The 144179-nt window shown below is 45.2% G+C and overlaps 3 protein-coding genes and 1 long non-coding RNA gene across 5 annotated transcripts; 3 read left to right on the top strand and 1 right to left on the bottom strand.

The window, feature by feature from the left end:
• Positions 1 to 9409: 9409 nt before the first annotated feature.
• Positions 9410 to 29655, top strand: LOC115127873 (TSC22 domain family protein 1-like). 2 transcript variants are annotated; one of them, XM_065025094.1, is made up of 5 exons: positions 9415 to 10050; positions 19901 to 20599; positions 20698 to 20846; positions 25625 to 25676; positions 29409 to 29655. In XM_065025094.1, exons 2-5 carry the CDS (start codon positions 19901 to 19903, stop codon positions 29541 to 29543), a joined length of 1035 nt encoding a protein of 344 aa, XP_064881166.1. In that variant the 5' UTR covers positions 9415 to 10050; the 3' UTR covers positions 29544 to 29655. The 2 variants fall into 2 exon arrangements, with proteins under 2 accessions (XP_064881167.1, XP_064881166.1); XM_065025095.1 differs by lacking the exon at positions 25625 to 25676 and having other exon boundaries at positions 9410 to 10050; positions 29409 to 29501.
• Positions 29656 to 55530: 25875 nt separating this feature from the next.
• Positions 55531 to 82473, top strand: eif4e2rs1 (eukaryotic translation initiation factor 4E family member 2 related sequence 1). The gene is made up of 8 exons (XM_065025093.1): positions 55531 to 55725; positions 62435 to 62519; positions 64661 to 64795; positions 70892 to 70996; positions 75342 to 75390; positions 76738 to 76841; positions 82064 to 82200; positions 82316 to 82473. The coding sequence occupies exons 1-8, from the start codon at positions 55709 to 55711 to the stop codon at positions 82353 to 82355; spliced, it is 672 nt and encodes a 223-aa protein (XP_064881165.1). The 5' UTR covers positions 55531 to 55708; the 3' UTR covers positions 82356 to 82473.
• Positions 76980 to 79188, top strand: LOC135574201 (uncharacterized). The gene is made up of 2 exons (XR_010465224.1): positions 76980 to 77910; positions 77956 to 79188. It is a non-coding gene; the product is annotated as an uncharacterized LOC135574201 (long non-coding RNA).
• A 17166-nt stretch (positions 82474 to 99639) lies between the features above and the next one.
• On the bottom strand, positions 99640 to 135423 carry LOC115127339 (Fc receptor-like protein 5). Its single transcript, XM_065025091.1, has 8 exons — positions 135368 to 135423; positions 117902 to 117946; positions 114429 to 114689; positions 113849 to 114091; positions 113336 to 113626; positions 102805 to 103047; positions 102119 to 102160; positions 99640 to 100278 (listed from the first exon to the last, which is right to left on the bottom strand). Exons 1-7 carry the CDS (start codon positions 135396 to 135398, stop codon positions 102156 to 102158), a joined length of 1119 nt encoding a protein of 372 aa, XP_064881163.1. The 5' UTR covers positions 135399 to 135423; the 3' UTR covers positions 99640 to 100278; positions 102119 to 102155.
• Between the last annotated feature and the right edge of the window lie 8756 nt (positions 135424 to 144179).

Raw genomic sequence — 144179 nt, 5'->3', positions numbered from 1 at the left:
CTGCTAACCACGTGTATGTGACCAATAACATCTGCTAACCATGTGACCAATAACATCTGCTAACCATGTGACCAATAACATCTGCTAACCATGTGACCAATAACATCTGCTAACCATGTGTATGTGACCAATAACATCTGCTAACCATGTGTATGTGACCAATAACATCTGCTAACCATGTGACCAATAACATCTGCTAACCATGTGTATGTGACCAATAACATCTGCTAACCATGTGTATGTGACCATTAACATCTGCTAACCATGTGACCAATAACATCTGCTAACCATGTGTATGTGACCATTAACATCTGCTAACCATGTGACCATTAACATCTGCTAACCATGTGTGTGACCATTAACATCTGCTAACCATGTGTATGTGACCATTAACATCTGCTAACCATGTGACCAATAACATCTGCTAACCATGTGTATGTGACCATTAACATCTGCTAACCATGTGTATGTGACCATTAACATCTGCTAACCATGTGTATGTGACCAATAACATCTGCTAACCATGTGTATGTGACCAATAACATCTGCTAACCATGTGTATGTGACCAATAACATCTGCTAACCATGTGACCAATAACATCTGCTAACCATGTGTATGTGACCAATAACATCTGCTAACCATGTGACCAATAACATCTGCTAACCATGTGTATGTGACCAATAACATCTGCTGACCATGTGTATGTGACCATTAACATCTGCTAACCATGTGTATGTGACCAATAACATCTGCTAACCATGTGTATGTGACCATTAACATCTGCTAACCATGTGACCAATAACATCTGCTGACCATGTGTATGTGACCAATAACATCTGCTGACCATGTGTATGTGACCAATAACATCTGCTGACCATGTGTATGTGACCAATAACATCTGCTGACCATGTGTATGTGACCAATAACATCTGCTGACCATGTGTATGTGACCAATAACATCTGCTAACCATGTGTATGTGACCAATAACATCTGCTAACCATGTGTATGTGACCAATAACATCTGCTAACCATGTGTATGTGACCAATAACATCTGCTAACCATGTGTATGTGACCAATAACATCTGCTAACCATGTGTATGTGACCATTAACATCTGCTAACCATGTGACCAATAACATCTGCTAACCATGTGTATGTGACCAATAACATCTGCTAACCATGTGTATGTGACCAATAACATCTGCTAACCATGTGACCAATAACATCTGCTAACCATGTGTATGTGACCAATAACATCTGCTAACCATGTGACCATTAACATCTGCTAACCATGTGTATGTGACCAATAACATCTGCTAACCATGTGACCAATAACATCTGCTAACCATGTGTATGTGACCAATAACATCTGCTGACCATGTGTATGTGACCATTAACATCTGCTAACCATGTGTATGTGACCAATAACATCTGCTAACCATGTGTATGTGACCATTAACATCTGCTAACCATGTGACCAATAACATCTGCTGACCATGTGTATGTGACCAATAACATCTGCTGACCATGTGTATGTGACCAATAACATCTGCTGACCATGTGTATGTGACCAATAACATCTGCTGACCATGTGTATGTGACCAATAACATCTGCTGACCATGTGTATGTGACCAATAACATCTGCTAACCATGTGTATGTGACCAATAACATCTGCTAACCATGTGTATGTGACCAATAACATCTGCTAACCATGTGTATGTGACCAATAACATCTGCTAACCATGTGTATGTGACCATTAACATCTGCTAACCATGTGACCAATAACATCTGCTAACCATGTGTATGTGACCAATAACATCTGCTAACCATGTGTATGTGACCAATAACATCTGCTGACCATGTGTATGTGACCAATAACATCTGCTGACCATGTGTATGTGACCAATAACATCTGCTGACCATGTGTATGTGACCAATAACATCTGCTAACCATGTGTATGTGACCAATAACATCTGCTAACCATGTGTATGTGACCAATAACATCTGCTAACCATGTGTATGTGACCAATAACATCTGCTAACCATGTGTATGTGACCAATAACATCTGCTAACCATGTGTATGTGACCATTAACATCTGCTAACCATGTGACCAATAACATCTGCTAACCATGTGTATGTGACCAATAACATCTGCTAACCATGTGTATGTGACCAATAACATCTGCTAACCATGTGACCAATAACATCTGCTAACCATGTGTATGTGACCAATAACATCTGCTAACCATGTGACCATTAACATCTGCTAACCATGTGTATGTGACCATTAACATCTGCTAACCATGTGACCAATAACATCTGCTAACCATGTGTATGTGACCATTAACATCTGCTAACCATGTGTATGTGACCATTAACATCTGCTAACCATGTGTATGTGACCAATAACATCTGCTAACCATGTGTATGTGACCAATAACAACTGCTAACCATGTGTATGTGACCATTAACATCTGCTAACCATGTGACCAATAACATCTGCTAACCATGTGTATGTGACCAATAACATCTGCTAACCATGTGTATGTGACCATTAACATCTGCTAACCATGTGACCAATAACATCTGCTAACCATGTGTATGTGACCAATAACATCTGCTAACCATGTGTATGTGACCATTAACATCTGCTAACCATGTGACCAATAACATCTGCTAACCATGTGTATGTGACCAATAACATCTGCTAACCATGTGTATGTGACCAATAACATCTGCTAACCATGTGACCAATAACATCTGCTAACCATGTGTATGTGACCAATAACATATGCTAACCATGTGACCATTAACATCTGCTAACCATGTGTATGTGACCATTAACATCTGCTAACCATGTGACCAATAACATCTGCTAACCATGTGTATGTGACCAATAACATCTGCTAACCATGTGTATGTGACCATTAACATCTGCTAACCATGTGACCAATAACATCTGCTAACCATGTGTATGTGACCAATATCATCTGCTAACCATGTGTATGTGACCAATAACATCTGCTAACCATGTGACCAATAACATCTGCTAACCATGTGACCAATAACATCTGCTAACCCTGTGTATGTGACCAATAACATCTGCTAACCATGTGTATGTGACCAATAACATCTGCTAACCATGTGTATGTGACCAATAACATCTGCTAACCATGTGACCAATAACATCTGCTAACCATGTGACCAATAACATCTGCTAACCACGTGTATGTGACCAATAACATCTGCTAACCATGTGACCAATAACATCTGCTAACCATGTGACCAATAACATCTGCTAACCATGTGACCAATAACATCTGCTAACCATGTGACCAATAACATCTGCTAACCATGTGTATGTGACCAATAACATCTGCTAACCATGTGTATGTGACCAATAACATCTGCTAACCATGTGTATGTGACCAATAACATCAGCTAACCATGTGATCATTAACATCTGCTAACCACGTGTATGTGACCAATAACATCTGCTAACCATGTGACCAATAACATCTGCTAACCATGTGTATGTGACCAATAACATCTGCTAACCATGTGTATGTGACCAATAACATCTGCTAACCATGTGACCAATAACATCTGCTAACCATGTGACCAATAACATCTGCTAACCATGTGACCAATAACATCTGCTAACCCTGTGTATGTGACCAATAACATCTGCTAACCATGTGTATGTGACCAATAACATCTGCTAACCATGTGTATGTGACCAATAACATCTGCTAACCATGTGACCAATAACATCTGCTAACCATGTGACCAATAACATCTGCTAACCACGTGTATGTGACCAATAACATCTGCTAACCATGTGACCAATAACATCTGCTAACCATGTGACCAATAACATCTGCTAACCATGTGACCAATAACATCTGCTAACCATGTGACCAATAACATCTGCTAACCATGTGTATGTGACCAATAACATCTGCTAACCATGTGACCAATAACATCTGCTAACCATGTGTATGTGACCAATAACATCTGCTAACCATGTGTATGTGACCAATAACATCTGCTGACCATGTGTATGTGACCATTAACATCTGCTAACCATGTGTATGTGACCAATAACATCTGCTAACCATGTGTATGTGACCATTAACATCTGCTAACCATGTGACCAATAACATCTGCTGACCATGTGTATGTGACCAATAACATCTGCTGACCATGTGTATGTGACCAATAACATCTGCTGACCATGTGTATGTGACCAATAACATCTGCTAACCATGTGTATGTGACCATTAACATCTGCTAACCATGTGACCAATAACATCTGCTAACCATGTGTATGTGACCAATAACATCTGCTAACCATGTGTATGTGACCAATAACATCTGCTAACCATGTGACCAATAACATCTGCTAACCATGTGACCAATAACATCTGCTAACCCTGTGTATGTGACCAATAACATCTGCTAACCATGTGTATGTGACCAATAACATCTGCTAACCATGTGTATGTGACCAATAACATCTGCTAACCATGTGACCAATAACATCTGCTAACCATGTGACCAATAACATCTGCTAACCACGTGTATGTGACCAATAACATCTGCTAACCATGTGACCAATAACATCTGCTAACCATGTGACCAATAACATCTGCTAACCATGTGACCAATAACATCTGCTAACCATGTGTATGTGACCAATAACATCTGCTAACCATGTGTATGTGACCAATAACATCTGCTAACCATGTGTATGTGACCAATAACATCTGCTAACCATGTGTATGTGACCAATAACATCAGCTAACCATGTGATCATTAACATCTGCTAACCACGTGTATGTGACCAATAACATCTGCTAACCATGTGACCAATAACATCTGCTAACCATGTGACCAATAACATCTGCTAACCATGTGTATGTGACCAATAACATCTGCTAACCATGTGTATGTGACCAATAACATCTGCTAACCATGTGACCAATAACATCTGCTAACCATGTGTATGTGACCAATAACATCTGCTAACCATGTGACCAATAACATCTGCTGACCATGTGTATGTGACCAATAACATCTGCTGACCATGTGTATGTGACCAATAACATCTGCTGACCATGTGTATGTGACCAATAACATCTGCTAACCATGTGTATGTGACCAATAACATCTGCTGACCATGTGTATGTGACCAATAACATCTGCTAACCGTGTGACCAATAACATCTGCTAACCATGTGACCAATAACATCTGCTAACCATGTGACCAATAACATCTGCTAACCATGTGACCAATAACATCTGCTAACCATGTGTATGTGACCAATAACATCTGCTAACCATGTGTATGTGACCAATAACATCTGCTAACCATGTGACCATTAACATCTGCTAACCATGTGTATGTGACCAATAACATCTGCTAACCATGTGTATGTGACCAATAACATCTGCTAACCATGTGTATGTGACCAATAACATCTGCTAACCATGTGACCAATAACATCTGCTAACCATGTGACCAATAACATCTGCTAACCATGTGACCAAAAACATCTGATTTGGTAATACATTCATTTCATTAAGGCGGTTGATGATTCCTCAGGATATGAAGTCCAATTTTAGGAGACTCCAGGCCAAACTGGAGGCTTGACAATCCTATGATCAAGGTTCTTTATGTTGCTGTTCCTTATCTGTTATTGGCTGTCCAGAGACAACCATCCCATTCAGAATATATTGTTCTTATCTGTTATTGGCTGTCCAGAGACAACCATCCCATTCAGAATATATTGTTCTTATCTGTTATTGGCTGTCCAGAGACAACCATCCCATTCAGAATATATTGTTCTTATCTGTTATTGGCTGTCCAGAGACAACCATCCCATTCAGAATATATTGTTCTTATCTGTTATTGGCTGTCCAGAGACAATCATCCCATTCAGAATATATTGTTCTTATCTGTTATTGGCTGTCCAGAGACAACCATCCCATTCAGGATATATTGTTCTTATCTGTTATTGGCTGTCCAGAGACAACCATCCCATTCAGAATATATTGTTCTTATCTGTTATTATATATATGTCATAATGGGTAGATGCCGGTCAAATAATCTGAGAAACTAAAGTAGGCTAAATTCTCTCTTCACCTCATCACATCTACTGTCAGGGATGTGGCCTCAGCCGCCATCTTGTCACCTCATCCACTGTCAGGGATGTGGCCTCAGCCGCCATCTTGTCACCTCATCCACTGTCAGGGATGTGGCCTCAGCCGCCATCTTGTCACCTCATCACATCCACTGTCCGGGATGTGGCCTCAGCCGCCATCTTGTCACCTCATCCACTGTCAGGGATGTGGCCTCAGCCGCCATCTTGTCACCTCATCCACCGTCAGGGATGTGGCCTCAGCCGCCATCTTGTCACCTCATCCACTGTCAGGGATGTGGCCTCAGCCGCCATCTTGTCACATCATCACATCCACCGTCAGGGATGTGGCCTCAGCCGCCATCTTGTCACCTCATCCACTGTCAGGGATGTGGCCTCAGCCGCCATCTTGTCACATCATCACATCCACCGTCAGGGATGTGGCCTCAGCCGCCATCTTGTCACCTCATCCACTGTTAGGGATGTGGCCTCATCCGCCATCTTGTCACCTCATCCACTGTCAGGGATGTGGCCTCATCCGCCATCTTGTCACCTCATCCACTGTCAGGGATGTGGCCTCAGCCGCCATCTTGTCACCTCATCCACTGTCAGGGATGTGGCCTCAGCCGCCATCTTGTCACCTCATCCACCGTCAGGGATGTGGCCTCAGCCGCCATCTTGTCACCTCATCACATCCACTGTCAGGGATGTGGCCTCAGCCGCCATCTTGTCACCTCATCCACCGTCAGGGATGTGGCCTCAGCCGCCATCTTGTCACCTCATCCACCGTCAGGGATGTGGCCTCAGCCGCCATCTTGTCACCTCATCCACCGTCAGGGATGTGGCCTCAGCCGCCATCTTGTCACCTTATCCACTGTCAGGGATGTGGCCTCAGCCGCCATCTTGTCACCTCATCCACTGTCAGGGATGTGGCCTCAGCCGCCATCTTGTCACATCATCACATCCACTGTCAGGGATGTGGCCTCAGCCGCCATCTTGTCACCTCATCCACTGTCAGGGATGTGGCCTCAGCCGCCATCTTGTCACCTCATCCACCGTCAGGGATGTGGCCTCAGCCGCCATCTTGTCACCTCATCCACTGTCAGGGATGTGGCCTCAGCCGCCATCTTGTCACATCATCACATCCACCGTCAGGGATGTGGCCTCAGCCGCCATCTTGTCACCTCATCCACTGTCAGGGATGTGGCCTCAGCCGCCATCTTGTCACCTCATCCACTGTCAGGGATGTGGCCTCAGCCGCCATCTTGTCTCCTCATCCACTGTCAGGGATGTGGCCTCAGCCGCCATCTTGTCACCTCATCCACTGTCAGGGATGTGGCCTCAGCCGCCATCTTGTCACCTCATCCACTGTCAGGATGTGGCCTCAGCCGCCATCTTGTCACCTCATCCACTGTCAGGGATGTGGCCTCAGCCGCCATCTTGTCACCTCATCCACTGTCAGGGATGTGGCCTCAGCCGCCATCTTGTCACCTCATCCACTGTCAGGGATGTGGCCTCAGCCGCCATCTTGTCACCTCATCCACTGTCAGGGATGTGGCCTCAGCCGCCATCTTGTCACCTCATCCACTGTCAGGGATGTGGCCTCAGCCGCCATCTTGTCACCTCATCCACTGTCAGGGATGTGGCCTCAGCCGCCATCTTGTCACCTCATCACATCCACCGTCAGGGATGTGGCCTCAGCCGCCATCTTGTCACCTCATCCACTGTTAGGGATGTGGCCTTAGCCGCCATCTTGTCACCTCATCCACTGTCAGGGATGTGGCCTCAGCCGCCATCTTGTCACCTCATCACATCCACCGTCAGGGATGTGGCCTCAGCCGCCATCTTGTCACCTCATCACATCCACTGTCAGGGATTTGGCCTCAGCCGCCATCTTGTCACCTCATCACATCCACCGTCAGGGATGTGGCCTCAGCCGCCATCTTGTCACCTCATCACATCCACCGTCAGGGATGTGGCCTCAGCAGCCATCTTGTCACCTCATCACATCCACCGTCAGGGATGTGGCCTCAGCCGCCATCTTGTCACCTCATCCACTGTCAGGGATTTGGCCTCAGCTGCAAGAGGCACCAGCTCAGACCCCTTTTCACCACCATTCCCTGGTCAAAACACCAGCTTGCTTCCTTGCAGTTGATTGTCTAGTGAATGCAATAAAATGAGAGAATTAAATTCTGGATTGGATTGACAAGCAATAAGAGCCTCTGATATCATGAATAACACACAGCTATGAGCTATTATCATGAATAACACACAGCTACGGGCTATTATCATACATAACACACAGCTATGAGCTATTATCATGAATAACACACAGCTACGGGCTATTATCATACATAACACACAGCTATGAGCTATTATCATGAATAACACACAGCTATGAGCTATTATCATGAATAACACACAGCTATGAGCTATCATAGATATCATGAATAACACACAGCTACGGGCTATTATCATGAATAACACACAGCTACAGGCTATTATCATGAATAACACACAGCTACGGGCTATTATCATGAATAACACACGGCTACGGTCGCCTTTCCTTACAGTTCTCTGCTGCCAATGACTGGAACGAACTGCAAAAATCACTGAAGCTGGAGACTCATATCTCCCTCACTAACTTTAAGCACCAGCTGTCAGAGCAACTCACAGATCATTGCACCTGTACATAGCCCATCTGTAAGCAGCCCATCCAACTACCTCATCCCCATACTGTTATCTATTTTGCTCCTTTGCACCCCAGTAACTTGCACATTCATCTTCTGCACATCTATCCCTCCAGTGTTTAATTGCTAAATTGTAATTATTTTGCCACTATGGCCTATTTATTGCCTTACCTCCGTTATCCTACCTCATCTGCACACACTGCATAGACTTTTCTATTGTGTTATTGACTGTATGTTTGTTTCTGTGTAACTCTGTGTTGCTGTTTGTGTTGCATTGCTTTGCTTTATCTTGGCCAGGTCACATTTGTAAATGAGAACTTGTTGCCCCTGAACAAGGCGCCCTGGTAGGCCGTCATTGAAAATAACTGACTTGCCTCGTTAAATTAAAGTTAAATAAAATTTTTAAAAATAAAATCATTGCTCCTCCGATATCTCTACACCAAGTTCCCCACGTGTACACGCCTCTTCGATGGCATCAGGCCCCATCCCACTTCGAAAAAACGCCATCCGCTGGAGGGAGACAGCAGTACTTTGATCTGGCCAGCAGGGACCGCCAGGGCGCCATAAACACGGAGAGCGGAACTTCCGGGTTTATGCAAGTTGTCAACAGTTTGCTAAAGATAAATAAACATGTAGATAGTGTGAGAGCAGAACGCTACCCTTCTTTTTCCTGGAGAGAGAGACGGGTGGAGGGAGAGTAAAGACGGACAGACACCGCGGAAAGCAGAAGTAGCTAGTTAAAACTAGAATGTAGTTAGTTACTGTAGTTAGTTAACTCACACTTGTCCCAGGCCAGCTAACAGATAACTCCAGCCTGCTCTCCCTCTCCGCTTCTCCTCTACTGATGCCTGTCTCTGTCGGGGCTCCATGGAAGAGCTGCTAGTACAGGGCGGACCGGGACTGCAGCAGACTCTCCTCACCCTTTGCCCCATACCCTGATCCAAGTACGGTCCCTGCTCATCTCTCCGGTCCAACGGGATATTATAACCGTGGGGTGAGCCTGGAAACGGGAACTACGGCCGATAGAGCTAGCGGCGATTGGGCGAGGAGTATTTTTCCAACTCTTTCTACAATTTTTTTATAAAAGTCTGATTTTATAAAGTTGACATTTATTTATCGCAACATCCAACTGGTGAAGGTTATGCAGTGTGTCCGTTCGGCTGTGATGAGATGTCGTCATGTAAGTCATAGAGGCGACCATCAAACAAGGTACGTCGTCTTTCGCCTGAAACAAACTTTACCAAAAAGGAAAAACAATACCTAAAGAAAGTTGTGCATCTGAAGAGCTCTGTGAAGGGGGGGGGGGGGAGGGAGAGAAGGGATTGTAATTGAAATGGACGGAAATTGTTGATGGGTCAGGCTGTATAGAGGCTTCGTTGTACGTTATGACCGGTGACGTCACTGAGCGGAATTACATTCAAGCACGTAGCTGAGTGATTGTTGAACCGATAACAGTAGTACTTAGGGTTATAGCTGTCCTCTATGAAGACCTTAACAACGGTCCTACTGTAGGTATGATACACAGACTGGAGAGTTAGCTGGTCTAGTTATCATACACAGACTGGAGAGTTAACTGTTCTAGTTCTCATACACATACTGGAGAGTTAACTGGTCTAGTTATCATACACATACTGGAGAGTTAACTGGTCTAGTTATGATATAGACTGGAGAGTTAACTGGTCTAGTTATGATATAGACTGGAGAGTTAACTGGTCTAGTTATGATATAGACTGTAGAGTTAACAACTGGTCTAGTTATGATATAGACTGTAGAGTTAACTGGTCTAGTTATGATATAGACTGTAGAGTTAACTGGTCTAGTTATGATATAGACTGTAGAGTTAACTGGTCTAGTTATGATATAGACTGTAGAGTTAACTGGTCTAGTTATGATATAGACTGTAGAGTTAACTGGTCTAGTTATGATATAGACTGTAGAGTTACCAACTGGTCTAGTTATGATATAGACTGTAGAGTTACCAACTGGTCTAGTTATGATATAGACTGTAGAGTTAACTGGTCTAGTTATGATATAGACTGTAGAGTTAACAACTGTTCTAGTTATGATATAGACTGTCGCTCGAGCTTCCTGTTCTGGGTGAGTAATGGAGTGAGGTGCGCAAATATCACTTTTTTTTGCTTAAAATGCTATAAAATTACCACTGGCCTGATATTAATATTACCACTGGCCTGATATTAATATTAACACCGGCCTAATATTTAAATATTAACACCGGCCTGATATTTAAATATTAATATTAACACCGGCCTGATATTTAAATATTAATATTAACACCGGCCTGATATTTAAATATTAATATTAACACCGGCCTGATATTTAAATATTAATGTTAACACCGGCCTGATATTTAAATATTAATGTTAACACCGGCCTGATATTTAAATATTAATATTAACACCGGCCTGATATTTAAATATTAATGTTAACACCGGCCTGATATTTAAATATTAATATTAACACCGGCCTGATATTTAAATATTAATGTTAACACCGGCCTGATATTTAAATATTAATATTAACACCGGCCTGATATTTAAATATTAATGTTAACACCGGCCTGATATTTAAATATTAATATTAACACCTGCCTAATATTTAAATATTAATATTAACACCGGCCTGATATTAATATTAACACCGGCCTGATATTTAAATATTAATATTAACACCGGCCTGATATTAATATTAACACCGGCCTGATATTAATATTAACACCGGCCTGATATTAATATTAACACCGGCCTGATATTAATATTAACACCGGCCTGATATTAATATTAACACCGGCCTGATATTTAAATATTAATATTAACACCGGCCTGATATTTAAATATTAATATTAACACCTGCCTAATATTTAAATATTAATATTAACACCGGCCTGATATTAATATTAACACCGGCCTGATATTAATATTAACACCGGCCTGATATTAATATTAACACCGGCCTGATATTAATATTAACACCGGCCTGATATTAATATTAACACCGGCCTGATATTTAAATATTAATATTAACACCGGCCTGATATTTAAATATTAATATTAACACCGGCCTGATATTAATATTAACACCGGCCTGATATTAATATTAACACCGGCCTGATATTAATATTAACACCGGCCTGATATTAATATTAACACCGGCCTGATATTTAAATATTAATATTAACACCGGCCTGATATTTAAATATTAATATTAACACCGGCCTAATATTTAAATTAACTGGTCTAGCTATGATATAGACTGTAGAGTTAACAACTGTTCTAGTTATGATATAGACTGTCGCTCGAGCTTCCTGTTCTGGGTGAGTAATGGAGTGAGGTGCGCAAATATCACTTTTTTTTGCTTAAAATGCTATAAAATTACCACTGGCCTGATATTAATATTACCACTGGCCTGATATTAATATTAACACCGGCCTAATATTTAAATATTAACACCGGCCTGATATTTAAATATTAATATTAACACCAGCCTAATATTTAAATATTAATATTAACACCGGCCTGATATTTAAATATTAATATTAACACCGGCCTAATATTTAAATATTAACACCGGCCTGATATTTAAATATTAATATTAACACCGGCCTGATATTTAAATATTAATGTTAACACCGGCCTGATATTTAAATATTAATATTAACACCGGCCTGATATTTAAATATTAATATTAACACCGGCCTGATATTTAAATATTAATATTAACACCGGCCTGATATTTAAATATTAATGTTAACACCGGCCTAATATTTAAATATTAATGTTAACACCGGCCTGATATTTAAATATTAATGTTAACACCGGCCTGATATTTAAATATTAATATTAACACCGGCCTGATATTTAAATATTAATATTAACACCGGCCTGATATTTAAATATTAATGTTAACACCGGCCTGATATTTAAATATTAATGTTAACACCGGCCTGATATTTAAATATTAATGTTAACACCGGCCTGATATTTAAATATTAATGTTAACACCGGCCTGATATTTAAATATTAATATTAACACCGGCCTGATATTTAAATATTAATATTAACACCGGCCTGATATTTAAATATTAATATTAACACCGGCCTGATATTTAAATATTAATGTTAACACCGGCCTGATATTTAAATATTAATGTTAACACCGGCCTGATATTTAAATATTAATGTTAACACCGGCCTGATATTTAAATATTAATATTAACACCGGCCTGATATTTAAATATTAATATTAACACCGGCCTGATATTTAAATATTAATGTTAACACCGGCCTGATATTTAAATATTAATGTTAACACCGGCCTGATATTTAAATATTAATGTTAACACCGGCCTGATATTTAAATATTAATGTTAACACCGGCCTGATATTTAAATATTAATGTTAACACCGGCCTGATATTTAAATATTAATATTAACACCGGCCTAATATTTAAATATTAATATTAACACCGGCCTGATATTTAAATATTAATATTAACACCGGCCTGATATTTAAATATTAATATTAACACCGGCCTGATATTTAAATATTAATATTAACACCGGCCTGATATTAATATTAACACCGGCCTGATATTTAAATATTAATGTTAACACCGGCCTGATATTTAAATATTAATATTAACACCGGCCTGATATTTAAATATTAATATTAACACCGGCCTGATATTTAAATATTAATATTAACACCGGCCTGATATTTAAATATTAATGTTAACACCGGCCTGATATTTAAATATTAATGTTAACACCGGCCTGATATTTAAATATTAATGTTAACACCGGCCTGATATTTAAATATTAATATTAACACCGGCCTGATATTAATATTAACACCGGCCTGATATTTCAATGTTAACATTGGCCTGATATTTGTATATCAGAGAAGTAAAAGATCGGACCCATGTTGCTAGTAGCTGTTTCTCAACGTAAAGCGGAGCAACAACCAGCACCAAACACAGTCAACACCAGGTACAAGGCTGATGTATCTACAATGTTCCAGCAGTAGTGGCTATCATGAAAGTGCTAAATAAGTACATTCAATGAACCTTTTGCAGAACTTGAAATTGATGTGAAAGCCCAGGGAGTACAGGTTACAGACTTGGAAATGTCACCAACTGACATGGGCGATTGGGTTACTGGGCTGGAGAAGACTCAGGAGTCCCTCACCAACTGACATGGGTACTGGAGAAGACTCGGGAATCCCTCACCAACTGACATGGGTACTGGAGAAGACTCAGGAGTCCCTCACCAACTGACATGGGTACTGGAGAAGACTCAGGAGTCCCTCACCAACTGACATGGGTACTGGAGAAGACTCAGGAGTCCCTCACCAACTGACATGGGTACTGGAGAAGACTCGGGAATCCCTCACCAACTGACATGGGTACTGGAGAAGACTCGGGAATCCCTCACCAACTGACATGGGTACTGGAGAAGACTCAGGAATCCCTCACCAACAAGGACCGGGCTGCTACTACAGCTACTACAGCAAGGTAACCAAGGACTGGCCAGCTACTACAGCAAGGTAACCAAGGACTGGCCAGCTACTACAGCGAGGTAACCAAGGACCGGCCTGCTACTACAGCTACTACAGCAAGGTAACCAAGGACTGGCCAGCTACTACAGCTACTACAGCGAGGTAACCAAGGACCGGGCTGCTACTACAGCGAGGTAACCAAGGACCGGCCTGCTACTACAGCTACTACAGCGAGGTAACCAAGGACCGGCCAGCTACTACAGCAAGGTAACCAAGGACCGGCCAACTACTACAGCGAGGTAACCAAGGACTGGCCTGCTACTACAGCGAGGTGACCAAGGACCGGCCAGCTACTACAGCGAGGTGACCAAGGACCGGGCTGCTACTACAGCAAGGTGACCAAGGACCAGGCTGCTACTACAGCGAGGTGACCAAGGACCGGGCTGCTACTACAGCAAGGTGACCAAGGACCGGCCTGCTACTACAGCTACTACAGCTACTACAGCGAGGTAACCAAGGACCGGGCTGCTACTACAGCTACTACAGCTACTACAGCAAGGTGACCAAGGACCGGCCTGCTACTACAGCTACTACAGCAAGGTAACCAAGGACCGGGCTGCTACTACAGCTACTACAGCTACTACAGCAAGGTAACCAAGGACTGGCCAGCTACTACAGCTACTACAGCAAGGTAACCAAGGACCGGCCTGCTACTACAGCAAGGTGACCAAGGACCGGCCTGCTACTACAGCTACTACAGCGAGGTAACCAAGGACCGGGCTGCTACTACAGCAAGGTGACCAAGGACCGGGCTGCTACTACAGCTACTACAGCAAGGTGACCAAGGACCGGCCTGCTACTACAGCGAGGTAACCAAGGACCGGCCTGCTACTACAGCTACTACAGCGAGGTAACCAAGGACCGGGCTGCTACTACAGCTACTACAGCGAGGTAACCAAGGACTGGCCAGCTACTACAGCTACTACAGCGAGGTAACCAAGGACCGGGCTGCTACTACAGCAAGGTAAACAAGGACCGGCCTGCTACTACAGCTACTACAGCAAGGTAACCAAGGACCGGCCAGCTACTACAGCTACTACAGCAAGGTAACCAAGGACCGGCCTGCTACTACAGCAAGGTGACCAAGGACCGGCCTGCTACTACAGCTACTACAGGTAACGAGGGCTAACAGCAAGGTGACCGGGGGCTGCTACAGCTACTACAGCAAGGTGACCAAGGACCGGGCTGCTACTACAGCTACTACAGCGAGGTAACCAAGGACCGGCCTGCTACTACAGCTACTACAGCGAGGTGACCAAGGACCGGCCTGCTACTACAGCGAGGTAACCAAGGACCGGGCTGCTACTACAGCTACTACAGCGAGGTAACCAAGGACTGGCCAGCTACTACAGCAAGGTAACCAAGGACCGGCCTGCTACTACAGCAAGGTGACGAAGGACCGGCCAGCTACTACAGCTACTACAGCGAGGTAACCAAGGACCGGCCAGCTACTACAGCTACTACAGCAAGGTAACCAAGGACCGGCCTGCTACTACAGCAAGGTGACCAAGGACCGGCCAGCTACTACAGCTACTACAGCGAGGTGACCAAGGACCGGGCTGCTACTACAGCGAGGTAACCAAGGACCGGCCTGCTACTACAGCTACTACAGCGAGGTAACCAAGGACTGGCCAGCTACTACAGCTACTACAGCAAGGTAACCAAGGACCGGCCTGCTACTACAGCAAGGTGACCAAGGACCGGCCTGCTACTACAGCTACTACAGCGAGGTAACCAAGGACCGGGCTGCTACTACAGCAAGGTGACCAAGGACCGGCCTGCTACTACAGCTACTACAGCGAGGTAACCAAGGACCGGGCTGCTACTACAGCAAGGTGACCAAGGACCGGCCTGCTACTACAGCTACTACAGCAAGGTGACCAAGGACCGGGCTGCTACTACAGCTACTACAGCAAGGTGACCAAGGACCGGCCTGCTACTACAGCTACTACAGCAAGGTAACCAAGGACCGGGCTGCTACTACAGCAAGGTGACCAAGGACCGGGCTGCTACTACAGCGAGGTGACCAAGGACCGGGCTGCTACTACAGCGACGTAACCAAGGACCGGCCTGCTACTACAGCAAGGTAACCAAGGACCGGCCAGCTACTACAGCTACTACAGCAAGGTGACCAAGGACCGGCCTGCTACTACAGCTACTACAGCGAGGTGACCAAGGACCGGCCTGCTACTACAGCAAGGTGACCAAGGACCGGGCTGCTACTACAGCGAGGTGACCAAGGACCGGGCTGCTACTACAGCGAGGTGACCAAGGACTGGGCTGCTACTACAGCGAGGTGACCAAGGATCGGGCTGCTACTACAGCTACTACAGCGAGGTGACCAAGGACTGGGCTGCTACTACAGCGAGGTGACCAAGGACCGGGCTGCTACTACAGCGAGGTGACCAAGGACCGGCCAGCTACTACAGCTACTACAGCGAGGTAACCAAGGACCGGGCTGCTACTACAGCGAGGTAACCAAGGACCGGCCAGCTACTACAGCTACTACAGCGAGGTGACCAAGGACCGGGCTGCTACTACAGCGAGGTGACCAAGGACCGGGCTGCTACTACAGCGAGGTGACCAAGGACCGGCCTGCTACTACAGCTACTACAGCGAGGTGACCAGCTGGCCAGCTACTACAGCAAGGTGACCAAGGACTGGCCAGCTACTACAGCAAGGTGACCAAGGACCGGCCAGCTACTACAGCTACTACAGCAAGGTGACCAAGGACTGGGCTGCTACTACAGCTACTACAGCGAGGTGACCAAGGACCGGGCTGCTACTACAGCGAGGTAACCAAGGACCGGCCAGCTACTACAGCGAGGTGACCAAGGACCGGGCTGCTACTACAGCTACTACAGCAAGGTGACCAAGGACCGGGCTGCTACTACAGCTACTACAGCGAGGTGACCAAGGACCGGGCTGCTACTACAGCTACTACAGCGAGGTGACCAAGGACCGGGCTGCTACTACAGCGAGGTAACCAAGGACCGGCCAGCTACTACAGCGAGGTGACCAAGGACCGGGCTGCTACTACAGCGAGGTGACCAAGGACCGGGCTGCTACTACAGCTACTACAGCAAGGTGACCAAGGACCGGTCAGCTACTACAGCTACTACAGCAAGGTGACCAAGGACTGGGCTGCTACTACAGCGAGGTGACCAAGGACCGGTCAGCTACTACAGCAAGGTGACCAAGGACCGGCCAGCTACTACAGCAAGGTGACCAAGGACCGGTCAGCTACTACAGCTACTACAGCGAGGTAACCAAGGACCGGCCTGCTACTACAGCAAGGTGACCAAGGACCGGTCAGCTACTACAGCAAGGTGACCAAGGACTGGGCTGCTACTACAGCTACTACAGCGAGGTGACCAAGGACTGGCCAGCTACTACAGCAAGGTGACCAAGGACCGGCCAGCTACTACAGCGAGGTGACCAAGGACTGGGCTGCTACTACAGCGAGGTGACCAAGGACCGGCCAGGTACTACAGCTACTACAGCAAGGTGACCAAGGACCGGCCAGCTACTACAGCTACTACAGCAAGGTGACCAAGGACCGGGCTGCTACTACAGCAAGGTGACCAAGGACTGGGCTGCTACTACAGCAAGGTGACCAAGGACTGGGCTGCTACTACAGCGAGGTGACCAAGGACTGGGCTGCTACTACAGCAAGGTGACCAAGGACCGGCCTGCTACTACAGCGAGGTGACCAAGGACTGGGCTGCTACTACAGCTACTACAGCGAGGTGACCAAGGACTGGGCTGCTACTACAGCTACTACAGCGAGGTGACCAAGGACCGGCCAGTTACTACAGCAAGGTGACCAAGGACTGGGCTGCATTCTATGAGCTGTACAACAAGGGGGTGAGATTCGCGCTGCGTTTTCCCGTAACGCTGAAAGTCTTCCTTAACGGAGTAGAGTTCACTTTCAACTCAGCAAAAGATGAGAAAAGATTTATCCTTCCCTCAACTTAGCACAAGAAGGTAGAGGAGTGAGTCTAGAACTGACAGTGAAATAGCCATATGAATGTAACCAAGTATGACTTTACTAGGACCGGTCAGCTACTACAGCTACTACAGCGAAGTAACCAAGGACCGGTCAGCTACTACAGCTACTACAGCGAAGTAACCAAGGACCGGCCTGCTACTACTTAATCCCTGAGTCTAGAACTGACAGTGAAATAGCCATATGAATGTAACTCAAGTATGACTTTACTAGGGAACATCTGGGAGCATTTCAGAGAAACTCATCTTCTTTATTTTTACTAATCATGGTTCTTGGGCCTGTTGTTTTGTTAAACACCTATCCAGGTATCAGATTGTTATATGATGTGATGTGATTAGTTGACACCTATCCAGGTATCAGATTGTTATATGATGTGATGTGATTAGTTGACACCTATCCAGGTATCAGATTGTCATATGATGTGATTAGTTGACACCTATCCAGGTATCAGATTGTTATGTGATGTGATTAGTTGACACCTATCCAGGTATCAGATTGTCATATGATGTGATGTGATTAGTTGACACCTATCCAGGTATCAGATTGTTATATGATGTGATGTGATTAGTTGACACCTATCCAGGTATCAGATTGTTATATGATGTGATGAGTTGACACCTATCCAGGTGTGTGAGATCTGGTGTTTGTCATGAAGCAGAAATACCACCTGTTTCTTCTAAGTCATAATTATTTAGTAATGTTGGTAAACTGGTTTATATCTGTCAGTGCTACACACACACACACACACACACTATACACACACTCACACACACACACACACACACACACTATACACACACACACACACACACTATATACACACACACACACACACACACACACTATATACACACACACACACACACACTATATACACACACACACACACACACTATATACACACACACACACACACACACATATACACACACACACACATACACACACACACACACACACACTATACACACACACACACACACACACACTATATACACACACACACACACACACACTATATACACACACACACACACACACACTATATACACACACACACACACACTATATACACACACACACTATATACACACAGACACATACACACACACACACACATACACACACACACACATACACACACACACACAGACACAGCTAGCCCAGTGTTGTGCAATAGCTACTCCCTGCCACTCCCTCTGTGGTTGACTGCTGTACCCTACCACTGTCAGTTAACAGTAACCCTCTGTGGTTGACTGCTGTACCCTACCACTGTCAGTTAACAGTAACCCTCTGTGGTTGACTGCTGTACCCTACCACTGTCAGTTAACAGTAACCCTCTGTGGTTGACTGCTGTACCCTACCACTGTCAGTTAACAGTAACCTTAACCCCCCACTTATCAAAACACACACACACACACTAACCCTGCTGGCACATCCATCTCTCACTGTGTGTCTCTGTCTCTGTGTGTTTAGATGAGTGGAGGGAAGAAGAGGAGTGGCTTCCAGATTACCAGTGTGACGTCAGACTACACTCAGAGCTCCGGGGAAGCCCCACCCCCTGCCCAGGCCTCTAGCCAATCAAATCCCTCCCCTCCGTCCTCCAGCCAATCCACTGCTTCCTCCCAGCCTGGCCCCTTCCACCAGCAGGGAAGCACCTCCCAGCCGACGACTCCCCTCTCGCTGAGGAAATGCAACTCCCAAGATGCCACGGGACAGGGATCCAGGTTCCGTGTCGTCCGATTGGGCCAGGGCCACGGAGAACCCTATCACCGGGGGCGATGGACCTGCACCGACTTCCTGGAACGAGAGGAAGGGTTGGGGCTTAGACGGGTGATTGACAGCATGAGACACGCCCACTCTCTGGAGTCGCTTGAGGGGATTGGTCTAGAGAGGGGAGGGGCTGCAGGCGGGCTGCTGGGGAACGTGCGTGCGCTCAGGACGGGACACCTTGTGCACTCTCAGGGTACCTCCCACTTGCTGGCCCAGCCAATAGGGTCAGATGGGGAGAGGTTTGGAGGGCTGAAGCCCCTCCTCCTCCACAGCGGCCCGTCCTCCCCCACACACCTGGACAGACTCCACTTACGATTGGTCAACTCCACGCCCCCTCCACCCAGCCCCCGCCCACGGAACATCCCCCCTCCTCTACGCCTGGATGTGGACGCTACCGGGAGGGTGAGAACACACACACACACACACACACACACACACACGCAGAGGTGTTTTGAAGGCGTTCACTGTTTCTTCTTCTCTCTCTCTCTCCCCCTGTCTAGTCCCTGTTGAGAGTGTCTAATTCCCAGCCCAGCTCCCCCCTACAGGATAGAGATGGTGTGTTCCCACCCAGTTTGACACCCATCCAGACTCCTTCGGGCTGGTCCATGTTCGGCTCCGGGGGGGGCTTCCATCTGCCGGGGGATGACAGGTATGGTGGTGTGTGTGGGTTAGATCCCCCTCCAGTATTTGACCTCAGTCATGTTTCTGTTGGGTGGGAGAGCTGTGTTTCTTTATTCTAAAGAGAGAGATAATCAGCATACTCCGAGCGAGTGGGCAGCTGAGAATGTTGTCATTGGCTGAGGCACTGAGTGGGTGGGGTTTGGAAGTGAGGTTGTGCCTGTGTGAGCCAATGAGAGTGCAGTACAGTGTGGTGTGTGGGAGAGGCAGAATGGTCCCTCATGAGAATCTAAATCCACAGACAAAGCCTGCTCTCATCTGTGTTCAACTAGCTGGCTGGGGCTGGGTTAGAGTTGCGTCTCTGTCTCTGTGGGGTTAGGGTAGCTGGCTGGGGCTGGTTTAGAGTTGGGTCTCTGGCTCTGTGGGGGTTAGGGTAGCTGGCAGGGTTAGAGTTGGGTCTCTGGCTCTGTGGGGTTAGGGTAGCTGGCTGGGTTAGAGTTGAGTCTCTGGCTCTGTGGGGTTAGGGTAGCTAACTAGGTTAGAGTTGCGTCTCTGGCTCTGTGGGGTTAGGGTAGCTGGCTGGGGCTGGTTTAGAGTTGGGTCTCTGGCTCTGTGGGGTTAGGGTAGCTGGCTGGGGCTGGGTTAGAGTTGGGTCTCTGGCTCTGTGGGGTTAGGGTAGCTGGCTGGGTTAGAGTTGGGTCTCTGGCTCTGTGGTGTTAGGGTAGCTGGCTGGGTTAGAGTTGGGTCTCTGGCTCTTTGGGGTTAGGGTAGCTGGCTGGGGCTGGTTTAGAGTTGGGTCTCTGGCTCTTTGGGGTTAGGGTAGCTGGCTGGGGCTGGTTTAGAGTTGGGTCTCTGGCTCTGTGGGGTTAGGGTAGCTGGCTGGGGCTGGGTTAGAGTTGGGTCTCTGGCTCTGTGGGGTTAGGGTAGCTGGCTGGGTTAGAGTTGGGTCTCTGGCTCTGTGGGGTTAGGGTAGCTAACTGGGTTAGAGTTGCGTCTCTGGCTCTGTGGGGTTAGGGTAGCTGGCTGGGGCTGGTTTAGAGTTGGGTCTCTGGCTCTGTGGGGTTAGGGTAGCTGGCTGGGTTAGAGTTGGGTCTGGTTCTGTGGTGTTAGGGTAGCTGGCTGGGGCTGGTTTAGAGTTGGGTCTCTGGCTCTGTGGTGTTAGGGTAGCTGGCTGGGGCTGGGTTAGAGTTGGGTCTCTGGCTCTGTGGGGTTAGGGTAGCTGGCTGGTTTAGAGTTGGGTCTCTGGCTCTGTGGGGTTAGGGTAGCTGGCTGGGTTAGAGTTGGGTCTGGTTCTGTGGGGTTAGGGTAGCTGGCTGGGGCTGGGTTAGAGTTGGGTCTCTGGCTCTGTGGGGTTAGGGTAGCTGGCTGGGTTAGAGTTGGGTCTCTGGCTCTGTGGGGTTAGGGTAGCTAACTGGGTTAGAGTTGCGTCTCTGGCTCTGTGGGGTTAGGGTAGCTGGCTGGGGCTGGTTTAGAGTTGGGTCTCTGGCTCTGTGGGGTTAGGGTAGCTGGCTGGGTTAGAGTTGGGTCTGGTTCTGTGGTGTTAGGGTAGCTGGCTGGGGCTGGTTTAGAGTTGGGTCTCTGGCTCTGTGGTGTTAGGGTAGCTGGCTGGGGCTGGGTTAGAGTTGGGTCTCTGGCTCTGTGGGGTTAGGGTAGCTGGCTGGTTTAGAGTTGGGTCTCTGGCTCTGTGGGGTTAGGGTAGCTGGCTGGGTTAGAGTTGGGTCTGGTTCTGTGGTGTTAGGGTAGCTGGCTGGGGCTGGTTTAGAGTTGGGTCTCTGGCTCTGTGGTGTTAGGGTAGCTGGCTGGGGCTGGGTTAGAGTTGGGTCTCTGGCTCTGTGGGGTTAGGGTAGCTGGCTGGGTTAGAGTTGGGTCTCTGGCTCTGTGGGGTTAGGGTAGCTGGCTGGGTTAGAGTTGAGTCTCTGGCTCTGTGGGGTTAGGGTAGCTAACTAGGTTAGAGTTGCGTCTCTGGCTCTGTGGGGTTAGGGTAGCTGGCTGGGGCTGGTTCAGAGTTGGGTCTCTGGCTCTGTGGGGTTAGGGTAGCTGGCTGGGGCTGGTTTAGAGTTGGGTCTCTGGCTCTGTGGGGTTAGGGTAGCTGGCTGGGTTAGAGTTGGGTCTGGTTCTGTGGTGTTAGGGTAGCTGGCTGGGGCTGGTTTAGAGTTGGGTCTCTGGCTCTGTGGTGTTAGGGTAGCTGGCTGGGGCTGGGTTAGAGTTGGGTCTCTGGCTCTGTGGGGTTAGGGTAGCTGGCTGGTTTAGAGTTGGGTCTCTGGCTCTGTGGGGTTAGGGTAGCTGGCTGGGTTAGAGTTGGGTCTGGTTCTGTGGGGTTAGGGTAGCTGGCTGGGGCTGGGTTAGAGTTGGGTCTCTGGCTCTGTGGGGTTAGGGTAGCTGGCTGGGTTAGAGTTGGGTCTCTGGCTCTGTGGGGTTAGGGTAGCTAACTGGGTTAGAGTTGCGTCTCTGGCTCTGTGGGGTTAGGGTAGCTGGCTGGGGCTGGTTTAGAGTTGGGTCTCTGGCTCTGTGGGGTTAGGGTAGCTGGCTGGGGCTGGGTTAGAGTTGGGTCTCTGGCTCTGTGGGGTTAGGGTAGCTGGCTGGGTTAGAGTTGGGTCTCTGGCTCTTTGGGGTTAGGGTAGCTGGCTGGGGCTGGTTTAGAGTTGGGTCTCTGGCTCTTTGGGGTTAGGGTAGCTGGCTGGGGCTGGGTTAGAGTTGGGTCTCTGGCTCTGTGGGGTTAGGGGTTAGGGTAGCTGGCTGGGGCTGGTTTAGAGTTGGGTCTCTGGCTCTTTGGGGTTAGGGTAGCTGGCTGGGGCTGGTTTAGAGTTGGGTCTCTGGCTCTTTGGGGTTAGGGTAGCTGGCTGGGGCTGGGTTAGAGTTGGGTCTCTGGCTCTGTGGGGTTAGGGTAGCTGGCTGGGTTAGAGTTGGGTCTCTGGCTCTGTGGTGTTAGGGTAGCTGGCTGGGTTAGAGTTGGGTCTCTGGCTCTTTGGGGTTAGGGTAGCTGGCTGGGGCTGGTTTAGAGTTGGGTCTCTGGCTCTTTGGGGTTAGGGTAGCTGGCTGGGGCTGGGTTAGAGTTGGGTCTCTGGCTCTGTGGGGTTAGGGGTTAGGGTAGCTGGCTGGGGCTGGTTTAGAGTTGGGTCTCTGGCTCTTTGGGGTTAGGGTAGCTGGCTGGGGCTGGGTTAGAGTTGGGTCTCTGGCCCTATGGGGTTAGGGTAGCTAGCTGGAGCTAGTTTAGAGTTGGGTCTCTGGCTCTGTGAGCACACACTTCCCTCGCCTTGACAGGAGACTCCGCCATGCGGAAAGTAAAGTGATGATTTACCAATGAGACGTGTGGATAGAATCAGGAAGTAATCTGCATAATCTAAATCCACAGACAAAGCCTGCTCTCATCTGGGATCAACTGGATGGCTGGGGCTGGGTTAGAGTTGGGTCTCTGGTTCTGTGGGGTTAGGGGTTAGGGTAGCATGCTGGGTTAGAGTTGGGTCTCTGGTTCTGTGGGGTTAGGGTAGCTGGCTGGGTTAGAGTTGGGTCTCTGGCTCTATGGGGTTAGGGTAGCTGGCTGGGGCTGGGTTAGAGTTGGGTCTCTGGCTCTGTGGGGTTAGGGTAGCTGGCTGGGGCTGGGTTAGAGTTGGGTCTCTGGTTCTGTGGGGTTAGGGTAGCTGGCTGGGGCTGGGTTAGAGTTGGGTCTCTGGTTCTGTGGGGTTAGGGTAGCTGGCTGGGGCTGGGTTAGAGTTGGGTCTCTGGTTCTGTGGGGTTAGGGTAGCTGGCTGGGTTAGAGGTGGGTCTCATCTGGCTCTGTGGGGTTAGGGTAGCTGGCTGGGTTAGAGTTGGGTCTCTGGCTCTGTGGGGTTAGGGTAGCTGGCTGGGTTAGAGTTGGGTCTCTGGCTCTGTGGGGTTAGGGTAGCTGGCTGGGGCTGGGTTAGAGTTGGGTCTCTGGCTCTGTGGGGTTAGGGTAGCTGGCTGGGTTAGAGTTGGGTCTCTGGTTCTGTGCGGTTAGGGTAGCTGGCTGGGTTAGAGTTGGGTCTCTGGCTCTGTGGGGTTAGGGTAGCTGGCTGGGTTAGAGTTGGGTCTCTGGTTCTGTGGGGTTAGGGTAGCTGGCTGGGTTAGAGTTGGGTCTCTGGCTCTGTGGGGTTAGGGTAGCTGGCTGGGGCTGGGTTAGAGTTGGGTCTCTGGTTCTGTGGGGTTAGGGGTTAGGGTAGCTGGCTGGGTTAGAGTTGGGTCTCTGGTTCTGTGGGGTTAGGGTAGCTGGCTGGGTTAGAATTGGGTCTCTGGCTCTGTGGGGTTAGGGTAGCTGGCTGGGTTAGAAGTGGGTCTCTGGCTCTGTGGGGTTAGGGTAGCTGGCTGGGTTAGAGTTTGGTCTCTGGCTCTGTCGGGTTAGGGGTTAGGGTAGCTGGCTGGGTTAGAGTTTGGTCTCTGGCTCTGTCGGGTTAGGGGTTAGGGTAGCTGGCTGGGTTAGAAGTGGGTTTGTGGCTCTGTGCGGTTAGGGTAGCTGACTGGGGCTGGGTTAGAAGTGGGTCTCTGGCTAAGAGCGTCTGCTAAATGACTTAAATGTAAATGTGGCTCTGTGGGGTTAGTGGTTAGGGTAGCTGGCTGGGTCTCTGACTCTGTGCCTCTGTGCTGTGTGATCTAACAAAGACTGTGAAGGCACCCTGGTCTATGTACTATGTAGGGAACAGGGTGCCATTTTAGATTGTGTTTTTGCTGCAGTGGAATATGTTTGAGGTGTTTGATTTAGGAATAGGCATTAACGTGAACCATGTGCCACCACATGACACTGAACCTAGACACACGTCAACATATTCTGACTGGTTTATTTTATTCTCTTTGCAGTGGGTCGAGCAGCAGCATGATCGCAATAGACAACAAGATAGAGCAGGCAATGGTAGGTCTCTGTTGTGTAGTAACCTTATTATGATATCTAGTCTGTTGTGTAATAACCTTATTGTGATATCTAGTCTGTTGTGTAGTAACCTTATTGTGATATCTAGTTCTCTGTTGTGTAGTAACCTTATTGTGATATCTAGTCTGTTGTGTAGTAACCTTATTGTGATATCTAGTCTGTTGTGTAATAACCTTATTGTGATATCTAGTCTGTTGTGTAGTAACCTTATTGTGATATCTAGGTCTCTGTTGTGTAGTAACCTTATTGTGATATCTAGTCTGTTGTGTAGTAACCTTATTGTGATATCTAGTCTGTTGTGTAATAACCTTATATCCACGTCTAGATGAGGGGGAGGAGACAGGTTAAAGGAGGATTTTGAGACAATTGAGACATGGATTGGGTGCCGTTCAGAGGGTGAATGAGCAAGACTAAATATGTAAGTGCCTTTGAACGGGGTAGGATAGAAGGTGCACCGGTTTGTGTCAAGAACTGCAATGCTTCTGGGTTTTTAACACTCAACCGTTTCCTGTGTGTATCAATGGTCCACCACCCAAAGGACATCCAGCCAACTGGACAACAGTGGGAAGTGTTGGAGTCAACATGGGGCCAGCTTCCCTGTGGAAGTGTTGGAGTCAACATGGGGCCAGCTTCCCTGTGGAAGCATTGGAGTCAACATGGGGCCAGCTTCCCTGTGGAAGTATTGGAGTCAACATGGGGCCAGCTTCCCTGTGGAAGCATTGGAGTCAACATGGGGCCAGCTTCCCTGTGGAAGCGTTGGAGTCAACATGGGGCCAGCTTCCCTGTGGAAGCATTGGCGTCAACATGGGGCCAGCTTCCCTGTGGAAGCATTGGAGTCAACATGGGGCCAGCTTCCCTGTGGAAGCGTTGGAGTCAACATGGGGCCAGCTTCCCTGTGGAAGTGTTGGAGTCAACATGGGGCCAGCTTCCCTGTGGAAGTATTGGAGTCAACATGGGGCCAGCATCCCTGTGGAAGCATTGGAGTCAACATGGGGCCAGCTTCCCTGTGGAAGCATTGGAGTCAACATGGGGCCAGCTTCCCTGTGGAAGCGTTGGAGTCAACATGGGGTCAGCTTCCCCGTGGAAGTATTGGAGTCAACATGGGGTCAGCTTCCCCGTGGAAGTATTGGAGTCAACATGGGGTCAGCTTCCCCGTGGAAGTATTGGAGTCAACATGGGGCCAGCTTCCCCGTGGAAGTATTGGAGTCAACATGGGGCCAGCTTCCCTGTGGAAGTATTGGAGTCAACATGGGGCCAGCTTCCCTGTGGAAGTATTGGAGTCAACATGGGGCCAGCTTCCCTGTGGAAGCGTTGGAGTCAACATGGGGCCAGCTTCCCTGTGGAAGTGTTGGAGTCAACATGGGGCCAGCTTCCCTGTGGAAGCATTGGAGTCAACATGGGGCCAGCTTCCCTGTGGAACGATTTCGACACCTTGTAGATTCCGACGCAAACTGCCCGGGAGGTACCATGCTCACCCCCTCCAGTGGTTTTGGAACGATCAACCTTATCAACCAATCACAGTACATGATCCAATTTGTAAGTCGCTCTGGATAAGAGCGTCTGCTAAATGACTTAAATGTTAAATGTAATGATACAAGAAGCAACACTTAGCTAGCATGAAGAAGCTAATTTACAGTGGCGCTCACTTCGAACAAGCTAAAGGTACTGATCAACAGACTAGGATGGCGATATTACAGTGTGTTCTATATCTCTAGTTAAATATTGACACAGTATATTGGGATATATTGATAGTTATATATTGATACAGTATATTGTTATATAGTGATAGTTATATATTGATACAGTATATTGTTCTATATCTCTAGTTAAATAGTGATACAGTATATTGTTATATATTGATACAGTATATTGTTATATAGTGATAGTTATATATTGATACAGTATATTGTTATATAGTGATACAGTATATTGTTATATAGTGATAGTTATATATTGATACAGTATATTGTTATATAGTGATACAGTATATTGTTATATAGTGATTGTTATATATTGAAACAGTATATTGTTATATAGTGATAGTTATATATTGATACAGTATATTGTTATATATTGATAGTTATATATTGATACAGTATATTGTTATATATTGATACAGTATATTGTTATATAGTGATAGTTATATATTGATACAGTATATTGTTATATATTGATAGTTATATATTGATACAGTATATTGTTATATATTGATAGTTATATATTGATACAGTATATTGTTATATAGTGATACAGTATATTGTTATATAGTGATTGTTATATATTGTGATATCTACTGAGTGTACAAAACATTAGGAACACCCTTCCTCAGGACAGCCTCAATTCGCCGGTCATGTTGACTCTACAAGGTGTTGCAATCTGTCCCCAGGGATGCTGGCCCATGTTGACTCTACAAGGTGTTGCAATCTTTCCCCAGGGATGCTGGCCCATGTTGACTCTACAAGGTGTTGCAATCTTTCCCCAGGGATGCTGGCCCATGTTGACTCTACAAGGTGTTGCAATCTGTCCCCAGGGATGCTGGCCCATGTTGACTCTACAAGGTGTTGCAATCTTTCCCCAGGGATGCTGGCCCATGTTGACTCTACAAGGTGTTGCAATCTTTCCCCGGGGATGCTGGCCCATGTTGACTCTACAAGGTGTTGCAATCTTTCCCCGGGGATGCTGGCCCATGTTGACTCTACAAGGTGTTGCAATCTGTCCCCAGGGATGCTGGCCCATGTTGACTCTACAAGGTGTTGCAATCTTTCCCCAGGGATGCTGGCCCATGTTGACTCTACAAGGTGTTGCAATCTGTCCCCAGGGATGCTGGCCCATGTTGACTCTACAAGGTGTTGCAATCTTTCCCCAGGGATGCTGGCCCATGTTGACTCTACAAGGTGTTGCAATCTTTCCCCAGGGATGCTGGCCCATGTTGACTCTACAAGGTGTTGCAATCTGTCCCCAGGGATGCTGGCCCATGTTGACTCTACAAGGTGTTGCAATCTTTCCCCAGGGATGCTGGCCCATGTTGACTCTACAAGGTGTTGCAATCTTTCCCCAGGGATGCTGGCCCATGTTGACTCTACAAGGTGTTGCAATCTTTCCCCAGGGATGCTGGCCCATGTTGACTCTACAAGGTGTTGCAATCTGTCCCCAGGGATGCTGGCCCATGTTGACTCTACAAGGTGTTGCAATCTTTCCCCAGGGATGCTGGCCCATGTTGACTCTACAAGGTGTTGCAATCTTTCCCCAGGGATGCTGGCCCATGTTGACTCTACAAGGTGTTGCAATCTTTCCCCAGGGATGCTGGCCCATGTTGACTCTACAAGGTGTTGCAATCTTTCCCCAGGGATGCTGGCCCATGTTGACTCCAATACTTCCCACAGTTGTGTTAAATTGGCTGGATGTCCTTTTGGTGGTGGACCATTCTTGACACACGCGGGAAATTGTTGAGCGTGGAAAAACCCAGAAGCATTGTAGTTCTTGACAGCATTGCGGTCCTTGACACAAACCAGTGCGCCTGGCACCTACTACCACACCCCGTTCAAAGGCACTTAAATCGTTCCTCTTGCTCATACACAATCCATGTCTCAAGGCTTAAAAATCCTTCTTTAACCTGTCTCCTCCCCTGAAGTGGATTTCACAAGTGACATGAAGAAGGATCATAGGATTCACCTGGTCAGTCTGTCATGGTGTTCTTAATATTTGTCCACTCAGGACCTTGTAAAGACCCACCTGATGCTGGCGGTCAGAGAGGAAGTGGAGTTGCTATGGGAACAGATTAAAGAACTATCAGAAAGGAACGCCCAGCTGGAGAGAGAGAACTATATCCTGAGAACTCTGAGAGACTGACAACAGCAACAGCCATGTTACTACGCTCCTGCAGTGGTCCTTCCAGAATACACACAGCATTACTGATTCTCTCTAACTGCAGAAAACAAGAATAAATAACTTACTAAAAACCTGCCTGACTACTCACAACTCTCTCTCACACACACACACAGCGTTGTCAGGGGTAACCAGCTGAGCTGGGTCAGAATGTGGATCGGAGCGCTAAGAGGATGGGAAGGAAAGGATCAAACAGTCAGGGATCAGCACCTCTATATACACCACCTCTACATACACCACCTCCTATATAAACACCTCTACATACACCACCTCCTCTATAAACACCTCTACATACACCACCTCCTATATAAACACCTCTACATACACCACCTCTACATACACCACCTCCTATATAAACACCTCTATATACACCACCTCTATATACACCACCTCTATATACACCACCTCCTCTATACACCACCTCTACATACACCACCTCTATATACACCACCTCCTCTATAAGCACCTCTATATACACCACCTCTACATACACCACCTCTATATACACCACCTCCTCTATAAGCACCTCTATATACACCACCTCCTCTATAAGCACCTCTATATACACCACCTCTATATACACCACCTCTACATACACCACCTCCTCTATAAACACCTCTACATACACCACCTCCTATATAAACACCTCTATATACACCACCTCCTCTATAAACACCTCTATATACACCACCTCTACATACACCTCCTCTATAAACATCTCTACATACACCACCTCTATATAAACACCTCTATATACACCACCTCCTCTATAAGAGGATGGGAAGGAAAGGATCAAACAGTCAGGGATCAGCACCTCTACATACACCACCTCCTCTATAAGCACCTCTATATACACCACCTCCTCTATAAGCACCTCTATATACACCACCTCCTCTATAAGCACCTCTATATACACCACCTCCTCTATAAGCACCTCTATATACACCACCTCCTCTATAAGCACCTCTATATACACCACCTCCTCTATAAGCACCTCTACATACACCACCTCCTCTATAAGCACCTCTATATACACCACCTCCTCTATAAACACCTCTATATACACCACCTCTACATACACCACCTCCTATATAAACACCTCTACATACACCACCTCCTCTATAAGCACCTCTATATACACCACCTCCTCTATAAACACCTCTACATACACCACCTCCTCTATAAGCACCTCTACATACACCACCTCCTCTATAAACACCTCTATATACACCACCTCTACATACACCACCTCCTCTATAAGCACCTCTACATACACCACCTCCTCTATAAGCACCTCTACATACACCACCTCCTATATAAACACCTCTATATACACCACCTCCTCTATAAGCACCTCTATATACACCACCTCCTCTATAAGCACCTCTATATACACCACCTCTACATACACCACCTCCTCTATAAGCACCTCTATATACACCACCTCTACATACACCACCTCCTCTATAAGCACCTCTATATACACCACCTCTACATACACCACCTCCTCTATAAGCACCTCTATATACACCACCTCCTCTATAAGCACCTCTACATACACCACCTCCTCTATAAGCACCTCTATATACACCTCTATATACACCACCTCTACATACACCACCTCCTATATAAACACCTCTACATACACCACCTCCTCTATAAGCACCTCTATATACACCACCTCCTCTATAAGCACCTCTATATACACCACCTCTACATACACCACCTCCTCTATAAGCACCTCTATATACACCACCTCCTCTATAAGCACCTCTATATACACCACCTCTACATACACCACCTCCTCTATAAGCACCTCTATATACACCACCTCCTCTATAAGCACCTCTACATACACCACCTCCTCTATAAGCACCTCTATATACACCACCTCCTCTATAAACACCTCTATATACACCACCTCCTATATAAACACCTCTACATACACCACCTCCTCTATAAGCACCTCTACATACACCCTCTACATACACCACCTCCTCTATAAACACCTCTATATACACCACCTCTACATACACCACCTCCTCTATAAGCACCTCTACATACACCACCTCCTATATAAACACCTCTACATACACCACCTCCTCTATAAACACCTCTATATACACCACCTCCTCTATAAGCACCTCTATATACACCACCTCCTCTATAAGCACCTCTATATACACCACCTCTACATACACCACCTCCTCTATAAGCACCTCTATATACACCACCTCTGCATACACCACCTCCTCTATAAGCACCTCTATATACACCACCTCTACATACACCACCTCCTCTATAAGCACCTCTATATACACCACCTCTACATACACCACCTCCTATATAAACACCTCTATATACACCACCTCTACATACACCACCTCCTATATAAACACCTCTACATACACCACCTCCTCTATAAACACCTCTACATACACCACCTCTACATACACCACCTCCTATATAAACACCTCTACATACACCACCTCCTCTATAAACACCTCTATATACACCACCTCTATAAACACCTCTACATACACCACCTCCTATATAAACACCTCTACATACACCACCTCCTCTATAAACACCTCTACATACACCACCTCCTCTATATACACCACCTCCTCTATAAACACCTCTACATACACCACCTCCTATATAAACACCTCTACATACACCACCTCCTCTATAAACACCACCTCCTATATAAACACCTCTACATACACCACCTCCTCTATAAACACCTCTACATACACCACCTCCTCTATAAACACCACCTCCTCTATATACACCACCTCCTCTATAAACACCACCTCCGGATGTCATAAGGTGAATGCACCAATTTGTAAGTCGCTCTGGATAAGAGCGTCTGCTAAATGACTTAAATGTAAATGTATATACACCACCTCCTCTATAAACACCACCTCTATATACACCACCTCCTCTATAAACACCTCTACATACACCACCTCCTCTATAAACATCTCTATATACACCACCTCTATAAACACCTCTATATACACCACCTCTATAAACACCTCTACATACACCGCCTCCTCTACAAACACCTCTATATACACCACCTCCTTTATAAACACCTCTATATACACCACCTCCTCTATAAACACCTCTATATACCTCTCTACACACCACACCTCTATATACACCACCTCCTCTATAAACACCTCTATATACACCACCTCTACATACACCACCTCTACATACACCACCTCCTATATAAACACCTCTACATACACCACCTCCTCTATAAGCACCTCTATATACACCACCTCCTCTATAAACACCTCTGCATACACCACCTCCTCTATAAGCACCTCTACATACACCACCTCCTCTATAAACACCTCTATATACACCACCTCCTCTATAAGCACCTCTACATACACCACCTCCTCTATAAGCACCTCTACATACACCACCTCCTATATAAACACCTCTACATACACCACCTCCTCTATAAACACCTCTATATACACCACCTCTACATACACCACCTCCTCTATAAGCACCTCTATATACACCACCTCCTCTATAAGCACCTCTATATACACCACCTCTACATACACCACCTCCTCTATAAGCACCTCTATATACACCACCTCTACATACACCACCTCCTCTATAAGCACCTCTATATACACCACCTCTACATACACCACCTCCTCTATAAGCACCTCTATATACACCACCTCTATATACACCACCTCCTCTATAAGCACCTCTACATACACCACCTCCTCTATAAGCACCTCTATATACACCACCTCCTCTATAAACACCTCTATATACACCACCTCTACATACACCACCTCCTCTATAAGCACCTCTATATACACCACCTCCTCTATAAACACCTCTACATACACCACCTCCTCTATAAGCACCTCTACATACACCACCTCTACATACACCACCTCCTCTATAAACACCTCTATATACACCACCTCTACATACACCACCTCCTCTATAAGCACCTCTACATACACCACCTCCTATATAAACACCTCTACATACACCACCTCCTCTATAAACACCTCTATATACACCACCTCTACATACACCACCTCCTCTATAAGCACCTCTATATACACCACCTCCTCTATAAGCACCTCTATATACACCACCTCTACATACACCACCTCCTCTATAAGCACCTCTATATACACCACCTCTACATACACCACCTCCTCTATAAGCACCTCTATATACACCACCTCTACATACACCACCTCCTATATAAACACCTCTATATACACCACCTCTACATACACCACCTCTACATACACCACCTCCTATATAAACACCTCTACATACACCACCTCCTCTATAAACACCTCTACATACACCACCTCCTCTATATACACCACCTCTACATACACCACCTCCTCTATAAGCACCTCTATATACACCACCTCTACATACACCACCTCCTATATAAACACCTCTATATACACCACCTCTACATACACCACCTCTACATACACCACCTCCTATATAAACACCTCTACATACACCACCTCCTCTATAAACACCTCTACATACACCACCTCCTATATAAACACCTCTACATACACCACCTCCTCTATAAACACCTCTACATACACCACCTCCTATATAAACACCTCTATATACACCACCTCTACATACACCACCTCTACATACACCACCTCCTATATAAACACCTCTACATACACCACCTCCTCTATAAGCACCTCTATATACACCACCTCCTCTATAAACACCTCTATATACACCACCTCTACATACACCACCTCCTATATAAACACCTCTACATACACCACCTCCTCTATAAGCACCTCTATATACACCACCTCCTCTATAAGCACCTCTATATACACCACCTCTACATACACCACCTCCTCTATAAGCACCTCTATATACACCACCTCCTCTATAAGCACCTCTATATACACCACCTCTACATACACCACCTCCTCTATAAGCACCTCTATATACACCACCTCCTCTATAAGCACCTCTACATACACCACCTCCTCTATAAGCACCTCTATATACACCACCTCCTCTATAAACACCTCTATATACACCACCTCCTATATAAACACCTCTACATACACCACCTCCTCTATAAGCACCTCTACATACACCCTCTACATACACCACCTCCTCTATAAACACCTCTATATACACCACCTCTACATACACCACCTCCTCTATAAGCACCTCTACATACACCACCTCCTATATAAACACCTCTACATACACCACCTCCTCTATAAACACCTCTATATACACCACCTCCTCTATAAGCACCTCTATATACACCACCTCCTCTATAAGCACCTCTATATACACCACCTCTACATACACCACCTCCTCTATAAGCACCTCTATATACACCACCTCTGCATACACCACCTCCTCTATAAGCACCTCTATATACACCACCTCTACATACACCACCTCCTCTATAAGCACCTCTATATACACCACCTCTACATACACCACCTCCTATATAAACACCTCTATATACACCACCTCTACATACACCACCTCTACATACACCACCTCCTATATAAACACCTCTACATACACCACCTCCTCTATAAACACCTCTACATACACCACCTCTACATACACCACCTCCTATATAAACACCTCTACATACACCACCTCCTCTATAAACACCTCTATATACACCACCTCTATAAACACCTCTACATACACCACCTCCTATATAAACACCTCTACATACACCACCTCCTCTATATACACCACCTCCTCTATAAACACCTCTATATACACCACCTCCTCTATAAACACCTCTACATACACCACCTCCTATATAAACACCTCTACATACACCACCTCCTCTATAAACACCACCTCCTCTATAAACACCTCTACATACACCACCTCCTCTATAAACACCACCTCCTCTATATACACCACCTCCTCTATAAACACCACCTCCGGATGTCATAAGGTGAATGCACCAATTTGTAAGTCGCTCTGGATAAGAGCGTCTGCTAAATGACTTAAATGTAAATGTATATACACCACCTCCTCTATAAACACCACCTCTATATACACCACCTCCTCTATAAACACCTCTACATACACCACCTCCTCTATAAACATCTCTATATACACCACCTCTATAAACACCTCTATATACACCACCTCTATAAACACCTCTACATACACCACCTCCTCTACAAACACCTCTATATACACCACCTCCTTTATAAACACCTCTATATACACCACCTCCTCTATAAACACCTCTATATACCTCTCTACACACCACACCTCTATATACACCACCTCCTCTATAAACACCTCTATATACACCACCTCTACATACACCACCTCTACATACACCACCTCCTATATAAACACCTCTACATACACCACCTCCTCTATAAGCACCTCTATATACACCACCTCCTCTATAAACACCTCTACATACACCACCTCCTCTATAAGCACCTCTACATACACCACCTCCTCTATAAACACCTCTATATACACCACCTCCTCTATAAGCACCTCTACATACACCACCTCCTCTATAAGCACCTCTACATACACCACCTCCTATATAAACACCTCTATATACACCACCTCTACATACACCACCTCCTCTATAAGCACCTCTATATACACCACCTCCTCTATAAGCACCTCTATATACACCACCTCTACATACACCACCTCCTCTATAAGCACCTCTATATACACCACCTCTACATACACCACCTCCTCTATAAGCACCTCTATATACACCACCTCTATATACACCACCTCTACATACACCACCTCCTCTATAAGCACCTCTATATACACCACCTCTATATACACCACCTCCTCTATAAGCACCTCTACATACACCACCTCCTCTATAAGCACCTCTATATACACCACCTCCTCTATAAACACCTCTATATACACCACCTCTACATACACCACCTCTACATACACCACCTCCTCTATAAGCACCTCTATATACACCACCTCCTCTATAAACACCTCTACATACACCACCTCCTCTATAAGCACCTCTACATACACCACCTCTACATACACCACCTCCTCTATAAACACCTCTATATACACCACCTCTACATACACCACCTCCTCTATAAGCACCTCTACATACACCACCTCCTATATAAACACCTCTACATACACCACCTCCTCTATAAACACCTCTATATACACCACCTCTACATACACCACCTCCTCTATAAGCACCTCTATATACACCACCTCCTCTATAAGCACCTCTATATACACCACCTCTACATACACCACCTCCTCTATAAGCACCTCTATATACACCACCTCTACATACACCACCTCCTCTATAAGCACCTCTATATACACCACCTCTACATACACCACCTCCTATATAAACACCTCTATATACACCACCTCTACATACACCACCTCTACATACACCACCTCCTATATAAACACCTCTACATACACCACCTCCTCTATAAACACCTCTACATACACCACCTCTACATACACCACCTCCTATATAAACACCTCTACATACACCACCTCCTCTATAAACACCACCTCCTCTATATACACCACCTCCTCTATAAACACCACCTCCGGATGTCATAAGGTGAATGCACCAATTTGTAAGTCGCTCTGGATAAGAGCGTCTGCTAAATGACTTAAATGTATATACACCACCTCCTCTATAAACACCACCTCTATATACACCACCTCCTCTATAAACACCTCTACATACACCACCTCCTCTATAAACATCTCTATATACACCACCTCTATAAACACCTCTATATACACCACCTCTATAAACACCTCTACATACACCACCTCCTCTACAAACACCTCTATATACACCACCTCCTTTATAAACACCTCTATATACACCAACTCCTCTATATACACCACCTCCTCTATAAACACCTCTATATACCTCTCTACACACCACACCTCTATATACACCTCTATATACACCACACCTCTATATACACCACACCCCTATATACCTCTACACACCACACCTCTATATACACCTCTATACACACCACACCTCTATATACACCACACCTCTATACACACCACACATCTATACACACCACACCTCTATACACACCACACCTCTATATACACCTCTATATACACCACACCTCTATACACACCTCTATACACACCACACCTCTATATACACCTCTATACACACCACACCTCTATACACACCACACCTCTATATAAACCTCTATATACACCACACCTCTATACACACAACACCTCTATATAAACCTCTATATACACCACACCTCTATATACACCTCTATACACAACACACCTCTATACACACCACACCTCTATAAACACCACACCTCTATACACACCACACCTCTATATACACCTCTAAATACACCACACCTCTATATACACCTCTATACACACCACACATCTATATACATCACACCTCTATATACACCTCTATACACACCACACCTCTATATACACCTCTATACACACCACACCTCTATATACACCTCTATATACACCACACCTCTATATACACCTCTATACACACCTCACCTCTACATACACCACACCTCTATATACACCTCTATACACACCACACCTCTATATACACCTCTATATACACCACACCTCTATATACACCTCACCTCTACATACACCACACCTCTATATACACCTTTATACACACCACACCTCTATATACACCTCTATACACACCACACCTCTATACACACCACACCTCTATATACACCTCTATACACACCACACCTCTATATACACCACATCTCTATATACACCTCTATACACACCACACCTCTATACACACCTCACCTCTACATACACCACACCTCTATATACACCTCTATACACACCACACCTCTATATACACCTCTATATACACCACACCTCTATATACACCTCTATACACACCTCACCTCTACATACACCACACCTCTATATACACCTCTATACACACCACACCTCTATATACACCTCTATACACACCACACCTCTATACACACCTATATACACACCACACCTCTATATACACCTCTATACACACCACACCTCTATATACACCTCTATACACACCACACCTCTATATACATCTATATACACACCACACCTCTATATACACCTCTATACACACCTCTATATACACCTCTATACACACCACACCTCTATACACACCTCACCTCTACATACACCACAACTCTATATACACCTCTATACACACCACACCTCTATATACACCTCTATATACACCACCTCCTCTATAAACACCTCTATACACACCACACCTCTATATACACCTCTATATACACCACACCTCTATATACCTCTATACGCACCTCTATATACACCACACCTCTATACACACCACACCTCTATACACACCTCTATATGCACCTCTATACACACCACATCTCTATATGCACCTCTATATGCACCTCTATACACACCACACCTCTATATACACCACATCTCTATACACACCACACCTCTATATACACCACATCTCTATACACACCACACCTCTATATACACCTCTATACACACCACACCTCTATATACACCTCTATATACACCACACCTCTATACACACCTCACCTCTACATACACCACACCTCTATATACACCTCTATACACACCACACCTCTATATACACCTCTATATACACCACACCTCTATATACACCTCACCTCTACATACACCACACCTCTATATACACCTTTATACACACCACACCTCTATATACACCTCTATACACACCACACCTCTATACACACCACACCTCTATATACACCTCTATACACACCACACCTCTATATACACCACATCTCTATATACACCACATCTCTATACACACCACACCTCTATATACCCCTCTACACACCACACCTCTATATACACCACATCTCTATACACACCACACCTCTATATACACCACATCTCTATACACACCACACCTCTATATACCCCTCTACACACTACACCTCTATATACACCACATCTCTATACACACCACACCTCTATATACACCACACCTCTATATACACCACATCTCTATACACACCACACCTCTATACACACCACACCTCTATACACACCATTACATTACATTACATTTAAGTCATTTAGCAGACGCTCTTATCCAGAGCGACTTACAAATTGGTGCTTTCACCTTATGACATCCAGTGGAACAGCCACTTTACAATAGTGCATCTAGGTCTTTTAAGGGGGGAGGGGAGAAGGATTACTTTATCCTATCCTAGGTATTCCTTAAAGAGGTGGGGTTTCAGGTGTCTCCGGAAGGTGGTGATTGACTCCGCTGTCCTGGCGTCGTGAGGGAGTTTGTTCCACCATTGGGGGGCCAGAGCAGCGAACAGTTTTGACTGGGCTGAGCGGGAACTGTACTTCCTCAGTGGTAGGGAGGCGAGCAGGCCAGAGGTGGATGAACGCAGTGCCCTTGTTTGGGTGTAGGGCCTGATCAGAGCCTGGAGGTAGTGAGGTGCCGTTCCCCTCACAGCTCCGTAGGCAAGCACCATGGTCTTGTAGCGGATGCGAGCTTCAACTGGAAGCCAGTGGAGAGAGCGGAGGAGCGGGGTGACGTGAGAGAACTTGGGAAGGTTGAACACCAGACGGGCTGCGGCGTTCTGGATGAGTTGTAGGGGTTTAATGGCACAGGCAGGGAGCCCAGCCAACAGCGAGTTGCAGTAATCCAGACGGGAGATGACAAGTGCCTGGATTAGGACCTGCGCCGCTTCCTGTGTGAGGCAGGGTCGTACTCTGCGGATGTTGTAGAGCATGAACCTACAGGAACGGGCCACCGCCTTGATGTTATTTGAGAACGACAGGGTGTTGTCCAGGATCACGCCAAGGTTCTTAGCGCTCTGGGACGAGGACACAATGGAGTTGTCAACCGTGATGGCGAGATCATGGAACGGGCAGTCCTTCCCGGGAGGAAGAGTAGCTCCGTCTTGCCGAGGTTCAGCTTGAGGTGATGATCCGTCATCCACACTGATATGTCTGCCAGACATGCAGAGATGCGATTCGCCACCTGGTCGTCAGAAGGGGGAAAGGAGAAGATTAATTGTGTGTCGTCTGCATAGCAATGATAGGAGAGACCATGTGAGGTTATGACAGAGCCAAGTGACTTGGTGTATAGCGAGAATAGGAGAGGGCCTAGAACAGAGCCCTGGGGGACACCAGTGGTGAGAGCACGTGGTGAGGAGACGGATTCTCGCCACGCCACCTGGTAGGAGCGACCTGTCAGGTAGGACGCAATCCAAGCGTGGGCCGCGCCGGAGATGCCCAACTCGGAGAGGGTGGAGAGGAGGATCTGATGGTTCACAGTATCGAAGGCAGCCGATAGGTCTAGAAGGATGAGAGCAGAGGAGAGAGAGTTAGCTTTAGCAGTGCGGAGCGCCTCCGTGATACAGAGAAGAGCAGTCTCAGTTGAATGACTAGTCTTGAAACCTGACTGATTTGGATCAAGAAGGTCATTCTGAGAGAGATAGCGGGAGAGCTGGCCAAGGACGGCACGTTCAAGAGTTTTGGAGAGAAAAGAAAGAAGGGATACTGGTCTGTAGTTGTTGACATCGGAGGGATCGAGTGTAGGTTTTTTCAGAAGGGGTGCAACTCTCGCTCTCTTGAAGACGGGAGGGACGTAGCTAGCGGTCAGGGATGAGCGAGGTGAGGTAAGGGAGAAGGTCACCGGAGATGGTCTGGAGAAGAGAGGAGGGGATAGGGTCAAGCGGGCAGGTTGTTGGGCGGCCGGCCGTCACAAGACGCGAGATGTCATCTGGAGAGAGAGGGGAGAAAGAGGTCAGAGCACAGGGTAGGGCAGTGTGAGCAGAACCAGCGGTGTCGTTTGACTTAGCAAACGAGGATCGGATGTCGTCGACCTTCTTTTCAAAATGGTTGACGAAGTCATCTGCAGAGAGGGAGGAGGGGGAGGGGGAGGAGGATTCAAGAGGGAGGAGAAGGTGGCAAAGAGCTTCCTAGGGTTAGAGGCAGATGCTTGGAATTTAGAGTGGTAGAAAGTGGCTTTAGCAGCAGAGACAGAGGAGGAAAATGTAGAGAGGAGGGAGTGAAAGGATGCCAGGTCCGCAGGGAGGCGAGTTTTCCTCCATTTCCGCTCGGCTGCCCGCAGCCCTGTTCTGTGAGCTCGCAATGAGTCGTCGAGCCACGGAGCGGGAGGGGAGGACCGAGCCGGCCTGGAGGATAGGGGACATAGAGAGTCAAAGGATGCAGAAAGGGAGGAGAGGAGGGTTGAGGAGGCAGAATCAGGAGATAGGTTGGAGAAGGTTTGAGCAGAGGGAAGAGATGATAGGATGGAAGAGGAGAGAGTAGCGGGGGAGAGAGAGCGAAGGTTGGGACGGCGCGATACCATCCGAGTAGGGGCAGTGTGGGAAGTGTTGGATGAGAGCGAGAGGGAAAAGGATACAAGGTAGTGGTCGGAGACTTGGAGGGGAGTTGCAATGAGGTTAGTGGAGGAACAGCATCTAGTAAAGATGAGGTCGAGCGTATTGCCTGCCTTGTGAGTAGGGGGGAAGGTGAGAGGGTGAGGTCAAAAGAGGAGAGGAGTGGAAAGAAGGAGGCAGAGAGGAATGAGTCAAAGGTAGACGTGGGGAGGTTAAAGTCGCCCAGAACTGTGAGAGGTGAGCCGTCCTCAGGAAAGGAGCTTATCAAGGCATCAAGCTCATTGATGAACTCTCCGAGGGAACCTGGAGGGCGATAAATGATAAGGATGTTAAGCTTGAAAGGGCTGGTAACTGTGACAGCATGGAATTCAAAGGAGGCGATAGACAGATGGGTAAGGGGAGAAAGAGAGAATGACCACTTGGGAGAGATGAGGATCCCGCTGCCACCACCCCGCTGACCAGAAGCTCTCGGGGTGTGCGAGAGCACGTGGGCGGACGAAGAGAGAGCAGTAGGAGTAGCGGTGTTGTCTGTGGTGATCCATGTTTCCGTCAGAGCCAAGAAGTCGAGGGACTGGAGGGAGGCATAGGCTGAGATGAACTCTGCCTTGTTGGCCGCAGATCGGCAGTTCCAGAGGCTACCGGAGACCTGGAACTCCACGTGGGTCGTGCGCGCTGGGACCACCAGATTAGGGTGGCTGCGGCCATGCGGTGTGGAGCGTTTGTATGGTCTGTGCAGAGAGGAGAGAACAGGGATAGACAGACACATAGTTGACAGGCTAGAGAAGAGGCTACGCTAATGCAGAGGAGATTGGAATGACAAGTGGACTACACGTCTCGAATGTTCAGAAAGTTAAGCTTACGTAGCAAGAATCTAATTGACTAAAATGATTAAAATGATAGAGTACTGCTGGGGTAGGCTAGCTGCGTTGTTGACACTACCCTAATCAAGTCGTACCGTTGAGTGTGAAGTTTCTACAGTGCTGCTTATCGGGAGCTAGCTGGCTAGCTAGCAGTGTTGGTTACGTTACGTTGCGTTAGGAGAACGACAATAGCTGGCTAGCTAACCTAGAAAATCGCTCTAGACTACACAATTATCTTTGAAACAAAGACGGCTATGTAGCTAGCTATGTAGCTAGCTACGATCAAACAAATCACACCGTTGGGACTGTAATGAAATGAAATGAAAAAGTGATACTACCTGTGGAGCGACGCGGAATGCGAAAGTTCTATTCAGTAGACGTTGGCTGGCTATTGGCTAGCTAGGAGTGTCTCCTACGTTAAGGACGACAAAATAGCTGGCTAGCTGACCTCGGTGAATTAAGATAATCACTCTAAGACTACACACTCTAAACTACACAATTATCTTGGATACGAAGACAGCAAAGACAACTATGTAGCTATCTAATACTACACTAATCAAGTCGTTCGGTTGAGTGTGATAGTTACTACAGTGCTACGGTAGCCGGTGAACGTATGCTAGCTGGCTAGCTGCTAGGCAGATAGGAGGGCGACGAAATACGATAATAACGCAATTATCACTCTAAGACTCCACACTCTAAGCTACACAATTATCTTGGATACGAAGACAGCAAAGACAACTATGTAGCTAGCTATGTAGCTAGCTAACACTACACTAATCAAGTCGTTCAGTTGAGTGTGATAGTTACTACAGTGCTACGGTAGCCGGTGAACGTATGCTAGCTGGCTAGCTGCTAGGCAGATAGGAGGGCGACGAAATACGATAATAACGCAATTATCACTCTAAGACTCCACACTCTAAGCTACACAATTATCTTGGATACGAAGACAGCAAAGACAACTATGTAGCTAGCTATGTAGCTAGCTAACACTACACTAATCAAGACGTTCAGTTGAGTGTGATAGTTACTACAGTGCTACGGTAGACGGTGAACGTGTTGGACAGATAGGAGACGACAGATAGGAGACGACGAAATACGATAATTACGCAATTATCTTTGATACAACGACGACTATGTAGCTAGCTAAGAGGAAATTGCTAAGATTAGACAAATCAGACCGTTGTACTATAATGAAATGTAATGAAAAAGTTATACAACCTGCAGACCGAAGCGCGGATGCGACCAGATCGCTCCAACCCGGAAGTTAATCAACACCACACCTCTATACACACCACACCTCTATACACACCACACCTCTATACACACCACATCTCTATACACACCACACCTCTATACACACCACACCTCTATATACCCCTCTACACACCACATCTCTATATACACCACATCTCTATACACACCACACCTCTATATACACCACACCTCTATATACACCTCTATACACACCACACCTCTATATACACCTCTATATACACCACACCTCTATACACACCTGTAAACACACCACATCTCTGTACACACCACACCTCTATATACACCTGTATACACACCACACCTCTATACACACCACACCTCTATATACCTCTCTACACACCACACCTCTATATACACCACATCTCTATATACACCACATCTCTATACACACCACACCTCTATATACACCACATCTCTATACACACCACACCTCTATATACCCCTCTACACACCACATCTCTATATACACCACATCTCTATACACACCACACCTCTATATACACCACACCTCTATATACACCTCTATACACACCACACCTCTATATACACCTCTATATACACCACACCTCTATACACACCACACCTCTATATACACCTCACCTCTACATACACCACACCTCTATATACACCTCTATACACACCACACCTCTATATACACCTCTATACACACCACACCTCTATATACACCACACCTCTATATACACCTCTATACACACCACACCTCTATACACACCACACCTCTATATACACCTCTATACACACCACACCTCTATATAACAAACAACAACAAACTACTACGTCATTTCCGGTCACAACTTGCAGGCTTGTTTTCGAGTTGCTGTGCGTTTTGTTGCCAACCTATTTTGCTACCTGACAACTTTACGGTTTTCACTTTTTAATTACCGTTCATATATTTATTTATTTTTTCCTCAACTTTTTCACTCCGGACGCTTTATCTGGACACGATTCGTCAGGACCTCCAACAGCCGAAGCTAAGTAGTAACATTAACATGATGCCTTCTAATTGCAGCCGCTGTGCTCGCCTTACGGCGAGGATAGCTGTGCTGCAAGCCCAGCTTCAGACGCAATCGTTAGGCAAGGGTAATTTCAGTGTAGGAAAGGATGAAACAGCGTCTGTGCCACCAGTAAGTACAGATAGTAGTATAAATCCCCTGGCACAGTCCCCGCAGCCGGACAATTTTCTCACGGTTTCTGGAAGGAAATCCCCATTAAGCAGCGGGTCGGTGTCAGAGGCCGAGTCTTCTCTGGTCTCTACTCCTCCCGTTACGGGGTCTGAGACGCCGAAGCTTCCCACCATTAGCTCTGACAAATTGAAAACTCTAGTCATTGGCGACTCCATTACCCGCAGTATTAGACTTAAAGCGAATCATCCAGCGATCATACACTGTTTACCCGGGGGCAGGGCTACCGACGTTAAGGCTAATCTGAAGATGGTGCTGGCTAAAGCTAAAACTGGCGAGTGTAGAGAGTATAGAGATATTGTTATCCACGTCGGCACCAACGATGTTAGGATGAAACAGTCAGAGATCACCAAGCGCAACATAGCTTCTGCGTGCATATCAGCTAGAAAGATGTGTCGGCATCGAGTAATTGTCTCTGGCCCCCTCCCAGTTAGGGGAGTGATGAGCTCTACAGCAGAGTCTCACAACTCAATCGCTGGTTGAAAACTGTTTTCTGCCCCTCCCAAAAGATAGAATTTGTAGATAATTGGCCCTCTTTCTGGGACTCACCCACAAACAGGACCAAGCCTGACCTGCTGAGGAGTGACGGACTCCATCCTAGCTGGAGGGGTGCTCTCATCTTATCTACCAACATAGACAGGGCTCTAACTCCTCTAGCTCCACAATGAAATAGGGTGCAGGCCAGGCAGCAGGCTATTAGCCAGCCTGCCAGCATAGTGGAGTCTGCCACTAGCATAGTCAGTGTAGTCAGCTCAGCTATCACCATTGAGACCGTGTCTGTGCCTCGACCTAGGTTGGGCAAAACTAAACATGGCGGTGTTCGCCTTAGCAATCTCACTAGGATAAAGACCACCTCCATTCCTGTCATTACTGAAAGAGATCATGATACCTCACTTCTCAAAATAGGGCTACTTAATGTTAGATCCCTTACTTCAAAGGCAATTATAGTCAATGAACTAATCACTGATCATAATCTTGATGTGATTGGCCTGACTGAAACATGGCTTAAGCCTGATGAATTTACTGTGTTAAATGAGGCCTCACCTCCTGGCTACACTAGTGACCATATCCCCGTGCATCCCGCAAAGGCGGAGGTGTTGCTAACATTTACGATAGCAAATTTCAATTTACAAAAAAAAAAAAATGACGTTTTCGTCTTTTGAGCTTCTAGTCATGAAATCTATGCAGCCTACTCAATCACTTTTTATAGCTACTGTTTACAGGCCTCCTGGGCCATATACAGCGTTTCTCACTGAGTTCCCTGAATTCCTATCGGACCTTGTAGTCATTGCAGATAATATTCTAATCTTTGGTGACTTTAATATTCACATGGAAAAGTCCACAGACCCACTCCAAAAGGCTTTCGGAGCCATCATCGACTCAGTGGGTTTTGTCCAACATGTCTCTGGACCCACTCACTGTCACAGTCATACGCTGGACCTAGTTTTGTCCCATGGAATAAATGTTGTGGATCTTAATGTTTTTCCTCATAATCCTGGACTATCGGACCACCATTTTATTACGTTTGCAATTGCAACAAATAATCTGCTCAGACCCCAACCAAGGAACATCAAAAGTCGTGCTATAAATTCACAGACAACACAAAGATTCCTTGATGCCCTTCCAGACTCCCTCTGCCTACCCAAGGACGCCAGAGGACAAAAATCCGTTAACCACCTAACTGAGTATCTCAATTTAACCTTGCGCAATACCCTAGATGCAGTTGCACCCCTAAAAACTAAAAAAATGTCTCATAAGAAACTAGCTCCCTGGTACACAGAAAATACCCGAGCTCTGAAGCAAGCTTCCAGAAAATTGGAACGGAAATGGCGCCACACCAAACTGGAAGTCTTCCGACTAGCTTGGAAGGACGGTACCGTGCAGTACCGAAGAGCCCTTACTGCTGCTCGATCATCCTATTTTTCTAACTTAATTGAGGAAAATAAGAACAATCCGAAATTCCTTTTTGATACTGTCGCAAAGCTAACTAAAAAGCAGCATTCCCCAAGAGAGGATGACTTTCACTTTAGCAGTGATAAATTCATGAACTTCTTTGAGGAAAAGATTATGATTATTAGAAAGCAAATTACGGACTCCTCTTTAAACCTGCGTATTCCTCCAAACCTCAGTTGTCCTGAGTCTGCACAACTCTGCCAGGACCTAGGATCAAGAGAGACGCTCAAGTCTTTTAGTACTATATCTCTTGACACAATGATGAAAATAATCATGGCCTCTAAACCTTCAAGCTGCATACTGGACCCTATTCCAACTAAACTACTGAAAGAGCTGCTTCCTGTGCTTGGCCCTCCTATGTTGAACATAATAAACGGCTCTCTATCCACTGGATGTGTACCAAACTCACTAAAAGTGGCAGTAATAAAGCCTCTCTTGAAAAAGCCAAACCTTGACCCAGAAAATATAAAAACTATCGGCCTATATCGAATCTTCCATTCCTCTCAAAAATTTTAGAGAAGGTTGTTGCGCAGCAACTCACTGCCTTCCTGAAGACAAACAATGTATACGAAATGCTTCAGTCTGGTTTTAGACCCCATCATAGCACTGAGACGGCACTTGTGAAGGTGGTAAATGACATTTTAATGGCAACGGACCGAGGCTCTGCATCTGTCCTCGTGCTCCTAGACCTTAGTGCTGCTTTTGATACCATCGATCACCACATTCTTTTGGAGAGATTGGAAACCCAAATTGGTCTACACGGACATGTTCTGGCCTGGTTTAGATCTTATCTGTCGGAAAGATATCAGTTTGTCTCTGTGAATGGTTTGTCCTCTGACAAATCAACTGTAAATTTCGGTGTTCCTCAAGGTTCTGTTTTAGGACCACTATTGTTTTCACTATATATTTTACCTCTTGGGGATGTTATTCGAAAACATAATGTAAACTTTCACTGCTATGCGGATGACACACAGCTGTACATTTCAATGAAACATGGTGAAGCCCCAAAATTGCCCTCGCTAGAAGCATGTGTTTCAGACATAAGGAAGTGGATGGCTGCAAACTTTCTACTATTAAACTCGGACAAAACAGAGATGCTTGTTCTAGGTCCCAAGAAACAAAGAGATCTTCTGTTGAATCTGACAATTAATCTTAATGGTTGTACAGTCGTCTCAAATAAAACTGTGAAGGACCTCGGCGTTACTCTGGACCCTGATCTCTCTTTTGAAGAACATATCAAGACTATTTCGAGGACAGCTTTTTTCCATCTACGTAACATTGCAAAAATCAGAAACTTTCTGTCCAAAAATGATGCAGAAAAATTAATCCATGCTTTTGTCACTTCTAGGTTAGACTACTGCAATGCTCTATTTTCCGGCTACCCGGATAAAGCACTAAATAAACTTCAGTTAGTGCTGAATACGGCTGCTAGAATCCTGACTAGAACCAAAAATTTGATCATATTACTCCAGTGCTAGCCTCTCTACACTGGCTTCCTGTCAAAGCAAGGGCTGATTTCAAGGTTTTACTGCTAACCTACAAAGCATTACATGGGCTTGCTCCTACCTATCTCTCTGATTTGGTCCTGCCGTACATACCTACACGTACGCTACGGTCACAAGACGCAGGCCTCCTAATTGTCCCTAGAATTTCTAAGCAAACAGCTGGAGGCAGGGCTTTCTCCTATAGAGCTCCATTTTTATGGAACGGTCTGCCTACCCATGTCAGAGACGCAAACTCGGTCTCAACCTTTAAGTCTTTACTGAAGACTCATCTCTTCAGTGGGTCATATGATTGAGTGTAGTCTGGCCCAGGAGTGGGAAGGTGAACGGAAAGGCTCTGGAGCAACGAACCGCCCTTGCTGTCTCTGCCTGGCCGATTCCCCTCTTTCCACTGGGATTCTCTGCCTCTACCCTGTTACGGGGCTGAGTCACTGGCTTACTGGGGCTCTCTCATGCCGTCCCTGGGGGGGTGCGTCACCTGGGTGGGTTGATTCACTGTTGTGGTCGGCCTGTCTGGGTTGGCGCCCCCCCCTTGGGTTGTGCCGTGGCGGAGATCTTTGTGGGCTATACTCGGCCTTGTCTCAGGATGGTAAGTTGGTGGTTGAAGATATCCCTCTAGTGGTGTGGGGGCTGTGCTTTGGCAAAGTGGGTGGGGTTATATCCTTCCTGTTTGGCCCTGTCCGGGGGTGTCCTCGGATGGGGCCACAGTGTCTCCTGACCCCTCCTGTCTCAGCCTCCAGTATTTATGCTGCATTAGTTTATGTGTCGGGGGGCTAGGGTCAGTTTGTTATATCTGGAGTACTTCTCCTGTCCTATTCGGTGTCCTGTGTGAATCTAAGTGTGCTCTCTCTAATTCTCTCTTTCTCTCTTTCTTTCTCTCTCTCGGAGGACCTGAGCCCTAGGACCATGCCCCAGGACTACCTGACATGATGACTCCTTGCTGTCCCCAGTCCACCTGACTGTGCTGCTGCTCCAGTTTCAACTGTTCTGCCTTATTATTATTCGACCATGCTGGTCATTTATGAACATTTGAACATCTTGGCCACGTTCTGTTATAATCTCCACCCGGCACAGCCAGAAGAGGACTGGCCACCCCACATATGCTCTCTCTAATTCTCTCTTTCTTTCTCTCTCTCTCGGAGGACCTGAGCCCTAGGACCGTGCCCCAGGACTACCTGACATGATGACTCCTTGCTGTCCCCAGTCCACCTGACTGTGCTGCTGCTCCAGTTTCAACTGTTCTGCCTTATTATTATTCGACCATGCTGGTCATTTATGAACATTTGAACATCTTGGTCATGTTCTGTTATAATCTCTACCCGGCACAGCCAGAAGAGGACTGGCCACCCCACATAGCCTGGTTCCTCTCTAGGTTTCTTCCTAGGTTTTGGCCTTTCTAGGGAGTTTTTCCTAGCCAACGTGCTTCTACACCTGCATTGCTTGCTGTTTGGGGTTTTAGGCTGGGTTTCTGTACAGCACTTTGAGATATCAGCTGATGTACGAAGGGCTATATAAATAAATTGGATTTGATTTGATTTGATATACACCACACCTCTATATACACCTATATACACACCACACCTCTATACACACCTCACCTCTACATACACCACACCTCTATATACACCTCTATACACACCACACCTCTATATACACCTCTATATACACCTCTATACACACCTCACCTCTACATACACCACACCTCTATATACACCTCTATACACACCACACCTCTATATACACCACACCTCTATACACACCACACCTCTATATACACCTATATACACACCACACCTCTATATACACCTCTATACACACCACACCTCTATACACACCTATATACACACCACACCTCTATATACACCTCTATACACACCACACCTCTATATACACCTCTATACACACCACACCTCTATATACATCTATATACACACCACACCTCTATATACACCTCTATACACACCTCTATACACACCACACCTCTATACACACCTCACCTCTACATACACCACACCTCTATATACACCTCTATACACACCACACCTCTATATACACCTCTATATACACCACACCTCTATATACACCACCTCCTCTATAAACACCTCTATACACACCACACCTCTATATACACCACACCTCTATATACCTCTATACGCACCTCTATATACACCACACCTCTATACACACCACACCTCTATATGCACCTCTATACACACCACATCTCTATATGCACCTCTATATGCACCTCTATACACACCACACCTCTATATACACCTCTATATACACCTGTAAACACACCACACCTCTATATACACCACATCTCTATACACACCACATCTCTATATACACCACATCTCTATACACACCACACCTCTATATACCCCTCCACACCACACCTCTATATACACCACATCTCTATACACACCACACCTCTATATACACCACATCTCTATACACACCACACCTCTATATACCCCTCTACACACCACACCTCTATATACACCACATCTCTATACACACCACACCTCTATATACACCACACCTCTATATACACCACATCTCTATACACACCACACCTCTATACACACCACACCTCTATATACACCACACCTCTATACACACCACACCTCTATATACACCACACCTCTATACACACCACACCTCTATACACACCACACCTCTATACACACCACACCTCTATACACACCACACCTCTATACACACCACATCTCTATACACACCACACCTCTATATACACCACACCTCTATATACACCACACCTCTATACACACCACACCTCTATACACACCACATCTCTATACACACCACACCTCTATACACACCACATCTCTATACACACCACACCTCTATATACACCACACCTCTATATACACCACACCTCTATACACACCACATCTCTATACACACCACACCTGTAAACACACCACATCTCTGTACACACCACACCTCTATATACACCTGTATACACACCACACCTCTATACACACCACACCTCTATATACCTCTCTACACACCACACCTCTATACACACCACACCTCTATATACCTCTCTACACACCACACCTCTATATACACCACATCTCTATATACACCACATCTCTATACACACCACACCTCTATATACACCACATCTCTATACACACCACACCTCTATATACCCCTCTACACACCACACCTCTATATACCCCTCTACACACCACACCTCTATATACCCCTCTACACACCACACCTCTATATACACCACATCTCTATACACACCACACCTCTATATACACCACACCTCTATATACACCACATCTCTATACACACCACACCTCTATATACACCACATCTCTATACACACCACACCTCTATATACCCCTCTACACACCACACCTCTATATACACCACATCTCTATACACACCACACCTCTATACACACCACACCTCTATACACACCACATCTCTATACACACCACACCTCTATATACACCACACCTCTATATACACCACACCTCTATACACACCACACCTCTATATACACCTGTAAACACACCACATCTCTGTACACACCACACCTCTATATACCTCTCTACACACCACATCTCTATACACACCACACCTCTATATACACCACACCTCTATACACACCACATCTCTATACACACCACACCTCTATATACACCTGTAAACACACCACATCTCTATACACACCACACCTCTATATACCTCTCTACACACCACACCTCTATATACACCACATCTCTATATACACCTCTATATGCACCACACCTCTATATACACCTGTAAACACACCACATCTCTGTACACACCACACCTCTATACACACCACATCTCTATACACACCACACCTCTATACACACCACACCTCTATATACACCACACCTCTATATACCTCTCTACACACCACACCTCTATATAGACCTCTATATACAGTGCCTTGCGAAAGTATTCAGGCCCCCTTGAACTTTGCGACCTTTTGCCACATTTCAGGCTTCAAACATAAAGATATAAAACTGTATTTTTTGTGAAGAATCAACAACAAGTGGGACACAATCATGAAGTGGAACGACATTTATTGGATATTTCAAACTTTTTTAACAAATCAAAAACTGAAAAATTGGGCGTGCAAAATTATTCAGAAAAACTCCCTAGAAAGGGCAAAACCTAGGAAGAAACCTAGAGAGGAACCAGGCTATGTGGGGTGGCCAGTCCTCTTCTGGCTGTGCCGGGTAGAGATTATAACAGAACATGGCCAAGATGTTCAAATGTTCATAAATTACCTGCATGGTCGAATAATAATAAGGCAGAACAGTTAACTGGAGCAGCATCACGGTCAGGTGGACTGGGGACAGCAAGGAGTCATCATGTCAGGTAGTCCTGGCATATACACCTCTATACACACCACACCTCTATATACACCACACCTCTATATACACCTATATACACACCACACCTCTATATACACCTCTATACACACCACACCTCTATATACACCTCTATACACACCACACCTCTATATACACCTCTATACACACCACACCTCTATATACACCTCTATACACACCACACCTCTATATACACCTCTATACACACCTATATACACACCACACCTCTATATACACCTCTATACACACCACACCTCTATATACACCTCTATACACACCTCACCTCTACATACACCACACCTCTATATACACCTCTATACACACCACACCTCTATATACACCACACCTCTATACACACCTCACCTCTACATACACCACACCTCTATATACACCTCTATACACACCACACCTCTATATACACCTCTATACACACCACACCTCTATATACACCTATATACACACCACACCTCTATATACACCTCTATACACACCACACCTCTATATACACCTCTATACACACCACACCTCTATACACACCTCACCTCTACATACACCACACCTCTATATACACCTCTATACACACCACACCTCTATATACACCTCTATATACACCACACCTCTATATACACCTCTATACACACCTCACCTCTGCATACACCACACCTCTATATACACCTCTATACACACCACACCTCTATATACACCTCTATATACACCACACCTCTATATACACCTCTATACACACCACACCTCTATATACATACGTACAGAGCCCGCTCCCCTCCAGTGTCCCGTCAGGTGTTACGTACAGAGCCCGTCAGTTGATCTATTGGGCCCACACATCACCCTCCTCTGGTCATCCGGGGATCGGTCGGACGGTACGCTGTCTGAATGGGAAGTACTGGTAGCCCACCTTGGCTCGGGACGTGAGGGTTTATGTTTCCTCCTACTCGGTGTGTGCCCAGTGTAAGGCTCCTAGACACCTGCCCAGAGGTAAGCTACAACCTCTACCCGTTCCACAACGGCCGTGGTCACACCTGTCAGTGGATTTTCTGACCGATCTTCCTCCCTCACAGGGAAACACCACGATCCTGGTCGTTGTGGATCGTTTCTCTAAGTCCTGTCGTCTCCTCCCTCTGCCCGGTCTCCCTACGGCCTTACAAACTGCGGAGGCCTTGTTTACACACGTCTTCCGGCACTACGGGGTGCCTGAGGATATAGTGTCTGATCGGGGTCCCCAGTTCACATCGAGAGTCTGGAGGGCGTTCATGGAACGTCTGGGGATTTCGATCAGCCCCACCTCAGGTTTTCACCCCGAGAGTAATGGGCAGGTGGGGAGAGTGAACCAGGATGTGGGCAGGTTTCTGCGGTCTTATTGTCAGGACTGGCCAGGGGAGTGGGATTTCCTAGTTCTTAATATTTGTCATGAGAAGAGACCCAATGGGCTGGATGATTATCTCACTACACCCCCAAATGTCATGTCTTGAAATATGCAGACAGACGGATTAAAAGTATATTTACATTGTAATACTTCTGACAGACAACTTTCTAGCTCCGCCCACAACGTCCAGACTTTATTCTTAGAAAGGGTTATTGAGTCATTATTAGTTTTACACTTAAGATATAACTCTGCCGTTGTTCTGTAGAATGTGAATTTTGTCTGTTGTTTAATACATTAGTGTATACTGGATTAAGCAGACACATTCATTAACTGTCATTCTGTTATTTCTGCTCCAACTTTGACTCCATAGTTAACTTTCTTTAGGATATTGTCAGTTGGATATGTTCTGCACGGTTTTGTATACATTATCTTGCCTATCATATGAACATCCTTTTCTGACTCAGAAGTTTCCCTCAAGGTTGCTCTGATGTCCAAAATAAATCAAATACTTTATATGTGCTTGTTTGTGCTTGCCTGGCTTAATAAACCAATAGAAAAGTCCCAAAATTGCAAACCATCACCACTGTCATTGCCAGGCTTGTATTACATCTACTGACGACAGAACAGACTAGAACAACTGAGGTAAAAGCGCCCTCCTGTGGTGGACCATGATATTACTGCTACAGTTCTTCACATACTGCCTGAGCATACCGGTCCGCAACATGTATTACATTATGTTTATTATGAATTATCTAAAATAGGAAAGCAGGCCACAGATCCGTCCATCCATCCATCCAACCAACATCAATACATTCGAGAAATGAACGGAGCTGAGGCATTCCGTGTTCAACTTCGTTCCGTTTGTCCCATCCACCGACCCGTCTGCTTCCGTTCACAAGCGGAACCGCGGCTGTGTGGAACTTCAGTTGCACCGCGACCAGCTATCTTGCATGTTGTTTGAAGCGAGTGAACGTAACCAGCGGGTTAATTAACGATTAACGTTTAAACCCATCAACTCTCCTTGTTGTCGTGAGGTTCGCTTCTCTGTGAAGAAGACTGCTCGAAGCTGAGATGAATCAATTTGAACAGTAAGTTATCTGTCTGCGCTAGCCATGATGCTAACCACGATGTTAGTTTTAGCATCTACCCACAGTCACCAATTAGGTAGCATCTACCCACAGTCACCAATTAGGTAGCATCTACCCACAGTCACCAATTAGGTAGCATCTACCCACAGTCACCAATTAGGTAGCATCTACCCACAGTCACCAAATAGGTAGCATCTACCCACAGTCACCAAATAGGTAGCATCTACCCACAGTCACCAATTAGGTAGCATCTACCCACAGTCACCAATTAGGTAGCATCTACCCACAGTCACCAAATAGGTAACATCTACCCACAGTCACCAATTAGGTAGCATCTACCCACAGTCACCAATAAGATAGCATCTACCCACAGTCACCAATAAGATAGCATCTACCCACAGTCACCAATAAGATAGCATCTACCCACAGTCACCAATTAGGTAGCATCTACCCACAGTCACCAATTAGGTAGCATCTACCCACAGTCACCAATTAGGTAGCATCTACCCACAGTCACCAAATAGGTAGCATCTACCCACAGTCACCAAATAGGTAGCATCTACCCACAGTCACCAAATAGGTAGCATCTACCCACAGTCACCAATTAGGTAACGTTAGCTAACAGCAACCCTTGCGTGGTTGTAAACTGCATGGAAGTGGTAACTATTTAAGTCAGGCCTGGCTCCACTGAAAATTAGAATATTGAATCCGCCATGGAGGCCTGTTTTAATAACATTATCGTATGTCCCAGCTGCTTGCCATAGTTTTGAAGTAACCGCGAAAAAGCCTTTATTTGAGGACATTTTTCATGCTGCCAGCTACTATTGGTTATATTGAGCACCGGGCTCAACTCATTCTTCTGCATCACAATGCCAGCTGCGCTAAACGAGATTTCCCCGGTGAGCGATATCACTGTTTGCCTGGGTGCACGTTGTGGTGACCCACGGTGCCATAAATGACTGGTGCCTACCCATCAAAAGTGAAACATTTTCTGGTCATGGTTAACTATATTTTATTTAGAAAAATGTGTAAAACCTAAACAAAACATGTCCCTCTTTCTCAATATGTAACCCTGAACACGCCGTAACCCTGAACACGGAGTAACCCCTGAACACGGAGTAACCCCTGAACACGGAGTAACCCCTGAACACGGAGTAACCCCTGAACACGGAGTAACCCCTGAACACGGAGTAACCCCTAGCCGTGACCCCTGAACACGCCGTAACCCCTAGCTGTACCCCTGAACACGCTGTGACCCTAATTATAGACCAGGGTAGCCTACAACACTTTTACAAACAATTTTAGTAATATGTTAGTTATAATACTAAAGAGCATTTTCATAATTTAAAAAAATCAAAACCTACAAGTATTTACAGTTTTAAATAATGTTGTTATTATTCCAAGGAAGAACATTTGATAAACAAGCCACATTTGTGTTTATTTAAAATGTGGTTTGAACTGGGTGTGACTTGGTGACCTCTGTGTGAAAGTCTTGAGACTGATCTCTGGAATTAATAAGAAAAATATACATTTCTCATCTACCTCTCCAATGTCTTTACGGTGAATTAATAACTTGAAATGTTTAAATATTTCCAATAGGCGGCAGTATAAAACCACAAAGCATCAGTTCCAGTCTAAAGCAGCAAGATGATTGACAGGCAGTGTGCCATGCAGTGTGCCATGCAGTGTGCCATGCAGTGTGCCGTGCAGTGTGACATGCAGTGTGCCGTGCAGTGTGACATGCAGTGTGCCGTGCAGTGTGCCATGCAGTGTGCCATGCGGTGATGCAGTGTGCCATGCAGTGATGCAGTGTGACAGGCAGTGTGACATGCACTAATGCACAGTGCATTAGGAAAGTATTCACAACCCTTGACTTACACTTTTTATTATGTTACAGCCTTATTCCAAAATGGATTTGTTTTTTCCCCATCAATCTACACACAATACCACACAATGACAAAGCAAAAACAGGTTTATTTTTGTGTGCAATATTATTAAAAATAAAATAACTGCAATATCACATTTACATGAGTATTCAGACCCTTTACTCGGTACTTTGTTGAAGCACCTTTGGCAGCATGATGCTACAAGCTTGGCACACCTGTATTTGGGGAGTTTCTCCCATTCTTCTCTGCAGATCCTCTCAAGCTCTGTCAGGTTGGATGGGGAGCGTCGCTGCACAGCTATTTTCAGGTCTCTCCAGAGATGTTCGATCGGGCTCATGTCCAGGTTCTGGCTTGGCCACTAAAGGACATTCAGAGCCTTGTCCTGAAGCCACTCCTGCGTTGTCTTGGCTGTGTGCTTAGGATCGTTGTCCTGTTGGAAGGTGAACCTTTGCCCCAGTCTGAGGTCCTGAGCGCTCTGGAGCAGGTTTTTCTCAAGGATCTCTCTGTACTTTGCTCCGTTCATCTTTCCCTTGATCCTGACTAGTCTCCCAGTCCCTGCCTCTGAAAACATCTCCACAGCATGATGCTGCCACCACCATGCTTCACCGTAGGGATGGTACCAGGTTTCCTCCAGACGTGACGCTTGACATTTAGGCCAAAGAGTTCAATCTTGGTTTCATCAGACCAGAGAATATTGTTTCTCATTGTCTGAGAGTCCTTTAGGTGCCTTTTGGCAAACTCTAAGTGGGCTGTCTGGCCTTTTTCTGATGAGTGGCTTCTGTCTGGCCACTCTACCATAAAGACCTGATTGGTGGAGTGCTGCAGAGAAGGTTGTCCTTCTGGAAGGCTCTCCCATCCCCAAAGAGGAATTCTGGAGCTCTGTCAGTGACCATTGGGTTCCTGGTCACCTTCCTGACCAAGGCCCTTCTCTCCCAGTTTGGGCAGGCGGCCAGCTCTAGGAAGAGAGCTGAATTTCATCCAAAAGTAAAGGGGTCTGAATACTTTCAGAATGACCGGTACACAATCCATGTCTCAATTGTCTCAAGGCTTAAAAATCCTTCTTTAACCTGTCTCCTCCCCTTCATCCACACTAACCTTGTGAATCATAAACCTAATGCTTGATGTTGAAGTTACCACATAAGTAAAAAACAAGTGAAAACCAACATGCCAAACATCCTAAGAAAAAGTATTTATTCAGTAATCTAACAATTGGAAAATGAGTTGTTTTATACCAAACTTTACTGCATTGGCAATTGAAAGGGTTAGCTAGTTACATCCTTTCTCAGAGATGACTGAACAGGGTGGCTGCTCTAGAGTTCCATAGCCCAGCAGACTCACCTGGGGACAGAGGATGGACACTATGTTTTTAGAAAAGTCTGGGAGGAGAGTGCATCAATTTGAGTACATCCAATTCAACCAGTGGCCCTGGATAATATGGGTTAGGGTTAGGGTTAGGCAGGAGGCCCTGGATAATATGGGTTAGGCAGGAGGCCCTGGATAATATGGGTTAGGCAGGAGGCCCTGGATAATATGGGTTAGGCAGGAGGCCCTGGATAATATGGGTTAGGCAGGAGGCCCTGGATAATATGGGTTAGGCAGGAGGCCCTGGATAATATGGGTTAGGCAGGAGGCCCTGGATAATATGGGTTAGGGTTAGGCAGGAGGCCCTGGATAATATGGGTTAGGCAGGAGGCCCTGAATAATATGGGGTAGGTTTAGGCAGGAAGCCCTGGATAATATGTTATGGGTTAGGGTTAGGCAGGAGGCCCTGGGGCAGTGGGAGGTCAGGGCTGTATAATCCTGGAGGAACTCCCTGTCAGAGAGACTGGTTAGGCAGGAGGCCCTGGATAATATGTTATGGGTTAGGGTTAGGCAGGAGGCCCTGGGGCAGTGGGAGGTCAGGGGTGGGGGCTCACTTTCAAGCACACTCACTACCCCTATCAGTCCATCTCCAGGTGCTACAGAGATACTAGTGGCTGGGGTGATGCTGGCTCCACATCACCACGGTCATCAGCTGCTAGTGGCTGGGGTGATGCTGGCTCCACATCACCAAGGTCATCAGCTGCTAGTGGCTGGGGTAATACTGGCTCCACATCACCAAGGTCATCAGCTGCTAGTGGCTGGGGTAATACTGGCTCCACATCACCAAGGTCATCAGCTGCTAGTGGCTGGGGTAATACTGGCTCTACATCACCAAGGTCATCAACTGCTAGTGGCTGGGGTAATACTGGCTCCACATCACCAAGGTCATCAGCTGCTAGTGGCTGGGGTAATACTGGCTCCACATCACCAAGGTCATCAGCTGCTAGTGGCTGGGGTAATACTGGCTCCACATCACCAAGGTCATCAGCTGCTAGTGGCTGGGGTAATACTGGCTCCACATCACCAAGGTCATCAGCTGCTAGTGGCTGGGGTAATGCTGGCTCCACATCACCAAGGTCATCAGCTGCTAGTGGCTGGGGTAACGCTGGCTCCACATCACCAAGGTCATCAGCTGCTAGTGGCTGGGGTAATACTGGCTCCACATCACCAAGGTCATCAGCTGCTAGTGGCTGGGGTAACGCTGGCTCCACATCACCAAGGTCATCAGCTGCTAGTGGCTGGGGTAATACTGGCTCCACATCACCAAGGTCATCAGCTGCTAGTGGCTGGGGTAATACTGGCTCCACATCACCAAGGTCATCAGCTGCTAGTGGCTGGGGTAACGCTGGCTCCACATCACCAAGGTCATCAGCTGCTAGTGGCTGGGGTAATACTGGCTCCACATCACCAAGGTCATCAGCTGCTAGTGGCTGGGGTAACGCTGGCTCCACATCACCAAGGTCATCAGCTGCTAGTGGCTGGGGTAATGCTTTCTGACCATCTAACTGCCATCTCTCCAGAGCCCAGATTATTCCGGTTACATCTGTAGGCTGTAGCCAGCTAATTGGATCTAGCTAACGTGTGGTAGTTAGTCAACATGCATAGCTTCTGACACATCCCATGATCCTCCTTGCTTTACGTCTGACAGATATAGCTACCATAGGCTAGATAATGGGTTCGGATAATTGCACTTTAGTTCATTATCTAGCTAGCTATGTGTAAAACTGACAGTCTGGTTGTAAAACGCAACTACTTAGCTTGCTAACCAACAAGCTAACTAGCTTGACACTCGGTAACGTTAGCTTACCATGTTTTCAGGACAACTCGACATTCCTCTTGCGGTTCCCGGTCGACTCCTTCTTGCTTACTTACCGTTTTTGCCTTGTTGTCAAAAAGCCACACACTCGTTACACCGCTAATATGAAACATGACATTTAATATAAATGTAGGACGAACTCTGTCTTTAGTGTTTCCCTGGGGGTACAATAACTACTGAGCACAGGGCTTGAAATCATCTCTTTAAACACGGCCTAATGATCGTTCCCCAAAACGAGGAACTACTGCTCCCCGTAGTCACATTCTACGTGAGTCCAGTTAAAACACGACCTAATCCTGATTCGTCCAAATGATCGTTCCCCAAAACGAGGAACTACTGCTCCCCGTAGTCACATTCTACGTGAGTCCAGTTTAAACACGGCCTAATCCTGATTCGTCCAAATGATCGTTCCCCAAAACGAGGAACTACTGCTACCCGTAGTCACATTCTACGTGAGTCCAGTTTAAACACGGCCTAATCCTGATTCGTCCAAATGATCGTTCCCCAAAACGAGGAACTACTGCTCCCCGTAGTCACATTCTACGTGAGTCCAGTTAAAACACGGCCTAATCCTGATTAGTCCAAATGATCGTTCCCCAAAACGAGGAACTACTGCTACCCGTAGTCACATTCTACGTGAGTCCAGTTAAAACACGGCCTAATCCTGATTCGTCCAAATGATCGTTCCCCAAAACGAGGAACTACTGCTCCCCGTAGTCACATTCTACGTGAGTCCAGTTTAAAACACGGCCTAATCCTGATTCGTCCAAATGATCGTTCCCCAAAACGAGGAACTACTGCTACCCGTAGTCACATTCTACGTGAGTCCAGTTAAAACACGGCCTAATCCTGATTCGTCCAAATGATCGTTCCCCAAAACGAGGAACTACTGCTACCCGTAGTCACATTCTACGTGAGTCCAGTTTAAACACGGCCTAATCCTGATTAGTCCAAATGATCGTTCCCCAAAACGAGGAACTACTGCTACCCGTAGTCACATTCTACGTGAGTCCAGTTTAAAACACGGCCTAATCCTGATTCGTCCAAATGATCGTTCCCCAAAACGAGGAACTACTGCTACCCGTAGTCACATTCCACGTGAGTCTCGTTGTTTTCATGCGAATCTGTCCACCAGAGATTATAATCCTTGTCTCGAGATTTAAAAATCATTCTTTAACCCCCGTCTCCTCCCCTTCATCTACACTGATTTGAAGCGGATTTAATAAGTGACATCAATGGATCATAGCTTTCACACAGATTCACCTAGTCAGTCTGTCATGGAAAGAGCAGGTGTTCATAATGTTTTGTACACTCTGTTTATATTCTCCCCCCCCCCCAGTCTGAAAGATGATGCCTCAGGGGATCAGGAGTGTTAGGGTGTATAATGTGTGTGTATATTCTCTCCCCCCCAGTCTGAAAGATGATGCCTCAGGGGATCAGGAGTGTTAGGGTGTATAATGTGTGTGTATATTCTCCCCCTCCCCCCAGATGACGACCCATCAGGAGTGTTAGGGTGTATAATGTGTGTGTATATTCTCTCCCCCCCAGTCTGAAAGATGACGACCCATCAGGAGTGTTAGGGTGTATATTCTCTCCCCCCAGGAGTGTTAGGGTGTATAATGTGTGTGTATATTCTCCCCCCCAGTCTGAAAGATGACGACCTAGAGGATCAGGATGAGACGGTCTGTAACCGGGAGGAAGACTGCTCCATCAACAACAATCGACGCAAGGTACGCAACACACACTAAACACACAATCACGCGCACCAGTCAAAAGTTTGGACACCTACTCATTAAAGGGTTTTTCTTTATTTTTGCTATTTTCTACATTGTAGAATAATAGTGAAGACATCAAAACTATGAAATAACACATATGGAATCATGTAGGAACCAAACAAACATTAAAACTATGAAATAACACATCTGGAATCATGTAGTAACCAAACAAAGTGTTAAAGCTATGAAATAACACATCTGGAATCATGTAGTAACCAAACAAACATTAAAGCTATGAAATAACACATATGGAATCATGTTGGAACCAAACAAACATTAAAGCTATGAAATAACACATATGGAATCATGTAGTAACCAAACAAACATTAAAGCTATGAAATAACACATATGGAATCATGTAGTAACCAAACAAACATTAAAACTATGAAATAACACATATGGAATCATGTAGTAACCAAACAAACATTAAAGCTATGAAATAACACATATGGAATCATGTAGTAACCAAACAAACATTAAAGCTATGAAATAACACATCTGGAATCATGTAGTAACCAAACAAACATTAAAGCTATGAAATAACACATATGGAATCATGTTGGAACCAAACAAAGTGTTAAACAAATCAACATATATTTGAGATTCTTCAAAGTAGCCACCCTTTGCCTTGATGACAGCTTTGCACACACTTGGCATTCTCTCAACCAGCTTCACAAGGTAGTCACCTGGAATGCATTTAAACTAACAGGTGTGCCTTGTTAAACGTTAATTTGTGGAAGTTCTTTCCTCCTTAATGGATTTGAGCCAATCAGTTGTGTCGTGACAAGGTAGGGGTGGTAATACAGAAGATAGCACTATTTGGTAAAAGACCAAGTCCATATTATGGCAAGAACAGTACAAATTGTCAAAAAGAAACGACAGTCCATTACTTTAAGACATGAAGGTCAGTCAATCTGGAAAATTAAGAACTGTGAACATCAAACACCTTCATGAAACTGGCTCTCATGAGGACCGCCACAGGAAAGGAAGACCCAGAGTTACCTCTGCTGCAGAGGATAAGTTCATTACAGTTACCTGCACCTCAGACTGCAGCCCAAATAAATGCCTCACAGAGTTCAAGTAAAGGACACAACATCAGCTGTTCAGAGGAAACTGCGTGAATCAGGCCTTCATGGTCAAATTGCTGCAAAGAAACCACGACCAAAAGACACCAATAAGATAATAATAATATACCACATCCATTCCTTAAATATGAATTGAAGCATTACTTTACATTCTACAACTGGCATCACTGACAGACTTGACCAGATGGGAACTAATGGGATTCATCTCCCTCCTTCCGTCAATCTGTGCTCATCTATCCTATTTTCCCTCAAATCTGATGTAATATTTGGGTTCAAGTAATCCTTGCAGATTAAGCCTCTGTGTAACCTGTTTTATAGCTAATGCCTCATACTGACTGTGTGTGTGTTAGTGTGTGTGTGTTAGACAGTGAGTCCTGCAGTAGGGGAACATCCTCTCCAGTATAACTATACCTTGTGGTACTCATACTGACTGTGTGTGTGTGTGTGTGTTAGACGGTGAGTCCTGCAGTAGGGGAACATCCTCTCCAGTATAACTATACTTGTGGTACTCATACTGACTGTGTGTGTGTGTGTTAGACAGTGAGTCCTGCAGTAGGGGAACATCCTCTCCAGTATAACTATACTTGTGGTACTCATACTGACTGTGTGTGTGTGTGTGTGTGTGTGTAGGGGAACATCCTCCAGTATAACTATACCTTGTGGTACTCATACTGACTGTGTGTGTGTGTGTGTGTGTGTTAGACGGTGAGTCCTGCAGTAGGGGAACATCCTCTCCAGTATAACTATACCTTGTGGTACTCATACTGACTGTGTGTGTGTGTGTGTGTGTGTGTGTGTGTTAGACAGTGAGTCCTGCAGTAGGGGAACATCCTCTCCAGTATAACTATACCTTGTGGTACTCATACTGACTGTGTGTGTGTGTGTGTGTGTGTGTGTGTGTGTGTGTGTGTGTTAGACAGTGAGTCCTGCAGTAGGGGAACATCCTCTCCAGTATAACTATACCTTGTGGTACTCATACTGACTGTGTGTGTGTGTGTGTGTGTGTGTTAGACGGTGAGTCCTGCAGTAGGGGAACATCCTCTCCAGTATAACTATACCTTGTGGTATTCTCGGAGGACTCCGTCCCGGCCCGCCAACACACAGAGTTATGAACAGAACATCAGACAGATCGGCACGGTCGCATCGGTCAGTACACACACTACTAACACGCATCATACACACACACACACACTACTAACACGCATCATACACACACACACACTACTAACACGCATCATACACACACACACACACTACTAACACGCATCATATACACACACACACACACACACACACACACACCACTAACACGCATCATACACACACACACACACACCACTAACACGCATCATACACACACACACACACACCACTAACACGCATCATACACACACACACACCACTAACACACATCATATACACACACACACACACTAACACACATCATATACACACACACACACCACTAACACGCATCATATCAGTACACACACACACCACTAACACGCATCATATACACACACACACACACTACTAACACGCATCATATACACACACACACTACTAACACACATCATATACACACACACACACACACACACCACTAACACGCATCATATACACACACACTACTAACACACATCATATACACACACACACACACTACTAACACACATCATATACACACACACCACTAACACTCATCATATACACACACACACACACACACACCACTAACACGCATCATATACACACACACTACTAACACACATCATATACACACACACACACACTACTAACACACATCATATACACACACACCACTAACACTCATCATATACACACACACACACTACTAACACTCATCATATACACACACACACACACTACTAACACACATCATATACACACACACACACTAACACTCATCATATACACACACACACACTACTAACACTCATCATATACACACACACACACTACTAACACTCATCATATACACACACACACACTACTAACACTCATCATATACACACACACACACTACTAACACACATCATATACACACACACTACTAACACTCATCATATACACACACACACACTACTAACACGCATCATATACACACACACCACTAACACTCATCATATACACATACACACACACACTACTAACACACATATACACACACACCACTAACACGCATCATACACATATACACACACACCACTAACACGCATCATACACACACACACACCACTAACACGCATCATACACACACACACACACCACTAACACGCATCATACACACACACACACACCACTAACACGCATCATACACACACACACACACACCACTAACACGCATCATACACACACACACACCACTAACACGCATCATATACACACACACACACCACTAACACTCATCATACACACACACACACCACTAACACGCATCATATACACACACACACACCACTAACACGCATCATATACACACACACACACCACTAACACACATCATATACACACACACACACCACTAACACGCATCATACACACACACACACACCACTAACACACATCATATACACACACACACAGACTACTAACACACATCATATACACACACACACACACACACCACTAACACTCATCATATACACACACACACACCACTAACACACACACCACTAACACTCATCATATACACACACACACACCACTAACACGCATCATACACACACACACACACCACTAACACGCATCATACACACACACACACACCACTAACACGCATCATACACACACACACACCACTAACACGCATCATACACACACACACACCACTAACACGCATCATACACACACACACACCACTAACACTCATCATATACATACACACACACACACCACTAACACTCATCATATACACACACACACACCACTAACACTCATCATATACACACACACACACCACTAACACTCATCATATACACACACACACACCACTAACACGCATCATACACACACACACACCACTAACACACATCATACACACACACACACACACCACTAACACACATCATATACACACACACACACATCATATACACACACACACACACATCATATACACACACACACACCACTAACACTCATCATATACACACACACACACACTACTAACACGCATCATATACACACACACACACATCATATACACACACACACTACTAACACGCATCATATACACACACACACACCACTAACACGCATCATACACACACATCATACACACACACACACACACTACTAACACGCATCATATACACACACACACACATCATATACACACACACACTACTAACACGCATCATATACACACACACCACTAACACGCATCATACACACACACACCACTAACACGCATCATATACACACACACACACTACTAACACGCATCATATACACACACACACACATCATATACACACACACACTACTAACACGCATCATATACACACACACACACCACTAACACGCATCATATACACACACACACACCACTAACACGCATCATATACACACACACACACCACTAACACGCATCATATACACACACACACACCACTAACACGCATCATATACACACACACACACACCACTAACACGCATCATATACACACACACAGACCACTAACACGCATCATACACACACACACACACACCACTAACACACATCATATACACACACACACAGACTACTAACACACATCATATACACACACACACACCACTAACACACATATACACACACACCACTAACACTCATCATATACACACACACACACCACTAACACGCATCATACACACACACACACACCACTAACACGCATCATACACACACACACACACCACTAACACGCATCATACACACACACACACCACTAACACGCATCATACACACACACACACCACTAACACGCATCATATACACACACACACACACCACTAACACTCATCATATACACACACACACACCACTAACACTCATCATATACACACACACACACCACTAACACTCATCATATACACACACACACACCACTAACACTCATCATATACACACACACACACACCACTAACACTCATCATATACACACACACACACCACTAACACTCATCATATACACACACACACACCACTAACACGCATCATACACACACACACACCACTAACACACATCATACACACACACACACACACACACACCACTAACACACATCATATACACACACACACACATCATATACACACACACACACACACATCATATACACACACACACACCACTAACACACATCATATACACACACACACCACTAACACGCATCATACACACACACACACACACACTACTAACACGCATCATATACACACACACACACTACTAACACGCATCATATACACACACACACACCACTAACACGCATCATATACACACACACACACCACTAACACTCATCATATACACACACACACACACTACTAACACGCATCATATACACACACACACACACTACTAACACACATCATATACACACACACACACATCATATACACACGCATCATATACACACACACACACCACTAACACGCATCATACACACACATCATACACACACACACACTACTAACACGCATCATACACACACACACCACTAACACGCATCATATACACACACACACACATCATATACACACACACACTACTAACACGCATCATATACACACACACCACTAACACGCATCATACACACACACACCACTAACACGCATCATATATACACACACACACACCACTAACACGCATCATATACACACACACACACTACTAACACGCATCATATACACACACACACACATCATATACACACACACACTACTAACACGCATCATATACACACACACCACTAACACGCATCATACACACACACACCACTAACACGCATCATATATACACACACACACACCACTAACACTCATCATATACACACACACACACTACTAACACGCATCATACACACACACACTACTAACACGCATCATATACACACACACACACTACTAACACGCATCATATACACACACACACGCATCATATACACACACACACACATCATATACACACACACCACTAACACGCATCATATACACACACACACACACATCATATACACACACACTACTAACACGCATCATATACACACACACACCACTAACACGCATCATATACACACACACACACCACTAACACGCATCATACACACACACCACTAACACACATCATATACACACACACACACACACACCACTAACACGCATCATACACACACACCACTAACACACATCATATACACACACCACTAACACGCATCATATACACACACACACACACTACTAACACGCATCATATACACACACACACTACTAACACGCATCATATACACACACACACACACTACTAACACGCATCATATACACACACACACTACTAACACTCATCATATACACACACACACTACTAACACTCATCATATACACACACACACTACTAACACTCATCATATACACACACACACTACTAACACGCATAATATACACACACACACCACTAACACGCATCATACACACACACCACTAACACACATCATATACACACACACACACCACTAACACGCATCATATACACACACACCACTAACACGCATCATATACACACACACACACCACTAACACGCATCATATACACACACACACACACACTACTAACACACATCATATACACACACACCACTAACACACATCATATACACACACACACACCACTAACACGCATCATATACACACACACACACCACTAACACGCATCATATACACACACACACACCACTAACACGCATCATATACACACACACACACCACTAACACGCATTATATACACACACACACCACTAACACGCATTATATACACACACACACCACTAACACGCATCATATACACACACACACCACTAACACACATCATATACACACACACCACTAACACTCATCATATACACACACACCACTAACACACATCATATACACACACACACCACTAACACACATCATATACACACACACACACCACTAACACGCATCATATACACACACACACCACTAACACACATCATATACACACACACCACTAACACACATCATATACACACACACCACTAACACTCATCATATACACACACACCACTAACACACATATACACACACACCACTAACACGCATCATATACACACACACACACCACTAACACGCATCATATACACACACACACACCACTAACACGCATCATACACACACACCACTAACACGCATCATACACACACACCACTAACACACATCATATACACACACACACACCACTAACACGCATCATATACACACACACACACACACTACTAACACACATCATATACACACACACACTACTAACACACATCATATACACACACACACTACTAACACACATCATATACACACACACACACCACTAACACACATCATACACACACACCACTAACACGCATCATACACACACACCACTAACACGCATCATATACACACACACCACTAACACGCATCATATACACACACACCACTAACACTCATCATATACACACACACTACTAACACACATCATATACACACACACCACTAACACGCATCATACACACACACACACCACTAACACGCATCATACACACACACACACCACTAACACGCATCATACACACACACACACACCACTAACACGCATCATACACACACACACACACCACTAACACGCATCATACACACACACACCACTAACACGCATCATATACACACACACACACCACTAACACGCATCATACACACACACACACACCACTAACACGCATCATACACACACACACCACTAACACGCATCATACACACACACACACTACTAACACGCATCATACACACACACACACACCACTAACACGCATCATATACACACACACACACACACATCATACACACACACACACTACTAACACTCATTATACACACACTGTGTTTAACATGTGGTTGATAGGGTTAGGATGTGACCGGCTGATTGGTTGATGTTATCTTGTGCTGTGATTGGTTGCCAGGTGGAGCAGTTCTGGAAGTTCTACAGTCACCTGGTGCGACCGGGAGATCTGACTGGCCACTCTGACTTCCACCTGTTTAAAGAGGGAATCAAACCCATGTGGGAGGTACCATGTCTATATACATTATATTATTATATATGGGTATAATGTGGGAGGTAACATGTCTATATACATTATATTATTCTATATGGGTATAATGTGGGAGGTAACATGTCTATATACATTATATTATTATATATGGGTATAATGTGGGAGGTAACATGTCTATATACATTATATTATTATATATGGGTATAATGTGGGAGGTAACATGTCTATATACATTATATTATTATATATGGGTATAATGTGGGAGGTACCATGTCTATATACATTATATTATTATATATGGGTATAATGTGGGAGGTAACATGTCTATATACATTATATTATTATATATGGGTATAATGTGGGAGGTAACATGTAGATATATACATTATATTATTATTCTATATGGGTATAATGTGGGAGGTACCATGTCTATATACATTATATTATTATATATGGGTATAATGTGGGAGGTAACATGTCTATATACATTATATTATTATTCTATATGGGTATAATGTGGGAGGTAACATGTCTATATACATTATATTATATATATGGGTATAATGTGGGAGGTAACATGTCTATATACATTATATTATTATATATGGGTATAATGTGGGAGGTAACATGTAGATATATACATTATATTATTCTATATGGGTATAATGTGGGAGGTAACATGTAGATATATACATTATATTATTATTATATATGGGTATAATGTGGGAGGTAACATGTCTATATACATTATATTATTATATATGGGTATAATGTGGGAGGTAACATGTAGATATATACATTATATTATTATATATGGGTATAATGTGGGAGGTAACATGTCTATATACATTATATTATTATTATATATGGGTATAATGTGGGAGGTAACATGTCTATATACATTATGTTATTATTATATATGGGAGGTAACATGTAGATATATACATTATATTATTATATACGGGTATAATGTGGGAGGTAACATGTAGATATATACATTATATTATTATTCTATATGGGTATAATGTGGGAGGTAACATGTCTATATACATTATATTATTATATATGGGTATAATGTGGGAGGTAACATGTCTATATACATTATATTATTATTCTATATGGGTATAATGTGGGAGGTAACATGTAGATATATACATTATATTATTATTCTATATGGGTATAATGTGGGAGGTAACATGTCTATATACATTATATTATTATTATATATGGGTATAATGTGGGAGGTAACATGTCTATATACATTATATTATTATTCTATATGGGTATAATGTGGGAGGTAACATGTCTATATACATTATATTATTATTATATATGGGTATAATGTGGGAGGTAACATGTCTATATACATTATATTATTATATATATGGGTATAATGTGGGAGGTAACATGTCTATATACATTATATTATTATATATGGGTATAATGTGGGAGGTAACATGTCTATATACATTATATTATTATATATGGGTATAATGTGGGAGGTAACATGTCTATATACATTATATTATTATTCTATATGGGTATAATGTGGGAGGTACCATGTCTATATACATTATATTATTATATATATGGGTATAATGTGGGAGGTAACATGTCTATATACATTATATTATTATATATGGGTATAATGTGGGAGGTAACATGTCTATATACATTATATTATTATATATGGGTATAATGTGGGAGGTAACATGTAGATATATACATTATATTATTATTCTATATGGGTATAATGTGGGAGGTAACATGTCTATATACATTATATTATTATTATATATGGGTATAATGTGGGAGGTAACATGTCTATATACATTATATTATTATTCTATATGGGAGGTAACATGTCTATATACATTATATTATTATTATATATGGGTATAATGTGGGAGGTAACATGTAGATATATACATTATATTATTATTCTATATGGGTATAATGTGGGAGGTAACATGTCTATATACATTATATTATTATTATATATGGGTATAATGTGGGAGGTAACATGTCTATATACATTATATTATTATTCTATATGGGTATAATGTGGGAGGTAACATGTCTATATACATTATATTATTATATATGGGTATAATGTGGGAGGTAACATGTAGATATATACATTATATTATTATATATGGGTATAATGTGGGAGGTAACATGTCTATATATACATTATATTATTATATATGGGTATAATGTGGGAGGTACCATGTCTATATACATTATATTATTATATATGGGTATAATGTGGGAGGTAACATGTAGATATATACATTATATTATTATTCTATATGGGTATAATGTGGGAGGTAACATGTAGATATATACATTATATTATTCTATATGGGTATAATGTGGGAGGTAACATGTAGATATATACATTATATTATTATATATGGGTATAATGTGGGAGGTAACATGTCTATATACATTATATTATTATTATATATGGGTATAATGTGGGAGGTAACATGTCTATATACATTATGTTATTATTATATATGGGAGGTAACATGTAGATATATACATTATATTATTATATACGGGTATAATGTGGGAGGTAACATGTAGATATATACATTATATTATTATTCTATATGGGTATAATGTGGGAGGTAACATGTCTATATACATTATGTTATTATTATATATGGGAGGTAACATGTAGATATATACATTATATTATTATATATGGGTATAATGTGGGAGGTAACATGTCTATATATACATTATATTATTATTCTATATGGGTATAATGTGGGAGGTAACATGTCTATATATACATTGTTATTATTATATATACAGTTGAAGTCAGAAGTTTACATACACCGTAGCCACAATTCCTGACATTTAATCCTAGTAAAAATTCCGTTTTAGGTCAGTTAGGATCACCACTTCATTTGAAGAATGTGAAATGTCAGAATAATTAGTAGAGAGAATGATTTATTTCAGCTGTTATTTCTTTCATCACATTCCCAGGGGGTCAGAAGTTTACAGACACTCAATTAATATTTGGTAGCATTGCCTTTTAAATTGTTTAACTTGGGTCAAACATTTTGGGTAGCCATCCACAAGCTTCCCACAATTAGTTGGGTGAATTTTGGCCCATTCCTCCTGACAGAGCTGGTGTAACTGAGTCAGGTTTGTAGGCCTCCTTGTTCGCACACACTTTTTCAGTTCTGCCCACAAATGTTCAATAGGATTGAGGTCAGGGCTTTGTGATGGCCACTCCAATACCTTGACTTTGTTGTCCTTAAGCCATTTTGCCACAACTTTGGAAGTATGCTTGGGGCGAAGTCTTTTGGAGGATGGCCTGGTGTCAAGAAGGGCAGCAAAGAAGCCACTTCTCTCCAGGAAAAACATCAGGGACAGACTGATATTCTGCAAAAGGTACAGGGATTGGACTGCTGAGGACTGAGGGTAAAGTCATTTTCTCTGATGAATCCCCTTTCCGATTGTTTGGGGCATCCTGAAAAAAGCTTGTCCGGAGAAGACAAGGTGAGCGCTACCATCAGTCCTGTGTCATGCCAACAGTAAAGCATCCTGAGACCATTCATGTGTGGGGTAGCTTCTCAGCCAAGGGACTGGGCTCACTCACAATTTGCCTAAGAACACAGCCATGAATAAAGAATGGTACCAACACATCCTCCGAGAGCAACTTCTCCCAACCATCCAGGAACAGTTTGGTGATGAACAATGCCTTTTCCATCATGATGGAGCACCTTGCCATAAGGCAAAAGTGATAACTAAGTGGCTCGGGGACAAAACATTGTTATTTTGGGTCCATGGCCAGAAAACTCCCCAGACCTTAATCCCATTGAGAACTTGTGGTCAATCCTCAAGAGGCGGGTGGACAAATAAAAAGCCACAAATTCTGACAAACTCCAGCATTGATTATGCAAGAATGGGCTGCCATCAGTCAGGATGTGGCTCAGAAGTTAATTGACAGCATGCCAGGGCGGATTGCAGAGGTCTTGAAAAAGAAGGGTCAACACTGCAAATATTGACTCTTTGCATCAACTTCATGTAATTGTCAATAAAAGCCTTTGACACGTATGAAATGCTTGTAATTATACTTCAGTATTCCATAGTAACATCTGACAGAAATATCTAAAGACACTGAAGCAGCAAACTTTGTGGAAATTAATATTTGTGTCGTTCTCAAAACTTTTGGCCACGACTTTATACAGATGATATTATTTTTTAAATGTTTATTATATATAGGTATAATGTGGGAGGTGTGTGTCTCTAAGATGGTGAGTCCATCAGTATGCATCCCATCCAGTATAACCATACCTTTTTTGGTATTCACTGTGTGTGTGTGTGTGTAACCCTCCAGGATGAAGCTAATAAGAACGGAGGGAAGTGGATCATCAGGCTGAGGAAAGGTCTGTTGTTGTTATTATAAGACACAACCTGTTCGCTTTGCTTCTCATGTTGTCTTTTACCATTCTCTAAATCTCCCTTCAAGTGTAGACGTCACATCAACACCTACTGGAGATGGTACTGGATAGCTACAGTAGCTAGCCTAGCTAACAAACTAGCTACATCACAACACATACTGGAAAAGGTACTGGATAGCTACAGTAGCTAGCCTAGCTAATGAACTAGCTACATCACAACACATACTGGAAAAGGTACTGGATAGCTACAGTAGCTAGCCTAGCTAATGAACTAGCTACATCACAACACATACTGGAGAGCTACAGTAGCTAGCCTAGCTAACGAACTAGCTACATCACAACACATACTGGAGGAGGTACTGGATAGCTACAGTAGCTAGCCTAGCTAACGAACTAGCTACATCACAACACATACTGGAAGAGGTACTGGATAGCTACAGTAGCTAGCCTAGCTAATGAACTAGCTACATCACAATACATACTGGAGGAGGTACTGGATAGCTACAGTAGCTAGCCTAGCTAACGAACTAGCTACATCACAACACATACTGGAGGAGGTACTGGATAGCTACAGTAGCTAGCTTAGCTAATGAACTAGCTACATCACAACACATACTGGAGGAGGTACTGGGTAGCTACAGTAGCTAGCTTAGCTAATGAACTAGCTACATCACAACACATACTGGAAGAGGTACTGGGTAGCTAGCCTAGCTAATGAACTAGCTACATCACAACACATACTGGAGGAGGTACTGGATAGCTACAGTAGCTAGCTTAGCTAATGAACTAGCTACATCACAACACATTTACATTACATTTAAGTCATTTAGCAGACGCTCTTATCCAGAAGAGGTACTGGATAGCTACAGTAGCTAGCCTAGCTAATGAACTAGCTACATCACAACACATACTGGAAGAGGTACTGGATAGCTACAGTAGCTAGCCTAGCTAACGAACTAGCTACATCACAACACATACTGGAGGAAGTACTGGATAGCTACAGTAGCTAGCCTAGCTAATGAACTAGCTACATCACAACACATACTGGAGGAGGTACTGGATAGCTAGCCTAGCTAACGAACTAGCTACATCACAACACATACTGGAGGAGGTACTGGATAGCTACAGTAGCTAGCCTAGCTAACTATCTAGCTACGTCGGCTTAAGGGACGTTCTGGTACTGGTTCCGACCGCCATTTTGCTTAGAAATCGATCTGTGGACACTAGATTAAAATGGCTTGAATTGAGCAGGATCCCTGATTTTCAGAAGCACCGGAGAATGTCTACGGTGTGAAACAGGAAGTGAAATCTGACACCACTTGTTGTTGACAGGTCTGGCCAGCAGGTTCTGGGAGAACATTATTCTGGCCATGTTGGGAGAACAGTTCATGGTGGGAGAGGAGATCTGTGGGGTGGTGGTCTCTATACGGTTCCAGGTACGTACACACACACACACACACACAGAGAGGAGATCTGTGGGTTGGTGGTCTCTATTCGCTTCCAGGTACGTACACACACACACACACAGAGAGGAGATCTGTGGGGTGGTGGTCTCTATACGGTTCCAGGTACGTACACACACACACACACACACAGAGAGGAGATCTGTGGGTTGGTGGTCTCTATTCGCTTCCAGGTACGTACACACACACACACACACACAGAGAGGAGATCTGTGGAGTGGTGGTCTCTATTCGCTTCCAGGTACGTACACACACACACACACAGAGAGGAGATCTGTGGAGTGGTGGTCTCTATTCGCTTCCAGGTACGTACACACACACACACACACACAGAGAGAGGAGATCTGTGGGGTGGTGGTCTCTATTCGCTTCCAGGTACGTACGTACACACACACACACACACACACACACACACACACACAGAGAGAGGAGATCTGTGGGGTGGTGGTCTCTATTCGCTTCCAGGTATGTACACACACACCACACACACGTGTGGTTTGGCGCATGGCCGCTTGGTGCAATACAGCTCAATCTACCACATTCCTGGCTATTGGTTGTCACTAGTTACCACAGCCACAAAACCTAACTATTTTTACAATTTCTATTCTTAAAATATGGTTTTAAACCTTAACCCTAACATCGATGGGGCTGTAGTGGAGCTGGTCGAGAGTTTCAAGTTCGTTGGTGATGTGGACACCATCATCAAATCAAATGTATTAATATAGCCCTTCGTACATCAGCTGATATCTCAAAGTGCTGTACAGAAACCCAGCCTAAAACCCCAAACAGCAAGCAATGCAGGTGTAGAAGCACGTTGGCCAGGAAAAACTCCCTAGAAAGGCCAAAACCTAGGAACAAACCTAGAGAGGAACCAGGCTCTGAGGGGGGGGGGCAGTCCTCTTCTGGCTGTGCCAGGTGGAGATTATAACAGAACATGGCCAAGATGTTCAAATGTTCATAAATGACCAGCATGGTCAAATAATAGGTCTGGGACAGGTAGCACGCCCGGTGAACAGGTCAGGGTTCAGCAGGTCTGGGACAGGTAGCACGTCCGGTGAAAGGTCAGGGTTCAGCAGGTCTGGGACAGGTAGCACGCCCGGTGAACAGGCCAGGGTTCCATAGCTGCAGGCAGAACAGTTGAAACTGGAGCAGCAAGGAGTCATGCCAGGTAGTCCTGAGGCATGGTCCTAGGGCTCAGGTCCTCCGAGAGAGAGAGTGAATTAGATATAACAAACTGACCCTAGCCCCCCGACACATAAACTACTGCAGTATAAATACTGGAGGCTGAGACGGGAGGGGTCAGGAGACACTGTGGCCCCATCCGATGATACCCCCGGACAGTGCCAAACAGGAAGGATATAACCCCACCCACTTTGCCAAAGCACAGCCCCCACACCACTAGAGGGATATCTTCAACCACCAACTTACCATCCTGAGACAAGGCTGAGTATAGCCCACAAAGTTCTCCGCCATGGCACAACCCAAGGGGGGGCACATCCCAGACAGGAAGATCACATCAGTGACTCAACCCACTCAAGAGACGCACCCCTCCTAGGGATGGCATGAAAGAGCACCAGAAAGCCAGTGACTCAGCCCCTGTAACAGGGTTAGAGGCAGAGAATCCCAGTGGAAAGAGGGGAACCGGCCAGGCAGAGACAGCAAGGGCGGTTCGTTGCTGCAGAGCCTTTCCGTCATGGTCCAAACATACCAAGAAATTGGTGAAGAGGGCACAACAAAACCTTTTCCCCCTCAGGAGACTGAAAAGATTTGGCATGGGTCTCCAGATCCTCAAAAATGTCTACAGCTGCAACATCGATAGCATCCTGACTAGTTGCATCACTGTCTGGTATGGTAACTGCTCAGCATCTGACCATAAGGCACTACAGAGGGTAGTGTGTACGGCCCAGTACATCATTGGTGCCAAGCTTCCTGCCATCCAGGACCTATATAATAGGCGGTGTCTAAGGAAAGCCCATAAAATTGTCAGACTCATCAAGTCATAGACTGTTCTCCCTGCTACCACACGGCAAGCAGTACCGGAGCACCAAGTCTGGGTCCAAAAGGCTTCCCTGATCATTTTCGTCTGCAACCACTGAAAAGCATAGCGCAACAGTCAAATAATATTACTAGAAAATATTCATATTCATGAATTCACTATGCAATATTTTGAAACACAGCTTAGCCTTTTGTTAATCACCTTGTTGTCTCAGATTTTGAAATGATGCTTTACAGCCAAAGCAATCCAAGCGTTTGTGTAAATTTATCGATAGCCTAGCATAGCATTATGTCCAGCTAGCAGCAGGAAGCTTGGTCACGAAAATGAAAAAAAAAGTTAAATTAATCGTTTACCTTTGATCTTCGGATGTTTTCACTCACGAGACTCCCAGTTACACAACAAATGTTCCTTTTTTTCCCATAAAGAATATTTTTTTAAATACCGACGTTTGTTTGTTTATGTCAGAAATCCACAGGAAAGAGTGGTCACGACAATGCAGACAGCAGAAATTCCAAATAGTTTTCATAATGTCCACAGAAACATGTCAAACATTTTTTATAATCATTCCTAGTAGTCTGGTGCTAGATATCCCTTATGGGTATTGGTATCTAGTAGTCTGGTGCTAGATATGCCTTATGGGTATTGGTATCTAGTAGTCTGGTTCTAGATATGCCTTATGGGTATTGGTATCTAGTAGTCTGGTGCTAGATATGCCTTATGGGTATTGGTATCTAGTAGTCTGGTGCTAGATATGCCTTATGGGTATTGGTATCTAGTAGTCTGGTGCTAGATATGCCTTATGGGTATTGGTATCTAGTAGTCTGGTGCTAGATATGCCTTATGGGTATTGGTATCTAGTAGTCTGGTGCTAGATATGCCTTATGGGTATTGGTATCTAGTAGTCTGGTGCTAGATATGCCTTATGGGTATTGGTATCTAGTAGTCTGGTTCTAGATATGCCTTATGGGTATTGAAGCTGACATTCTATACCATTTGGTATCTAGTAGTCTGGTTCTAGATATGCCTTATGGGTATTGAAGCTGACATTCTATACCATTTGGTATCTAGTAGTCTGGTTCTAGATATGCCTTATGGGTATTGGTATCTAGTAGTCTGGTTCTAGATATGCCTTATGGGTATTGGTATCTAGTAGTCTGGTTCTAGATATGCCTTATGGGTATTGAAGCTGACATTCTATACCATTTGGTATCTAGTAGTCTGGTGCTAGATATGCCTTATGGGTATTGGTATCTAGTAGTCTGGTGCTAGATATGCCTTATGGGTATTGGTATCTAGTAGTCTGGTGCTAGATATGCCTTATGGGTATTGGTATCTAGTAGTCTGGTGCTAGATATGCCTTATGGGTATTGGTATCTAGTAGTCTGGTTCTAGATATGCCTTATGGGTATTGGTATCTAGTAGTCTGGTTCTAGATATGCCTTATGGGTATTGAAGCTGACATTCTATACCATTTGGTATCTAGTAGTCTGGTTCTAGATATGCCTTATGGGTATTGGTATCTAGTAGTCTGGTTCTAGATATGCCTTATGGGTATTGAAGCTGACATTCTATACCATTTGGTATCTAGTAGTCTGGTTCTAGATATGGGTATTGAAGCTGACATTCTATACCATTGGTATCTAGTAGTCTGGTTCTAGATATGGGTGTTGAAGCTGACATTCTATACCATTGGTATCTAGTAGTCTGGTTCTAGATATGCCTTATGGGTATTGGTATCTAGTAGTCTGGTTCTAGATATGCCTTATGGGTATTGAAGCTGACATTCTATACCATTTGGTATCTAGTAGTCTGGTTCTAGATATGCCTTATGGGTATTGGTATCTAGTAGTCTGGTTCTAGATATGCCTTATGGGTATTGAAGCTGACATTCTATACCATTTGGTATCTAGTAGTCTGGTTCTAGATATGGGTATTGAAGCTGACATTCTATACCATTGGTATCTAGTAGTCTGGTTCTAGATATGGGTGTTGAAGCTGACATTCTATACCATTTGGTATCTAGTAGTCTGGTTCTAGATATGGGTATTGAAGCTGACATTCTATACCATTTGGTATCTAGTAGTCTGGTTCTAGATATGCCTTATGGGTATTGAAGCTGACATTCTATACCATTTGGTATCTAGTAGTCTGGTTCTAGATATGCCTTATGGGTATTGAAGCTGACATTCTATACCATTTGGTATCTAGTAGTCTGGTTCTAGATATGGGTATTGAAGCTGACATTCTATACCATTGGTATCTAGTAGTCTGGTTCTAGATATGGGTATTGAAGCTGACATTCTATACCATTGGTATCTAGTGCTAGATATGCCTTACTCCCTCCGTCCCTTATCTCACGGCTGCCAGAAACGGGTTTGGTCTCACGGCGCCTCCCTTTCAGCATCTGCCTCCATTTCACAGTCAGTTCATACAGGATGATGTCACTTCCCCGTCTCACTCTATCATTTATTTCCAGCTGTTAACGATGAAAAAAGCGGAGAGCTTTATATCCAAATAATTTGAAAAGTTTCCGATCTCCTACTTACAGTATTTGTGAAATGTAATTGTATGTTAGTGGCCTGCGAGTGGTATTTTTGGGATAACTGTAATAAAAAGGTTTTCGGTTAGGGATTTTCTTCTAAACGTTAACGATCCAAAATTTGTTTAAACATTTTAAATGTCACATCCCTACTACTAAGGGCACAAAGTTGGCAAAGGATTCCCTCTCGAAGAGGGGGAGCCCTCGATGACTCGGCAACGAGCGTGTTGACTTGTGAACGCGAATATCGAGTGGTCAGTGTAATGTGTGTTTCTCTAGGAAGACATCCTGTCTATATGACAGCCAGCGATCAGGGTTAGTGTGTAATGTGTGTTTCTCTAGGAAGACATCCTGTCTATATGACAGCCAGCGATCAGGGTTAGTGTGTAATGTGTGTTTCTCTAGGAAGACATCCTGTCTATATGACAGCCAGCGATCAGGGTTAGTGTGTAATGTGTGTTTCTCTAGGAAGACATCCTGTCTATATGACAGCCAGCGATCAGGGTTAGTGTGTAATGTGTGTTTCTCTAGGAAGACATCCTGTCTATATGACAGCCAGCGATCAGGGTTAGTGTGTAATGTGTGTTTCTCTAGGAAGACATCCTGTCTATATGACAGCCAGCGATCAGGGTTAGTGTGTAATGTTCTTGTTGTTTACAGGAAGACATCTTGTCTATATGGAATAAGACGGCCAGCGATCAGGTGACGACATCTAGAATCCGAGACACTCTTCGACGCGTTCTGAACCTCCCTCCCAACACCATCATGGAGTACAAGACACACAACGACAGCCTCAAGTACGATTCACACACACACTCCCACCTAACACCATCGTGGACACACAACGACCACTCAGTGTTTTGTGTCGTCTCTAAGGAGAATTCTGTTTATTGATCTGTCTTTTCTTCTTAGGGATAATTCCAGCTTCCGCAACACAAAGATCACCCTGTGAAGAGATGGAGGATGGAGTGGAGGGAGGGAGAGACTGGAGTGGAGGGAGGGAGAGACTGGAGTGGAGGGAGGGAGAGACTGGAGTGGAGGGAGGGAGAGACTGGAGTGGAGGGAGGGAGAGACTGGAGTGGAGGGGGGAGAGACTGGAGTGGAGGGGGGAGAGACTGGAGTGGGGGAGAGACTGGAGTGGAGGGGGAGAGACTGGAGTGGAGGGAGGGAGAGACTGGAGTGGAGGGAGAGACTGGAGTGGAGGGAGGGAGAGACTGGAGTGGAGGGAGGGAGAGACTGGAGTGGAGGGAGGGAGAGACTGGAGTGGAGGGAGGGAGAGACTGGAGTGGAGGGAGGGAGAGACTGGAGTGGAGGGAGGGAGAGACTGGAGTGGAGGGAGAGAACGTTTTCTCCCTCCCTCCACTCCCATCTCTGCCTCTCTCACTCAGAGATTTTTCACTGCGGAGATGCAGTAGTGCGTTTCTGCAGCTTGTTCCTGAGTTACAACAGGCCAGTGTGTGGGACCGACTGTGTTCTTCCATGACAATACAGAAATAAAAGTGTCTTTGGTATCCTGTCTGACCACGTCATTATTACATTAACCCTAATCTTAATCTGTTTTTAAAATCCTAAATGTGACCTGTGGAATGCTCATATAATGTTGACCATATGGTTCCATGTGGTTGTTTCCTGTCCAGTGTTGACTATGGTTCCATGTGGTTGTTTCCTGTCCAGTGTTGACTATATGGTTCCATGTGGTTGTTTCCTGTCCAGTGTTGACTATATGGTTCCATGTGGTTGTTTCCTGTCCAGTGTTGACCATATGGTTCCATGTGGTTGTTTCCTGTCCAGTGTTGACTATATGGTTCCATGTGGTTGTTTCCTGTCCAGTGTTGACTATATGGTTCCATATGGTTGTTTCCTGTCCAGTGTTGACCATATGGTTCCATGTGGTTGTTTCCTGTCCAGTGTTGACTATATGGTTCCATGTGGTTGTTTCCTGTCCAGTGTTGACTATATGGTTCCATGTGGTTGTTTCCTGTCCAGTGTTGACTATATGGTTCCATATGGTTGTTTCCTGTCCAGTGTTGACCATATGGTTCCATGTGGTTGTTTCCTGTCCAGTGTTGACTATATGGTTCCATGTGGTTGTTTCCTGTCCAGTGTTGACTATATGGTTCCATATGGTTGTTTCCTGTCCAGTGTTGACCATATGGTTCCATGTGGTTGTTTCCTGTCCAGTGTTGGCCATGTTGACCAATAAAGCGTAGTGTAGAGGCACATACAGAAGTTTTTTATTTAACCTTTATTTAACTTGGCAATTCAGAATAGATTTTTTTTTTATAATGACGGCCTACACTGGCCGAACCCGCACGATGCCGGGCCAACTGAGATGCAGTGTCTTAGACCGCTGAGACGCAGCGTCTTAGACCGCTGAGATGCAACGTCTTAGACCGCTGAGATGCAGTGCCTTAGACCGCTGAGATGCAGTGCCTTAGACCGCTGAGATGCAGTGCCTTAGACCGCTGAGATGCAACGTCTTAGACCGCTGAGATGCAACGTCTTAGACCGCTGAGATGCAACGTCTTAGACCGCTGAGATGCAGTGCCTTAGACCGCTGAGATGCAGTGCCTTAGACCGCTGAGATGCAACGTCTTAGACCGCTGAGATGCAGTGCCTTAGACCGCTGAGACGCAGCGTCTTAGACCGCTGAGATGCAGTGCCTTAGACCGCTGAGATGCATCGCCTTAGACCGCTGAGATGCAGTGCCTTAGACCGCTGAGATGCAGTGCCTTAGACCGCTGAGATGCAGTGCCTTAGACCGCTCAGATGCAGTGCCTTAGACCGCTGAGATGCAGTGCCTTAGACGCAGTGCCTTAGACCGCTGAGACGCAGTGCCTTAGACCCCTGAGACGCAGTGCCTTAGACCGCTGAGATGCAGTGCCTTAGACGCAGTGCCTTAGACCGCTGAGACGCAGTGCCTTAGACCGCTGAGACGCAGTGCCTTAGACCGCTGAGACGCAGTGCCTTAGACCGCTGAGACGCAGTGCCTTAGACCGCTGAGATGCAGTGCCTTAGACCGCTGAGATGCAGTGCCTTAGACGCAGTGCCTTAGACCGCTGAGATGCAGTGCCTTAGACCGCTGAGATGCAGTGCCTTAGACGCAGTGCCTTAGACCGCTGAGATGCAGTGCCTTAGACGCAGTGCCTTAGACCACTGAGACGCAGTGCCTTAGACGCAGTGCCTTAGACCGCTGAGACGCAGCGCCTTAGACCGCTGAGATGCAGCGCCTTAGACCGCTGAGATGCAGTGCCTTAGACCGCTGAGATGCAGCGTCTTAGACCGCTGAGATGCAGTGCCTTAGACCGCTGAGATGCAACGTCTTAGACCGCTGAGACGCAGCGTCTTAGACCGCTGAGACGCAGCGTCTTAGACCGCTGAGACGCAGCGTCTTAGACCGCTGAGACGCAGCGTCTTAGACCGTTGAGACGCAGTGCCTTAGACCGCTGAGACGCAGTGCCTTAGACCGCTGAGACGCAGTGCCTTAGACCGCTGAGACGCAGTGCCTTAGACCGCTGAGACGCAGTGCCTTAGACCGCTGAGACGCAGTGCCTTAGACCGCTGAGACGCAGTGCCTTAGACCGCTGAGACGCAGTGCCTTAGACCGCTGAGACGCAGTGCCTTAGACCGCTGAGACGCAGTGCCTTAGACCGCTGAGACGCAGTGCCTTAGACCGCTGAGACGCAGTGCCTTAGACCGCTGAGACGCAGTGCCTTAGACCGCTGAGACGCAGTGCCTTAGACCGCTGAGACGCAGTGCCTTAGACCGCTGAGACGCAGTGCCTTAGACCGCTGAGACGCAGTGCCTTAGACCGCTGAGACGCAGTGCCTTAGACCGCTGAGACGCAGTGCCTTAGACCGCTGAGACGCAGTGCCTTAGACCGCTGAGACGCAGTGCCTTAGACCGCTGAGACGCAGTGCCTTAGACCGCTGAGACGCAGTGCCTTAGACCGCTGAGACGCAGTGCCTTAGACCGCTGAGACGCAGTGCCTTAGACCGCTGAGACGCAGTGCCTTAGACCGCTGAGACGCAGTGCCTTAGACCGCTGAGACGCAGTGCCTTAGACCGCTGAGACGCAGTGCCTTAGACCGCTGAGACGCAGTGCCTTAGACCGCTGAGACGCAGTGCCTTAGACCGCTGAGACGCAGTGCCTTAGACCGCTGAGACGCAGTGCCTTAGACCGCTGAGACGCAGTGCCTTAGACCGCTGAGACGCAGTGCCTTAGACCGCTGAGACGCAGTGCCTTAGACCGCTGAGACGCAGTGCCTTAGACCGCTGAGACGCAGTGCCTTAGACCGCTGAGACGCAGTGCCTTAGACCGCTGAGACGCAGTGCCTTAGACCGCTGAGACGCAGTGCCTTAGACCGCTGAGACGCAGTGCCTTAGACCGCTGAGACGCAGTGCCTTAGACCGCTGAGACGCAGTGCCTTAGACCGCTGAGACGCAGTGCCTTAGACCGCTGAGACGCAGTGCCTTAGACCGCTGAGACGCAGTGCCTTAGACCGCTGAGACGCAGTGCCTTAGACCGCTGAGACGCAGCGCCTTAGACCGCTGAGACGCAGCGCCTTGAGACGCAGCGCCTAGACCGCTGAGACGCAGTGCCTTAGACCGCTGAGACGCAGCGCCTTAGACCGCTGAGACGCAGCGCCTTAGACCGCTGAGACGCAGCGCCTTAGACCGCTGAGACGCAGCGCCTTAGACCGCTGAGACGCAGCGCCTTAGACCGCTGAGACGCAGCGCCTTAGACCGCTGAGACGCAGCGCCTTACATGGAACCCAAACCGGCTGCGCGCGAGCGTCATCGTGCGTAAATGTATTTTGTCCCCTCACACCAAACGCAATCACGACACGCAGGTTAAAAAATCAAAACAAACTCGACCAATGATATTAATTTGGGGACAGGTCGAAAAGCATTAAACATTTATGACACTTTAGCTAGTTAGCTTGCACTTGCTCGCTAATTTGTCCTACAGTGCCTTGCGAAAGTATTCGGCCCCCTTGAACTTTGCGACCTTTTGCCACATTTCAGGCTTCAAACATAAAGATATAAAACTGTATTTTTTTGTGAAGAATCAACAAGTGGGACACAATCATGAAGTGGAATGACATTTATTGGATATTTCAAACTTTTTTAACAAATCAAAAACTGAAAAATTGGGCGTGCTAAATTATTCAGCCCCTTTACATTCAGTGCAGCAAACTCTTTCCAGAAGTTCAGTGAGGATCTCTGAATGATCCAATGTTGACCTAAATGACTAATGATGATAAATACAATCCACCTGTGTGTAATCAAGTCTCCGTATAAATGCACCTGCACTGTGATAGTCTCAGAGGTCCGTTAAAAGCGCAGAGAGCATCATGAAGAACAAGGAACACACCAGGCAGGTCTGAGATACTGTTGTGAAGAAGTTTAAAGCCGGATTTGGATACAAAAAGATTTATTGAGGAGTTATTTTACATGAAATGCACAAGGTCCTCTACTACGACAATTAATCCACACATAAAACGGTTAACCAAATTGTTTCTAGTCTCTCTTCCTTCCAGGCTTTTTCTTCTTGACTTGTTGCGTTTCATAAATTAGGTACTGCCACTGATCACGTCTTTCAGTCACCCACGTGGGTATAACCAATGAGGAGATGTTACCTGGTCCTATAAACCAATGAGGAGATGGCACGTGGGTGCCTGCTTCTATAAACCAATGAGGAGATGGCACGTGGGTGCCTGCTTCTATAAACCAATGAGGAGATGGCACGTGGGTACCTGGTCCTATAAACCAATGAGGAGATGGCATGTGGGTACCTGCTTCTATAAACCAATGAGGAGATGGCACGTGGGTACCTGGTCCTATAAACCAATGAGGAGATGGCACGTGGGTGCCTGCTTCTATAAACCAATGAGGAGATGGGAGAGGCAGGACTGGCAGTGTGATCTGCGTCAGAAATAGAACTGATTGGGTGCAGTAATTGAATAAAAGATTTCTACATTTATTTTGCAACACAAGCGGTGTAGTCAGCCTGTTAGACCACTGCTCAATAAGGGCTTAGGGACCAGAGACAAACTACCAGACACAATCAGAAACGGAAAAACTGAAAGTATGGTCACGTCTTTGTATAAAGCCAGTTAGACCGCTGCTCCACTTGGGAGCCAAAAGTTGCACACATGGGGGTAAAATTAGTAGCCTGGAAAAATGTAGTCTTTTATCAATTAATTTCATACAATTCTATGGAATTTTACATGACTGGAGACTTTTTTATATATTTTTAATTTGACCTTTATTTAACCAGGCAAGTCAGTTAAGAACAGATTCTTATTTTCAATGACGGCCTGGGAACAAATGTCTCCTGCTGAAAAGAGAATACTCTATGCTGTAGGCTGCCAAAATATTTGATCAACTTCCAAGTATTGTTCTAGAGAAGTGTAACAGGGAAAAGCTATTAGCACGAATGATTCGGCCATCACCTGCCCGTGACCTGAGTCAGTGAAACTGGAAACTATTTTCTTTGACTAATTTCCTCATATTGTACCCACAACACACCTGGGCTTAAACTATTGATGGATTCATCATTTTTATTGATCTCAGATTCTCAGTGTCAAAGTAGCCTGTAATTTCGATCATTTGTGCAGTATATTGGGGCGGCAGGGTAGCCTAGTGGTTAGAGCGTTGGACTAGTAACCGGAAGGTTGCAAGTTCAAACCCCCGAGCTGACAAGGTACAAATCTGTCGTTCTGCCCCTGAACAGGCAGTTAAGTTCCTCTCTACCCAGTACAGCCAGTAGAGGACTGGTCATCCCTCAGAACCTGGTTCCTCTCTACCCAGTACAGCCAGAAGAGGACTGGCCATCCCTCAGAACCTGGTTCCTCTCTACCCAGTACAGCCAGAAGAGGACTGGCCATCCCTCAGAACCTGGTTCCTCTCTACCCAGCACAGCCAGAAGAGGACTGGCCATCCCTCATAGCCTGGTTCCTCTCTACCCAGTACAGCCAGTAGAGGACTGGTCATCCCTCAGAACCTGGTTCCTCTCTACCCAGTACAGCCAGAAGAGGACTGGCCATCCCTCAGAACCTGGTTCCTCTCTACCCAGTACAGCCAGAAGAGGACTGGTCACCCCTCAGAGCCTGGTTCCTCTCTACCCAGTACAGTCAGTAGAGGACTGGCCACCCCTCAGAGCCTGGTTCCTCTCTACCCAGTACAGTCAGTAGAGGACTGGCCACCCCTCAGAGCCTGGTTCCTCTCTACCCAGTACAGCCAGAAGAGGACTGGCCACCCCTCATAGCCTGGTTCCTCTCTACCCAGTACAGCCAGAAGAGGACTGGCCATCCCTCATAGCCTGGTTCATCTCTACCCAGCACAGCCAGAAGAGGACTGGCCACCCCTCATAGCCTGGTTCCTCTCTACCCAGTACAGCCAGTAGAGGACTGGCCACCCCTCATAGCCTGGTTCCTCTGGTCTACCCAGTACAGCTAGGAGAGGACTGGCCATCCCTCATAGCCTGGTTCCTCTCTACCCAGTACAGCCAGAAGAGGACTGGCCATCCCTCATAGCCTGGTTCCTCTCTACCCAGTACAGCCAGAAGAGGACTGGCCATCCCTCATAGCCTGGTTCCTCTCTACCCAGTACAGCCAGAAGAGGACTGGCCATCCCTCAGAGCCTGGTTCATCTCTAGGTTTATAATCTCCACCCGGCACAGCCAGAAGAGGACTGGCCACCCCTCAGAGCCTGGTTCATCTCTAGGTTTATAATCTCCACCCGGCACAGCCAGAAGAGGACTGGCCACCCCTCAGAGCCTGGTTCATCTCTAGGTTTATAATCTCCACCCGGCACAGCCAGAAGAGGACTGGCCACCCCTCATAGCCTGGTTCCTCTCTAGGTTTTTTCCTAGGTTCCTGCCTTTCTAGGGAGTTTTTCCTAGCCACCCCTCAGATCCTGGTTCCTCTCTAGGTTTCTTCCTAGGTTCCTGCCTTTCTAGGGAGTTTTTCCTAGCCACCCCTCAGAGCCTGGTTCCTCTCTAGGTTTCTTCCTAGGTTCCTGCCTTTCTAGGGAGTTTTTCCTAGCCACTGTGCTTCTACACCTGCATTTCTTGCTGTTTGGGGTCGTAGGCTGCGTTTCTGTACAGCACTTTGTGATATCTGCTCATGTAAAAGGGGCTTTATAAAATACACGTGATAGATTTCCTGTATATATGCTTCTGTTCATGTTAGTAACTCTAAATCTGAATATGACATTGAGTTGTCTTACCTTTCCTCAATAGGAAGTTTTACCTGAAGCCAACACTTTCTCCTGGTCTTTCCTACTGGGGACAGGGGGCTTCAGGGTTGGGAATGGAGGCTGTGTATCTCATCTGATTGAGAATTGCTGACGATATACTGACAATTTACTGTATATGTCTATATATATTTTCTTTAGAAAAACTGCGTAGACTTGACAGAAAGTAGCTGAATGTTGAATTTTTGTTGCACACATCCAGTAAAAAAACGTGGGATTACATAATAAAAACAGTTTGACTGGAGCATTTCTTTACATTTTTTAAATTTGTTTATTTGCCAAGTATATTATTTATTTGATGACATCCACAAATTAACTGTGAGAATATAATATAATATAATTTCCCTCAAATGCAGTAATACAAGATAGCAGAGTAGGCAGGTCTGTGTGGGTCCAGAGGTGGTTAAAGTCCCGAAAGCAGGCAGGGGAGTTCAAGATCTTCGACTGTTTGGAGAGGAATTCCGAAGTTACTTCCATCTGGACCGAAACCAGTTCGATCACCTGCTCCAGATGGTTGGAGACAGGATCGCCCGGATGGATACCAACTACCGGGAGTCCATCAGCCCAGTTGAACGCCTGGCGATTTGTCTCCGGGTAAGCTAAATTATAGTACATTTTTAAAGACTTTGATACCATAATTGATTGATATTTGATTCATTGTTTTTATGTGAAACCTAGTTAGCTAAAGGGCTCTCTAGTTAATAGTCCCTATTTGACATCAGATGTACTTTTACAGAATGTTCAAGTGGGTTTATTGGAACATTTTGCAAAAATGAAGAGCGCCCTTAAGTTGGGGTTTCTGCGGAAAGATGATATGGGTCTGAATTCCTGAAGTGGGGGGGAAGCGACTTTGAGTCTGGAATGAAGGAGTCTGTTTGTGTCAGAAGGTGCTGATAATGGGTCTGTTGAGGGAATAGGAACAGTGGGTCTGGGAGAGGTCTGGGGGTGGGGGACAGGGATGGGGGGGGGGATAGGGATACGGACCCAGATTCGGGAAAGGGATAAGGATAGGCGTGGGCTGTTCACCCAGGTCAATAGTCAGTACCTGGTCCAGAGTTCTACCGGGAGAATTATGGAGGTTAAGGTTAGGGCTTGGGGGGTTAGGGTTAAGTTTTGAATTTGAGTAGGGTTAAAAAGAGACTGATTTGGGAAAGGGATAAGGATAGGCGTGGGCTGTTCACCCAGGTCAAGAGTCAGTACCTGGTCCAGAGTTCTACCGGGAGAATTATGGAGGTTAAGGTTAGGGCTTGGGGGGTTAGGGTTAAGTTTTGAATTTGAGTAGGGTTAAAAAGAGACTGATTTGGGAAAGGGATAAGGATAGGCGTGGGCTGTTCACCCAGGTCAAGAGTCAGTACCTGGTCCAGAGTTCTACCGGGAGAATTATGGAGGTTAAGGTTAGGGCTTGGGGGGTTAGGGGTTGAATTTGAGTAGGGTTAGGGTTAGGGCTTGGGGGTTAGGGTTAAGTTTTGAATTTGAGTAGGGTTAGGGTTAGGGTTAGGGTTAAGGTTAGGGCTTGGGGGGTTAGGGTTAGGTTTTGAATTGGAGTAGGGTTAGGGTTAGGGTTAAGGTTAGGGCTTGGGGGGTTAGGGTTAGGTTTTGAATTTGAGTAGGGTTAGGGTTAGGGGGGGTTAGGGTTAGGGTTAAGGTTAGGGTTAGGGTTAAGGTTAGGGTTAGGGTTAGGGCTTGGGGGGTTAGGGGTTGAATTTGAGTAGGGTTAAAAAGAGACTGATTTGGGAAAGGGATAAGAGAAGAATTATGGAGGTTAAGGTTAGGGCTTGGGGGGTTAGGGTTAAGTTTTGAATTTGAGTAGGGTTAAAAAGAGACTGATTTGGGAAAGGGATAAGAGAAGAATTATGGAGGTTAGGGTTAGGGCTTGGGGGGTTAGGGGTTGAATTTGAGTAGGGTTAAAAAGAGACTGATTTGGGAAAGGGATAAGAGAAGAATTATGGAGGTTAGGGTTAGGGCTTGGGGGGTTAGGGGTTGAATTTGAGTAGGGTTAAAAAGAGACTGATTTGGGAAAGGGATAAGAGAAGAATTATGGAGGTTAGGGTTAGGGCTTGGGGGGTTAGGGGTTGAATTTGAGTAGGGTTAAAAAGAGACTGATTTGGGAAAGGGATAAGAGAAGAATTATGGAGGTTAGGGTTAGGGTTAGGGTTAAGGTTAGGGCTTGGGGGGTTAGGGGTTGAATTTGAGTAGGGTTAGGGTTAAGGTTAGGGCTTGGGGGGTTAGGGTTAGGGTTTGAATTTGAGTAGGGTTAAAAAGAGACTGATTTGTCTTGTGGCTTGCAGGCCTATTGTTGTGTTCCCCTCCAAGCTGAATCAATTCTACTGTTAACATACACTAGACTGACTCCTAAAAACCTTAACAAACATAAGTAGGTTCATATTGCTTCTAAAAATGATAGTCTGAGTGGTTATCTAGGGTTGGGTTAGGGTTGGGTTAGGGTTGGGTTAAGGTTGGTTTAGGGTTGGGTTAGGGTTGGGTTAGGGTTGGTTTAGGGTTGGGTTAATGTTATCTAGGGTTGGGTTAGGGTTGGGTTAGGGTTGGTTTAGGGTTGGGTTAGGGTTGGGTTAATGTTATCTAGGGTTGGGTTAGGGTTGGGTTAGGGTTGGTTTAGGGTTGGGTTAGGGTTGGGTTAATGTTATCTAGGGTTGGGTTAGGGTTGGGTTAGGGTTGGGTTAGGGTTGGGTTAATGTTATCTAGGGTTGGGTTAGGGTTGGGTTAGGGTTGGTTTAGGGTTGGGTTAATGTTATCTAGGGTTGGGTTAGGGTTGGGTTAGGGTTGGGTTAGGGTTGGTTTAGGGTTGGGTTAGGGTTGGGTTAATGTTATCTAGGGTTGGGTTAGGGTTGGTTTAATGTTATCTAGGGTTGGGTTAGGGTTGGGTTAGGGTTGGTTTAGGGTTGGGTTAGGGTTGGGTTAATGTTATCTAGGGTTGGGTTAGGGTTGGGTTAGGGTTGGGTTGGGGTTGGGTTAGGGTTGGTTTAGGGTTGGGTTAGGGTTGGGTTAATGTTATCTAGGGTTGGGTTAGGGTTGGGTTAATGTTATCTAGGGTTGGGTTAGGGTTGGGTTAATGTTATCTAGGGTTGGGTTAGGGTTGGGTTAGAGGTGGGTTAGGGTTATCTAGGACCACGAAGGGACTATGATGTTAAAATATACAAGGGGTCAAGGGATAATGCTTTATTAGTACATAAACCAACACAGTTAAAAGTCCATATATCTATAAAAGTGCTATAAGATCAAGTGCTGAGTTGGTAAAACAAATTGAAAAACATAAAAACTAAATGAATAAAACTATTATAAATAAGCATCTGTTAAATATAATAAAAGCCACAAACTTTATTTATTGTGTTTATTGTTTCATGGTGCCTCCTTCTTCCAACTCCTTGAGAAACCCTGTAACCAAGTGCTATGTCCTTCAATTGATCCTGTCGTACCAGTTAAAAACGCTCATTCAGACCGCTAGGTGTCATTGATCCTATCGTACCAGTTAAAAACGCTCATTCAGACCGCTAGGTGTAATTGATCCTATCGTACCAGTTAAAAACGCTCATTCAGACCGCTAGGTGTAATTGATCCTATCGTACCAGTTAAAACCCTCATTCAGACCGCTAGGTGTAATTGATCCTATCGTACCAGACCGCTAGGTGTAATTGATCCCATCGTACCAGTTAAAACACTCATTCAGACCGCTAGGTGTCATTGATCCTATCGTACCAGTTAAAACACTCATTCAGACCGCTAGGTGTCATTGATCCTATCGTACCAGTTAAAACACTCATTCAGACCGCTAGGTGTAATTGATCCTATCGTACCAGACCGCTAGGTGTAATTGATCCTATCTTACCAGTTAAAACACTCATTCAGACCGCTAGGTGTAATTGATCCTGTCGTACCAGTTAAAACACTCATTCAGACCGCTAGGTGTAATTGATCCTATCGTACCAGTTAAAAACACTCATTCAGACCGCTAGGTGTAATTGATCCTGTCGTACCAGTTAAAACACTCATTCAGACCGCTAGGTGTAATTGATCCTATCGTACCAGTTAAAACACTCATTCAGACCGCTAGGTGTCATTGATCCTATCGTACCAGTTAAAACCCTCATTCAGACCGCTAGGTGTAATTGATCCTATCGTACCAGTTAAAACGCTCATTCAGACCGCTAGGTGTAATTGATCCTATCGTACCAGTTAAAACGCTCATTCAGACCGCTAGGTGTCATTGATCCTATCGTACCAGACCGCTAGGTGTAATTGATCCTATCGTACCAGTTAAAACGCTCATTCAGACCGCTAGGTGTAATTGATCCTATCGTACCAGTTAAAACGCTCATTCAGACCGCTAGGTGTAATTGATCCTATCGTACCAGTTAAAACCCTCATTCAGACCGCTAGGTGTAATTGGTCCTATCGTACCAGTTAAAACCCTCATTCAGACCGCTAGGTGTAATTGATCCTATCGTACCAGTTAAAACGCTCATTCAGACCGCTAGGTGTCATTGATCCTATCGTACCAGTTAAAACACTCATTCAGACCGCTAGGTGTAATTGATCCTATCGTACCAGTTAAAAACTGGTACGTATTTATGTTAGTGTATAAGCTATCAATGTCTATAGTGAATATATCTGTTTGGGAGGGAACAACTATGGGTTTGTTCTTCTCAAGAAAGTGATAAGTGTCTCTGAGGTAGCTGGGGTGTCTAGTGGAGGGAGGGTTGATATAATGATCAATATATTGGGCTATGTTGTATGATTCGCTATTACAGTCTGATACGATTGGCCTGCCAGGAGGAACTTCATAGGGAATAGTCCAGGTTTCTGGTTCTTTATGAATCAGGTAAAACAGTGGTGGGAGTGTAGGTCTAGGTCTTGGAGTGTTTGGTCCAAATAGAAAGTCTCGTTGTTTTTTTCGTGATGTGCCGTTTATCATAAAGTGTTTGTATGATTCTACGTAATTTAGTCTGGGTCTGTGGTTGTATTCTGTTTCCTATTGGTACATAATACTTGGTGTTGGATAACTGTCTATTTGCCTCGTATGTGTATTGATGTTTATCTAGGATCACTGTTTCAGATCCCTTATCTGCTGGTTTCCTATGTGTATTGATGTTTATCTAGGATCACTGTTTTAGATCCCTTATCTGCTGGTTTCCTATGTGTATTGATGTTTATCTAGGATCACTGTTTCAGATCCCTTATCTGCTGGTTTCAATATTATGTCAGGGTTGTTAATAAGGCATTTTATGGCTTGTCTTTCGATGCAGGTGATGTTGTCCTCTCTATCTGCCTGGGTGTGATAGTTGTGAAGGGTGTCTTGGTCGGTTCTGATTAGGTTCTTTACCCTCCTATCTATCTGCCTGGGTGTCTTGGTCGGTTCTGATTAGGTTCTTTACCCTCCTATCTATCTGCCTGGGTGTGATAGTTGTGAAGGGTGTCTTGGTCGGTTCTGATTAGGTTCTTTACCCTCCTATCTATCTGGGACAGTTTGGGTTCCCAGATTGAAGGGAGGGTGAATGGTAAATGGTTGTCATTTGTCTGGTAGTCAAAGTAGTCTAGAAGTTTAAGTCGTCTATGATATTTGTGTGTGTCCCTATGAAGTTCTTCCCAGTCAAACTTAGCAGGGCTGGAAATGAAAGACAACCCCCTCTCCAAGAGTTGTTTCTGGTGTGGGTTGAAAAGACTTGGACTAATTCATGGTGTTTGATAAGGAGGGGCCAACTACCCCCTCTGCTGGGTAATCTAAGAAAGCAACTGGGGGAGGAAGGGAGGGGGAGAGTACAGGGAGTTGGGGGAGAGTACAGGGGGTTGGGGGAGAGTACAGGGGGTTGGGTGGAAAAGAAGGGTGTGGTGTAGCTAGGTGGGTCCAAATTCTGGGTAGAGCCTATTCTAAATTTAGCTGCTCACACCAATTCTTAAAAATGAGGTCTGCTGTGGTTGTTGTGTGGAATTCATCATGGGGTATCTCCAAGAGAAATGGGCCATGTGTGGTTGTTGTCCAGTGTATCAGGTCTGTTGTGTGGAATTCATCATGGGATATCTCCAAGAGAAATGGGCCATGTGTGGTTGTTGTCCAGTGTATCAGGTCTGTTGTGTGGAATTCATCATGGGGTATCTCCAAGAGAAATGGGCCATGTGTGGTTGTTGTCCAGTGTATCAGGTCTGTTGTGTGGAATTCATCATGGGATATCTCCAAGAGAAATGGGCCATGTGTGGTTGTTGTCCAGTGTATCAGGTCTGTTGTGTGGAATTCATCATGGGGTATCTCCAAGAGAAATGGGCCATGTGTGGTGATGTAACCGTTAATGACTTTGAGGTTTCGTTTTCGATCTGGTGAAAGGAGGTGTGAGTGATTAATAATGGGGAGGTAAATAATTGCATTTGGGAAAGTGACTCTTGCTTCCTTGTGCATTGATGCAATCTGTTTGATTGATGTTTTGTATGGGTCATTATCCATATTGTTTATGCCCACCGAGAGAACCACTATGCTGGTGTCTAAATTAACCTCTGTTTTCTCCAGGACCTTTGTGAAATGGTAAAATGTTGCTCCAGGGTAACTGTCCACTTGTATGTTTGGGTTATGAAATGGAGGGATTCTATTAACATTCGAGTCTCCCAAGACTAGTATTGGTTTATTTCCCTTAAAATTCCAATCTGCCACCTTGCCTTTTGGTCTGGCTTTATGGTACGATGGTTTCTGAAGGGTTGCTGGGGTTGGGGTTTGATGCTGGGGCTGAGGCTGGGGTTGGGGTTGTGGCTGAGGCTGGGGTTGGGGTTGGAATTCAAACTGGGGTGAGTATGTTGAGGCGCCAGTTATACAGGGGTCTCGGACTGGCAGTGACATGGTGTCTTTTTGGGAGGGCTCAGATTGGTTGTTTTTGGGTTGTTGCTCATTGTTTTGTCCATTAATCGTCATTTGCCCCTGGAACTGCCCAGTCCTAGTCTCACCCCCTGATGTGGCACCTCCTGTTGGTGAGAGCGATAGAGGTGAAATCCTTTCCAAGATTTTAACTGAAACACTGCTGTGTTTATACACCTTGGTGGTAGGAGTTTTAACCAGGCGATTGGGGAGTGTTGCTATAACATTGAGGGTTTCTGGCTGGCTGCAGGCCCTGGGACTCAACTGGGGCCTGGATTAAATTAGAGGTGTTAGTGGTTATCAATTCAAGATTGGAGTCTATGGTGGGCGATGGGGGACCAATACTACTTTGAATACTGTTCTCCTGTGTGGTCCATGGGTTGTTTAATCTATGTGGGTCATGAGGGGAAGTGGAGGTAGGGGTTCTCATAATCTCCTTTCCTTTGACCTTGGGAGAAAGGGAGGGAGTGGGTGCCATGTTGTTCTTAGAATGAGATGGGGAGTTGTTTGGGGCAATATTGCTGACATCTCTCTGTGTCTGTGAAGGTGCAACAGGGGAAGAGGGTGTTGAGGTACGGATCCCTATCTCAGTAGGAGATTGTGTCTGAGGAAGAGGAGGATACTGATTATTTAGCTTCTGGTTTAAAGAGCACTGTGCTGGGGCAGCGCGTGGCCCCAATGGGGATGATCTTTTTTTGAGAAGCCTGAGGCTTAACTTAAACTGGTGCTGAAGTGGTGGGCAGAGAAATCAACTGTGGTGGGGCCTGGATTTGAGCTGAGGCTGTATACCAGGGGTTCTGTTGTTGTTCCAGTGGACCGGGAGCCGATGTGGTTATTGGGTGGGGGAGGCTGAGGGGAAGGGGAGCACTGTAGTGGGGTGAGAAAGGGTAGCCCTAGGGAGTAGTGAGTTTCTAAGGAATTGTTCAAAATTGTATCCACTGTAAATATTCCCTTACCTTTGATCTTCATCAGAATGCACTCCCAGGAATCCTAGTTCCACAATAAATTGTTGTTTTGTTCGATAATGTCCATTATTTATGTCCAAGTAGCTACTTTTGCTAGCATGTTTAGTACACATGTCCAAACGCTTGTGCAGGTCCAGTCGGACAAATATATTACAGGTCGAATAAACTTGTCAAACTAAGTAGAGAATCAATCTTCAGGATGTTGTTATCCTAAATATTCAATAACGTTCCAACCGGAGAATTCCTTTGTGTCTACAGAAGGTTCCATAACGTTCCAACCGGAGAATTCCTTTGTGTCTACAGAAGGTTCCATAACGTTCCAACCGGAGAATTCCTTTGTGTCTACAGAAGGTTCCATAACGTTCCAAACGGAGAATTCCTTTGTGTCTACAGAAGGTTCCATAACGTTCCAACCGGAGAATTCCTTTGTGTCTACAGAAGGTTCCATAACGTTCCAACCGGAGAATTCCTTTGTGTCTACAGAAGGTTCCATAACGTTCCAACCGGAGAATTCCTTTGTGTCTACAGAAGTAATGGAACACAAGACGATATCATGTGGAATGCGCGTGATCAGGAACTGGCTCTCTGCCAGGCCACTGACTGAAACAGCTCCCATCCGGCCCCACATCACAGTAGAGGCTTCATTCAACGTTCTACAGACTGTTGACATCTAGTGCAGTGGTTCTTAACCTTGTTGGAGGTACTGAACCCCACCAGTTTCATATGCGCATACACCGAACCCTTCTTAATTGTAAAAATAAAATATGATTTTTTCAAATTCAAAACGTAGGTATATATTTTACTGGTGCACAAAATAAACCGTGCATCAACATCACTGTGTTCAAAGAACAAAATCGTCAAAACATGATTTTCACACAAAAACATAATGAATATTTACTGCAAATCAGTGCGACTTCTGCTGTTGCCTTTCAGAGACCAGTTCAGAAATGCGCGGCTTCACCTTGGCAAGTGCCACTCTGTCATTTTCACAACAAAGTCTGTTCCTTTTCTTCGTTTTTATGTCCAACATCCTCAAAGGATTGCTCGCAAAGATATGTTGTAACTGGAGTATTTAGAAGATACTCAAGACCCTGGGGGCTGTAAGGGGAACCTGGAATGGAGCAAATAGAAGATACTCAAGGCCCTGGGGGCTGTAGGGGAACCTGGAATGGAGCATTTAGAAGATACTCAAGGCCCTGGGGGCTGTAGGGGAACCTGGAATGGAGCATTTAGAAGATACTCAAGACCCTGGGGGCTGTAGGGGAACCTGGAATGGAGCATTTAGAAGATACTCAAGACCCTGGGGGCTGTAGGGGAAACCTGGGGAAACCTGGAATGGAGCATTTAGAAGATACTCAAGGCCCTGGGGGCTGTAGGGGAAACCTGGAATGGAGCATATAGAAGATACTCAAGGCCCTGGGGCTGTAGGGGGAACCTGGAATGGAGCATATAGAAGATACTCAAGGCCCTGGGGCTGTAGGGGGAACCTGGAACGGAGCATTTAGAAGATACTCAAGACCCTGGGGGCTGTAGGGGAAACCTGGAATGGAGTCTTTAGAAGATACTCAAGGCCCTGGGGGCTGTAGGGGAAACCTGGAATGGAGCATATAGAAGATACTCAAGGCCCTGGGGGCTGTAGGGGGAACCTGGAATGGAGCATTTAGAAGATACTCAAGACCCTGGGGGCTGTAGGAAAAACCTGGAATGGAGTCTTTAGAAGATACTCAAGGCCCTGGGGGCTGTAGGGGAAACCTGGAATGGAGTCTTTAGAAGATACTCAAGGCCCTGGGGGCTGTAGGGGAAACCTGGAATGGAGCATATAGAAGATACTCAAGGCCCTGGGGGCTGTAGGGGGAACCTGGAATGGAGCATTTTGTATGCCCTGGGTGTTGTAGGGGGAACCTGGAATTGAACATTTCGAATGCCCTGGGGGCTGTAGGGGGAACCTGGAATGGAGCATATAGAAGATACTCAAGGCCCTGGGGGCTGTAGGGGGAACCTGGAATGGAGCATATAGAAGATACTCAAGGCCCTGGGGGCTGTAGGGGGAACCTGGAATGGAGCATTTTGTATGCCCTGGGTGTTGTAGGGGGATGAAAACAGATTGGGTTTTGATGTCATTCAGATTAAAACAGATTTAAAAAACAGGCAACATGCTTGAGGAAAATCATTCATTTAATTCTATATGACACAAAGACTAAACCAATATCTTACCAGGATGATTCATAGAATAATTATCATTTTGCACAAAACCACAAAACAATAGGCCTACATTAGTTTCATGTTTAAATCAAATCAAATAATGAAGAATTACTATCGAGACCTAAATGGGAAAATAAAGTAAATAATTGTAATAAGTGAATTCTCCTCTCCTGTATGTTTTCTATCTCTGTAACATGTAACGGTATAACATTATACTGAACCTGTAACAATAATGCCTGAACCTCAACACCTATCAGTTGATCTGTATAGACATGAGAAGTGAAGGCATTTACAATGTATCAACCATAATGCTATACAGTATATGACCAGTATATGACTGATGTTAAAGGACAGCTGCTGAATGATTAATACAACACACATTATATTAAAACACATTCCAATCAGAATAATACATGTATCAGTTAATAGATCACATTTGATCAAATGCCACTATTGTTCCAGCAGGTGGAGCTACAATGTAACAACATACAGCATTGTGACTCACAGTTCTATAATAGAATTCCATGAGTTCCATTCTGATGGTTGTTATGGTGATCAGGTGAACTCAGCCTCACTCTTCTTCAACACGGTCACCTGTTCAACACAGAAGTAGTTCATCAGTGTGGCCATGTATTTACTTATCCAATACAGAACCACTTAGAAATGTAAATCATATCAGATGAATTACTAGTCAATACTGTGCTACATAGAATCCTATCAAATTACTTCCAATGGGGCTCCTGCTTATGTCCAGTTCTCCCTTATCAATACCAGGGTTATTTACTCATTATCAATACCAGGGTTATTTACTAATTATCAATACCAGGGCTATTTACTATTTATCAATACCAGGGCTATTTACTCCTTATCAATACCAAGGCAAATGACTAATTATCAATAACAGGGCTATTTACTAATTATGTCCAGTTCTCCCTTATCAATACCAGGGTTATTTACTAATTATCAATATGAGGGCAATTTACCATTTATCAATATAGGGCTACTTACTAATGATCCATACCTGGGCTTTTTACCATTTATCAAAACCAGCACTATTTACTATTTATCAATACCAGGGCTATTAACTAACTATAAATCACAGGGCTATTAACTTTGTATCTATACCCAGGCTATTTACTTCTAAATGCAGGTAGGTTAGAGTGTTGGACTAGAAACCGCAAGCTCAAATCCCTGAGCTGACAAGGTAAAAATCTGCCGTTCTGCCCCTGAACAAGCCAGTTAACCCACAGTTCCTAGACCAGTTAACCCACTGTTCCTAGACCAGTTAACTCACTGTTCCTAGACCAGTTAACCCACTGTTTCTAGACCAGTTAACCCACTGTTCCTAGACCAGTTAACCCACTGTTCCTAGACCAGTTAACCCACAGTTCCTAGACCAGTTAACCCACGGTTCCTAGACCAGTTAACCCACAGTTCCTAGACCAGTTAACCCACTGTTCCTAGACTAGTTAACCCACTGTTCCTAGACCAGTTAACCCACAGTTCCTAGACCAGTTAACCCACTGTTCCTAGACCAGTTAACCCACTGTTCCTAGACCAGTTAACCCACTGTTCCTAGACCAGTTAACCCACAGTTCCTAGACCAGTTAACCCACAGTTCCTAGACCAGTTAACCCACAGTTCCTAGACCAGTTATCCCACAGTTCCTAGACCAGTTAACCCACTGTTCCTAGACCAGTTAACCCACTGTTCCTAGACCAGTTAACCCACAGTTCCTAGACCAGTTAACCCACTGTTCCTAGACCAGTTAACCCACTGTTCCTAGACCAGTTAACCCACTGTTCCTAGATCAGTTAACCCACTGTTCCTAGGCCAGTTAACCCACTGTTCCTAGGCCAGTTAACCCAATGTTCCTAGGACAGTTAATCCACAGTTCCTAGACCAGTTAACCCACTGTTCCTAGACCAGTTAACCCACAGTTCCTAGACCAGTTAACCCACTGTTCCTAGACCAGTTAACCCACTGTTCCTAGACCAGTTAACCCACTGTTCCTAGGCCAGTTAACCCACTGTTCCTAGACCAGTTAACTCACTGTTCCTAGACCAGTTAACCCACTGTTCCTAGACCAGTTAACCCCACTGTTCCTAGACCAGTTAACCCACTGTTCCTAGACCAGTTAACCCACTGTTCCTAGACCAGTTAACCCACTGTTCCTAGACCAGTTAACCCACTGTTCCTAGACCAGTTAACCCACAGTTCCTAGGCCGTCATTGAAAATAAGAATTTCTTCTTAACTGACTTGTTAAATAAAGGTACACATTTTTTTTAAAAATTCATATCAGTGACATATTTTGTTGAATCTAATCCATCCTACTTTCTACTTCTACTAAGAGGTAATATAATATAGTACACACTGTGATCAGAATACCATATTGTGACCCTGCAGCTGTTGTGTTGTAAGGTAGAAACTCACCTAATTGGTCTTGGTTGGTCTTCCTGGGTACCCTGGTTTACCCTAAACAGACAGTAATCAACACTTAAAACATGGTTCAATCAGAGATACAGTTATCAACACTTTAAACATGGTTCAATCAGAGATACAGTTATCAACACTTTACAACATGGTTCAATCAGAGATACAGTTATCAACACTTTACAACATGGTTCAATCAGAGATACAGTTATCAACACTTTACAACATGGTTCAATCAGAGATACAGTTATCAACACTTTACAACATGGTTCAATCAGAGATACAGTTATCAACACTTTACAACATGGTTCAATCAGAGATACAGTTATCAACACTTTACAACATGGTTCAATCAGAGATACAGTTATCAACACTTTAAAACAAATTTAAAAAACATGTTTTGCCAAAAGCTTCCAGCCAATCAGCATTCAGGGCTGGAACCCCCCAGTTTATAATGCAGGTTTCAGCACCTCTTAACAGTGTAAAGAAGAACCACCCAGTTTATAATGCAGGTTTCAGCACCTCTTAACAGTGTAAAGAAGAACCACCCAGTTTATAATGCAGGTTTCAGCACCTCTTAACAGTGTAAAGAAGAACCACCCAGTTTATAATGCAAGTTTCAGCACCTCTTAACAGTGTAAAGAAGAACCAGATAATCTGAATGTCAAGGTTTCTCATATTCTCACCAGTCACAGTCATCCAGCTCTCTGGCGATTCTCCTTTAGAGTTGGTACACTTGTAGAGTCCTTCATCTGACTTGGATACTGCAGGGATGGTCATCTCTCCTGTAGTCTCATTCCTGATGAGGGATCCATCTTTGTAGAAATCAGCTGTGAGGTCAGAGGGAGTTCCCTGATATCTGCAGCGCAGAGTCACAGAATCTCCCTCAGTCACAGGAAGGGCAGGGCTCTCCAGGATCACAGCACCAACTGTATATAATATATAAACATCATATATAAACAGGTCTCTCCAGGATCACAGCTCCAGCTGTATATAATATATAAACATCAAATATAAACAGGTCTCTCCAGGATCACTGCTCCAGCTGTATATAATATATAAACATCATATATAAACAGGTCTCTCCAGGATCACAGCTCCAGCTGTATATAATATATAAACATCATATATAAACAGGGCTCTCCAGGATCACAGCTCCAGCTGTATATAATATATAAACATCATATATAAACAGGGCTCTCCAGGATCACAGCTCCAGCTGTATATAATATATAAACATCATATATAAACAGGTCTCTCCAGGATCACTGCTCCAGCTGTATATAATATATAAACATCATATATAAACAGGTCTCTCCAGGATCACAGCTCCAGCTGTATATAATATATAAACATCATATATAAACAGGTCTCTCCAGGATCACAGCTCCAACTGTATATAATATATAAACATCGTATATAAACAGGTCTCTCCAGGGTCACAGCACCAGCTGTATATAATATATAAACATCATATATAAACAGGTCTCTCCTGGATCACAGCTCCAGCTGTATATAATATATAAACAGGTCTCTCCAGGATCACAGCTCCAGCTGTATATAATATATAAACAGGTCTCTCCAGGATCACAGCTCCAGCTGTATATAATATATAAACATCATATATAAACAGGGCTCTCCAGGATCACAGCTCCAGCTGTATATAATATATAAACAGGTCTCTCCAGGATCACAGCTCCAGCTGTATATAATATATAAACATCATATATAAACAGGGCTCTCCAGGATCACAGCTCCATCTGTATATAATATATAAACAGGTCTCTCCAGGATCACTGCTCCAGCTGTATATAATATATTGTAGCGACCCGCACAGACAGCTGTGTGTTATGTGTTAGGCTAGGAGGTGGTTGTGTTGTACTGACCAGTACCCGGTGTTCGCGGGGTCCGACATGTCAATCAACCTGCTATCTGCCAATCACGGGAATGCCTGGAATGTTCTGATGCCGGGCATCCTGGTGGTTGGCGGAGTGGCGTGGAGGGGGGTTGGGCATTGGAAGTTAAGACCAGGTTCAGCCTTTGTTCTCTCTCTTACGTCTGGGCTTCACAAGAGAAGGTCACGATTGGCTTGTGGGTTATCTGTCATTTTTGGCGTGTGCTACGGCCCAAACAGTAGCCTGTGTAAAGTTGGTTTAATAAACCGTCAATTCGCAAACTCAAGCCTCTGTCTGGACAATTGTTCATTTATGATCTAGTCAGGTCATTACATTGGTGTCAGAAGTAAAAACGTTGATACAAGTTAGCCAGCTAGCTAGCTGACTTATGTGGCTAGCTACCGTAGGTGAGAACGGGGATTGAAAATGCTTCGAGGGAATCCGAAAGTGAAGGTGGAGGTAGGGGACGATTATGGCCAAGGAGGTGCGTGTGAATGGACGTCGGGGGTTCTGTCTGAGGAGATCGCCAGGGCGTCGGAGCGCAGAGGCCGCTTGAGGGAGGACGTTAGAGCGATGGCGGCTGAAGCGGGCATGAGTGCTTCGTCGACTGTATTTCGCGCGGATTCTGGTGGGCGGACCGAAGTGGTGACGTCGACGAGGAATCTGGGGCTCAGGATGTAAACAAACATGGCGGCGCCCAGTTCCCGGCTGCGTCCGTATCTGTTAAGACCCCGAAGTATTCCGGTAAGGCGGATTGGGAAGCTTTTCATGCTCAGTTTGAACTGTTAGCTCATTTTAGGGGTGGTCGGATGAAGAAAGGGCACTGCAGTTGGCTTTATGCCTCACGGATGAAGCTCTGGTCTGTTTGATATTGATTAGCCCCGAGGACAGGCATGATTATGGTGCTTTAGTGGGAGCACTGAGGAGGCGCTATGGACAGTGTGTACAGCCCGGGCTACTGCGCTCCGAACTGAGTAATAGACGAGGCAGCCTGGAGAGCCTCTACGGGTGCTAGCTAATGACATTGAGAGCCTCTCTCGGCGGGCATATGCTCACATGCCCCCTCCGTGCAGAGCGAGCTAGCACGGGACCAGTTCATACAGGCGCTCTCTCCTACGGAGCTGCGCATACAGACCCAGCTGGCTCATCCTGAGTCATTGCAGACAGCCTTGGAGATGGCTTTGGAGAGGGAGCTGGTGTGGGCTGGGGCTTCAGCTGGGGCTTTGGTGGGGGTGCAGGGAGACACACCCTCTGTGCGAGCTGGGGGGCAGAGCAGCCCGGAGCCGGAAAAGCCTGCTTGGGTGGCCGAAATGACAAAACTCATTCGTGCTGTGTCGCTACAGGCGGAACGAAACACACGCCCTGGTCCCAGGGTCTGCTGGGGTTGTGGCCAGCCAGGCCATCTGCGCCGAGATTGCCCCATGTCCCCCAGAGCTCAGGGAAACGGCTCGGGGTCCGCATAGACCGGGTAGTGCGGACCCCTGGCTTTCTATCCCAACCACCATCATCTTCAGGAGGAGCCCACCGGCACAGACGGGGAAGCAAGGCTCCACTTCCCCAGAAGCAGACGAGGGCAAGCGGATGGAGCCTGTTGTTGTGGTGGGCCGGACCTGTGTTGGGGACTTTTGTCATGTCCCTGTCACTGTGGAGGGGTGCCCTGCTCCACCCTGGTGGACACTGGGTCCACAGTAACCCTGGTGAGGCCAGATATTGTGCCAGGTTGGACTCAGTGTGAGCCTACAACTGTGCAGCTCCGCACAGTCACAGGTGAGCTGGCACCCATGAAAGGGAAGGGAATAATGACTCTGACAGTAGGGGCAGGACTGTGCGTCATCCTGTGTGGGTGGCGGCTGTGCAGGACCCTTGTATCCTGGGGTTGGACTTTCTTAGGAGCACAGGCTGCCAGTTAGACCTAAATAGGGGCACACTGAGCTTCCAGGGAGGGACGGAAGTCACCATGGCCCCCCTAATGTCACATTCACTCAACCCAACAAACCCTTTACTCCAACAGTTAAAGCAGCAGAGACTCATGGCTGCGCCCCTCCCCCACAGCTGTGTGTGACTTTTCCCCAGTCCCCCTGTCACCTACGGCGGTGTGTTACATTCCCCCAGCTACCTCCATGACACAGCCCTCTGTGAGCCCGGGCCGCACCCCCAGCCCAGCTACCCCAGATGGGAGAGGAGAGGACACTGTCTGCAGTGAGGAGATATGGGGGAGGAACTGTGTTGGTCTTGACCCCGAGCAGCAGGAACGGTTGTGGCAGTTGCTGTTTGAATTCAGAGACAGCTTTGCGTTGAGTGAGGAAGAGGTGGGTCAGACTCATCTGGTGCAGCATGAGATCGACACAGGTGATGCTCGACCCATCAAGATGCGTCCCCGCCGTATCCCGCTGGCACGCCAGGAGGCGGCAGACAAGGCTGTGTTGGAGATGCAGCGGGCAGACTTCATTGAGCCCTCAGACAGCCCCTGGGCGGCGCCAGTCGTCATGGTTCCGAAGAAGGGGGCAAGCTGAGGTTCTGTGCGGACTACAGGCGGCTGAATGAGGTAACCAGGAAGGACTCATACCCCATACCACGTATCGATGAGTCGCTGGACCTGGTTAGGGGTCCTCCTGGTTCTCCTCACTAGACCTCCTCAGTGGCTACTGGCAGGTGCCCCTCTCCCCAGAGGCCAGAGCCAAAACTGCGTTCTCCACTAACAGAGGACACTGGCAGTTCAAGGTCCTGTGCTTTGGCCTGTGCAACGCTCCAGCTACTTTTGAGCGTTTGATGGACAGGGTGCTGGATGGCATCCCCGACAGCAGTGTCTGGTATACCTCGATGACATCCTGGCCCATGGCAGCTCCTTCCAGTCAGCCCTGGGGCGCTACGGCGTGTGCTGGAGAGGGTGGCTGCCGCAGGTCTGAAGCTCCACCCCGAGAAGTGCCACTTCATGAGGAGAGAGGTGTCCTTCTTGGGCCACCGAGTGGGGAAGGAGGGGATCAGCACCATGGAGGACAAGGTAGGGGCTGTCAGAGACTGGCCCACCCCCACCGACCAGCGTCAGCTGAAGAGCTTCCTGGGCCTGGCCTCGTACTACAGGAGGTTTGTACGGGGCTTCTCAAGCGTTGCTGCTCCACTGAACCGCCTGCTGCTGAAGGACAAGGCTTTCACTTGGACAGTGGAGTGTGAGGAGGCGTTCAACACCCTCAAACGTGCACTGATCGAGGCCCCCGTGCTCACCCCCCCTGACCTCACCTTGTCCTTTATCCTGGACACAGACGCGAGCAATGTTGGCATGGGTGGGGTGCTAGCCCAGGTGGGGCCAGAGGGGGAGAGAGTGGTGGCGTACTTCAGCAAAACATTTGACAAACATGAGCGCCGCTACTGTGTCACCCGGCGGGAGCTCTTGGCTGTTGTGGCTTCCGTCAAACACTTCAAGTACTACCTGGGTGGTCTGCCCTTTACTGTAAGGACTGACCACTCTGCTCTCCAGTGGCTCATGTCTTTCAGAGAGCCAGAGGGGCAGGTGGCACGCTGGTTGGAGGAGCTTCAGCCGTATGACTTCACGGTGGTGCACAGGGCAGGGGCACGCCACTCCAATGCACGACGCCATGTCCCGTCAGCCCTGTACTGCAGACGGCTGCCGCCACTGTGAACGGAGAGAGGGACGGGAGAGAGAGCTGCGGGCAGAGGAGGGTGTCTGTGCCACAGTGTGTCGGGCGAGCGGGCCTGTCTGCTGTGAGCTGCAGACTGTCGACGTGGCTGAATGGCGGCAGCAGCAGGGACGGGACACAGACCTACAGCCAGTGCTACAGTGGGTAGAGGCGCAGGTGAGGCCACCATGGGAAGAGGTGACAGCGCTCTCACTCGCGAACAAAGGGTTGTGGTCGAAGTTTGAGAGACTGCGGCTGGCTGATGGCGTGCTACAGCGGGCATGGAAGGAGTCAGCTACGGGAGAGGAGAGGTGGCAGGTGGTGGTCCCAAAAGCATTGCGGGAGGCTGTGCTCCAGAGTAATCATGGGGGGTGGGGACTGGACACTTTGGGGTCACAAAAACACTGCGCCGTCTCCGTCAGGGCTTCTACTGGGGGCAGCACAAGAGGGATGTGGAGGACTTTTGTCGCCGCTGTGACAACTGCACAGCGAGAAAGGGCCACCCAGGCCGCTCTCATGCTCAGCTCCAACAGTTCCCAGTGGGGGCTCCCATGGAGAGGGTGGGAGTGGATGTAGTTGGGCCGTTCCCCACCACAGACAGTGGAAATCGCTGGGTGCTCACGGCCATGGACTATTTCACAAAATGGCCCGAGGCCTATGCTCTGCCTGACCAGGAGGCAGAGACCATCGTCGACGCCCTGACAGCGGGGATGTTCAGCAGGTTTGGAGCTGCAGAGTCCATCCACAGCGACCAAGGCAGAAACTTTGAGTCCCGTGTGTTCGCCACCATGTGTGAGAGGCTGGGTATGCACAAGACCCGCACTACTCCTCTCCATCCTCAAAGTGATGGCCTTGTGGAGCGCTTCAACAAAACGCTTGGACAGCAGCTGGCCATCGTCTCTTCCAAACACCAGCGTGACTGGGACAAGCACCTGCCTATGGTCCTCATGGCATGCCGCTCCGCTGTCCAAGACTCCACCTCCTGCACGCCTGCCCTCCTCATGCTGGGGAGAGATCCGCACCCCTGCGGAGATGGCGTTTGGTCGGCCCCTGGATAGCCCTCATGTTCCTCCGGGGCCGGAGTATGCCCGGAGACTCCAGGACCGCCTGGAGACAGCCCACACCTTCGCCAGAGAGCAGCTGGTGAATGCAGGTGTGAGGCAGAAAAGGAACTATGACGTGCACACCCGGGAAGGCACTTTGTGGCTGGGGAGCTGGTCTGGGTCTACAGCCCCTAAGGAAAAAAAGGCAGATGCCCCAAGTTGGACAGTCACTGGGTGGGACCCTGAAGTGTCCTGGAGAGGGTAGGGGAGGTTGTGTACCGGGTGCAGCTTCCTCCCAGGGGGAGAAAGGTGGCACTGCACCGGGACAGGTTAGCCCCATACAGAGGGGCCTCTTCTCCCCAAACCCCAGGAACCCCCACAATTCCCCTCTCTGGCAATGACATTCTCCAGGCACCCACCCTCAGGTGCCGCAGACAAGGCTCCAGACAGCCCACTCCCCCTGTGTCACCGCGTGGTTCCCCAGAGCCACGGACTGTATTACCTGTTCCCGCTTCCTTGTCCCCCATATCCCTGCCTTCATCCCCTGGTTCCCAGAGGGGCACTCTGCGACCATCACGGCCACGCAGGCAAAGGAGACCTCCGGGTCGCTTCAGAGACTTTGTTTGTTCCCTCGGGGACGAGGGACTTTGTGGTGGGGGGGCTGTGTAGCGACCCGCACAGACAGCTGTGTGTTATGTGTTCGGCTAGGAGGTGGTTGTGTTGTACTGACCAGTACCCGGTGTTCGCGGGGTCCGACATGTCAATCAACCTGCTATCTGCCAATCACGGGAATGCCTGGAATGTTCTGATGCCGGGCATCCTGGTGGTTGGCGGAGTGGCGTGGAGGGGGGTTGGGCAGGGGGGTGGAGCATTGGAAGTTAAGACCAGGTTCAGCCTTTGTTCTCTCTCTCTCTTACGTCTGGGCTTCACAAGAGAAGGTCACGATTGGCTTGTGGGTTATCTGTCATTTTTGGCGTGTGCTACGGCCCAAACAGTAGCCTGTGTAAAGTTGGTTTAATAAACCGTCAATTCGCAAACTCAAGCCTCTGTCTGGACAATTGTTCATTTATGATCTAGTCAGGTCATTACAATATAAACAGGACTCTCCAGGATCACAGCTCCAGCTGTATATAATATATAAACATCATATATAAACAGGACTCTCCAGGATCATAGCTCCAGCTGTATATAATATATGAACATCATATATAAACAGGTCTCTCCAGGATCATAGCTCCAGCTGTATATAATATATGAACATCATATATAAACAGGTCTCTCCACGATCACAGCTCCAGCTGTATATAATATATAAACAGGTCTCTCCAGGATCACAGCTCCAGCTGTATATAATATATGAACATCATATATAAACAGGTCTCTCCACGATCACAGCTCCAGCTGTATATAATATATAAACAGGTCTCTCCAGGATCACAGCTCCAGCTGTATATTATATATAAACATCATATACAGTGCCTTGCGAAAGTATTCGGCTCCCTTGAACTTTGCAACCTTTTGCCACATTTCAGGCTTCAAACATAAAGATATAAAACTGTATTTTTTGTGAAGAATCAACAACAAGTGGGACACAATCATGAAGGGGAATGACATTTATTGGATATTTCAAACTTTTTTAACAAATCAAAAACTGAAACATTGGGGGTGCAAAATTATTCAGCCCCCTTAAGTTAATACTTTGTAGCGCCACCTTTTGCTGCGATTACAGCTGTAAGTCGCTTGGGGTATGTCTCTATCAGTTTTGCACATCGAGAGACTGAAATTTTTTCCCATTCCTCCTTGCAAAACAGCTCGAGCTCAGTGAGGTTGGATGGAGAGCATTTGTGAACAGCAGTTTTCAGTTCTTTCCACAGATTCTCGATTGGATTCAGGTCTGCACTTTTACTTGGCCATTCTAACACCTGGATATGTTTATTTTTGAACCATTCCATTGTAGATTTTGCTTTATGTTTTGGATCATTGTCTTGTTGGAAGACAAATCTCCGTCCCAGTCTCAGGTCTTTTGCAGACTCCATCAGGTTTTCTTCCAGAATGGTCCTGTATTTGGCTCCATCCATCTTCCCATCAATTTTAACCATCTTCCCTGTCCCTGCTGAAGAAAAGCAGGCCCAAACCATGATGCTGTCACCACCATGTTTGGGGATGGTGTGTTCAGGGTGATGAGCTGTGTTGCTTTTACGCCAAACATAACGTTTTGCATTGTTGCCAAAAAGTTCAATTTTGGTTTCATCTGACCAGAGCACCTTCTTCCACATGTTTGGTGTGTCTCCCAGGTGGCTTGTGGCAAACTTTACACGACACTTTTTATGGATATCTTTAAGAAATGGCTTTCTTCTTGCCACTCTTCCATAAAGGCCAGATTTGTGCAATATACGACTGATTGTTGTCCTATGGACAGAGTCTCCCACCTCAGCTGTAGATCTCTGCAGTTCATCCAGAGTGATCACGGGCCTCTTGGCTGCATCTCTGATCAGTCTTCTCCTTGTATGAGCTGAAAGTTTAGAGGGACGGCCAGGTCTTGGTAGATTTGCAGTGGTCTGATACTCCTTCCATTTCAATATTATCGCTTGCACCGTGCTCCTTGGGATGTTTAAAGCTTGGGAAATCTTTTTGTATCCCAATCTGGCTTTAAACTTCTTCACAACAGTATCTCGGACCTGCCTGGTGTGTTCCTTGTTCTTCATGATGCTCTCTGCGCCTTTAACAGACCTCTGAGACTATCACAGTGCAGGTGCATTTATACGGAGACTTGATTACACACAGGTGGATTGTATTTATCATCATTAGTCATTTAGGTCAACATTGGATCATTCAGAGATCCTCACTGAACTTCTGGAGAGAGTTTGCTGCACTGAAAGTAAAGGGGCTGGATAATTTTGCACGCCCAATTTTTCAGTTTTTGATTTGTTAAAAAAGTTTGAAATATCCAATAAATGTCGTTCCACTTCATGATTGTGTCCCACTTGTTGTTGATTATTCACAAAAAAATACAGTTTTATATCTTTATGTTTGAAGCCTGAAATGTGGCAAAAGGTCGCAAAGTTCAAGGGGGCCGAATCCTTTCGCAAGGCACTGTATGAACAGGTCTCTCCTGGATCACAGCTCCAGCTGTATATAATATATAAACAGGTCTCTCCTGGATCACAGCTCCAGCTGTATATAATATATAAACAGGGCTCTCCAGGATCACAGCCCCAGCTGTATATAATATATAAACAGGTCTCTCCAGGATCACAGCTCCATCTGTATATAATTAATAAACATCATATATAAACAGGTCTCTCCAGGATCACAGCTCCAGCTGTATATAATATATAAACATCATATATAAACAGGGCTCTCCAGGATCACAGCTCCAGCTGTATATAATATATAAACAGGTCTCTCCAGGATCACAGCTCCAGCTGTATATAATATATAAACATCATATATAAACAGGTCTCTCCAGGATCACAGCTCCAGCTGTATATAATATATAAACATCATATATAAACAGGTCTCTCCAGGATCACAGCACCAGCTGTATATAATATATAAACAGGTCTCTCCAGGATCACAGCCCCAGCTGTATATAATATATAAACAGGGCTCTCCAGGATCACAGCTCCAGCTGTATATAATATATAAACATCATATATAAACAGGTCTCTCCAGGATCACAGCTCCAGCTGTATATAATATATAAACATCATATATAAACAGGTCTCTCCAGGATCACAGCTCCAGCTGTATATAATATATAAACAGGTCTCTCCAGGATCACAGCTCCAGCTGTATATAATATATTAACATCATATATAAACAGGTCTCTCCAGGATCACAGCTCCAGCTGCATTTAATATATAAACATCATATATAAACAGGTCTCTCCAGGATCACAGCTCCAGCTGTATATAATATATAAACATCATATATAAACAGGTCTCTCCAGGATCACAGCTCCAGCTGTATATAATATATAAACATCATATATAAACAGGTCTCTCCAGGATCACAGCACCAGCTGTATATCATATATAAACAGGTCTCTCCAGGATCACAGCTCCAGCTGTATATAATATATAAACAGGTCTCTCCAGGATCACAGCTCCATCTGTATATAATATATAAACAGGTCTCTCCAGGATCACAGCTCCAGCTGTATATAATATATAAACAGGTCTCTCCAGGATCACAGCTCCAGCTGTATATAATATATAAACAGGTCTCTCCAGGATCACAGCTCCAGCTGTATATAATATATAAACATCATATATAAACAGGTCTCTCCAGGATCACAGCTCCAACTGTATATAATATATTAACAGGTCTCTCCAGGATCACAGCTCCAGCTGTATATAATATATAAACATCAGATATAAACAGGTCTCTCCAGGATCACAGCTCCAGCTGTATATAATATATAAACATCATATATAAACAGGTCTCTCCAGGATCACAGCTCCAGCTGTATATAATATATAAACATCATATATAAACAGGGCTCTCCAGGATCACAGCTCCAGCTGTATATAATATATTAACATCATATATAAACATCACATATTAAAATGACATCATCTATCTGAAACCAGATGAACCACTAAACACTATAATGTTAGTAGATGGTGTTTGTGGACATACCATGTACTGTGATGTTGACAGCATTGCTGTGTTCTCCAGACCCAGACTCACACCAGTACACTCCACTGTCTGATGGTATTAGTGCCAGGATGCATGAAGACCCTTGTTGTTTTCCCCAGTCAGTATTACACTCTGAAAGGATCCCTCTTTCTGAGTTCCTCACCACTCTCCATCCAGCAGAGTTCCCCTGAACCTCACAACTCAGAGAGACAGACTCATATTCAAAGAACTGAGATCTGTCAGGACTGACACTCATAGAGGCAGGAAGAGAGAGATCTGAGGGAGAGAGGTCTGAGAGAGAGACAAGGTCATGAGAAGATGAGCTTTTGACTATTTTAGCAAAGAAATACATGTTTTGGCATATCAGTGGTAGACGGTCTGATATACCACTGCTTCCAGCCAATCAGCATTCAGGGCTGGAATCCCCTTCAGTTTATAAAGCAGGTTTTTGCACCTCTTAACAGTGTAAAAAGGACCAGATCATCTGAATGTCAAGGTTTCTCATATTCTCACCAGTCACAGTCATCCAGCTCTCTGGTGATTCTCCTTCAGAGTTGGTACACTTGTAGAGTCCTTCATCTGACTTGGATACTGCAGGGATGGTCATCTCTCCTGTAGTCTCATTCCTGATGAGGGATCCATCTTTGTAGAAATCAGCTGTGAGGTCAGAGGGAGTTCCCTGATATCTGCAGCGCAGAGTCACAGAATCTCCCTCAGTCACAGGAAGGGCAGGGCTCTCCAGGATCACAGCACCAACTGTATATAATATATAAACATCATATATAAACAGGTCTCTCCAGGATCACAGCTCCATCTGTATATAATATATAAACATCATATATAAACAGGGCTCTCCAGGATCACAGCTCCAGCTGTATATAATATATAAACATCATATATAAACAGGTCTCTCCAGGATCACAGCTCCAGCTGTATATAATATATAAACATCATATATAAACAGGTCTCTCCAGGATCACAGCACCAGCTGTATATAATATATAAACATCATATATAAACATAACATCAGCTATCTGAAACCAGATGAACCACTAAACACTATAATGTTAGTAGATGGTGTTTGTGGACATACCATGTACTGTGATGTTGACAGCATTGCTGTGTTCTCCAGACCCAGACTCACACCAGTACACTCCACTGTCTGATGGTATTAGTGCCAGGATGCATGAAGACCCTTGTTGTTTTCCCCAGTCAGTATTACACTCTGAAAGGATCCCTCTTTCTGAGTTCCTCACCACTCTCCATCCAGCAGAGTTCCCCTGAACCTCACAGCTCAGAGAGACAGTCTCATATTTAAAGAACTGAGATCTGTCAGGACTGACACTCAGAGAAGCTGGATTAGAGAGAGAGAGATAGAGAGTTTCATTGTCTAAAGTCAATTATAAAATATTCTAACAGAGATGCTGAAACACAGCAGAGAGGCTATTCTCTAGCTCTTTAACCTAGTGATGAGGGGAGGATACTATCCTGAGATCTGGAGACAAGGCTTTATATTCTAACAGAGATACTGAAACACAGCAGAGAGGCTATTCTCTAGCTGTTTAACCTGGTGATGAGGGGAGGATACTATCCTGAGATCTGGAGACAAGGCTTTATATTCTAACAGAGATACTGAAACACAGCAGAGAGGCTATTATCTAGCTGTTTAACCTGGTGATGAGGGGAGGATACTATCCTGAGACAAGGCTTTATATTCTAACAGAGATGCTGAAACACAGCAGAGAGGCTATTCTCTAGCTGTTTAACTTGGTGATGAGGGGAGGATACTATCCTGAGGCAAGGCTTTATATTCTAACAGAGATGCTGAAACACAGCAGAGAGAGGCTATTCTCTAGCTGTTTAACCTGGTGATGAGGGGAGGATACTATCCTGAGATCTGGAGACAAGGCTTTATATTCTAACAGAGATACTGAAACACAGCAGAGAAGCTATTCTCTAGCTCTTTAACCTGGTGATGAGGGGAGGATACTATCCTGAGACAAGGCTATTCTCTAGCTGTTTAACCTAGTGAGGGTGGGCTACTCTCTTAAACCACTAGGCTACCTGCCGCCCCAATATACAGTGTCCTCTGTAATTATTGGGACAGTGAAGGGTTGGTAGGTTTAGTGTGCGGTAGGTAGGAGGTAGTTTAGGGTAGTTAATAGATATTGTGGTTTATGCAGTGTCCTCTGTAATTACTGGGACAGTGAAGGGTTGGTAGGTTTAGTGTGCGGTAGGTAGGAGGTAGTTTAGGGTAGTTAATAGATTCTGTGATATATACAGTGTCCTCTGTAATTATTGGGACACATTCCATTTCCACAGAGGATTCAACATGTCACATAAAGGGTTAACCCTCCTTTGAACGAAAAACCTTTTGGAATCCTTTTTTCTAAGTGTGTAGAGACGTCATAGAAAAAACATGGAGGATCAGAGAGGAAACGCAATGTCAGCACTTTGGTTCAGGTGACTAGAGAATGAGCAGGACTTCCTTCTCCAAATATGACTCAGAGCAGGACTTCCTTCTCCAAATATGACTCAGAGCAGGACTTCCTTCTCCAAATATGACTCAGAGCAGGACTTCCTTCTCCAAATATGACTCAGAGGTTTTTATCTCCTGAAATGTAATAAAAAAACATAATGTTTGTCACGCCTTGGTATATATGTTTTGTGTTTTCGTATATATTTTGGTCAGGCAAGGGTGTGACATGGGTTTATGTATTGTATTTTCGTATTGGGGTTTGTCGTATTTAAAATCGCGGCTGAGTAAGGGTGTTGTATAGGCTTGGCTGCCTGAGGCGGTTCTCAATCAGAGTCAGGTGATTCTCGTTGTCTCGGATTGGGAACCGTATTTAGCTAGCCTGGGTTCACTTTGTAGTTCGTGGGTGATTGTTCCTGTCTTTGTGTAGTGTGCACCAAATAGGCTGTAATAGGTTTCACGTTCACGTTCCGTTTGTTGTTTTCATAGTATATAGTTATTTCATGTATCGTTCCGTTTTCCGTCATTAAAGATCATGAGTAACCACCACGCTGCATTTCGGTCCTCTCTTTCAACAACAGACGAACGCCGTTACAATGTTATATTATAAAGACGAATTGAAGCAATTCTTGAACTACCTTTTCAGGAGAAAATATGAATTTTGTTAGGTTAAAATGTAGAGACAGTAGATCTTTCTCCAGATTATGTCCTGGTCTGTCATAATAAAATAGACAGTAGATCTACCTGGTGTGTCATAATATAATATAGACAGTAGATCTACCTGGTCTGTCATAATATAATAGAGACAGTAGATCTAGCTGGTCTGTCATAATCTAATAGACACAGTAGATCTACCTGGTCTGTCATAATATAATAGAGACAGTAGATCTAGCTGGTCTGTCATAATCTAATAGACACAGTAGATCTAGCTCCAGACAGAGAGACAGCAGGGAGGGAGGGAGGGAGGTGCAGAGAAAAATAAAGAGAGCCAGTTGGTGTCAATAGCTAGAGGTACTGTCTATATTATATTATTATTATTATTATTATATTATTATTATATTATATTATTATATTATTATTATATTATTATTATATTATTATTATTATTATATTATTATATTATTATTATATTATTATTATATTATTATTATTATTATTATATTATTATATTATTATTATTATATTATTATTATATTATTATATTATTATTATTATTATATTATTATTATTATTATTATATTATTATATTATTATAATAATTATTATTATATTATTATATTATTATTATATTATAATTATTATATTATAATATTATTATTATATTATTATTATATTATTATATTATTATTATATTATTATATTATTATTATATTATTATATTATTATTATATTATTATTATATTATTATTATTATTATATTATTATATTATTATTATATTATTATTATATTATTATATTATTATTATATTATTATATTATTATTATATTATTATATTATTATTATATTATTATTATATTATTATTATATTATTATATTATTATTATATTATTTATTAATATATTATATTATTATATTATTATATTATTATATTATATTATTATAATATTATTATTATATTATTATATGATTATATTATTTATTAATATATTATTATTATATTACAGTATTATATTATTATTATGTTATTGTATTATTTATTAGTATATTCATATATTATATTATTATACTATTATATTATTTATTATTATATTATTATATTATTATTTTATAAGAATAAAGATAAATGTTACTATTATAGAACAGGTGATGAATATAGATAAATGTTACTATTATAGAACAGGTGATGAATATAGATAAATGTTACTATTATAGAACAGGTGATGAATATAGAGAAATGTTACTATTATAGAACAGGTGATGAATATAGATAAATGTTACTATTATAGAACAGGTGATGAATATAGATAAATGTTACTATTATAGAACAGGTGATGAATATAGAGAAATGTTACTATTATAGATCAGGTGATGAATATAGAGAAATATTACTATTATAGAACAGGTGATGAATATAGAGAAATGTACTCACCTCCACCTTGTCCGAGGCTACAGTATACCAGTGTACTCAACAGCACTGAAACACACAGAGAGAACTATCACTATGGTACATGATGTAAACACTGAGCTGTACCACATATATTAATTTCCTTAATAGTCTATTGACACACGTGTGCATCAATCTAATGAACATAATCCAAACATCCACATCAAAATCCTTCAGTTCTGTTTTGTTGCTGCGTCTCAACCACATCTCCTCTGTTTCCATCTGTGGTGGAAAGTATGTCTGGCTCTACGACCCCCACAAGTGTCAACGGATTCATCTGTAGTCAGTACAGCTGATGTGTCAACTTCTGTCGCTACCGTCCAAACCATTTGTGCTACATGCAAATTTGACCCCACCATAGAAAGGGGAGACTCAGATACAAACTAATATGACTCTCCTATGGAAAGGGGAGACTCTCAGGTACAAACTAATATGACCCCACTATGGAAAGGGGAGACTCTCAGGTACAAACTAATATGACCCCACTATGGAAAGGGGAGACTCTCAGGTACAAACTAATATGACCCCACTATGGAAAGGGGAGACTCTCAGCTACAAACTAATATGACCCCACTATGGAAAGGGGAGACTCAGCTACAAACTAATATGACCCCACTATGGAAAGAGGAGACTCTCAGCTACAAACTAATATGACCCCACTATGGAAAGAGGAGACTCTCAGCTACAAACTAATATGACCCCCCTATGGAAAGGGGAGACTCAGCTACAAACTAATATGACCCCACTATGGAAAGAGGAGACTCTCAGATAAAAACTAATATGACCCCACTATGGAAAGGGGAGACTCAGCTACAGGGGAGACTCTCAGCTACAAACTAATATGACCCCTCTATGCCGAACACAATGGTGCAAGTGTCATGGGACTCATCTGAATATAACCCATACAAATGAATGGAAGTATGGATTTGTTTTTGTGCCAACAAAAATAAAGGGTTAAATATTTGTCCAAAAAACAAAAATGTTTTCTGAGATTTCTAATATGAGACCCGATTCAGGAAACTAGGAGTATGTCATAGGTCACGACTTCACAGGAGAGCCGTTTGAATGTAAAAAAATATATTGTTTTTATGAAAATGCGTTTTTTAATAACAGCCTTGTTGGTTAAGCCACAGATACAAGTTAGCAACTTTCCCACTAGCCATGATTGGCTGGGATAATGAGTGGGCTGGGCATGCCGAGAGAAGAGTTCAGATTGGTCTGCTATATAGAAGGCTTCTGTCTATTTGAGCTCGTCAGTCTGTGTTGGTAATCCTGTCGAACACGGCTTTAAAAATAAATGTTTTGGAAAGGAGCTGTTGTTCTCCACTTTCTGGAGGATCAAATGATGAAATCTGTGTAATTTGAGTATGATATCTAAGGAGATGGAGAAAACATCTGTCTCCGGATTATATCTTCAAACTAAGGGCAACCGTGGTATATTATTCCTGATAGGGAGACGTGTCCACCATGCATGATGATGATAAGATAGTCTAGTTTAGCTCGCTACATTTTCAGATATTACTGTTGACTAACCCTATTCCATTCAAATTTGCACAACCGTGACATTCAAACGAGGCTGCAATGAAAACTAATTGGACTGTAGCAACTGTGTTGGCATCAAAATCTGGGGCGTGAACTACGTTTCTATTCAAGCATTGATTGACATGGTGATGGCCCGATAGAATTGGAGAAAAGTCGAAAAAACAGACCCCTCTGATGCTGTACGATACATTGTGACGTGTCATGACGTAACGTACAGCACGCATGATGCAACTCATTCTGTGTTGTACAGCCTCTCTCGACCAGGTGTAGCGCTTCTCTCGCAGATTAAAAACAAGAAAGGGGCAGGGTGGGGGGGTGCCTAGTCAATTGTACAACTGAATGTATTCATTTTTTGCATCATCACTGCAAGCCAACATCTCAAAAGCTGCGACAGCCGCTGTTTACTTCTGAAGATAACTTTAGTGCCGCCCTAAAGACCTGATTCAACACAAACCTTCAAATAGTATGTAATGGCACATTATATCAACTCTTTACAGTGTTTTATTTACATTTTAGAGGTGATAAATTGGACAGATCGGGTGAAAAAAGATGTTTCCCCACACGGCTTATCTCTCCCTTTTCCCTCTCACACAGTAGGTTTCACTTTACCACCCGCCATTTTTAAAAGACCCGACGGAGCTCATTGCCTTATTCAATCATGCAGAGACAGGCAGCACGAAGGACTCGTCATTGATTTTGCTGGAAAGGGGAGAAATTGTGCTTTACAATGGTATTTGTATTACAGTTGACCTGGTTGTATTACGTTTTTTGGGCTCTAAAGTAAGGCACCTTTTACGTTACAACGCGATGTACAAAAGATTGTTAGCTAACTATTATCACGTTTTAAGGTAAGACCCATGTGCAGACAGTGTCGAAGTAACAAAAGTTTAATATTCGAACAAGGGCAGGAAAAAGGACAGGTCAAGGGAAGGCAGAGGTCAGTAATCCAGAGTAGTGTGGGCAAGGTACAGGATGGCAGGCAGAGGTCAGTAATCCAGAGTAGTGTGGCAAAGGTACAGGATGGCAGGCAGAGGTCAGTAATCCAGAGTAGTGGAGCAAAGGTACAGGATGGCAGGCAGAAAGAGGTCAGTAATCCAGAGTAGTGGGGCAAAGGTACAGGATGGCAGGCAGAGGTCAGTAATCCAGAGTAGTGGGGCAAAGGTACAGGATGGCAGGCAGAAAGAGGGCAGTAATCCAGAGTAGTGGGGCAAAGGTACAGGATGGCAGGCAGAGGTCAGTAATCCAGAGTAGTGTGGCAAAGGTACAGGATGGCAGGCAGAGGTCAGTAATTCAGAGTAGTGGGGCAAAGGTACAGGATGGCAGAAAGAGGGCAGTAATCCAGAGTAGTGGGGCAAAGGTACAGGATGGCAGAAAGAGAGCAGTAATCCAGAGTAGTGGGTCAAAGGTACAGGATGGCAGAAAGAGAGCAGTAATCCAGAGTAGTGGGTCAAAGGTACAGGATGGCAGGCAGAAAGAGGGCAGTAATCCAGAGTAGTGGGGGCAAAGGTACAGGATGGCAGAAAGAGAGCAGTAATCCAGAGTAGTGGGTCAAAGGTACAGGATGGCAGGCAGAAAGAGGGCAGTAATCCAGAGTAGTGTGGCAAAGGTACAGGATGGCAGCCAGAAAGAGGTCAGTAATCCAGAGTAGTGTGGCAAAGGTACAGGATGGCAGGCAGAGGGCAGTAATCCAGAGTAGTGGGGCAAAGGTACAGGATGGCAGCCAGAAAGAGGTCAGTAATCCAGAGTAGTGTGGCAAAGGTACAGGATGGCAGCCAGAAAGAGGTCAGTAATCCAGAGTAGTGTGGCAAAGGTACAGGATGGCAGGCAGATGGCAGTAATCCAGAGTAGTGGGGCAAAGGTACAGGATGGCAGCCAGAAAGAGGTCAGTAATCCAGAGTAGTGTGGCAAAGGTACAGGATGGCAGCCAGAAAGAGAGCAGTAATCCAGAGTAGTGTGGCAAAGGTACAGGATGGCAGCCAGAAAGAGGTCAGTAATCCAGAGTAGTGTGGCAAAGGTACAGGATGGCAGCCAGAAAGAGGTCAGTAATCCAGAGTAGTGGGGCAAAGGTACAGGATGGCAGGCAGAGGTCAGTAATCCAGAGTAGTGGGGCAAAGGTACAGGATGGCAGGCAGATCTCAGTAATCCAGAGTAGTGGAGCAAAGGTACAGGATGGCAGGCAGAAAGAGGTCAGTAATCCAGAGTAGTGGGGCAAAGGTACAGGATGGCAGGCAGAAAGAGGTCAGTAATCCAGAGTAGTGGGGCAAAGGTACAGGATGGCAGGCAGAGGGCAGTAATCCAGAGTAGTGGGGCAAAGGTACAGGATGGCAGGCAGAAAGAGGGCAGTAATCCAGAGTAGTGGGGCAAAGGTACAGGATGGCAGGCAGAAAGAGGTCAGTAATCCAGAGTAGTGGGACAAAGGTACAGGATGGCAGGCAGAGGGCAGTAATCCAGAGTAGTGGGGCAAAGGTACAGGATGGCAGGCAGAAAGAGGGCAGTAATCCAGAGTAGTGGGGCAAAGGTACAGGATGGCAGGCAGAAAGAGGGCAGTAATCCAGAGTAGTGGGGCAAAGGTACAGGATGGCAGAAAGAGGGCAGTAATCCAGAGTAGTGGAGCAAAGGTACAGGATGGCAGGCAGAAAGAGGGCAGTAATCCAGAGTAGTGGGGCAAAGGTACAGGATGGCAGAAAGAGGGCAGTAATCCAGAGTAGTGTGGCAAAGGTACAGGATGGCAGGCAGAGGTCAGTAATCCAGAGTAGTGGGGCAAAGGTACAGGATGGCAGAAAGAGGGCAGTAATCCAGAGTAGTGGGGCAAAGGTACAGGATGGCAGGCAGAGGGCAGTAATCCAGAGTAGTGGGGCAAAGGTACAGGATGGCAGGCAGAAAGAGGGCAGTAATCCAGAGTAGTGGGACAAAGGTACAGGATGGCAGGCAGAAAGAGGGCAGTAATCCAGAGTAGTGGGGCAAAGGTACAGGATGGCAGGCAGAGGTCAGTAATCCAGAGTAGTGGGGCAAAGGTACAGGATGGCAGGCAGAAAGAGGGCAGTAATCCAGAGTAGTGGGACAAAGGTACAGGATGGCAGGCAGAAAGAGGGCAGTAATCCAGAGTAGTGGGGCAAAGGTACAGGATGGCAGGCAGAAAGAGGTCAGTAATCCAGAGTAGTGGGGCAAAGGTACAGGATGGCAGGCAGGCAGATCTCAGTAATCCAGAGTAGTGGAGCAAAGGTACAGGATGGCAGGCAGGCAGATCTCAGTAATCCAGAGTAGTGGAGCAAAGGTACAGGATGGCAGAAAGAGGTCAGTAATCCAGAGTAGTGGGGCAAAGGTACAGGATGGCAGGCAGAGGTCAGTAATCCAGAGTAGTGGGGCAAAGGTACAGGATGGCAGGCAGAAAGAGGGCAGTAATCCAGAGTAGTGGGGCAAAGGTACAGGATGGCAGGTAGAAAGAGGGCAGTAATCCAGAGTAGTGGGGCAAAGGTCCAGGATGGCAGAAAGAGGTCAGTAATCCAGAGTAGTGGAGCAAAGGTACAGGATGGCAGGCAGAAAGAGGGCAGTAATCCAGAGTAGTGGAGCAAAGGTACAGGATGGCAGGCAGAAAGAGGGCAGTAATCCAGAGTAGTGGGGCAAAGGTACAGGATGGCAGGCAGAAAGAGGGCAGTAATCCAGAGTAGTGGGGCAAAGGTACAGGATGGCAGGCAGAGGGCAGTAATCCAGAGTAGTGGGGCAAAGGTACAGGATGGCAGAAAGAGAGCAGTAATCCAGAGTAGTGGGGCAAAGGTACAGGATGGCAGGCAGAGGGCAGTAATCCAGAGTAGTGGGGCAAAGGTACAGGATGGCAGGCAGAAAGAGGGCAGTAATCCAGAGTAGTGGGGCAAAGGTACAGGATGGCAGGCAGAGGTCAGTAATCCAGAGTAGTGGGGCAAAGGTACAGGATGGCAGGCAGAGGGCAGTAATCCAGAGTAGTGGGGCAAAGGTACAGGATGGCAGGCAGAGGTCAGTAATCCAGAGTAGTGGGTCAAAGGTACAGGATGGCAGGCAGAGGTCAGTAATCCAGAGTAGTGGGGCAAAGGTACAGGATGGCAGGCAGAGGGCAGTAATCCAGAGTAGTGGGGCAAAGGTACAGGATGGCAGAAAGAGGGCAGAAATCCAGAGTAGTGTGGCAAAGGTACAGGATGGCAGGCAGGCTCAGGGTCAGGGCAGGCAGGATGATCAAAACTGGGAAATCTCGAAAACAGGAACTTTAGACAAGACAGAAGCAAGGGGGAAAACGCTGATAGGCTTGACGAACAAAACAAACTGGCAAAAGTCAAACACAGAACACGGGGATAAATACACTGAGGACTTCAGCAATCTGTAAGAACCGACGCTGGAGATGAGAAGCAGGTACGGAGAGTGAACATTTATATTTTCCACAGACAAGGAATGGGACAGGAACAGCATCAGAACCGGGTTATACAAAGACATATGACAATTAATGCTGATGCGGGGAACAGAGCTGGGAAACAGACAGATATAGGGGAGGTAATGACTCAGGTGATTGAGTCCAGGTGAGTGCAACAAATCTCTGATACGCGTGACGAGGGAAGCAGGTGTGCATAATGATGGTGGCAGAAGTGCGTAGTGCTGGGCAGCCTGGCACCCTCATCGCCAGGGAGGGAGAGCGGGAGCAGGCGTGACACCTATACACGTTTCTAATTTTGACAGACAGTGGTTTCATTTCAAGCTAAAGTGTACTGTTAGCTAGCTAGCTAGCTAAGGTTAGCTGGCTGGCTCCCTAGCTGACATTATTATTTGTTTCCCAGAGCTGCTTGCTGTTCTAGTTAAAGCCTAATGTTAGCTAGCTAACATTGAACCTGGTTGGTTAGCTCCCAACACTGTGGCATTGTTGGCAATATGTTCATTGTTGCTTAACTAGCTGTCTCATTATCTAACGTTATGTGATGTGTAAGATCTTACACGTTGTTTACCTAGCTAGGTTCATTGTTTACCCAGCTAGCTAGCTATATGTCTTAAGCTAAAGTGTACTGTTAGCTAGCTTTATGTCTAAAGCTAAAGTGTACTGTTAGCTAGCTATATGTCTTAAGCTAAAGTGTACTGTTAGCTAGCTATATGTCTTAAGCTAAAGTGTACTGTTAGATAGCTATATGTCTTAAGCTAAAGTGTACTGTTAGCTATCTATATGTCTTAAGCTAAAGTGTACTGTTTGCTAGCTAGCTAACGTTAGCTGGCTGGCTCCCTAGCTGACGTTATTATTCATTTCCCAGAGCTGTTTTCTTTTCTAGATAGGGCTTAATGTTAGCTAGCTATCATTGAACCTGGTTGGTTAGCTCCCAGCACTTTTCCCAGCATTGTTGGCAATTTGTTAATTGTTGTTTAACTAGCTAACGTTAACTGGCTGGCTCATTAGTTAACATTACGTGATGTGTGTAAAACTCCTGTTGATTGTCAGTAAACGTCGGCAAAAAAAGCATAATGAAATTGCTGCCAGGTTAGGCTGTTTTCATGTTATCTAGAGGTAAACAAATCATCGGCCAGAGCGCTCGGTCTCGGAGCACACAAACGAGATGGATGGGGCTAAAGCTTAAGAGGGAGTGAACAATGCTGAATTGGGTGTAGACAAAGAGCCTCTGTAAAAAGCAACATTTCAAATGTTGCTATATAAGACTGAATCCAGGTGGTGAGTCACATATTTCATAGATATAGGACAGATACTTCAAAACATTATTTCCTATCATTTATTTTTTGACTGTCTTTTTCGGTAGTGACTGATTTGATTTATTAGGATCCCCATTAGACGATAGAAGATGGAGACAGCTTGTCTTACTGGAGTCCGACATATAATGATAAAGTCATTACAGAAAAAATACTCTGTATAGTACTGTATATTAGATGGAAGGGAGTTCATGACTCTGTATAATACTGTATATTAGATGGAAGGGAGTTCATGACTCTGTATAATACTGTATATTAGATGGAAGGGAGTTCATGACTCTGTATAATACTGTATATTAGATGGAAGGGAGTTCATGACTCTGTGTAATACTGTATATTAGATGGAAGGGAGTTCATGACTCTGTATAATACTGTATATTAGATGGAAGGGAGTTCATGACTCTGTATAATACTGTATATTAGATGGAAGGGAGTTCATGACTCTGTATAATACTGTATATTAGATGGAAGGGAGTTCATGACTCTGTATAATACTGTATATTAGATGGGAGTTCATGACTCTATATAATACTGTATATTAGATGGAAGGGAGTTCATGACTCTGTATAATACTGTATAGTAGATGGAAGGGGTTCATGACTCTGTATAATACTGTATATTAGATGGAAGGGAGTTCATGACTCTGTATAATACTGTATAGTAGATGGAAGGGAGTTCATGACTCTGTATAATGACTGTATAATACTGTATATTAGATGGAAGGAGTTCATGACTCTGTATAATACTGTATATTAGATGGAAGGGAGTTCATGACTCTGTATAATACTGTATATTAGATGGAAGGGAGTTCATGACTCTGTATAATACTGTATATTAGATGGAAGGGAGTTCATGACTCTGTATAATACTGTATATTAGATGGAAGGGAGTTCATGACTCTGTGTAATACTGTATATTAGATGGAAGGGAGTTCATGACTCTGTGTAATACTGTATATTAGATGGAAGGGAGTTCATGACTCTGTGTAATACTGTATATTAGATGGAAGGGAGTTCATGACTCTGTATAATACTGTATATTAGATGGAAGGGAGTTCATGACTCTGTATAATACTGTATAGTAGATGGAAGGGAGTTCATGACTCTGTATAATACTGTATATTAGATGGAAGGGAGTTCATGACTCTGTATAATACTGTATAGTAGATGGAAGGGAGTTCATGACTCTGTATAATACTGTATATTAGATGGAAGGGAGTTCATGACTCTGTATAATACTGTATATTAGATGGAAGGGAGTTCATGACTCTGTATAATACTGTATATTAGATGGAAGGGAGTTCATGACTCTGTATAATACTGTATATTAGATGGAAGGGAGTTCATGACTCTGTATAATACTGTATATTAGATGGAAGGGAGTTCATGACTCTGTGTAATACTGTATATTAGATGGAAGGGAGTTCATGACTCTGTATAATACTGTATATTAGATGGAAGGGAGTTCATGACTCTGTGTAATACTGTATATTAGATGGAAGGGAGTTCATGACTCTGTGTAATACTGTATATTAGATGGAAGGGAGTTCATGACTCTGTGTAATACTGTATAGTAGATGGAAGGGAGTTCATGACTCTGTATAATACTGTATATTAGATGGGAGAGAGTTCATGACTCTGTATAATACTGTATAGTAGATGGAAGGGAGTTCATGACTCTGTATAATACTGTATATTAGATGGGAGAGAGTTCATGACTCTGTATAATACTGTATAGTAGATGGAAGGGAGTTCATGACTCTGTATAATACAGGAAGAAATTTGACAAATGTACTTGTTGGAAAGGTGTCATCCTACGATGGTGCCAAGTTGAAAGTCACTGAGCTCTTCGGTACGGGCCATTCTACTGCCAATGTTTGTCTTTGGAGATTGCATGGATGTATGATGTTATAAACCTGTCAGCAACGGGTGTGGCTGAAATAGACTAATCCACTCATTTGAAGGGGTGTCCATATACTTGTGTATATGTACATGCGGATGATAGTATTACGTACTGTCATGGAAATTCAGTACTGAGTATCGACCCCACATTCTGAGGTGTGTTGATGAGTGCTGAACTGTTAATGAAAAAACAGATGTTCAACTGTCTATAGGACCTAAAAATGCTTCATCAGCCTGGTTCCAACTCCCATAAGCCACCTTGGTTATCTACACAGGATGTTGTTTTATCCCCATCCAGGCTTAGTTACCCAGATGCCAGGAAGACGAGACAATGAAGCATTGTTCTAAACTCTTCCAGGCTGCATCACATCCAGCCGTGATTGGGAGTCCCATAGGGCGACGCAGAATTGGCACAGCGTTGTCCGGATTAAGGCCGTCAATGTAAATAACAATTTGTTCTTAACTGACTTGCCTAGTTAAATAAATAAAGGTACATGTTTTATATTTGTATATCTATATCTCGGGTCACACCACATCCTGTCTATGAAATGCCAACTTTAGGTATTTATCACCAAGCCATTGTCAGCTCAAACTAATCTCCAGCAAAACCCATTTTTCCTTGACCATACACCCAGACTAACTGCAGGAAGCTAGAGTGGAAACTCTCTTTAACAGTTGCCAGCCCAAGCTACAAAAGGAGAGTCCAAGGAACCTTACTCTATTTCATAAAACAAACATTTGGTACAAAAAAATAACATCATCTTGTAATCCTGCAATTACCCCGACTGCTGACCTGGCTGAGACAAGACTACAGTCCCATTACCCCCCGTGCTGACCTGGCTGAGACAAGACTACAGTCCCATTACCCCCCGTGGTGACCTGGCTGAGACAAGACTACAGTCCCATTACCCCCCCCCCCCCCTGCTGACCTGGCTGAGACAAGACTACAGTCCCATTACCCCCCCTGCTGACCTGGCTGAGACAAGACTACAGTCCCATTACCCCCCCCTGCTGACCTGGTTGAGACAAGACTACAGTCCCATTATCCCACCCCCTGCTGACCTGACTGAGACAAGACTACAGTCCCATTACCCCCCTGCTGACCTGGCTGAGACAAGACTACAGTCCCATTACCCCCCTGCTGACCTGGCTGAGACAAGACTACAGTCCCATTACCCCCCTGCTGACCTGGCTGAGACAAGACTACAGTCCCATTACCCCCCCCCCCCCTGCTGACCTGGTTGAGACAAGACTACAGTCCCATTATCCCACCCCCTGCTGACCTGACTGAGACAAGACTACAGTCCCATTACCCCCGTGGTGACCTGGCTGAGACAAGACTACAGTCCCATTACCCCCCTGCTGACCTGGCTGAGACAAGACTACAGTCCCATTACCCCCTGCTGACCTGGCTGAGACAAGACTACAGTCCCATTACCCCCCTGCTGACCTGGTTGAGACAAGACTACAGTCCCATTACCCCCCCTGCTGACCTGGTTGAGACAAGACTACAGTCCCATTATCCCCCCCTGCTGACCTGACTGAGACAAGACTACAGTCCCATTACCCCCCTGCTGACCTGGCTGAGACAAGACTACAGTCCCATTACCCCCCCCTGCTGACCTGGTTGAGACAAGACTACAGTCCCATTATCCCACCCCCTGCTGACCTGACTGAGACAAGACTACAGTCCCATTACCCCCCTGCTGACCTGGCTGAGACAAGACTACAGTCCCATTACCCCCCCCACCCCCCCTGCTGACCTGGCTGAGACAAGACTACAGTCCCATTACCCCCCCTGCTGACCTGGCTGAGACAAGACTACAGTCCCATTACCCCCCTGCTGACCTGGTTGAGACAAGACTACAGTCCCATTATCCCACCCCCTGCTGACCTGACTGAGACAAGACTACAGTCCCATTACCCCCTGCTGACCTGGCTGAGACAAGACTACAGTCCCATTACCCCCACCCCCCTGCTGACCTGACTGAGACAAGACTACAGTCCCATTACCCCCCTGCTGACCTGGCTGAGACAAGACTACAGTCCCATTACCCCCTGCTGACCTGACTGAGACAAGACTACAGTCCCATTACCCCCCTGCTGACCTGGCTGAGACAAGCCTACAGTCCCAATACCCCCCTGCTGACCTGGCTGAGACAAGACTACAGTCCCATTACCCCCTGGTGACCTGGCTGAGACAAGACTACAGTCCCATTACCCGCCCTGCTGACCCGGCTGAGACAAGACTACAGTCCCATTACCCCCCTGCTGACCTGGTTGAGACAAGACTACAGTCCCATTATCCCACCCCCCCTGCTGACCTGACTGAGACAAGACTACAGTCCCATTACCCCCGTGGTGACCTGGCTGAGACAAGACTACAGTCCCATTACCCCCCTGCTGACCTGGCTGAGACAAGACTACAGTCCCATTACCCCCCTGCTGACCTGGCTGAGACAAGACTACAGTCCCATTACCCCCCCTGCTGACCTGGTTGAGACAAGACTACAGTCCCATTACCCCCCTGCTGACCTGGTTGAGACAAGACTACAGTCCCATTATCCCCCCCTGCTGACCTGACTGAGACAAGACTACAGTCCCATTACCCCCCTGCTGACCTGGCTGAGACAAGACTACAGTCCCATTACCCCCCCCCCCTGCTGACCTGGTTGAGACAAGACTACAGTCCCATTATCCCACCCCCTGCTGACCTGACTGAGACAAGACTACAGTCCCATTACCCCCCTGCTGACCTGGCTGAGACAAGACTACAGTCCCATTACCCCCCACCCCCTGCTGACCTGGCTGAGACAAGACTACAGTCCCATTACCCCCCTGCTGACCTGGCTGAGACAAGACTACAGTCCCATTACCCCCCTGCTGACCTGGTTGAGACAAGACTACAGTCCCATTATCCCACCCCCTGCTGACCTGACTGAGACAAGACTACAGTCCCATTACCCCCTGCTGACCTGGCTGAGACAAGACTACAGTCCCATTACCCCCACCCCCTGCTGACCTGACTGAGACAAGACTACAGTCCCATTACCCCCCCTGCTGACCTGGCTGAGACAAGACTACAGTCCCATTACCCCCCTGCTGACCTGACTGAGACAAGACTACAGTCCCATTACCCCCCCTGCTGACCTGGCTGAGACAAGACTACAGTCCCATTACCCCCCTGGTGACCTGGCTGAGACAAGCCTACAGTCCCAATACCCCCTGCTGACCTGGCTGAGACAAGACTACAGTCCCATTACCCCCCCTGGTGACCTGGCTGAGACAAGACTACAGTCCCATTACCCGCCCTGCTGACCCGGCTGAGACAAGACTACAGTCCCATTACCCCCCCCTGACCTGGCTGAGACCAGACTACCGTCCCATTACCCCCTGCTGACCTGGCTGAGACAAGACTACAGTCCCATTACCCCCCCCTGGTGACCTGGCTGAGACAAGACTACAGTCCCATTACCCCCTGGTGACCTGGCTGAGACAAGACTACAGTCCCATTATCCCCCCCTGGTGACCTGGCTGAGACAAGACTACAGTCCCATTATCCCCCTGGTGACCTGGCTGAGACAAGACTACAGTCCCATTACCCCCTGGTGACCTGGCTGAGACAAGACTACAATCCCATTACCCCCCTGGTAACCTGGCTGAGACAAGACTACAGTCCCATTACCCCCCCTGGTGACCTGGCTGAGACAAGACTACCGTCCCATTACCCCCTGGTGACCTGGCTGAGACAAGACTACCGTCCCATTACCCCCCTGGTGACCTGGCTGAGACAAGACTACAGTCCCATTACCCCCCTGCTGACCTGGTTGAGACAAGACTACAGTCCCATTATCCCACCCCCTGCTGACCTGACTGAGACAAGACTACAGTCCCATTACCCCCCTGCTGACCTGGCTGAGACAAGACTACAGTCCCATTACCCCCCACCCCCTGCTGACCTGGCTGAGACAAGACTACAGTCCCATTACCCCCGGTGACCTGGCTGAGACCAGACTACCGTCCCATTACCCCCTGCTGACCTGGCTGAGACAAGACTACAGTCCCATTACCCCCCCTGGTGACCTGGCTGAGACAAGACTACAGTCCCATTACCCCCTGGTGACCTGGCTGAGACAAGACTACAGTCCCATTATCCCCCCTGGTGACCTGGCTGAGACAAGACTACAGTCCCATTATCCCCCTGGTGACCTGGCTGAGACAAGACTACAGTCCCATTACCCCCTGCTGACCTGGCTGAGACAAGACTACAGTCCCATTACCCCCCTGGTGACCTGGCTGAGACAAGACTACAGTCCCATTACCCCCTGGTGACCTGGCTGAGACAAGACTACAGTCCCATTATCCCCCTGGTGACCTGGCTGAGACAAGACTACAGTCCCATTATCCCCCTGGTGACCTGGCTGAGACAAGACTACAGTCCCATTACCCCCCTGGTGACCTGGCTGAGACAAGACTACAATCCCATTACCCCCCTGGTAACCTGGCTGAGACAAGACTACAGTCCCATTACCCCCCTGGTGACCTGGCTGAGACAAGACTACCGTCCCATTACCCCCTGGTGACCTGGCTGAGACAAGACTACCGTCCCATTACCCCCCTGGTGACCTGGCTGAGACAAGACTACAGTCCCATTACCCCCCCTGCTGACCTGGTTGAGACAAGACTACAGTCCCATTATCCCACCCCCTGCTGACCTGACTGAGACAAGACTACAGTCCCATTACCCCCTGCTGACCTGGCTGAGACAAGACTACAGTCCCATTACCCCCACCCCCTGCTGACCTGGCTGAGACAAGACTACAGTCCCATTACCCCCCCGGTGACCTGGCTGAGACCAGACTACCGTCCCATTACCCCCCTGCTGACCTGGCTGAGACAAGACTACAGTCCCATTACCCCCCCCTGGTGACCTGGCTGAGACAAGACTACAGTCCCATTACCCCCCTGGTGACCTGGCTGAGACAAGACTACAGTCCCATTATCCCCCCTGGTGACCTGGCTGAGACAAGACTACAGTCCCATTATCCCCCCTGGTGACCTGGCTGAGACAAGACTACAGTCCCATTACCCCCCCTGGTGACCTGGCTGAGACAAGACTACAATCCCATTACCCCCTGGTAACCTGGCTGAGACAAGACTACAGTCCCATTACCCCCCTGGTGACCTGGCTGAGACAAGACTACCGTCCCATTACCCCCCTGGTGACCTGGCTGAGACAAGACTACTGTCCCATTACCCCCTGGTGACCTGGCTGAGACAAGACTACAGTCCCATTACCCCCCTGCTGACCTGGTTGAGACAAGACTACAGTCCCATTATCCCCCCTTGTGACCTGGCTGAGACAAGACTACAGTCCCATTATCCCCCTGGTGACCTGGCTGAGACAAGACTACAGTCCCATTATCCCCCCTGGTGACCTGGCTGAGACAAGACTACAGTCCCATTACCCCCCTGGTGACCTGGCTGAGACAAGACTACAATCCCATTACCCCCTGGTAACCTGGCTGAGACAAGACTACAGTCCCATTACCCCCCTGGTGACCTGGCTGAGACAAGACTGAATTACCCCCTGGTGACCTGGCTGAGACAAGACTACCGTCCCATTACCCCCCTGGTGACCTGGCTGAGACAAGACTACAGTCCCATTACCCCCCTGCTGACCTGGTTGAGACAAGACTACAGTCCCATTATCCCACCCCCTGCTGACCTGACTGAGACAAGACTACAGTCCCATTACCCCCCTGCTGACCTGGCTGAGACAAGACTACAGTCCCATTACCCCCACCCCCTGCTGACCTGACTGAGACAAGACTACAGTCCCATTACCCCCCCCCTGCTGACCTGGCTGAGACAAGACTACAGTCCCATTACCCCCTGCTGACCTGACTGAGACAAGACTACAGTCCCATTACCCCCCTGCTGACCTGGCTGAGACAAGACTACAGTCCCATTACCCCCCTGGTGACCTGGCTGAGACAAGCCTACAGTCCCAATACCCCCTGCTGACCTGGCTGAGACAAGACTACAGTCCCATTACCCCCCTGGTGACCTGGCTGAGACAAGACTACAGTCCCATTACCCGCCCTGGACCCGGCTGAGACAAGACTACAGTCCCATTACCCCCCGGTGACCTGGCTGAGACCAACTGAGATGGTGGTGACCTGGCTGAGACAAGACTACAGTCCCATTACCCCCTGGTGACCTGGCTGAGACAAGACTACAGTCCCATTATCCCCCTGGTGACCTGGCTGAGACAAGACTACAGTCCCATTATCCCCCTGGTGACCTGGCTGAGACAAGACTACAGTCCCATTACCCCCCTGGTGACCTGGCTGAGACAAGACTACAATCCCATTACCCCCTGGTAACCTGGCTGAGACAAGACTACAGTCCCATTACCCCCCCCTGGTAACCTGGCTGAGACAAGACTACCGTCCCATTACCCCCCTGGTGACCTGGCTGAGACAAGACTACTGAATTACCCCCCTGGTGACCTGGCTGAGACAAGACTACAGTCCCATTATCCCCCCTGGTGACCTGGCTGAGACAAGACTACAGTCCAGACTACAGTCCCATTATCCCCCCTGGTGACCTGGCTGAGACAAGACTACAGTCCCATTACCCCCCTGCTGACCTGGCTGAGACAAGACTACAGTCCCATTACCCCCCTGCTGACCTGGCTGAGACAAGACTACAGTCCCATTACCCCCCTGCTGACCTGGTTGAGACAAGACTACAGTCCCATTACCACCCCCCTGCTGACCTGGTTGAGACAAGACTACAGTCCCATTATCCCACCCCCTGCTGACCTGACTGAGACAAGACTACAGTCCCATTACCCCCCTGCTGACCTGGCTGAGACAAGACTACCGTCCCATTACCCCCCTGGTGACCTGGCTGAGACAAGACTACAGTCCCATTATCCCCCCTGGTGACCTGGCTGAGACAAGACTACAGTCCCATTATCCCCCCTGGTGACCTGGCTGAGACAAGACTACAGTCCCATTACCCCCCTGGTGACCTGGCTGAGACAAGACTACCGTCCCATTACCCCCCGTGGTGACCTGGCTGAGACAAGACTACAGTCCCATTACCCCCCCCTGCTGACCTGGCTGAGACAAGACTACAGTCCCATTACCCCCTGCTGACCTGGCTGAGACAAGACTACAGTCCCATTACCCCCCTGCTGACCTGGTTGAGACAAGACTACAGTCCCATTACCCCCCCTGCTGACCTGGTTGAGACAAGACTACAGTCCCATTATCCCACCCCCTGCTGACCTGACTGAGACAAGACTACAGTCCCATTACCCCCCTGCTGACCTGGCTGAGACAAGACTACCGTCCCATTACCCCCCCTGGTGACCTGGCTGAGACAAGACTACAGTCCCATTATCCCCCCTGGTGACCTGGCTGAGACAAGACTACAGTCCCATTATCCCCCCTGGTGACCTGGCTGAGACAAGACTACAGTCCCATTACCCCCTGGTGACCTGGCTGAGACAAGACTACAGTCCCATTACCCCCCTGGTGACCTGGCTGAGACAAGACTACAGTCCCATTATCCCCCTGGTGACCTGGCTGAGACAAGACTACAGTCCCATTACCCCCTGGTGACCTGGCTGAGACAAGACTACAGTCCCATTACCCCCCTGGTGACCTGGCTGAGACAAGACTACAGTCCCATTACCCCCCTGGTGACCTGGCTGAGACAAGACTACAGTCCCATTACCCCCCTGGTGACCTGGCTGAGACAAGACTACAGTCCCATTACCCCCCCTGGTGACCTGGCTGAGACAATGAATTATGCAGATATTAAACCATATAGATATTAAACCATACAGATATTAAACCATATAGATATTAAACCATATAGATATTAAACTATATAGATATTAACCATATAGATATTAAACCATATAGATATTAAACCATACAGATATTAACCATATAGATATTAAACCATATAGATATTAACCATATAGATATTAAACCATATAGATATTAACCATATAGATATTAAACCATATAGATATTAAACTATATAGATATTAAAGATATTAAACCCTACAGAAGGTTGAAAAAACAGTTTTAATGACTCCAACCTAACTGCATGTAAACTTCCGACTTCAACTGTAGATATTAAACTATATAGATTTTTAGCTAATCCTTCAGATAATCATAAGATAGATGTGTTCCATCTCACCTGCCGAGACACACACACACACACACACACACACACACGCACACACAGATTGAGAGAGAGAGAGGGTACTTACAGAGCTGCCAGCAGAGTGGTGTGAGTTCCATCCTGTCTTGCTGCTGAATGAGACTCTATGATCTCCAGTTATACACTTATAGACTGTACTGTACTCCTCCTCCTCTTTCCTGTTTTGACCACACACACAAGACCCTGCTGACGATGTGGTGAAACAGAGGAAGAGAGAGTAGATTATCTTGTCTATACTTCCTCTACCACTGTATAGTTCTGTAGGTCTGAGAGTATTGACTAGCTGATGAAACAGAGAGAGTAGATTATCTTGTCTATACTTCCTCTACCACTGTATAGTTCTGTAGGTCTGAGAGTATTGACCAGCTGATGAAACAGAGAGAGTAGATTATCTTGTCTATACTTCCTCTACCAAAGTATATTTCTATAGATCTGAGAGTATTGACTAGCTGATGAAACAGAGAGAGTAGATTATCTTGTCTATACTTCCTCTACCACTGTATATTTCTATAGATATGAGAGTATTGACTAGCTGATGAAACAGAGAGAGTAGATTATCTTATCTATACTTCCTCTACCACTGTATAGTTCTGTAGGTCTGAGAGTATTGACCAGCTGATGAAACAGAGAGAGTAGATTATCTTGTCTATACTTCCTCTACCACTGTATATTTCTATAGATCTGAGAGTATTGACTAGCTGATGAAACAGAGAGAGTAGATTATCTTGTCTATACTTCCTCTACCACTGTATATTTCTATAGATCTGAGAGTATTGACTAGCTGATGAAACAGAGAGAGTAGATTATCTTGTCTATACTTCCTCTACCACTGTATATTTCTATAGATCTGAGAGTATTGACTAGCTGATGAAACAGAGAGAGTAGATTATCTTGTCTATACTTCCTCTACCACTGTATATTTCTTCATTGCCACTCCTCCCACCCCTGGACTAGGATCATATCTGTTAATGCCAACCATTCCCATGTGCTCAACTGTGTTATTCTGAGAGGACTGACCTCTGTCCCCTACTATCAGTTACTACTGTAGATCTGAGAGGATTGGCCTCTATCCCCTACTATCAGTCACTACTGTAGATCTGAGAGGATTGACCTCTAACCCCTACTATCAGTCACTACTGTAGATCTGAGAGGATTGACCTCTAACCCCTACTTCGTATGTGTGGTTCCCACAGTGAAGCATGGAGGAGGAGGTGTGGGGGTGCTGTGCTGGTGACAGTGTCTGTGATTTATTGAGAATTCAAGGCACACTTAACCAGCATGACTACCACAGCATTCTGCAGCGATACGCCATCCCATCTGGTTTGCGCTTAGTGGGACTATCATTTGTTTTTCAACAGGACAATGACCCAACACACCTACAGGCTGTGTAAGGGATATTTGACCAAGAAGGAGAGCGATGGAATGCTGCATCAGATGACCTGGCCTCCACAATCACCCGACCTCAACCCAATTGAGATGGTTAGGGATGAGTTGGACCGCAGAGTGAAAAGCATTCCAGGTGAAGCTGGTTGAGAGAATGCCAAGAGTGTGCAAAGCTGTCATCAAGGAAAAATCAAATCAAATGTTATTTGTCACATACACTGAATACAACAGTTGAAGACCATGAAATGTTTACTGACCAGCCCTTAGCCAACACTGTGAAATGCTGAAGCCCTGTTTACTGACCAGCCCTTAGCCAACACTGTGAAATGCTGAAGCCCTGTTTACTGACAAGCCCTTAGCCAACAACGCAGTTCAAGAAATAGAGTGAGGAAAATATTTACTAAATAAACTAAAGTGAAAAGAAATCTAATCAAAAAGTAACACATGAAAATTACATAACAATAATGAGGCTATATACAGGGGGTACCGGTACAGAGTCAATGTGGAGGCTATATACAGGGGGTACCGGTACAGAGTCAATGTGGAGGCTATATACAGGGGGTACTGGTACAGAGTCAATGTGGAGGCTATATACAGGGGGTACCGGTACAGAGTCAATGTGGAGGCTATATACAGGGGGTACCGGTACAGAGTCAATGTGGAGGCTATATACAGGGGTACTGGTACAGAGTCAATGTGGAGGCTATATACAGGGGGTACTGGTACAGAGTCAATGTGGAGGCTATATACAGGGGGTACTGGTACAGAGTCAATGTGGAGGCTATATACAGGGTATTACGGTACAGAGTCAATGTGGAGGCTATATACAGGGTATACTGGTACAGAGTCAATGTGGAGGCTATATACAGGGGTTACCAGTACAGAGTCAATGTGGAGGCTATATACAGGGGTACCGGTACAGAGTCAATGTGGAGGCTATATACAGTGGGTACCGGTACAGAGTCAATGTGGAGGCTATATACAGGGGGTACCGGTACAGAGTCAATGTGGAGGCTATATACAGGGGGTACCGGTACAGAGTCAATGTGGAGGCTATATACAGGGGTACCGGTACAGAGTCAATGTGGAGGCTATATACAGGAGTGTACCGGTACAGAGTCAATGTGGAGGCTATATACAGGGGGTACCGGTACAGAGTCAATGTGGAGGCTATATACAGGGGGTTACCGGTACAGAGTCAATGTGGAGGCTATATACAGGGGGTACAGAGTCAATGTGGAGGCTATATACAGGGGGTACCGGTACAGAGTCAATGTGGAGGCTATATACAGGAGGTACCGGTACAGAGTCAATGTGGAGGCTATATACAGGGGGTACCGGTACAGAGTCAATGTGGAGGCTATATACAGGAGGTACCGGTACAGAGTCAATGTGGAGGCTATATACAGGGGGTACCGGTACAGAGTCAATGTGGAGGCTATATACAGGGGGTACCGGTACAGAGTCAATGTGGAGGCTATATACAGGGGGTACCGGTACAGAGTCAATGTGGAGGCTATATACAGGGGGTACCGGTACAGAGTCAATGTGGAGGCTATATACAGGGGGTACCGGTACAGAGTCAATGTGTAGGTACAGGTTAGTTGAGGTAATTTGTAAAGTGACTATGCACAGATAATAAACAGCGAGTAGCAGCAGTGTAAAAACAAAGAGGGGGTAAATAGTCTGGTTGGCCATTTGAATAACTGTTCAGCAGTCTTATGGCTTGGGGGTAGAAGCTGTCAAGGAGCCTTTTCTTCCTAGACTTGGTGCTCCGGTACCGCTTGCCGTGCGGTAGCAGAGAGAACAGTCCATGACTTGGGTGACTGGAGTCTTTAACAATTTTTTTGGGCCGTCCTCTGACACCGCCTAGTATATAGGTCCTGGTTGTCAGGACGTTTGGCCCCAGTGATGTACTGGGCCGTACGCGCTACCCTCTGTAGTGCCTTAAGGTCAGATCCCGAGCAGTTGCAATACCAGGCAGTGATGCAAACGGTCAGGATGCTCTCGATGGTGCAGCTGTAGAATTTTTTGAGGATCTGGGGACCCATGCCAAATCTTTTCAGTTTCCTGAAGGGTGTTGTCGTGCCCTCTTCACAACTGTCTTGGTGTGTTTGGACCATGATAGTTTGTTGAGGTAGACACTAAGGAACTTGAAGCTCTCGACCCATTCCACTTCAGCCCCATCGATGGGTTAGAGGGTTAGGGTTAGAGGGTTAGGGTGTTAGGGTTTAGGGTTAGGGTTAGAGGGGTAGGGTTAGGGTTAGGGGGTTAGGGTTAGGTTTAGAGGGTTAGGGTGTTAGGGGTTAGGGTTAGAGGGGTAGGGTTAGGGGGTTAGGTTTAGAGGGTTAGGGTTAGGTTTAGAGGGTTAGGGTTAGGGTTAGTAGTCACTGTAGAATACTATAAACGATCTATTTTACGGTCCTAATGGCCACCTTTATATTTTTAGGGGAGCCTACTGGTAAAAAGGCCCTATGGCTATTGGTGTCTGTCTGTAGTAGCCAAAAGGAGACTCCTCCGACGTCTGTGTGGAACCTGCCTTCCTTACAGCAACACTACAGATCTAGAGGAGTCCCAGCCACGACGCGTTTCTGCCTTACTCGGCTTCATCAGGTAGCAGGGAGGAGAATATATAAATAAAATTGAAATAAAAGGTGCAAAAAGTGTATGTATATATATATCTACATGTACAGTAGGGTGTACTGTGTAATTTACTTGCCTTGAATGTAGTCCTGGTTGGGTGTGTGGAGCGAAATGCTGCCTGTCCGGTGGTCTCCCTGTAAAGTTGTGAGGAGTGCTACCTCTCTGGTTATATTATGACAGACCAGCTAGATCTACTGTCTCTATTATATAATGACAGACCAGCTAGATCTACTGTCTCTATTATATCATAACAGACCAGCTAGATCTACTGTCTCTATTATATTATGACAGACCAGCTAGATCTACTGTCTCTATTATATTATGACAAACCAACTAGATCTACTCTCTCTATTATAATATGACAGACCAGCTAGATCTATTGTCTCTATTATATTATGACAGACCAGCTAGATCTACTGCCTCTATTATATGATGACAGACCAGCTAGATCTACTGTCTGTATTATATTATGACAGACCAGCTAGATCTACTGTCTCTATTGTATTATGCCAGACCAGCTAGATCTACTGTCTCTATTATATTATGACAGACCAGCTACATCTACTGTCTCTATTATATTATGACAGACCAGCTAGATCTACTGTCTCTATTATATTATGACAGACCAGCTAGATCTACTGTCTCTATTATATTATGACAGACCAGCTAGATCTACTCTCTCTATTATATTATGACAGACCAGCTAGATCTACTGTCTCTATTATATTATGACAGACCAGCTAGATCTACTGTCTCTATTATATTATAACAGACCAGCTAGATCTACTGTCTCTATTATATTATGACAGACCAGCTAGATCTACTGTCTCTATTATATTATGACAGACCAGCTAGATCTACTGTCTCTATTATATTATGACAGACCAGCTAGATCTACTGTCTCTATTATATTATGACAGACCAGCTAGATCTACTGTCTCTATTAAAATATGACAGACCAGCTAGATCTACTGTCTCTATTATATTATGACAGAACAGCTAGATCTACTGATTCTATTGTATTATGACAGACCAGCTAGATCTACTGTCTCTATTATATTATGACAGACCAGCTAGATCTACTGTCTCTATTAAAATATGACAGACCAGCTAGATCTACTGTCTCTATTATATTATGACAGAACAGCTAGATCTACTGATTCTATTGTATTATGACAGACCAGCTAGATCTACTGTCTCTATTGTATTATGACAGACCAGCTAGATCTGCTGTCTCTATTATATTATGACAGACCAGCTAGATCTGCTGTCTCTATTATATTATGACAGACCAGCTAGATCTACTGTCTCTATGTCTCTATTATATTATGACAGACCAGCAAGATCTACTGTCTCTATTGTACTATGACATACCAGGTAGATCTACTGTCTCTATTATATTATGACAGACCAGCTAGATCTACTGTCTCTATTATATTATGACAGACCAGCTAGATCTACTGTCTCTATTATATTATGACAGACCAGCTAGATCTACTGTCTCTATTATATTATGACAGACCAGCTAGATCTTCTGTCTCTATAATAATATGACAGACCAGCTAGATCTACTGATTCTATTGTATTATGACAGACCAGGTAGATCTACGTTCTCTATTATATTACGACAGACCAGCTAGATCTACTGTCTCTAGTATATTATGACAGACCATCTAGATCTACTGTCTCTATGTCTCTATTATAATATGACAGACCAGCTAGATCTACTGTCTCTATTATACTATGACAGACCAGCTAGATCTACTGTCTCTATTATATTATGACAGAACAGCTAGATCTACTGTCTCTATTATACTATGACAGACCAGCTAGATCTACTGTCTCCTTGCCTCTATTATATTATGACAGACCAGCTAGATGTGCTGTCTCTATTATATTATGACAGACCAGCTAGATCTACTGTCTCTATTGTATTATGACAGACCAGCTAGATCTACTGTCTCTATGTCTCTATTATAATATGACAGACCAGCTAGATCTACTGTCTCTATTATAATATGACAGACCATCTAGATCTAATGTCTCTATTATACTATGACAGACCAGCTAGATCTACGTTCTCTATTATATTATGACAGACCAACTAGATCTGCTGTCTCTATTATATTATGACAGACCAGCTAGATCTACTGTCTCTATGTCTCTACTATAATATGACAGACCAGCTAGATCTACTGTCTATATTATATTACGACAGACCAGCTAGATCTACTGTCTCTATTATATTATGACAGACCAGCTAGATCTACTGTCTCTATTATAATATGACAGACCAGCTAGATCTACTGTCTCTATTATAATATGACAGACCAGCTAGATCTACTGTCTCTATTATACTATGACAGACCAGCTAGATCTACTGTCTCCTTGCCTCTATTATATTATGACAGACCAGCTAGATGTACTGTCTATTATATTATGACAGACCAGCTAGATCTACTGTCTCTATTATATTATGACAGACCAGATAGATCTACTGTCTCTATTGTATTATGACAGACCAGCTAGATCTACTGTCTCTATGTCTCTACTATAATATGACAGACCAGCTAGATCTACTGTCTCTATTATAATATGACAGACCATCTAGATCTAATGTCTCTATTATACTATGACAGACCAGCTAGATCTATGTTCTCTATTATATTATGACAGACCAACTAGATCTGCTGTCTCTATTATATTATGACAGACCAACTAGATCTACTGTCTCTATGTCTCTACTATAATATGACAGACCAGCTAGATCTACTGTCTCTATTATAATATGACAGACCATCTAGATCTAAAGTCTCTATTATACTATGACAGACCAGCTAGATCTACTGTCTCTATTATATATTATGACAGACCAGCTAGATCTGCCGTCTCTATTATATTATGACAGACCAGCTAGATCTACTGTCTATATTATATTACGACAGACCAGCTAGATCTACTGTCTCTAGTATATTATGACAGACCAGCTATATCTACTGTCTCTAGTATATTATGACAGACCAGCAAGATCTACTGTCTCTATTCTTTTATGACAGACCAGCTAGATCTACTGTCTCTATTATATTATGACAGACCAGCTAGATCTACTGTCTCTATTATAATATGACAGACCAGCTAGATCTACTGTCTCTATTATAATATGACAGACCAGCTAGATCTACTGTCTCTATTATATTATGACAGAACAGCTAGATCTACTGTCTCTATTATACTATGACAGACCAGCTAGATCTACTGTCTCCTTGCCTCTATTATATTATGACAGACCAGCTAGATGTACTGTCTATTATATTATGACAGACCAGCTAGATCTACTGTCTCTATTATATTATGACAGACCAGCTAGATCTACTGTCTCTATTGTATTATGACAGACCAGCTAGATCTACTGTCTCTATGTCTCTACTATAATATGACAGGCCAGCTAGATCTACTGTCTCTATTATAATATGACAGACCAGCTAGATCTACTGTCTCTATTATATATTATGACAGACCAGCTAGATCTACTGTCTCATTGCCTCTATTATATTATGACAGACCAGCCAGATCTACTATCTCTATTATATTATGACAGACCAGCTAAATCTACTGTCTCTATGTCTCTATTATAAAATGACAGACCAGCTAGATCTACTGTCTCTATTATATCATGACAGACCAGCTAGATCTACTGTGTATATTATATCATGACAGACCAGCAAGATCTACTGTCTCTATTATATTATGACAGACCAGCTAGATCTAATGTCTCTATTATAATATGACAGACCAGCTAGATCTACTGTCTCTATGTCTCTATTATAATATGACAGTCCAGCTAGATCTACTGTCTCTATTATATTATGACAGACCAGCTAGATCTACTGTCTCTATTATTATATGACAGACCATCTAGATCTAATGTCTCTATTATTTTATGACAGAACAGCTAGATCTACTGTCTCTATTATATTATGACAGACCAGCTAGATCTACTGTCTCCTTGCCTCTATTATATTATGACAGACCAGCCAGATCTACTATCTCTATTATATTATGACAGACCAGCTAAATCTACTGTCTCTATGTCTCTATTATAAAATGACAGACCAGCTAGATCTACTGTCTCTATTATATTATGACAGACCAGCTAGATCTACTGTCTCTATTATATCATGACAGACCAGCTAGATCTACTGTCTCTATTATATTATGACAGACCAGCTAAATCTACTGTCTCTATTGTATTATGACAGACCAGCTAGATCTACTGTCTCTATTGTATTATGACAGACCAGCTAGATCTACTGTCTCTATTGTATTATGACAGACCAGCTAGATCTACTGTCTCTATTATAATATGACATACCAGCTAGATCTACGTTCTCTATTATATTATGACAGACCAACTAGATCTGCTGTCTCTATTATATTATGACAGACCAGCTAGATCTATTGTCTCTATTATATTATGCCATACCAGCTAGATCTACTGTCTATATTATATTACGACAGACCAGCTAGATCTACTGTCTATAGTATATTATGACAGACCAGCTAGATCTACTGTCTCTATAATATTATGACAGACCAGCTAGATCTACTGTCTCTATTATATTATGACAGACCAGCTAGATCTAATGTCTCTATTATATTATGACAGACCAGCTAGATCTACTGTCTCTATTATATTATGACAGACCAGCAAGATCTACTGTCTCTATTATATTATGACAGACCAGCTAGATCTACTGTCTCTATTATATTATGACAGACCAGCTAGATCTACTGTCTCTATTATATTATGACAGACCAGCTAGATCTACTGTCTC

The sequence above is a fragment of the Oncorhynchus nerka genome, linkage group LG12 (genome assembly GCF_034236695.1).
Source record: "Oncorhynchus nerka isolate Pitt River linkage group LG12, Oner_Uvic_2.0, whole genome shotgun sequence".
NCBI classification, from domain to species: domain Eukaryota; kingdom Metazoa; phylum Chordata; class Actinopteri; order Salmoniformes; family Salmonidae; genus Oncorhynchus; species Oncorhynchus nerka.
The sequence above is the reverse complement of the archived record's forward strand: the minus strand, read 5'-3'. Positions and strand labels throughout refer to the sequence as shown.

Bases quoted from the DNA above. Each gene is read 5' to 3' on its own strand.
- LOC115127873 (XM_065025094.1), top strand. From the start codon at position 19,901: ATGAGTGGAGGGAAGAAGAGGAGTGGCTTCCAGATTACCAGTGTGACG. The intron at 20,600-20,697 runs GTGAGAACACAC...CCCCCTGTCTAG, and splicing joins ATGTGGACGCTACCGGGAGG to TCCCTGTTGAGAGTGTCTAA. The intron at 25,677-29,408 runs GTAGGTCTCTGT...TTGTCCACTCAG, and splicing joins ACAAGATAGAGCAGGCAATG to GACCTTGTAAAGACCCACCT.
- eif4e2rs1 (XM_065025093.1), top strand. The intron at 70,997-75,341 runs GTACCATGTCTA...GTAACCCTCCAG, and splicing joins GAATCAAACCCATGTGGGAG to GATGAAGCTAATAAGAACGG. The intron at 82,201-82,315 runs GTACGATTCACA...TTTTCTTCTTAG, and splicing joins ACACACAACGACAGCCTCAA to GGATAATTCCAGCTTCCGCA.
- LOC115127339 (XM_065025091.1), bottom strand. From the start codon at position 135,398: ATGGAACTCACACCACTCTGCTGGCAGCTCT. The intron at 114,092-114,428 runs GTATGTCCACAA...TATTATATACAG, and splicing joins TGTCAACATCACAGTACATG to TTGGTGCTGTGATCCTGGAG. The intron at 103,048-113,335 runs GTATGTCCACAA...TATTATATACAG, and splicing joins TGTCAACATCACAGTACATG to TTGGTGCTGTGATCCTGGAG.